Genomic DNA, 144,179 nt, shown 5'->3' on the forward strand with positions numbered 1-144,179 from the left:
TACTGAAACATTTGAAAGGAATTATAAAATTATATTTATATATATAAATTATATTATAATATGTATATGTATATAAATAATTTTTTGTTTTCAACTAAATGTTGTGAACATAAACGAATTAAGGAGCAAAACTGGAAAAAAATTGTTCTTTGAAAATATCATTTTCATTTATAAATATTGAAAGTATAAATATTATGTAAGTAACTTTCATTATTTTACAATTTTCTGTTAATCAGTTTTTTTACAAAGCGAAAATTTATAATAAACTCTATAAAAAATACAATAAAGTTGTTAACAAGGAAAAGCAGACAATTAGTTAACGAGAAAACCCAAATTTACTACAATTAATTATTGAATGTCGAAAAGTAATATAAATTGTTGCCTTCTTTTTAAATACTGGGCCATATTAATTCAACTACTTTTTCTTTTTAACTTTTTAAAAAAGTATTTTTTTTAATACAATTTTTCAGTATTGTGATTCTTGATTCAACAGAAATTTGCAAATTTTTTGAGTAATTGATCAAAAAAAAGGTAAAAAGTTATTAGTGCAATTTGTAGTATTTAAAAATAATGAACACTGAAAAGTTAACAATTAAAAAAATTATTTGTATTTATGAAAAAGAGAGATTGTGGAAAAAATTAAAATTAAAAAAAAAAGTTTTAAAAATATTTTAGAAAATTTTTAAAGTATTACTCGTATGTGATTTTTAAAATATATTAAAAGCAGTATTTTAAAACCTAAATGTAAAAGCTTTTGAAAAGCTTAGATAATTTTTTTTTATTTTTGTATCTTTTAATATAACATGTAAATAAAAAAGTATTCTCATGAACAATTTCTTTTCCTTTGAGGGCCTATTATTCATATGTTAGATTTTATTCTAAATTTTGAACACCTTGTATACATAAATACATAAGATATGAGTATAAACATATAATAATATTATTTACATACGTTAAATATTTATAAATTATTTTATATATAATGTAAATAAAATACATTTACTTATATATTTTACATTTTATATTAATTTATTAATTTTCTAACACATATATCCTTTTTTATTTTATTTTATTTATTCAATACTCAAAACACTTTCACGCTCGGAAAACATAAACTATTTTTTTTTTTTTTGTTTTTAATTAAGTAAAATTAATTTAATTTCAGAAAAAAAAAAATGACATTATATTATATATGCAGTATTAAAACTTGCCTTTAGCAGTTATTTTTTGCTTTATTTTTTTTTTATATTTATTTTAATTTTTTCATATGGTTTTTAGTCTAAACTTGAGAAAAATTAATTTTTAAGTTTTATTTTTCAATATATTATTTTATACATGTTCACAGCGCATACACATTTTGTAATAATTTTTTTTTTTAATTTTTTTTTTAAGTTTAGTTTTTTCTATATTATTTTATCTATCATTTAAATTTCATTGCAAAATATAAAATAAGATTCAAGGCAAAAAATTAAAATAAAAACAATAATATTAAAAAGTTCCTTTTTTTGCATAGAATGTATTGATGTGAAAAATACAATAAAAGAAAGTAATTTAATAATATTACTTCTAAAAATAAACTGAGAATAAATGTTATGAAAAGGAATCTCTCTTATAATAATTAAAAATGTTGCAGTAATATTATACTTGATTTGATTTTTGTGAAATTTTAGATTTTATATTTATATGAGTTTGTAAATATATTTTTAATAAATTAATGCGTACATTCATCTAATTTTTAATAAATTTAGTATAGAATAGAAGGCTGAGCATATATGCGATTGTACATTTTTTCATATGAGATTGCATATATATGGTTAACAATAAAAAATATTTAATACATTATTATTTTGATCTAGATTCTAGACAAAGATTATTTGGAGCTCAGTTTTAAAACAAGAAAATTTTTAGCATTGTTCCTAATATTAAATAAATCAATAAAATTAGGAATTAATTTTACAATATTGTGTATAAATTTAAAAATATCAATAAAATTTAAAATTTTCGACATAAAACCGTGCATTTAAAAAAAACAAAAATAGTAAACATATCATTTAATATATCTATACAAAATTTATACATCTTTTCTTTTTTTATTTTTTTTTTTTGCCTTTAATCCTATGTGATTATTTTTTTTTATTTTATAATTTTAATATAAAAACCAAATAAAAATTTTTTTCTTTAATATAATTTTTTCCTTTTATTCTATTAATTTTTTTCCTTTTTTTATTTTTATTTATCGTTTCATTAAAATAAAATTATCTTAACATTTTAATGTATTTGTATCATATATATTTTGTTATTTATATTTATATTTATAAATATATTTATATATTATAAATAATAGGTATTACTTCATATTACTTATAAGTATATTTTTTATGTACATTTTTTTTTGTAATATTTTAATGACTATCTAGAAGCACTTAATTTATATTATTTAATTTACTAAACTATATTTTTTTCTTTTTATTTTTTCTCTTTAATTTCTTTTCTTTTATATCAAAATTCATATTATATTTGCATATAATATAAGAATAAAATTCGACAACATAAAAGAACAAATTTTATTTAAAAACGCTACACAATTATTTTTTCTATTATTTCAGGAGACATCCGTATTTTTTTAAAAGCATCATATGATATGATGGGATATTATTCAATAATATTGTAATTTCAGTACATAATTTCAAAATTTCAAAATTTATTTTTTTCTGAGAAAGCCAATCTGTTCGAATAACATCCCATCACATCATATGGGATAATTTTTAAAAAATATGGGTGATAAGCAGTGCGAAATATATGAATATAAATAGATATTTTTCCTGAAATGATTAAATAAAATTTTCTAATGTTACAGAATATCTGTTTGAATTTCATACTATCCTATTTCTTTTTCAAGTAAAACGATAATTGATATTAAAAAAATAAATAGATTTATATTTTAAAGTTAAATTTGTTTTTTGAAGATATTATTTTAATGGTTAAAGTGGTTACTGCATAATAAACAAATGTAGATTCATTGAAACTTTAAAATTCTTTTATTGATATTTACACTGTCTTTATACTCCATTGTGTACAATTCATTTTTGAAATATTAATCGTTTTTAAATACATGTTCTAAAACATTAATTATAATTAAAAAAAAAAAAAACTGATAAAATAAAAAATACTAATATAACAGATAAACAAAATTAAAAATTTAAAGGACTTCATTTTTATATATCAAATTTAATCAAAAAAAAACATAATATTAATAACAATAAATAATTATGTGATACGTTTACGTATTAATCTAATTAATATGTTTTTTTTTTTCTCATTTTTTCTTTTTTGTTATCTTTTTCTATTTCAATTATAATAATATTAATATTGTACATATAAATATATTTTATTCTATAATTTTATATATATATGTATATATTTTGTTTTTGTAAAATATCAAATAATAAAGTAGATAAGATAAGATTAAGGACTTATAAAGTATTTATATGTATATAAATGTTCATATTATGTATTTAAACATATATAAAATTAGTAATTATCAAATATGAAACTTTTTCAGTTTTTCCATTTTCTTTTTTCTAATAATATTAAATACAATACTTTCAGCTAATAAAAAGTCAAAGTAAAAATATCGCTTTGCTTGTTTCTTTCTTAATTTTTTAATTTAGCTATAGTGTATGTATATTTTATTTTTTTTTTCATTTTATCTCTATAATTAATATGAATAAGGATTCAAATTATTTATTATTTACTATTTAATATATATGTACATCTGCAGCCCAAATCAAATGAAGAAATTTCTTTTCAATTTCAGAATATTTTTTAACATTTTACGACAATGTCTAAATGGAAAGCGTTTTTTTTTTTATTATAATCTATAATTTATAATAAAACTGCACTAAAAATGAGTGAAAAACTATTAAATGTTCACAAAAGGACAAAAGTTGTAAAATAGTTCGATGCCTAAAAAATTTAGTGCTAAATTTGTTTTATAATATGAAAAAAAAAAGAAACAGCAAATGAATAAATTTAGCAAATAAATATTTTTTGTGCCCCTTTAATAAAATTTAAAAATAAAACCGAAAATGATTTTAAGAATTATTTATTATAAATATTACAAAATTAAAAATAACCAAATTCTGAAATTAAAAAGAAATCCTCAATAATTGATAAGATTTTGGGTACTTTAATAAAATAAAATTTTTTAAAATTATTATTGAATTATTACAATATTAATCTTAAATAGTTTATGAGGCATAAAAGCATTTACACTATATTAATATTATGGATTTGAATATATTATAGTTTTTTTTCTGTTGCACTATTTTATTTGTTTTATCCTCTTCTGTTTAACAATAATTTTTCAATTCAATATATTACTCAATTGTAATTTTATTTTTTCTTATTTTTTTATTTACGGATTTCTTCATTAAACATTTAATTATACTCAAAAGTAGTTTCATTCAATGCTTAATTGTATAATTTCAAGTTTCTTGAATGTACGTAAAATAATGTATACATCGAGCTACATATAAATTACATAATCATAATAGACGTTATGTGTACTTCTTTTTTTATATAATATTTCTGTCTCTATTTAAATATTTTGCAAATTACATAATTTGAATATTTTCATTATTTATAAATTTAAATGTTTTTCTTCATCTCATTTTTTTTTAAATTTATATTTTAATTTTTTTTTATTTTGTTTTTTTTTTTTTAACTATATATATATATATATTACTATTTAAAAAAAAAATTTTAAGAATAATTTTAAGAATAAAAAATTTATAATTTAATTTTCATTTTAACTAAATATTACAATAATTTTTTTTGACATATTATTAAATATCGATATACGTATTCAGTATGTTTTAATGTTAAATATTTAATTAAATTTCTTAGTTTTATTTAACTGAAGAGGAGAATTGCTGTTCCTTTTGTTATTCCGTGAATGATTTCAGTTCCTTTGATTTATTGTCCATCATAAAATTCGGTGCCTTCACGACTTACACAAATTTCCTCCCAAGCTAAAATTAAAAAAAAAAAATATAATTTTTGTTGAAATTTCCAACCTTGCTTCAATGATCTGATAATATAATTTCACACTTACGAATTTTTTTTCAAAACAACAAAACAATACAAAATTTTGATACAAATTTTTAATATAAATTTTGTTTTAATTGAAATTTATTACAGTCAGAATATCTATTCATACTTAAAAAATTAAAAAAAAAAGTGGAACTTACCTTTTCCGACAAAATTAATAATTTTTTCAAAATTAATTGAATTCAATTCAGGATCAATATTTGGTGCAATGTATTTAATATTAACATCCTTTTTCATTTTCTTTTGATTTTCTATAGTAATATTTATGTCATTAGTAGCTGTACTCATATTTATATTATTATTGGAACTTAAGCATAATGGTAAAGTAACAGCAGCAGTTGTAGCTGCATTAGTTGTTGGCGTTGTTGATGTACTAACATCTTGTTTGTTATTATTATAATTATAACTGTTATTATTACTATTATGGTAATTTTGCTTTTGATTTTTTCTATTAGCAACATTATCCATATTATCAATATTATTTGTTGCAGTGGAAATGGAATTAGAAGGCTTTATCGGTAATGTATATGGTGGTGGCGACATTGATGTTGATGTTGAAACTGAATGCTTAGTTGTAGTTGCATTGAAATTTGGTAATTTACTACTATTATTATTGTTATTAATATTTTTACTTCCTGCTAATGACAAAGAAGTAATTATTGCACCCTTATTTTCATTCAGTTGTTGATACGATTGTTGAGAATTATTTTGTGTTGTTTTACCACTAAATAATTTGTTCGATAATTTTTGTTGAATTTTATTAGTTTTTCCATTATTTCCAAGTCTGTTACTAATGTTAACGTCATTAGCAATAGGCGCATTTGACATGGCAGAAGTAGAAACTACATCATTCTCAGCGTCAGCAAAGCTATTATTTTTATAAGAACTCGTGTCTTCAACATTTGTAGAAGTATTTGGTAAAACATCATTTTGTAGGGCATGCTCTTCAGATATTTGACTTCGATAACCTAAATCAGAATTTGTCGAAATATTAATTCCATTATCAGTTATTTGTTGTGATTGTTGATTTTTATTGCAAATAATTGGCTGATTTGACGATATTGAAACGTCACTGTTGTTACAAATTTCTGATTCAATACTATTAAAACTATAATGGCCACCCGAATCATCTAAATTTGTTGAATTCCCCAAACAAATAGTGTTGTTACTTTTATTGTTATTTTGTTGCTGTTCTAAGTAACTATCATTTGTTATACCTGATTCCCTATTAATAACTACCTCACTTGACGAGCTATTATAAAATCTTAATTCTTCTTCGTTAAAATCACCAAAAGTAAATTCATTTGTTAAATTTTGCTGAACTGAAGAGTCATCATTCAATATAATCACAGCCGGCCTAGTTGATGAAAATGATAATGATGTAAGTTTTGTATGTAAATTTGCTAAAGAATTTTCCTGATTTGGTGAAGTGTTCGTAATATGACTAACAATAGTATGACTAATATATGTTTGAGGTGCTTGTTGATAAATTTTGTCATTTGGTGCATTTTGATCTTCTTGATTTGGTTGCTCTTCTTGCTTTTGTTCATGTTTCGACTGAACCTGATGTTGTTGTAAATTTTTATCACGCTTTCGTTTACTATTAACGGTTTGTGAAATATTGCTGACATTAACAATTCCCAACGCAATCGATGAATTCTCATCGACTAACTCACTATTGGCATTAGAAACTTTGGCATTAGATTTTGATTTTTTACTATTACTAAAATTTGTATTATTCGGATTGTTATTGTTAATTGAGTTTCGATTACTGTTACTAGTTGTGTTTGTATTATTGATATTACTATTGCAAGTATTATTATTGTTATTAGTATTAATATTATTATTAATACTATCATTATTGTTATTATGACTACTGGTATTATTATTATTACTATTATTTTTATCATTATTATTATCATTATTATTGTTGGTATTATTATTGAAATTATTAATGCTATTATTATTATTATCACTATTGATGTTATTATTACTATCGTTATAGTTGTTGTTACTATTCTCATTACTATGGTAAACGTAATTTGTAATATTAGTAGTATTATGATTATTATTATTATTGTTATTATTATTATTATTATTCTGGTTATTATTATTATTATTATTATTATTATTATTATTATTATTATTATTATTATTATTATTATTATTGTTATTATTATTATTACATTTATAGCTATTATCACTACTACTATTGTTATTAGAAGTAGATAACGAGGTAGTATTAACTAAATTTATATTATGTGACATAGAATCATTTGTTGTAGAATAAATTAAATTATTTGCGTTATTATTAACTACTACTAAGACTTCAGCTTTATCACTATTAAGTATAGGATTCGATGCTAATGATGTCAATGGCAGCGGAGATGCTGGATGCATAAATATCACATGTGATTGTTGTGGTTGCTTTTGTTGCAAAGCGAATGCAATATTGGCTGTAACGCCAGTGTTATTTAAAACAACTGTTGGCGTTTGAATTGCTATATTTTGTTGCTTTGGTAGAATTGATGAAGCTGATGGTGCTGAAACTGCAATAGATGTCATTACATTTACATTAGTTGCGGATTGTTTTAATTGATGTTGTGGTTGATGCTGTTGCAATATTACTGTTTGAGTATGTTGTTGTTGTTGAATATGAGGTTGTTGTTGCTGTTGTTGATTTGTACTTTGAATTGTAACTACTGCATTTGTGGAGAATCCAGCATTTGTATTTTGTCTTTTAACTGTTTTACCAAGTGCAGGATACTGATCTATACTATTATAATAAGTTTCATTTTCAACACTTTTAGATTTTTGTAACATTTGCTTTGAATTCGAATTATTTAAATTCAATATTGTGCTAACATTTCCGAAATTATTAACTAAATTTACAGTATCCGGATTAATTGAAAGATTTTTATCATTTTTATTTATGATGTTATTTGTAGGCTTTTCAGAATTTTTAATTTTGTTTGGGTTATTATTTATGTTATTATAATTTGGTTGTTTTTTACTTATGATCTGTTCTTCATTAACAGTCAAACTTTGTGAATATGAGGCATGTTGTTGTAACTGTTTTGTATTGCCTGCATTGCCCATTAGATTATTATTACCCAAAATTTCATTGTTACTATTCAATTTGTCTGCCATTGTATTATGTTGTTGTAAATCGGGAAAATCAAGTTTGGTGCCTTTTTTATTTGGCTTAGAACTAACATCCGTAGCATTAGAGGAAACAGTTGGCCATTTATCACTGATATTTGAATTTAAATTTACATTTGATGATGTTGTACTAAATCTTGTAATATCAGCGTAAGATTTTGTCGAATTACTACTGGATGTGTTACCTACATTGTTCGTATTTTTATTATTAGTTGAGTTTTTATCAAGCGTTGATGATTTTGAAGATGGAGCCATTGCTGAATTAAAATTAATACGAGATGATGTTGACTCTATTGGTAATGAATGAACTGATTCCGAATCACTTGAATCAGATTTCTCTGATGGTGGCATAGATGAAGTAGATTTTCTTCGCGATTTGTCTTTATTATTGCGTATGTAGATGTCTCGGTCATTATGAAAATTAGAGTTATTGCTATGATATTTATTATTATTACCTTTATTATACTGTTGGTTATTATTATCTCTATTATTGTTATATATTTTATTATTGCCGCTAACATTATGACTGTTACTGGACCCAAAAGAAGAAATTTGATTATTGCGGTTATTTTGATTGTTACCTGCGTTTATATTTTGATTATTTTCATCACCAATTTGACGTTTTTTCGATTTTTTCTTTTTGGTTACTACGTGGAAGCCAGCGGTTTCATACTGTAGAGAATCTAAATTATTATTATTTGCAATATTTGAAGAAGATGAAGTGGATGAAATAGTTGCTGACAAGCCACAACTGTTACTTATGTAATTATTATTTAAAGTATTATCGATATTATCTTTGATTGATCTTTTGTTGGATATTTTTTCATTTTTATTATTTTCACTATTGTTAAGAGAATTGTTGTTCGATAAAGGTGTTATTACTCCGGAAGAAGTTAAACTTGAACCAGCATTGCCATTGTTTGCATTATTACTGTTCATGTTATTATTATTGCTATTAGTACAATAATTGTTGCCAATATTATTGTTACTGTTAATATTACTAACAACATCTTTATTTTTCTTTTTTTCTTTTTCTTTAACTTTTTCCCTTACTTCTTCAATAGCATTATTTTCGTTTAAATATGATAATTCTTCAGTTCCCCATGATCTACGTTCACCGCGTTTGTGCTTATTATTATTACCACCTACGCTTTCTTTAGGTGTTACATGTTCGTTACTATTATTACCGATGTTGCTATTGTTGTTGCTACTATTACTACTACTATTAACATTATTGTTATTAATATTATTATTATTATTATTATTATTATTATTATTATTATTATTATTATTGTTTGCACAACTACTGTTGCTACTACTGCTACTGCTACTACCGCTACCAGCAGTAATATTACTGGTAGTATTATTATTTTTAGTAATTTTAGATTTATTACGCAATTGTACAACATGCGTTTCCATTTTCTGTTCATCTTCATCTAATTTAGTACAACTACGTAATTCTTCTAAAGAATTTGACTTTTTCAACTTTTGTTGAATATCTTTATGGTCTTTCTCCTTTCTTCGATCTCTTTTATTTCGATTGCTATTTGTTTCGTTTAATTTTGTTGCTCTTTCAATTCTTTTATTACTTGTTGAATTATTTTCACCTTTTTCATCATTTTCAATATACTTAACCAAATCGTTAATATCATCGTTACCACGAAAACCTTCTAAATTTTGAACATTAATCGCGGTTGTATTACGTTCTGACTGAGGTTTTTTCTTTTTAGCCTTCGCCTGCGATTGACTAATTGGCGGAGCTTGAATACTACTAATGAAATGCGTATTTAAAGCGTTTCCGTTCTCATCAAACTGTTTCTATGAAAATATTGTAATTAACAATTTGTTAAGAAAAAGTTAATAAGTACTAAAATAAGATAAAACAGAATTTATTCCATTTAAAGTATAAAATAATATTATACATTAAATGAAAGAGAATATAATATTATTTAATTTTTGAAATTACTCACTGGTATATTTTTAGTTGTGGTGAAAATCGGCTGTTGTTTACTTAATTCGGTTTTTTCTCCCAATATTGATTTACATGACGGATATTTTTCATCTAAGGATACACAAGAAGTAGCATCTACACTAATTTTACCACCACTTTCTAAAGACGGAAATCTTATTGTTTCATCTACATAACTTTTTGGTTCGGATGCTGAAAATTCTAATCTATTATTAATTACTTGATTTGTTATAGAACGAGGATGTCTTTTAATTTCATCATAATCATCAATATCCATAGGCTCAAAAAATCCCTAAAAAATGCATTCATAGTTTCCATATTTTTTTTATTAAATATTTAAATTTTTTTATATTATAAATGATTTTACCTGTGTTACTGAATCTTTAGATAAAAGTGAAGTTTCTTCAGTTTCACCAATATCAATAATTGCGTCGCCATTATTATTTGTGCAATTATTTGATCCTAATATACAATTTCCACCGCCACCACTATTCATATCAAAATCTTTACATATACTATTACTTGAATTAATAGATTCATAACCAAAAGTTGACATTGATGAACCACTTGTACCGGAGCATGTACGTTCATTTTTACCACGTCTTTCAATTACAACTTCATTTAAAAATGGTCGATCATATACACTTAAATTACAATTTGATACATTCACATTACTAGGTAAACTTCCACCTTCCCGTTGTCTGGATGATACTGAACTATTTTTTTTATGACGTGAATTATGATGACGGCGATTTTTGTTATTACTATTTAGATCATAATCTATTCGAGATGCTTCGAATAGATCTTGAAGTGAACTACTACTTGTACGATCACTTCGTATACGACGATCAAAATTATCTTCTTCTTTTTCTGCGTTTTGCAATAATTGCTTAATTTAAAAATATAAAAAGAATAAAATGTTAAAAAAATTTATATTTAATTTATAATTATTTTATGTTAATCTATAAATAATTAAATATGAATGATAGTAGGAAAGTTATTTATATAACAACAAAGAAAATTGCTTATATATATACTTAATTGTAAAACTTCTACAGTATTTGTATTATTTAGCATTTCTTAAAATACAAGTCGAAATAAAAATTTTATCATATTTTCATCTATCCGAAAAAATATAGGAGGCATAGGCATTCGGAAACCGAAAACAAATTTTTTTAGATTCTTTAAGGAAGATAAGTTTTCATAGATAGGTTTTCGGCCTTACATTTTTATTACAATAAGCTATATTTCCTTTATAAGATGCATTGCTTAAAGTGATGTGGCATATAAAATTATTCAATACTTTTGAATAATATTCCATTATCTCACAGAATACGAATGTTTAGCTTTTTAATTCCGTGAAAACGCATGATTTAAAATCAAACTTTTGGCAAAAATTTTATTTTCAATTCTTTACAATATTTCCAACAGAAGGCAAAATGATGAGTTAAGAGAAAAAACCAATTAAATGTGATGCAAGAAAAAAATAACTATTTTAAGTTTTGTTTTTTTTTGTTTCAAAATAAATACGGAATAAGAATATTAAGGGCACAATTAAATTATTCAAACACGGATCCTAATAAATAATATTGATAGTATTATTTATTTTATGATTAATGTTTTTATTAAAAGTATTAATAAAAACATTAATCATAAAATTAAAATAACGTAACTTTTGTACAAATTGAGTCCGTAATAAACTTACCAAAAAAATTGCACTTTTAGTTTTTTTATCGGCGGGATTCTTATAGGAGTAGGCTTCTTCTAATAACTTTTTTAAGCTTGAATCATCTAAGTTTTCCAATTTCTGTAAAAGCAATAAAAATTAAAATTTAAAAATTAAGTTTAAAAATAAAAAGTTGCATTAAAATTTCAAAAATTTATGAAAATTGAATAATGTAATATAAATTTGAAAATTTTTAATGAAAATTTAAAAAAAAAGTCCAATAAAATAAAATGAATATTAGGTCAGGGTTCATTTTATTATTTTTATTTCTTTTTTGAAACTATAAGAATATTGGAATTCAAATGATATTAAATTTTATGCAGACAAATCCATAACCGTAGGATTCTGATTATGATGACGCATTACGCCAATATAATATTTTTTTTTTTTGTATTTTTTATTACTAAGAATTTTTATATCTATTTCATATAATGTAAGTAAGTATATTGATTTTTTTGTCATATTTACGGCACTATTATGTAATATAAAAATGTGGTAAGAAATTCAAATAATTGAATATAATTTTAGTATTTTCGTAGTATCTGGTAGTATACAATGTTTATAAAATTTCACCTAATATTGTTAAATTTCCATTAAGTAGAACAATTAAAAATATAAAATTACATAGTTATAGGGTGAAAATTTTAAATTCTGAAAATATGACTCAAGTAGACTTAATTATTTCTTTTTTAATTTTTCATACCTCGTATACATGGAACAGTCATGTAAAACCTTAATACGATTATAGACTGAACTAAAACAGTCAAATTATGAAACGTGCCATAATACGTTAAGGATATAAATTTTTAAAGCAACATATTAACGTATTTCCTAATCCAATTACTGCTTTATCTAATTTAAATAGAGTGTAGTCCAAAAGAGTGTGAAAAAATATGAATAGAGAGTAATGTGAACTTCAAAATTAGACATTTTATGGTTTTTGAGCTATTTTTAACAATGCCTTTCAAAAAAAAAGTAATAAAAATTATTTCATTAGTTTTGTTCGCAAAAAGCAAAATTCGAAAACAAATTAAAAATTTCATAGGTTGCGTTAAAGTTCAGAAGTAAACTTTCTATTTAAATTAAAAGCATTATAGTAAATTTTTAAATTTCAAGAATACCAATGGTAAAGTAACCAAAACTTCTTTCATTTCGTGGAAAATAATATTTCTACATGTATTATATATATACATAAAAAATATACCATATAAAATATAAATTAAAATATAAATAAGAGAATTAATGTGTTAAATCGATTTTAGTTTCGTTTTTATGGTATCAGGCATATAATCTTTGTATATATATTGTTATGGATCGGAAAACTAAATTAATTATTAGCGGACCATCGGGTTACCAATTAATTAATTACATTTAATCCGGAGTTATGTAGTTCTGATTAAAATTCAAAAAAAATAATAGCCCCATAGTAACAAAACCCAAGCAACAAAACGAATTGCGTTCATTTTGCTTCATGTTAAGTAAAATTTAGTTCGGATAGCTCTTACATTTCAATTTCAGATTTGAGACTATTATTTAATGTTACCGACCTCTGAACCATATAATATAGCTGCTCTATTATTTATATAGAAGTATAAAAAATATTTATAATATTTAAAAAACATAAAAAAATTTATCGATTATTTTTATAGTTTCTTTTTCTAATTTTGATCTATATAAATATACATACAATATATAACGGTAATAAAATAGGATAAAAATAAAAAAAAAATATTGAAATTTTTAAATACACTATATATATTATGTACATTATACACGTGTATTTGTACATATTTGTATAAAAAATATAAAAGTATTTATATAAAAATATCAATGTAAAAAATTTGCTTTGCTTATACGAGTAATAATCGCAACACATAACGTATGTAACGTATATGAACTTGAGTAAATTAATAAAATAACATTAAGAATATATATTTATTTTGTATATATATATACAAATATATACATATTATAAATAAATGTTATTTATATCGGGCATTAATTAAAACTTAACCGTAATTAAACGTTAGCAGTGGGAATAGGAGAATATGCTTAAAAAATTCAATAGTTTATTTATAAAAAATCCAATAATAATTACTTATTAACCAGTATTAAATTTGCAGTAAATTGTATCTGACAATTGAAAAGGTCTTTTTTTTATATAATCCTTCTAGATGAAATTTATTTTATTTTCTACTTTCAATATGAGACTGCAGTTCTTTTAAAGTATTAAAATATTTAACTTAATGGAAATTTCTTCATGCAACTGCAGAACAGATGGTTCTGCAAATTTAAGGATTTAATTCACGCGAAAGGATAATCTAAATCAAAATTAAATGCATATATTAAATATGCATGAATACGCAATACATGCATATCTAAATATTGACATTTCATAAAAAAAATGAAAAAATGTGATAGGGTGATTAATAAGAAAAGCAAATAATAATTGCAAAATTTTATATAACTGATATGCTACTAAATATTATTAACTTTTTTTAGTCTTGTTTTGAAAGTCGAGCTTATAGCCAAAGTGACAAATATCCAAAGTCACCAATTTGACAGAACAAAAATGTAATTTCAAGAATAGTGATTGTTTTCCTGAATTTTAACTCATTTTTTTTGTTTATTTTTTTTTATGTCGATTGATTTTCATTGCTTTCGTTATTTGACAATAAAAATTTTTTATTTGTAGTTTAATTTTTGTATTTTGCTTAATTGTAATATCGCAGTTTTTTTCTAATTTACTTAAGGTATTTACCAAACAAAAGGTTTGACATCAACTTGACTTTTTAGAATTTTGGTATAATCTATCGAATGTAAAATTTATTTTAGTAATTTTTAACAAAATATCAAAATAAAGTCAAATTTATGTCATTCTGATATATTGCAAAAGGATAGACGGAATACATTTTATGTTGCTTACCAAAATACAAAACAATTTAAAATAGAAATTTTAAAAGCTTAAATAAAAATAAAATAGAAATTTGAATGAAGCTTAACTAAGTAAATGTAAAATAAAAACTTGACATCAAAGGGTTTGTGTTTTGGTACGCACCCTTTGTAATGCTTATAAGAACATTAATACAAAATATTCTTCTTTGGAAAACAAGATTTATTGGGAACTTTTCGATTTACAAATTTTTTTTTTTTAAATTTTTAAATTTAAAAATGCAAAATAAAAATTAATTTAAAAGAAGAATATTATAAGTTGATAATTGAATTTTTAAAAAGTCACACCTGAACGTTGTAAAATTAGATTTACAACTAGACATTGTAAAATTTAGAATTTTTAATTTTCCACTATTCTTATTAAAAATACATGTAGTCCAATACAATTACAAGTGTGTGACGTCTTCACACTATCATACGAAAGAAAATAAAAAATTTTTAAGGATTTGCTGACACATTAACAATTGAAGTGCAGCATTTTCGTTTCGAATGTTGTGCGTTTAGAATTGTTTAATTATTTTTCGTGAGGACTCCATTGCACTACTTTTTTTAAAATGTAAATCTATATTTGAATAAGCCGCAACAGTTCGAGTAAAGACTGATATTCTTTAAATTTATGCAAATGTGATAAATAGATTCTCAAGTATAATTAAGAATTTATTTAAATTGCAAACACAAGGATTTCTTACGATTATTATTATTATTTATTTAATATACATATACTTATAATAAGTGTTTAATACTAAATGCACCTATAACAAATATTGACTTATATATTTCTACCTTTCTACCTCTACCTTCTACATTTTACATATATTGTTACTGAAAGATATTTAACTATAAAACCTAGAAAGACCATTTTGTTAAGGGCACAAAAAAAATACCTTTTCTAAATTAATTTTTACTTCCTATAAGGAACTGGAAATATTTATATTTTTCAATTGTTAATTTCAATTAATTATAGTTATTTATTGTCATAAAAATTATATTGCTTATAATTAAAAATTAATGGTCCTTGAAATTTTTTTTTCCACGTATTATTTTTTATATCGAAAACATATAGATAATATTGTTTTGTATTAGTTACGAGTATATTTAAAGTTTTACACTTTGAAATAATTAAAAAGAAGGATAATTGCGCTTTAAATAGAAATCCTATTATTTATATCGTACAATAATTATTTTTAAAACCTAAAATATATATTTTATAGTGAAGTGGATATGTAGATATATATATAGAATAGATATATGTATAATAAATATAATTTTAATATAATTACGTAATATAATAATTGAATATTATTTCAAAAAATAATTCTACCTTTATGAAATAATGCACATAGTTTTTATCATTTGCTACTAAAAATTACACTAAAATAACATTAAATAAATTAAGTATATTGCACAAATTTGTAAATTAACACAATGTATGTGTACATACTTGCATTCTAGGGACAAATAAAAGTATAAAAATAAAAATAAGGAAATTGATATTTTCCACAAATTCGAACTCTTGTGTTTCCAAAAAACATGTAAAAATCAAATAATCCTCTATTCTTTATTTTATGTCCTCTAACAGCCCTTTTAAAATTTGTCTGTTTTCTATCTTTTTTGGAAAGGAATTTATAAGCAAAAAAAACCGAACCGAACAAAAATTTTACTCATTTTCGACCCTGATATATGGCTCATTATTGTTGCTGAATTATCCTGTATTAATTTTAGAAAATAAATGTGGCGAATCAATTTTTTTTTCATATACATTTGTAAACTATCAACAATATAGCGAAATTTTTTTGACTCGTTTGTCAATATGAACTGTTATAATTATTACGATCAACCTATACTGATTTGCTTTTATACAACTGTCAAAAATTTTATCAATTAATTCTCAATACATATTTCTATTTTCATGAACGGAGTTAAAAGAAAGTTTTCGAAAATTAATATAGTCCTTCTGTTATTAAGTGGATTTTCGAAACAATGTGACAACCGGTCTCAAGAATTTGATCTATAAATTTGTGTTTTTAGTGTGGTTTGACTAGAAAAGTAAAATTATTATAAATTTATGCTGCCATCAGATTTATATGGATTAATCATCTAAAGCAAAAATTTTCGTTTTATATACTTTTGTTTAGTTTTGAATACAAGTATATGTCGGTTAATATCTCACAAAATTATTTGTCTATAGTTAACACTTTTGTTATAGCATAACAAAGTTGACTGACTTAAAAAATAATATTGCTAAAGTTTGTAATTCAACATAACATAAAATGTAAATTTATTATGTAAAAATAAATAATATTTAAATAAATTATTCATTTTTATTTTAAACAATTTAAGCCTTTGCAAAATAAAATGGGCTCTTAACATTCTTGTTTTCTTTTTTTTTCTCTTTTTTTATGAGTGGTTATGGTTGTTTACAAAAAATTTCCCATTTTAATCAAAAATTATTTTTATGTTAAAATTTTTTTCTTCAATGTTTTTCTTTGTTTTTTTTTTTAAATTAACACTTTTTATTTGTTTAAATTAAAAAACTTTTCATTTAATTTTTATTTTAATTAAAAACAAGAGATCCTAAAAAGAATATTATATGGTATATTTCGTTGGGCCAGGGGTAACGTATGAAGTTAAAGTAAGAGTAAGTTCGATTATTACTAAAATAAATGTAATCTTTATTATGAATCAATACAGTCATCCCTCGCTTAACGGAAGCTCGTAATACGGAACTTCGGTTTCACGGAATTCAAAAATAAAGCCAAAGTCTCTTGTTACGAGAAAAAATTCGATTTACGGTAAATTTTAAAAAAGCAAAAAAAAAAAAATTATAATTTTTATAAAAAAAACTTATTTCTAGAATTTTTTTATTTAAATATACAATGTATGTATATGTTAAATATTATGTAGATACATAAAAACCATTGTGATTATGCATGTATATGTACAGGGATCAGAGTAAAATAATGCAAAGAATTTATGTATGTAACTGCCTTTTTTCCGAGAAATAAAATTTCTTGTTGATTTTTGTTGTCTAATCTTGTAATAATAATAAAATCCTATACTACATATATTTTTTGCAAATTAACAAGAAATATATATACATATTTATATTTTTAAGTTTAAGTGAAAAATTATGTAGTTGGAACGTAATGTTAGTAAAAAGATTCGATTTACGGAATTTCGCTTTAAGGACAACATTTCCGAAACTAATACTCGTATGTTCCGTAAAGCAATGAGTGTATACTACAAAAATTTTTTTTCCTTCCAAAAACTCAAATAGTTTTGTTCTAAGAACCCTCAGTTAAATGCATAGGTAACTCTTTATTTCATACATTGTTTAGTTTTTTGCAGAAGTCTTCTATTGCGTTATTCAATACTTGGATGAATATCGAAAATAAGTATTAAACAATAATACCGAATTTTAGCTAAAATCAAATAAATATTTAGCTCCTTTGCTATGTAACAGTCACATAACTCAAAAAATGCGATTTCTCAGTTATTTATACATAAATGAGCACTTAAAACATTCATTTTTTGTGAAAAAACGGGAATTCTCTAGCTGGAAATTTGTCGGTTCTAAAACATTATAAAATAATATTATAGCGAAAAAAATATATTAACACCAAAAATGTTAAATTTGCTTCTATAAATTATCGGTGCAAGTTTTATACTCTACAATAATAATTAAATATGAATCTTTTGAAATAATTTACGAATTAATTTTCGTTATTAAAATAATTATTATGTTCAAATGAAAATTTCAGTATCGAAATACCATTTAACAGTAACACAAGTATCGAAATACCATTTAACTGTTTCTTATAGTTTTGTCTCAAATTATTACAATTTACTCTGAAATTTGAATTTCCAAGAAGATTGCGGCACCTGAGATCATAAGCTTGCAACTAACTAAATTGATATTAATCGTAATAATATTAAAGTTATTATTGTGTAAACACAAGCAAATCCGTACAAAAGATTTGTATCTATAAGAAAAAGTGATTTCCATAAACGCAACACAATAAACTAATAACGTCATAAATTTTGTAGTGCAATTTGCAATACTTTTTTTACTAAACAAAACGCTATACTAATAACAATTTCACTATATTGCTAAAAATTCTCGTAATGAAAACTATTCCAAAAATTATTTTCAAAAATCAACCAAATTATTGTTTATAAGAAATATTAATTTACGAATATTACGACTGTTCCAACTTTGAGGCCCCATAATTCGAGGACAAGGGCCCAAAAAGAAAAATGTCAGTAGGTGTTTTTTGTTCGTCTGTATGCATTCTATCACCCTGCTTCGGGAATACCATTAAGTTTCGGACATCCTGTATAGTTCAGCTTGAAGCCTATATTACAATATAAGTACTACAGTGTTAATGAAAACCCCTATAGTTTTTAAAATATTAACAAAAAATCACATAAATATTTATCATGAACGTATTCTTAATTTAGAATTAATGTAAAGATTATACGTCTTCATAAGAATAAGCAATAGGTCTAATTTCTACAAACAAATTCCTAAGTAATTCAAAATGATAAAAATACTTAATTAGAAAAATATATTTTTATAAATTTATGAAGTCAAATTATAATTATTTAATGAGAAAATCTTTCAAAAAAAAAAATTGAATACCTAATTGAATAAAATTTAAAATATTTATAAATAAAATTTTTTAATAAATACAAATTAAAATTTATAAATAAATTTTTTCTATTTATAATAAATTAAAATATTATTGAATGACAAAAAAACAATTTTTTTCCCATCTCTTCATCCCAAAAATTAAAAATAATTATTTAAATTTAATAATCCGAGTAGAATAAAAATTCAAAAGATTATTAATTATTGTTTAGCAATCTATTTATTCATGTATTAACCATAAACAGCGTATGGGTGTGACGGTCTTTCCATATAAATTCATATTTTTTATTACGAAATCAATATTATTTATAGTATAATAAAACAATTAAATCAGTTATCGAAAGTTTGATTTATGTGAGAAAGCTATTGTTGTGATTTAATTTGAGTTAAATTTTTGTAATTAATCCGAAGATAGCTTTTTGGGTCACAAGATATTTATTTGAATTATGGAATTGCTTTTCGAAATTTTAGCATGATCAGTAATTTGCGCTCAAAATAAAAATTTTAAGGAGTAATAGATTTTCGATAAATTTTTCCAGATTGAAATTTAGAAAAAATTATTTTATTTAGATAAGCTTGTATTGCAAAATTCTTCAAATTTGAAATATTTTTATTTATTAGTTGCACTTACAGAATTTTTTAATTGCACATACAATGTTACTCCTTCGTCTTTGTCAAACTGAACATTACACAGTATGTATGTGTACACATAAACTTTAAATGAATTTGAAATAATTTAGCACAATACACTATACATATATTTACAAATATAGTGTACCAGTTTTTTTTATTGGGAGAAAAAAATAATTTAATTATTATAGTAATAACATGTCACTACTAGAACTGGTTGATTTTACCATAAAATCAAACAAATTTTCAAACATAATATTATTTTATGTACAGTATGTTATTTTTATTTTTTAAATAATGCAAAAAATTTTTTTTATATAAAATTTTTATCGAAGTGAAATTACCCATTTTTCTTTCACTTAAAATCCACACTATGAACTGAACACAGAAAAATTTTATGTAAGAAAATTAACTTGTTAAACAAATAAATTCGAATAAAGCAATGGTTGATAAAATAGCATATTTTCCTTAGCGAATCGGAGATACCGTTTTTTAAAAAACACTGTACGTACATATGTATTATAATAAATATGATTGTACAAATTTTCGGAATGACAAAAAAAATTAAAAGAAGCGTTAACATAATATGTACTTATTAAAGGTCAAATTCGACGATTAATTGAATGAATTCAGGTATATAATTATATTTTATGTTGGTAAGATTTCATGATTTAGCATTTATATTTTCTACTCCTTTATTAAATTGGAAAAACTAACAGTTTCGGAAAATAAAAAAGCCAAAAATATTAATTTTGCTAATTTTAGTAGGCGAAAACTTCAAAATGGAGGAAGAAATATGATACTTATTTCTAAAGCTTATGGTCTAAATGACAAAAAAAAAAAAGATGTAAAAAATATGAGAAAACCAAAAATTCGAGGTTGCGGTTCGAGCTTTTTTTCTTTTTTTAATGTTCGCATATATGCTGCTTCGTGATAAAAGAACCAAGTCGCTATTTTTGAGTCTCTGCAGATATTAAAAAAATGTTTATGTTTTCGAATTAAGAAATTGTCAAGATATTGCACTATCTGGACCTAAATCTCTTGGAGTCATTTATAAATTTTTATTACCGATAACTCCATTTGTGTCTACATTATATGGAATAGTTATTGCAGTCAAAGAGTACCGTGCCCTGTGCTATTATATGTCTTGTTAACTTGTTTGTCGACGTTTCGAACACTTTTAATTAAACATATTGATTAAAATCATAATAATTTAAGTTTATTTAATTGAAACTAAGATAAATGGGCACTATACAACTGATATCCAACAGTGTCTTGAGAACTAATACACTGGAAATTGTATTTGCATAAAAAATACCAAAAATGAACTTTCGAACAAAATAAAATTTATATATGTTAACAACATTTGCACGTATTTTTTTAGTAGAAAATTATACTAATTTTACACAATTACTTTTCCACTTGCATCTATCTAAATAAGATAATATTATATTTATTGTAAAATATAATACATAATTTCTCCAGTTAGTTAATTTTAAAAGAATCACCCTGTATATGACAGAATTATTTAGTTATTGATTTTTAACTTGGTTTTTTTTTTTCTAAATTAAAAATAATAATTGTATTAATAATGTTTCTATTTAAAATAAAAAAAGTATTTTGAATTTTGAACCTTTGAAAAATCAAGATGCATAAATTAAAACTTGAATTCATTTAAGTGAAAATTAGCATATTTAAATTAAAATTTTCTTATATAAAAATGAATAATTATTAGAAATACATAAGTGTTTGTATACAAGTCAATTCGTAAGTAGGGTACCCGCAATCATTAAACACTATTAATGAATTCATTTTTAGTTTGCAGAAACTTTTAAACCTATTTAAATTTCTTTTGTAAAATTTTATTATGCTATTATTAGAAAGGTTTCTACTCGTATTTTATGTGTATAATAAAGAATGTTATAAAAATTCAAATTATGTATAAAAAATATTTTAAAACCTAGAAATCGATCTTATATTGGTTTAGAGTAGAAAAGAAAAGTTGTTCTACTAACGTATTAGAAATTTTAAATGTTATTGTATAGTTTTTCTTTACTTTATGATTTTAGTTAAATTTTAAATTCTATTTATAGTTTTTTAGATTTCAGATGTATTGAAATAAATTTGATTTCGACATTTTAAAAAATAAGTATATGTATGTCGCTCATACATAATATGTTCTTTAAATTAATTTTACAAACTGCCTGTATCTATTTAACTAATATATTATCCGGTTACAATCCCAATAACAACATCTTACATTTTGGTTTTCAACGTTCAATAGATAAGTACTTTTGGAAGTTGCAATATTTTATATTTTTTTTATCTAATTTATTGCTTATATTTTTAATATAATTTATTTGTCTATGAGTACATTATATCAGATGAGATTAAGTAAAAATAACAAAGAAATCGAAATTCATACGGATAGTATAAAAATAGTATTAAGTAAATAAAGTTGAAACATTTAATTCTCTTATTTTAAGTTCCACTATTGGTGTGTTAGAAAACAATAAATAAAAATACAACCAATGTATTTCAATGGTTTCCCCAAAACCATTTAATTCTACTGCTACAGGTATTACAAGTAAATAACTTACATAATGTGGCACTAGTTATAAGAAATACTACAAAAATTATTTCAAACTTTGGTAGTTTTCCTATTTGCTATAATATTGCTTCAGATTATCTTATCTTTATAAATAAATAACAACACTAAATAACATATCTGAATTTGATTTTGAAATATCTGAATTTTTTATATTTTATGATTTGATAAAACTATAATCAAAATCATAAATTCCAGTACATATAGTAGAAGCAGTTAATATTCTACTTAATATCATGGTTGGTAAAAACTGTGTTTTACGTATATTTAATTGCACAAAATTACAAGAAAAAAAATATAGCAGAATTAAAATATCAATGTTTTCCAAACGTTACCCAAATTCAATTCATTCCTCTCAAAAGTCAATTTTAATGGGCTACAAAAACACCAAAAAAAAAAAGACATGTAAGTTGTTATTTATATTTAGATTGTAGAAATCAAATTATGTTAATAATGTAACCTCTTCCTAAAATGCCAAATTTCCATATTAAATACGCCCTTTAAATATGTACAAACGATAAACTGAAATATATTGTGAAAACCGACCCTATGCAATTCTTTCGCAATTATACTGTTACAACCAAAATACTTTTTCTTCAAACCTATAATTGAGTAAAATTTTTCTTCTATTAACAAATCACCTTACAGAACTCGTAAATAATTCTTCCAAGAACAATAATTTTGAATCGTTTCCGATGACAGTCATTTAGAATATTCACGATCTGCTCTATAGTAATATAGATTGGACATAACTGAATTAGTAAATGTTTTTAAATTAAGGAACATATTAGATTTATTTAATAGTTATTTATTATAATGGGCGCAGACTCGTATCCAATCTGTTCAAAGATTTCAAAACGCATAGAGTATTACGGGACATTGTAAACGCCCCTTGGTATGTCCGTAATGCCGATTATACACAGGAATCTCACGATTCTAAGTATCACAGACGAAATTAAAAAGCAAGCAGCCAATCATAAAATGCGTTTATCCAATCATGTCAACATCAAGGCGGGTCGATTGGTTGACAATCAAAATTTTGTTAGGAGACTTAAACGAGTTAGTTCAATGTTTTTTATCTGGAACATTATTCTAATATATGTAATACAAGGCATTATTATAATATATACAATTAAACTAGTGGTTAACAATAAAAATGTATTAATAAAATAATTTAATTTCTACATTTCTTTTAATAAAAATAAAGCAAAAACATGAGTGACGAAAATAGGAATGATCTGGACCTTAATATATTATTTGACTTATAACATCTAATTGAATTGATGAATTGCATTTTAAGGTTCGATATTCTGATAGAAGCTACTTGTTCACAGATTGAAAGTCACTGGTTATTTCATTTATATAAATCAAATCAAACAAATATTAATATCACACTTTGTACAGTCATCATAGCGGTTTGTGGTTTCAAAACAGAAGTATACATACGTTGTACATATTATAAGTAAGTACTTATGTAACATAAATATTAACTTCTCTATATACATAAGTGAATAAGAAGAAAAAATACGATAAAAAACGTTCTATTGTATTACAAATTAAACCAAAAAGTTATGCTCAGAATTAATAAAAATTTTTTTTTTTTTATATTGTTCTCTTTCCTCTCTCGTTTCTCTGTTTATTACATGAGGGGAAATATTAAAAATTTGAACTTCCTCTTTTCAAATAATTAAATAGGCATGCATTAAATATAAATTTATAAGCTGTAATAATATAAAATATTAATTATAGGTACTTATTATTAGGTATTAAGACACCATTATATTGAACTTAAAATAGCTTAATACATAAGTACGATTAAGAATCAATTAAAGAATTTTATTCTAATTTAGTGTGGTTCAATAACTTTAATAAAAGACAATTATTTTATAATAATAACTTAATCATTTAAGTATTCAGTTTACTTGCTTTTGAGTTGTTAATTTGTAGTTTGAGAAGGTCACAATGTAGTAATATTATTATTTTTTTCGAATAAGAAAATTTTTCGAAAAATTAAGTAATAACAATTACGTAACTACATATTTAACTTAAATTGCTTCTAAAAATTAAGTACACGGTCATAAAGCTATTTAAAATGCTTTTGTAAAATTAAATAGCAAAATAAAAGATTTTTGATAGATTAAAATTACCTTTATTTAATACATATTAAAAATATTAATAAAAAACAAACAATAAACTGTGGACCACTTAAAGCATATCGAAAATTACACGATTCTTGTCGCTTATATCTAGCATTTCTTTTAAACGAGTTTCGTTAAAAGCACAAATTTTGTTTCTAAACGTATTTTTTACTCATGTTACAAATTGCAGATTGACAAAACTTTTAAAGAGGTAAGCTTGTTGAAGTACGTTTTATGGCGACTGAATGTCAGAATTGAGTTTTAGATGAAATTAAAAAAATAACTTGTCCTTTGTTTTTTTTTTTATATGAAAGGACCATGACAAAAAGAAAGAAGTTGTGAAAGTGAAAGTTTTTTGTTTTTATAGAAGTTCTTTAGATTGTAACCGAAGTGTTTAAATAAGCGTGTAAAAAAAATAGAAAAATGTATCAAATCAATTTTATTTTGCTAATAAAGCAGTGAGTTGTTTTATGCGAATTGCCTACATATACGAGCCCAACTGTGTATATATTGGTAGAATGTAGCTGTAAATTAACATTGTATATTGCCAAAGAATTTAATTTGACCGCGTGCTATTAAAGTGAATTAGTTATTTAAAACTATGCAAGCAAATATGACAACAAATTGATAGTTTGGATTGCATATACATATATATGTATACTTTTTTAATCGCACCAGAAAGTGTCACTTACGTAACACTTAAATGGCAATATTTAAATTAATGTAAAATTAATTTCATTTATTAAAATCAAAATTTTGCATTTTCAAAATAATATTAGACGTATGTGCGTACATAATTGAATGTTAAATTTAAAAATTTGTATCTGCCCCTAATTTTAAAAATAAATATTACGTAGCTGTACTTGGAATTTTTTCTAATTTCAAAACTGTTTTCACTTTATCTAATCGAATTCTTAACATTCAAATGATTTCCAAATTGTTTATTGCATTCTTTTTACCAATTCTGCAAAATATTAATAGCATTGCCTTGAGTTTCATAATGCAGTAAAAGTTTTTTTAAATTTAAGTTTAAAAATTTATATTTTAATAGATCGGATTTCAAAACATCTTATTAATTAAATATAGTGTTGTTTATTAAATACAATTTTTTAGAAGATTTATAAAACTTCTTTATATTATTTTGGTAAGTAATTAGTTTAAGAATTTTAATATGATAGTCTTTTTTTAGCAATTTCATCTTGAACTTATACAGAAATTCAATTCTAATTTTTTGAATTATTCTACTTTTCCCAATATAAAAATCGATGATAAGTGAATAATAAAAAACTATGTACAAGTATGTAATTATATATAAAATGTGCTTATAAATTGCGTATGGACAAGGTGCAAAACTTAAAAACACTTTTATTTACATAAGACTTTTTTTCAATACACCCAATATTATACTTTTTTGTTAAATAAATTTAGCATGAAAATTTCTGTCTGTTTTGAGGCACTTATTTACATATGTTGTATTGTATGTACGAAATTGTTCAAAATTGCTTTGAACCTTGTTCTTCTTTATATACTTATACTTAAGCAGTTTTAGTCCATTGAAAAATATTTTAAGCTCTAGTATTGATTAACCATAATAAAAAAAAAGGAAAATTATTTTTATTTCTTTTGAATTTCAAATATTGATTGTATTTTCCTACTATTTTGTTATTATTTGCTTTACTTCCTGTATTTTTTTCCTTCTTTTTTCTCTATTAAATTTAAATATTTTATAAGGTGCTAATCTCTAAAATAATTGAAAAGCTTACGTTATTAACTCAAGTAGGATCTTGACATAAAAAAGAGAAAAATACATACGAGTATGAATTTTTTTTTTCATATAAGTACTTAGTAGAAATTTTTAAGCGAATTTTATCAATATACTCAAATATGTACGAGTACATATGTGTAAATTTATGTATTTCATTTGTAAGCTAATGTACAGCATACATATATTATATAATGACATATGTAAAGTCATGTAAATTAACTTGTACTTGTAAAGATTTTCAAATATGAATATTTAAATAATTAAATTTTATTTTCAATTTTAAACTTCAATATAATTCACAATAATAATTCTAATATTACGACAGTGTTAAAAGCATTTATTGTCAAATTTGCTTAGTATATATTGTCCGGAATTTCATTGAAAGTATGAAGGAAAACCTGTGAAGAAAAAGCCTATGTTTACACGCCCTCATAGATTTACATTGTCAAAATTTAACAATTTGCTAGGAAAAAAATAACTAAAATTAAAATCAGCTGATCACTGTTCAAAACCTACGAAAAAAAATTAATTGTCGCCATTTTACTTTTAAAAAATCTGATAGTGAATCTTATGAGAATAGAATAATTTCTATTATTCGCCGTCAGACAAAGTGTCATATCAAACACTTTTTAAATATTGGCACTCCTGTTTTTTTTTTTGGAAATATTCTTCAAAAAACTATGTATATTGTGATATGTGAATTGTGAACACCAAAAAAAAAAAGCTGATGTGGTCAGCACATAATCAACCATCGTTAAAGTTTTACATGAGATTACGAAGATTTCATTTAAATATAAGTACATATACTTCAAATTGTATGAAAGATGGATTTTAAATCTAAATTAGAGTACCAAGAGAAATTTAAATTCGATTCAGAGAGTCACATTCTGTATCCGATTTTCCTCCAAAGTTTCTCATTTAATTTCGTTAATAATCTGAACTCAAATTGAACCCGAATTAAATTTCGAGGTATTCCGTCAATTAGTTCCTGAAATATGATCAAATATATAAAATCGATCCTTAATGAAAGCTTTATTCTCAATTCCTCAAATTTTTTTTGTTCTTCAAAAAGTTAGATGACTTGTTGCAATGTTCAGCAGAACTTATACATAAAATTTTAGGGAAATCCATTAGTTCTTAAATAATCCAATTAGTTCTTAAATAAAGCCAAAAACGTAAAATTGGTTCGTAGTAAAAGTCCAGTTGCAGAAACCTAACATATCTCAAAAGTAGATTCAGATATAAATTTTTATAAAAATCGGTCGAGCCGTCACATACAGATCTGCACAGACAGACTGAGAGACAAACAGACATACAAATCGATAGACATCTCTATCTAGAAGTAATTTATTTACATTTCCCTACCATGGAAAAACACGTTTCCCTACCATGGAAAAAACACGTTTCCCCTGAAAACTCGGCATGTAAAATTTGGTACCATCACATGACTTCTCTTATTACATGCAATGCGGTCGATAAAAAAAGAAAAAGAAATAAAAATAACAAAGAAAATATGAATATAATAAAAAAGAAAAATAAAGAGATGAATAATCTAAAAGCGTACGTTATGATCCATAATGAATCATCCAAACAGAAAATAGAAATAAAGTAAGACAAAAAAAAAAAACAAGTAAAAACGTTTCAGTCGGTATAAACCGATTGAATAATACCCTGCACCTTTCGTTATTGTGTAGCAATTACTCGAACCTGTGAAGTCATTCTATAGAAACTTCACGGATATGTCTGACCTATAATTGGACATCCGACTGCCAAGTTTCATAAATCTGACTTTATAATTTTTCCAAATATTTAAAATTAGCTTTTGGAGTTGTATGGCAAGTACCTGAACCTGTCAAACAATTCCATCAAAACTTCACAAATATATCTGATCTACAATCGGACACACAACTGCCAAGTATCATGAATCTGACTTTATTATTTTTCCAAATATTTAAAATATGCTTTTGGAGTTGTTTGGCAAGTCCCCGAACCTGTCAAGCAATTCCACTAAAACTTCACAAATATATATGATCTATAATCGGACACACAACTGCCAAATTTCATGGATCTGACTTTATTATTTTTCCAAATATTGAGAATAAGCTTTAAGACTTGTATGGGAGCTACTCGAACCTGTCAAGCAATCCCATTAAAACTTTAGAAATATGTCTGACCTATAATTGGACACACAACTGCCAAGTTTCATGAATCTGACTTTATTATTTCTCCAAATATTTAAAATTAGCTTCTGGAGTTGTATGGCAGGTACCCGAACCTGTCAAGCAATTCCTCTAAAACTTCACAAATATATCTGATCTATAATCGGACATCCAACTGCCAAGTTTCATGAATCTGACTTTACTATTTTTCCAAATATTTAAAATTAGCTTCTGGAGTTGTATGGCAGGTACCCGAACCTGTAAAGCAATTCCTCTAAAACTTCAGAAGCATATTTGACCTATAATTGGACACATGACTGCCAAGTTTCATGAATCTGCCTTTATTATTTTGCCGAATATAAAAAATTTGCTGTTGGAGTTGTATGGCAGCCACCCGAACCGGTGCAGCTATCCCATTATAATTTTTAGAGCATGTGTAGAATATAATTGGACACATGTGTACAAAGTTTTATATTTACAGCTTTATTAGTTTTTGAAATATTCAAAATAAACTCTTTGAGTTGTATGGCAGCTACCCGAACCCGTTGTCCGAATTAGTCCAATAACAATAGGGCTCGTCCTTGGCACAAAAGAAAAAACTTGTGAAAGTTTGGTGTCGATTGCATTATTCGTTTTTGAGTTATCGTGCGAACGGACGGACGGACGGACGGACAGACGGACATGTCTAAATCGACGCAGAATTTTACGCTGAGCAAGAATATATATATATGTCCATACCGCAGATGACTCCTTCAAGTAGTTACAAACTCCATACCAAAGTTAATATACCCTTCACGAAGTGCAGGGTATAAAAACCAAAATATAAATAAAAGAGAACTATAAAAAATCAAGAAGAAGGGATTCTAAAAAAAGAGTAAAATTAAACCTTTGTTTTCATTTATGTATAACAATTTTCCCATTTAATTCTCCATAATGTCCTGTCAAACTTAAATTTTCAATTTCCTGCAATTTTTCAATTCATGTTTTTTATTCATTTTAAGGTTAACTCTTGCGTTACATTACGGTCACGTACTCAAAAATTTGCTTTAAATGGAAAACTGAAGTTTTCCTTCATTTCCTTCTTTCAGATGAATAATTAGCAGCTAGGCGCTCACAAAATTGACTCTACGAAACCTACTATAATCATGTAAGTTGTACAATGTTCAATTAAAAAAGAAACTACATATTTCCAAGAACAAAAATTTTTTTCCTTTAATTCAAATTTAAAATAGCATGAATGGATTTTCTTGTTATTTTTCACAAAAAAAAGGAAAATTATAAAATAAATAAAAAAAAATTGTTTTTGACGCCCCCATAAATAAAAATCATAAAAAAAAAACTCAATCAAACATTTTCAAATTTAAATTAGTTTTTACCTTTAGAAAGCAACACCGGCTGATTCAAAATAATTTTGAAAAAAAAAAACGAAATGAAATTTCGCAAAAATAATACGCAAAACAGCGAACGTAGTCGAAATAACAAAAAGAATAACAAGAGCAAAAAATTAATAAATTATTCTTAAAATTTTTAATATCATAAATAAATATTTTCTTTTATATTTTGTTTATGAGATCATATTTTTATGATTGAATTTTAAATACATTAATTTTGATGTACACATGTAGATGTCGTAAAGCACTTTAACATAAAAGCAAAAAACACAGGGAAAAAGTTAATAGAAAGAAGTAGAATGAAGAAAGTTAAGTTATGTGTACAACATCACTTAGACTAAATCATGTTTTGCAACCCAAAACTATATCCAAAATTCTTCCACCCATTTTTTGTCATAGTAAGCTCTTCTTATGCATAGGTGCAAGAAATTCTTAAATTTCATTAAAAAATTCGGTCAAAAAAAAATCATTATTAATTGCATTTCGGAGCAATTTTGTTCGATACAATCATAAAATTTGACAAAAAAATGAGTTAATATTCAACTTTTATAACACAAACATATCAAATTTTTATACCAATTATTTACAATAATAAAATAATTCTTATACAGTTTACAGCAGCCATCGGCAAACTTATGTGAGTTATGGGCAAATATGTACTATTTGAGTATGAGTATGGGCCACTCGAGTTTCTTACATTAACTTCTTACAAGAAATATTATACTTTTATCTGAGCTTGATTGTTTTGTTTTGAAAAATAATAAATTTGTATGGAATTTAATGTTCCTATAATAATTAATTATCTATGGTTGAATTCTCAAAATTTTTTTTTTTAAAAACATTAATAAGTAGTAACAATCAAATATATTTTACTCTTGCAAGCAGTATGTATGTTGGGCCACATTTTAAAGTTGAATGGGCTGCACGCTGCCATTGGGCCACACTTTGCCAACGACTTTTTTATAGTATTTGACAATAATTGTTATTTTGTTCCAAGCTATAAAAATCAAAAGTTAAAGTGAAAAACTTGCTTTATTTTTTTAATGTGAAACTTTTCTTTAAACAGTTTATATTCTTGTAGAAAAATATTTTGAACATTTTATAAACATTGATAATAATTTAGGCTTAAGTCTCAGTTAACTTACAAAATATTATGAATGCTGCGAAATTGGAAAATTTTATTTTTGAGTTGTACCTTGAGTTTTTCTAATGTGCGACACATAAAAAACCATGAAATATTTGAACAAATAATTTAAAAATTACTAATATTTCACAAATTACTAATATTTTACATACATATAATGCATGTAAGTAAATATTATAATATTCAATTATAATACGAAAATTTTGTTCACTATTATTGGGGAAAATATTCTTTATAGTACAGAATGAGAAGAAGGAAAGAATAATTTTAATTCAAATTATCAAATTACGAGTAAGAATTTTAATGCTCTTCCCATTTGCTAAAAGTGTAAACTTATTTTCATTTTGAAATTCAACCTGTTAAGAGACTATGTCGTATATATGCGTCAATTTCAAAAGTAAATTTTTTAGTTAATGTCGTTTAGATGCGTATATGAAATTTAAATTTAAGCAAAAAGCGAAAATTTCCCTGTTAATAAAATTTCGTAAATACGCGTCTTCGCTTGAAATTAATTCAACACAATAAATTGAAATCTAAGGAAAATTAATCGTTTAACGGGTAACTTTCAAGCTACTCTTGATTATTATGCATTATTCGATCAAATATGAAATGGAATCGTTTTTTTACTTTGTTGCAACGCAATTTATTATATAACATTATTATATATAACATTATTATATAGGTATAGCATTATCTTATAATGTATGCTAGTGAATGTATTGCTAGTGAAAATTTCGAGCTAGAGAAATCACATTTTTCCACCAAAAAAATTGTTTTCAAAGTTTATTTCTGTAAAAATAACTCTGAACTTAGAACTCAGAATTTCTCATTTTTAACCCGATTACCGAGATTTGGAATTTGTCTTTCGATGATCTTTCTTATCCAATACAATTATCTGAATTTCTGAAATCTTTTCAAACCCCTGATTTTAAATGACTAAGTAAAAATTTAATTGAAGATTTGCAATCTATAATTTTATCAAAAAATTTGTTCGTATTTTATAATTAAAATTTTAGAGAGGGCGAAAAAAAATAAAAGAATGACCCTGATTATGACCACAATTTTAAAATATTTTTTTGTTTTATTATTTTTTACTCATATAAAATTAGAAAAAACTTACTTTCAATAGAAATGCAAAAAAAAAAATATTTTTAATTTTTAAAACCACCTGTTTTTTTTTTCTTTTTTTTCTTTTTTTCTCATTTTTATTTATTTACCTTGGTGTGTTTCTCTTTAAATTTTTCTCTTCTAAATTTTTTTATCAGTAATAAAAAAAAAATTAAATCTAGCAATAAAATAAAAAATATTAGCTAACAAAAAAAAAAAACATATGCGCCGTACATAAGTACGTACACTTTGTATGCCTTTCTATATAAAAAAAATCATAAACACTTTTTAGTTTGCCTGTCTAATTACAGGATTCCCATACAATCAAAGCAATTTTTTCCAAATGCTTACAAAATACTTAATGACTTTACTTTAGAAAATTCATTCATTTTGATTAATTGTAAAGAGTTGTTCATGAAAATAAGAATTGGATGACAAATAAATTATTAATTCGAATCGAGAATGAAATTAATAGAAAAGAATTTAGATTTAGTGATGACTGATGATAATAAAAATTATTCATCACAATAGATTCATACATTACAAAATAATAATAAACTTTTAACAATAAACCAGGTTAATGTTGTTTTGAATTGAATTTGTATAACTATTAGGTGTATATAAACTCAAATTTTATTAAATATTCTTATATACGGGTCAGTTGCTATCATGTTTTACAGCTGATAATTACTTGTAATACCTTTATAATACACAATATTTTAATATTATTTGTACAAATTCCCTTTTTCTTCTCGGATAATTCTAATTTTCAGTATAAAAGCTATATACTATCAAAATAGAAACTATTAGGCAAAATCTAAACCTTTATATCGAGACCTCTCACAACTCGATAAGCTATATCTGACAGCTGAGTTATTGCAGACTAAAAATTTTGATGACAAAAAATACAAAATATAAACAAGTTTCAAGCGAAGTTAAGTAGCTATTTCAAACACAAAACTAATTAATTTAAGGAATGACTCAAATATTTAGATGGCTAACCACAAGTCCTTTTTTTTTAATTTTCTTCGCCTAACTAATTATATGCATTTTTTCAGTGTATAGTATTATTGGTATAGAAGACTTTTAAATTGTAATGAATAATTGCTTGGAATATTTTTTATGCGTCATTCGTTTAAAATGTTGCTGTATATTGAAAAATATTTTAAATTCTAACATTGCAGGCTATTGTTTGTTATTACTAATTTCTTAATACTAGTATAAAAATATATAATATAAGCTACATTATGAAAATATTGAAGTTGAATTCGATTGTTTTATACAATTTTATAAAATTCAAAAAGAGAATTTAAAAAAAAAATAACTTATTTATAACAATCTCGGTTTGAATTTTTTAACAAATATTATAAATTTTTCGATACATATTATAAATGAAGGAACAAATTCATAATACAATGTAATCAATGAATAATTTGTACCATTGAATAAATAATAAAAAATAAAATAAGAAGAAAAATATAAAATAAAGATTGTATAAAAAGTTATTTTTAAATAAATTTTAAGCTTTTTTAGCATTTTGAAATTGTATATGTTTGCGAAATTTTCATATAACAGTGACGTTCCAATATAACGAATTTAATTTACCAAATGTTCCTAAATCGGATTAATTAGCTACATATGTATTCACATTCTATCCATGCTTTGATATTTTTAGGTCAATTTTATTCTTTTTTTCTGCAATTGTTCGTGTTTTTATTTGTTTCCGTATTTTTTTTATATAAAATATTATTATATAAAAGAAAAATTTTCGATTATATTTTCAACAAAACAAAAATGATTTGAATTACAAACAAGTAAAAACCTTGTCGGAATTGCTCCAATTACAATAGCAACCGTCCTTGGCACAAAAGAAACAACTTGTGAAAGTTTGGTGTCCATTGTATTATCCGTTTTTGAGTTATCGTGCGATCGAAAGGACGGACGGGCGGACGCCCAACAACCCCAACATTATATCGTTTGTTATATCGGAACACCACTGTATTCATATAAATCGTGTATGTTATATTATGAATGTATGCATTTAAATAGATATTTTGTTTACTTATCTATTTAAATATATATATATATATATTTATGTATGTCTTTATTATTATATTCATGTGTATGTATGTATATACAACTATAATGTATAAGTAGAAATGAAAATCTATTATCACATGTAAGAAGAATATTAAAAGTACCTAAGCAATGGAAAAAAAAAATTTTTTTTTCTGTTATTCTTTTTGTAAGCGCATATTATTTACATACTTTTCAATTTAAGTACTTTTTGTAATTTTTAAGTACATTTTAAATTTTTTTATTATTTTTTTTTTTTTTTGAAAGAAAATTTCAAATCGAACATGCATAAATTTTCTCATTTAATTTTTTATTCTTTTGTATTAACACAATAATATGGGGAAAACTATTATGATTAACTGCATATTTGTACTAATGTATATAAAACGTTACATATCTGCACATATATAATATATATACATTTATTGCATTTAGTAATGTAGGTTAAAAAGGTCACACATGGGGTCATACTTATATTATACATAAGTAGGGTTGAAAATCAAGTTTTACTTACTTTTTATACATATGCATACATACTTATTACAAATTTCATTTTGAATTTATATTCTACATAATAATATGTATGTACATATGTATATCCACTTAGAGTTTTAAGACATTGACATTGAGATTACAAAGCATAAGTAAATATATATATAATATTATGTTTATTATGCACAATTATTATATATAAGTATTTTAATAAAAAAATGCAGCCCCTATGGGGCAATACGTTAAATCATAAAGAATTTAAGAGTTGCCGAGTATTTCTATTTCTCAGACTTCTCAAACTCCAAAAAGAAAAGGTATATTAAATTTTGTAAGTAATTTTGTAAATTTAAAATAAGCAAAAATGTTACTGAATTAAATTAGGTAAGTAGTAAAAATTTTTCTTGTAAGTACTATTATTTAAAATTTTAAATTATTAATTATTGTAAATCACTAATTTACAATACTTGCAAGAGTAAAAATAGAAATTAACTAAAAAATATGTACAGTAATACCCCGTGTTACGTACGCTCGTTTTACGTACCCTCGCACTTACGTACATCTCATTTTTGTCCCCAATTGCCCATTATACGTACAATGATTCACACTTACGTACAAGTACATTTTTTCTGGTTTTGAAATTTATGGAAAAAAAAATTATGTATACCAAATTGAGAATGTACACTTGTAACAACGTGTTTTTGTATGTCTGTACATTATTTCTATGAAACCTAAATTTTGTTATGAGTGAATGCATGTAGAAACAAGTCAAAACAAGTCAATGAAGATGAAGATGATACATCCTTCTCTACATCATGGAGCAATTAAATTTGAATTACTGTTATCCTCAGGAAAGCTGTCCAAAATTATCTTCTTTTTTGTCATAGTTTTATTAAAGATCTTCTTCGCTCAGCTTTTTCCTCCTGCCGTCCCTTCCCCTCTTTATTCTCTTTAAATACTTTTCGTTATCAACATTCCTTCCTCTTTGGGAATGATGGCGGTATTAAAGGGAGGTAACTTGGACTGGTCTGGCGGCATTCTCAAACATTCCTCTCCCGGGGCTAATCCAAGCTCCAGTGTTCTGAGCTCTCGCGTAACAATTACAATATTATTTATATTTAAATTATGTATTGATGAATTTCGAAGTTTATGTTTTATATTTCAGTTTTGTTTGATATTTATATATGTATATGAATTTGTTTTTTGTTTTGTTTTTTTAATACACGTTAAGTGTTAAATATAGTATAAAAACGTATGAAATAAAAGTATAAAACTGCATACATAATATCCCTCTTTTTCTTTTTATTTATATATTTATTGTTTTAGTTTGTTTCAAACATATTATTCATCAATAAAGTAGTAGATTCATTCTACGTACATTTTTGTTTTACGTACACGCTCCGGTCCCAAAGGGTACGTAAGTGCGGGGTATTACTGTATATGTGCTAGTTCATTTCACTGATGAAGAAGGTAAAGTTATTGCCACCTTAATTTCCACTTTGATTTCAAATTTGCATATGTGAATTGATTAAGTCGAATCAGAGATACAGGGACAGATGAACTAATTAGCATTTCTTATTTTTTTTCTTCAAATTTCCAATATGTGAAATTGTGTGTGAGCGCAGTGCTTCCTAAATTGTATTTAATACGATGTTTATAGAAGTGTGTTATATTTTACTTTGTTTCTTACTTTATTTTCTTTATTACATTAGCAATGCCATAAAAAAATCAGAATATTATCAGAGTCGAATATCACATTTTTATTAGATTGGTTTATATAAGGTTATGGAATGGTTAAGACTAAAGAAATGGAGTCCAGATCGAGTTTAGAAACTGAGGTCATATGGTTAAACTTTTAATTAAAAAATCCTTTTTGTCAAATAAACAAAATTAATGTATTTTTAAATGTATTATACACCATTACAAAATTAATTTCACTTTAAGTTCTATCGAAAATTTATTAAGAATTTATATTCAGTGTTATCGTCCTAATATTAATTAAATAAATAATTTAAATTACTTAGTTGAAGCAATTTGATTACTTATTATTTTTATGTTAACACTTCTTTATAAAATAAAATTTTATTTTCACTGAAAGTTAAACAAAAAAAAAGAAAAAAAAAATTTTGAACGTTTTAATTTGCTTAAGTAACACAAATTTTCACCAAAAAATAAAAGAACAAACTAAAATAAAATATTTTGTAGTAATGCCAATTATGCGAAACAGACAGAATATTTGCATAAATAATACGTAAGCAGCTATTTTCTTTTTAATTTATTTTATGTGTAATAAAAATTTTGATAGGGTTAGGAAATATGGCTGCATGCTCATTTTAATAGGTTTTCGATATACCATTAATTCAGGGCAACAATCGAGATCGGGTTCGAAAACGAAGTGTTTGTGGTTAATTTTGAAATTTATAATCAACTGACGGAGTTGAAAAATGTTCGAACCGCAGCGCATTTATGATTAATTTTTATTTTGGAATTTTAAAGTTTAAAATTCTTTAACAAATCTTCAAAATACAATTAGATATCGTATTACAGTTTTTCAGAAGTTAACATTAAAATATTTAATAAAAAAAGATTTCATTTGCTGCCATGTCATAAGAATTGTCATTAAAATCGGTCAATAAGTACATAGTGTTTGCCGACCATACAGAAAACCTAAGAACGTCTCAAATATTTTGATAATACAATTGCATATTTATTTTTATTTTGTTATTGTACACTTACTTGGCATTTTCTGTTGTCCTAATAAAAATTTTGTGTTCAGTTTATCTTTTTCGATTATATTTTCTTTTTCTTTTTTTCAATGGTTTACTTTTTGTAAATGGGTCGAAATATAAATGAAATTACGGAATTTATAAGATAAAATGAAAAAGGTTTAACAAAACAAAACAAAAATAATAATTAGTTGAAATAATGTAAAAAAAATATGTAAATAAATTATTTTTAAAGAAGTTTTTTTTTGTAAATTGAATTTAACCCATTCTTTTTATGTCGATATTAATTTCAGCAAATTATATAACCGAGAATTATTTTTTGTATGTTAAATATAAGGAACTATTTTTAATATTTTAGAAAGTGACATTGATAAAACTGTCGTAAGACGTGTGTAAAGCTGTCGTAAGACGTGTGTCATTTTTTTAGCTTTTAATTCTAAATATTGTTACCAATTGAATAATTAATTTTAAATTAATAAAATTAACAGAAAAATTCGATATTTTTTTATTACAAAATTTGTAATTAGGAGGAAAAATAACAATACAAATTTAATTAGGACAAAACTAATATAAAGGGAATTAGTGGAATTAATTTATTAACAATTTATTCCGAACCTTTATAAATTTGAAATGGTACGATAGAGTTTCTATACTGCATACTCATTTTGTCAAAAGTACGTACGAGGGTCACTATTTATATTTCGGGTCCTGGTAATACTAGTGCTGCCAGGTGCAATCTGACACTTCCATTGGAAAATTTGACATTTTTTAGGACAACTTCACTCAGAACGTTTTGTCATTCGAGCGCGAATTGTTTTGTTTACAGTGACTTGAAAAATTCATCTCCGTCAAAAAATGGAATTGTCCCGTGAAAATTTTCGTGCGATGATTTTTTACGATTTTCGGCGCGGATTATCGAGACTAGAGTGTCTCGATCAACTTGTTTCGACTTTTGGTGATGAAGCACCATCAAAAACCACTGTAAATCGCTGGTACCAAGAGTTTGGTTTCGGACGCCGTTCGCTCCAGGATGAATTTCGTGAAGGTCGGCCAATTTCGGTCGTTTTGCCGGAAACCATCGATGCTGTGCGCGAAATGATAATGATGGACCGGCATGTGACATACTGTGAGATTGAGGCATCCTTGGGCATTAGTTCCACCAGCGTACATAAGATATTGCATGAACATCTTGCCGTGAAAAAGGTGTGTTGTCGATGGATCCCAAAAAATTTGACGATTGCACAAAAGAAGGCTCGTGTCGATTGGAGCAAAGAAATGTTGAAAAAATTCAATCGCGGTGCGTCAAAAGACGTTTATAAGATAGTCACAGGTGATGAATCATGGATCTATGCATATGAGCCCGAAACGAAACAGCAATCGACCGTATGGGTGTTCCAAGACGAGCCAAATCCAACAAAAGTTGTTCGTGGAAGAAGCACATCGAAGCAAATGATCGCGTTTTTTTTTGGTATAACCGGTCATGTGGCCACAGTACCTTTAGTGGAACGTAGGACGGTCAATTCTGAATGGTACACCACCATCTGTTTGCCGAAAGTTTTCGAAGAAATAAGGAAAACAAACAAGCGACGGCGAATCATTCTTCATCATGACAATGCAAGCTCTCACAAATCAGCTGAAACAATGGACTATTTGAGCACTCAAAATGTCGAATTGATGGGTCATCCGCCGTACAGTCCTGATTTAGCACCCAATGATCTCTTCTTATTCCCTCACATCAAAAAAAAAATGCGTGGACAACGATTTTCAACACCTGAAGAAGCAGTCAATGCGTTCAAAAACCATGTTTTGGAGGTGTCTCAATCGGAGTGGAAAAAGTGCTACGAAAATTGGTTTCAGCGCATGCAAAAGTGTATTGATCTTCATGGGGAATATTTTGAAAAACAATAAAACCATTTCCAATGATAAATGTTTGTTTTTTATTGCTAGACCTGAAATATAAATAGTGACCCTCGTACATGCAAATTTATAGCGGCTACAAAATTTTTTAACAAATAAGAGTAACTTTTATTCTAGATAACAAATCAATAAAGTAAAGAAATTTCAGTAAAAAAATTAAGTTAACAAAAGTTTCTATGTAACTTTCCAAAATATTATTAAGTATGATAAAAATTTTGTTTATATTTTACTTTTTGTAAAATTTTATTGTAAAAATAAAAGAACTTTTTTTGTAAAATTTCTTACACGCAATCTACTATAAAAATTTCAAACATTTTTAGTTTTTCAGAAGAATAAATATTAGCACAAGGATTAAGGAGACCATATTTAAAAAATTATACAAAATTATTTAAGTATACTGTTTCAATTGTCAAATATAGATTTTAATTGTCAAATTTTAATTGTACTAGTTCCCGTTCGAGCAATTAGTTGCTTGTTTTAGTATAAATAAGAAATTATTGGGTATTTTTGATAATTCATTTCTATTCTAGTACTTAACTTGTAACAAATTTGATAGTTTATTACAAAAACTGTCAAAACGATTATTTAGAAAATACAGTAATGTCTTGACACTATTTTTTAAATAAAAACGAAAATTTAAGATTTAAAAAATTTTGCAAAAATTTATATTTTTAATTTTATTACAGCGCAAGTCAGAACGCAGAAAATTAAAAATATCAGAAGGTTTAAAACAATTATATTAGAGTAAATTATGTTTTAAATTTATCTGTGACAGTACTTCAATTAACAACTGCAAAGACATTCTATGGTGCAACCAAAAATTTTGGATTTTCGCAGAACTTTTTGAAATGGAAACTCAAATTGAAAGTGCATTTTTACAAAATACACTTCGTTTTATTACGAAAACAAATTATTTAAAGTCGTTTGAAATTCAAAATCTCCTAATATTGTGTACAAATTTTTTCTTAATTAGAAAAACAATAACTTATATGATAAATAAAATGGATAATAATTCAAAATAAAATTTATCTATTCTGTGTAACACGGCAAACCTAATATAATAATTGTGACCAATTTTTTTTTAAACATTTAAAAATAAATTATATTGACTTTAAAATAATTCACTTAATTTTAAGATTTTGAAATTTTAATATAATTTTTATGATTTTTTTTTTTGAAAGATGGCAACACTGCTAAACACTTAAACAGTTGTATTATATACGCATTGCGTATATTACTTATATTTATTATATTTTCATATTTAGCTATTATCAGAATGAAAATTCAATATTTTATATTAAACGAGAAAAAATAGAGTTGACCTTGTCAACTCTGTGATACGAATTTGTTATCCTATGGGCGAATAAAGACGCCATAACTGACAATGGGACAGACTATGACTTTAAGTTGCCGTATTACTATATTAATTTATGCAAAATTTCAGTACTGTGTTTTTTAAAATACTGTGTGTGCCAAACTACTATTGAAGTTGTATGGCAGCTACCAGAAAGAGCCAAGAAATTTCAACGAATTTTATCAAGCACATCGGCCCTACAAATATATTCTTTTGTGTGAAATTTCAATACGACAGCTTTTATAGTTTCTGAGATATAGCCAAATGAATTTTGAAGTTGTATGACAGCTACCCGAACCGGTACCCCAATCATGTCCAATTTAAATAGAGTTCTGGCACTTACTACAATAAATCATTGGTGAAAATTTGGTGAACTTAGCTCAATTAGTTTTTGAGTTATCGTTGGGACGGACGGACAGACAAAGCTAAATCAACTCAGAATTCGACGCTAATCAAAAACATACACTTGAGTCAATATCTAAGACCGTTATTTCTAAGCGTTACAAACGGTAAGGCAAATTTAGTATACCCTTCGAACACACGTTCGTACTGGTATAAAAATGAAATAATAAGTCATAAAATGAAGCTATAAATATTTTGTATTAAGCTGCGAAGTACATACAATTTGAAAATTCGTTAATGACGTGTAAAATATAATTTTTTTTTGCTTTTAAATAGGAACATTAATGTTTACAAATTGAAATCGTTAATTTTTTCTTTTTTGATCTACTGTAAATAGCATAAAAATCGATATGAAATGTGTTTAACGTCATTGAAAATTAAAACATTTCGCTTATGAAAAATTAATCGTATTAAGAAGAATGAACAATAAACTCATAAAAACAAAATAAAAATAATATTTAGAATAAAATAATAAAAATTTTTAATGGAAATATCAATTTGAAATAACATTAATAAGTATACAATAGATAATCAAATAAACCAATTAATTTTTGTTAATAGGATTTTTAATTTTTTTTTGAGGTTATTTTCTTTATTACTTATTAATCATATTAATATTTAATATAAATTAGATTCTAGTATGACAATAATGGGCTTGTTTTTGACAGTGACGTATGTGTTTAGCTCAATATCTCAATAAAAAGTATAAAAGAATTTGAATAGTTTTTAGCATTCTATTTCCCTCAAATATAATTTTTTTAATAATTATGAGACAATATCATATTTAAATTGAGTGATTTAATCTGTATGTATCGTGTAGTAGATTAGTATATAAATATAAATTTAGTAGTGTAAAACTAAATTAATAGTTGGCAACTCTTATAACAACAAAATTTGATTTATTTTCTTGGTTTTTCAATTTTCATTTTTTTTTTTTTGTATCCTACTTCGCTCCTAGGATAAGGCTGGTGTATGATTATTTTATATCCATGAACCAGTTACCGCATTTTCATTTAGTAGTTCTAAAAATAAGTTTTTAGTTTTTTTTTGTGTTTAATTAATTATAGGTTAAAATACTTATGGAAGTTGCAATTTTTATTATTCTCTTACTAAGTATTTTACTTTTTTTTCGTAATCAGCAGGTTTTTCAGTTTTTGTTGTATTTTTCAAGTTGGTTTGAATAATCGCTCTTCAGAAATATCTATTACATATTTATCAGACTACACTCATACACAGTATAGTCAAAAAATATTCTGTGCCGATCGAAAATTTGTACACACAATTTTTGGTTTTATTACGCTCCCTGAAATTGAATGCTTAAAATCTTGAAAGTTACAAAACCAAGACAATTAACTTTTAATAAAAAATATTATGAATTTAAGGAAACCTATTAGTTTTTAAAAAAATGACTAGACTCATTCATTTTATTTGTAATTTAACGTATAAGCCGCACTTATCAAAAATAAATGTATAAATAATTTATTCATGTAAAAGTGCAGAAATGGCAACAATAACTGAAATTCTTTTTTTATATTTTAAGTATAATTGAGTGAGTAACAACAACTATAATTAAATTTAATAAATTAAGTGATATTATTAATTATAATTTTTATTAATTTTTTAATTTATTTTCTCCTACTTTCTATGAAATATTTCAATAATGTTTCTTAAAAAAGAAAAAAAGTTTTAAAACTTAAATTTATAAAACAATACCAACAAAATAGGAAAAAGTTTTCGGATGGTAAAACAATCTTAATTATATACAATGTATATGTATATGTAATTATTCAATTGAATAAAGTTGAAAAGTAAATTTAAGAAAATTGTTTCATCATTCAAAAATTTTAAAAGATATTTGAGTTTAAACCAGCGAATCATCTAAAATGAGTTGGCATTAGAAAGCAGAACGTTATAATTAATATGTAAATATGTATGTGTACACGGAAAATTTGAAATGTGAAATATTAAAATATATTTTAAAAAATTTGGTAATTACATAATTTATGGCGATTATTTTTATAAGTCATTTTCTCAAAAACTTCATGCACAGTATTTGCTTTTCAACTGAACATCGAGAAAATCATTTTTTTCTTTGACACACTACGCGTTTTTTCACATTAATGAATCACACTACGCGTGTTCCACTAATGTAAGCGTCAAATTAGTTAAAATGTCACATAGAGTGAATTTAATCTCTCATTTGACAAATAACAGTCTGAATAATCATTTCACATTGTCAATATTTAAGAAATATCAATTAAGAATGCGTTCGGTGAGCAAATTTTAAATTAATTTAACGTTTTGGATCGGTTAATTGATCGATCACATTATACAATTTGAAGATTCTAGATTATTTTTTGGAATAAATTGAAACTTTAGAAAACAACATTCGAAGTAAATGTATAAAAATAATATTATTCGTTTAATGACTGCTACTTTTTACTTGATGGAATTTCAGTTAGTATTCAAGTTATTTATAGATTATAATTTCACTTTTATTTTAATTTACAAAATATATGACTATAGGAGAGGGTCTACTATCCAAATTTAGCAAAAAAATGAACTTAAGTCATTTTCAAAATAAATAGCTCATTTACTTTTTACATTCCAAATTAAACAAATGATTAAGTAATAGTTTTAGAACCTAGTTTTTTTTTTGACATCAAATTGTGTTCAATAAACCATATGGAATTATTTGAAAATTAATGAGAAGTAGAATGATAACTTGTTATCATTCTATTTAATTGAGTAAAAAATTAGATATTGAATATTTTGTTGATAAGTTTTTCAAAAATTTATTTTAAGTTTTAAATTATATTCAAGATAGATTTATAGAGTGTAGACAAACAATTAGAATTTTGTGAATCATAGACTTTTGTGTAAGGTAACTGTTAATTGAAACTAAATATTTTCATTCTTATAGAAAAGTATTGCCAATGATATTTAAGATATCAGCATGAGATCTAAATAAAGAATCAGAAGACCATAATTAAAAATCTTTTTTTATCATAGAAGTCATGATTGTTTAAATATCATAATAACTTCTTTAAAAGAAGCCGCGTCTACTATTAATATGATTTATTGAATTAGTATTGAAAATAAGCGCAATATTATGGTTTACTTGTAACAATTTCGAGCAAGAATTTTTCTCAACTAATTTAAAAAGTAACAGTACAAACAACTAAATAGGTTATGAGTGTCATTCGATGAAATAAATAAACACTTACATACCATTTAAACATACGGTCGCACTGTTACCACATCTGTATAATCTAGCATTTACTGATATTTAATTCAGTTTTAGCTTATATTTACAAAATTTAAAAAAGTGGCATTAAATTAAGAATTATTGCATAATATCTACTTGTATTAACATAAATTTGTGTTTGTGCATATAATAATCATAAAATTTATTAAGGATCAATATTAATTGAGAATTTTACTCGACTTATATAATGAAATTGTAAATTAATAAGTTAAAAAAACAATATTCTTTCTATTTTTAGAGTAATCATAAAATTTATATAATTCAAAACTATTTCGTTAACATTTTTGAAAAGTAATGTTGTGGATGGGATAAAATTACGTCAATAATATGTGTATCGTACTCATGAATAAAATATAATTTCAATCCCCTGTAAATTCCATAGATAATAATATGTAAAATCATAATTATCATATACATCATTGAATTTTGAAATTAGTCTAATTAATCTCGTTGAATTTCCCATGGGTTATAGTTATTTAATTTTAGAAAATTAAGAAATTTTTATTTAATATCAAAATTGTTAATTTATTTTCTGATGTAACTATAACGTAGTACAAAATTTTTGATTGAAGCATAATTAATAAATGTAATTTCTACGTTTGTTCCATTGAAAAATTAATTCCTCAACATTTGCTACCTTTAATTAAAACTCTAACTATACCCATTTTTGTTTTCAAATGTTGAAATTAAAATCAAACCAAATTTTCAAATTGTCTAAGAAATGCTCAAATAATTTTAATGTTTTTTTACAATTGCCACAAAAATACTCAAAACAGAATAATTTTATTACAATTATATAAAATATGATTATGAAACCTGACTCGTTTAAACCCTTTAATGAAATATTTGAGTACATACTTTAGGTTCTATCAAAATAATATTTAAAGTAAATCCGCCCTGACTTTTATATTGCAGTAAGACTTAGTTTGCGGGCTTAATTGGAGATGTAGAATTTCATATGCATCATATATGGAAAATACACAAAATTTCGCTAACTCATAAGTTTTTTTTTATAAGTTGAATTATATAAGTTGTTGTTTATATTTTTCGATAATTTTATTGTATTTTTCGTATAGTTTACGAATTGCAGTTTTCTAAAAAAATAAAGAAAAACTTGCTGCGAAATATACTTAAGCAACGGTGAATATTAAAATTAATTTTGATTTAGAAACTTTCGAAATTGATCTAAAATTGTATTAGAAATTTTTTCTTTCCATATTTCGGACTCATTTTGCTAAATATAAATTTTCCTTTTTTAAAAATTCGAAACGCAATTTTAAAAATTGTGAATTACGCATTTTTATCACACTCGTGTATACAAAAATACACGATATATAGAAGTCTCAAAAGACTTCTACATATATTTTTTGCTGTATTTCTAAAATCCGCTTAAATTACATTCGGAGAATGAATCTAACAAATTATCGTAACAGAATATTATATTTTTTATTTTGAATTAGTGTTGTATTTGGTACCACCTTGTAACGTAAAATTTTTACAAAAATCTTACAAAATTTTTGGCTACGATAAGTAAGTATATTTTTTTGTTTTTGAATGTAAGCTTTTTTTTTACACCAATTGTTTGAAAATGGGAGCGAATGACATTGCAGAATACTTTGACATTATTAATATGAAATAGAATTGAGTTGTAAAAGTTTTAAGGTTTTTTTTACAAAATAAAATTTACTCTAAAATTTTTTAGCTTATATTTTTACTCATATGATGAGAAGAAAGTTAGTTAATGTTATAAGTAAATCCACTCATTTATTTAAAGTAATAAAATTTTTTAAATGAGAAGAATGTTTTTGGTACAAATATATATGTATGTGACTCAATTTTTCGAAAAATACTACTTAATGAGGTTTATTACTAATTTAGTTACTTTTTTTTTTAAAAAAATTAAAAAAATTTAAAAAGTGTAACATATTTTTAAAATGTAATTCTTAAAATTGAAGCTAACAATGTTATAAGTAAGTTGTTATAGCTAATGTTAAAAATAATCAATAGGCTAAAACTATACTTAATTGTTTTTGTAAAATAAATATTGATGTGGTCGAACTTTCGCAGAGTTTAATGATTAACAATATTTGAGAATAATTTTGTGGCAATAAGCAAAACCACCTATGTCGACTTAACATTGTTAATTAAAAAATTATAATATATAAAATTTCTATGTTTTATTATTTAGTATAATCCAGCAAAAATTCCTATAAATCGGACAGATTTTAATTGGTCAAGTTAAAAAGAGGAAAATAATCCTCAAAAAACTCAGACTATAATTATGTTTTAAAAGGACGCAAGTGCCTACTATGATTTCGGAAATCTGTCTTAGTTTAAGAAAATTTTAACAATATCTCATGACAGATATTCTAACCTAACAAAAAAAAAAAATTATAGAATAAAAATATTAGTCCAAATTCTGTGAGCCCTGTTTTATAAGTCTTACAAATCTTTTAACTTAATTTATTCGAAACTATTAATTCTGACTTATAGGTTGTTTTTTGTTATTGCCATAAAATTACTAACTAAATTTTAACAAAAAAACTTTATTAACTTACTTAAGTATTAAATTATAAGTTTTATTTTAGTTTTTTATTGAATTTAAAATAAAAAAAAAATATTCTACGAAAAACAAACCATTTATCGATCTTTTTTTTTTAAATTCAAATTATATTAGAATAGAAATGTGAACTTTATAATACGCAAATATCACATATAAACAGGATGTCTTTGTAAAATATACCATTGTATTGATATAGACACACTACCCATATGAATAAACAGTTAAAAAACTTTGTTAATCAAAAGTCTGTTAAAAAAAACAGGCTTAATTAAGTATGAACCGTATCAATGAAAGATAATAGATCTTCGGCTAATTAATATTTAGTTAGTATGTTGAACATTTTTATAACAGAAGAGCGACACTATTTTGAATAGTTTTTGTAAATATTCATAAGTTACTAAAGAAAAAAAAATTTGGTATAACCAAACATTTATACTTTGTAATTAATTTATCTTAATAACTTCTAAATCATAACAAGTACAATGGTAATAAAATTGAGAATTAAGAGATCTGAAATGGTATGTCACATGAAAAATTTAGGTTTTTTGAAAATCAAAAGTTAAAAATTCAAATTTTGAAAATATTATAACTAACTTAATTATTTATAAAAAAGTGTTTGTTCTCAAGTTGAACCAAGTATTATTATGTATTTGATTATGTTTATATCATGTACTTATTACGATTTTTTATGAAATTAATTAATGTTTGTTATTTTTAATCATATATACATACACGTACCTATCTGAACAACAATAAAAAATTTTAAATTATGTTTAAAATTTCGAAAAGTCCAAAAAAAAAAAAAAACAATCGACATCGGTTTAAGTACTTGTATCTCGGAACCTGTTTGAACAATGTTCACATTGCCGTTATCCAAAAATTTTAATAAAAAGTTTTAAATACAAACGTTCAGGGCTTATACAATGGTGTACGAGACTCCCTGTATAAATATAGGAGAGAATATCTGCTTTTTTAACTTTATATGATTTCCGCACGCATATAAATAATTACGTTATATTTCGCGTGTACGATATGATGAATATCAATGTGTTTGTTACTTTTTCTCATTTTCTATTTTGTATATGTTTTACTTTTTTATTTGTTTTCTCTATTTATAATTCTAATTTTGACTTTTTATAGGCATTCCTCATTTACTCATTTTGTATACTTTTATATTATCGTTTTTTTTTTTGTAATATTAGAGATGTCGTATCAACCGTGACATAATCGATATTTAAAATAAAAATGATAAAAACAAAAAATTAAAATCGAAATTAGTATAATGCTAAAAAATTAAAATTAGAAATATGAAAAGCAAATTTGTAATAGATTTGTAAGTTTTCAAAATATTTTACAAAATACTTAAGTAGGTAAATAATTTGTCATTTGAAATTTTCATTGTTTTGTTATACAAAGCCTATTCAATATAAAACAAAATTGAAATATTTTTGAAAAATACAAATTTTTTTACCGAAAAAACAAAAACAACACAAACAAAAATTTTTCGCAACCAAATATCATCATCAATTTTATTAGCAGCGTTGAGAACGTTTTTATTTTTTGTTTTGTTTTTCGATTTTTGTCTTTTTCAATAATGTAGGTGGATTTTATCATAATATACTTGTATATACATACATATGTATATACAAAACATACATAATATGTATCCATATATATTTACTCATTTATATGGATTTCCGTTCTAAAGTAAAAAAAAAAAAATTTTATTATTTTTTTTTTTTTATTTTGAAAATCGTAAATCTATACTTATACGATATTTATTTATAAAGTGCACATGTATATATCAATATGTTAGTATGTATTTTTTTATAACTATACAAAATAAAAAAATATATTTTAAAATAGTAGGTATATCGTACATAAATGTGTTCTTTTTTTATACAACATTATTAGTGACCATTATTCCGCAATTATTCTTAAACGACAAAACAGAGGTGGCATTTTAATTCTTATTTGAAATGACATTTAAAGTTATGAATCGGTAAAATTAAATGATGTATAAGGCATGTTTTAGTGTCAAATAATTAACGAAGACAACGGCATACAAAAAAATGTAAACAAAATAAAATTATCCTGAGTACAATATGAGATTCCATATTGCAATCATGCCTTTAAACCAGTTTCAATTTAGATATGAATTGCTGAATTCAGATTTAAAATAAATTTCTGCATTAAATTTAAAAACTGTTTTATTAAGAACCCTAATTAAAGCCCGTTATCAAAAACCGCAATTATATTATGATAGTCATGATTAATATGAAATAATGATTCAACAAAATATCGACTTTTTATTCCACTTTAAAATTAAAATAGAAGAGTATTAAATCGAATTAAAAATATATTAGACTACTGTTTTCATTTTAAGTAAGTGATTGGTGAGTTCTTAGTTGAATATTAAACGAATGGTGGGTATTAAAATGTTGTTATTGAAAATTTATGAAATTATTTCATAATTGAACATTCAAATCATTCATCTACATAATTATAGTTTAAAATACTTCTTATATAAAAATTATCTAAGTCCTAATTATTTCATATTGTTTGTTTCTTTAAAATTATAAAAAACAATTAAAATTTTTATTAAGTACCGTGAAAGAAATTAAAAATTTCATTACCATCTATAAAGACGTTAAAAAAATTATTGTACTGAAATGAAATTTTAAAGAATAAAATATATTCCGAGTATAGTGACTAAGCACTTACGTAAAAATTTTAATTTTTAGCATTTTTAATTTCATATTATTTATATGATTGTCATAATCTCTATTACTTTTATAGCCAAGAAGTATGTACGTCGATAGGACACGATTTCGGTTAAAGTTTTTTCTTAAATTAAGTATTTTATGTGAATTCGAAGCCGATTTTATAATAATAGTTCTGTTTAAATTATTAGCTAAGTAAATGTCGCTTTTTAATATTATAAATTTGGCGTTACAAAAATGTTATTATTTTTGATTTATCAACACTATTTATTATTTATTTGTTAACGGTTCATTTTATGCATTCCTTTACTGACAAACTCACAAATTTATAAAATTAGCTAAATCGAACTTATAATATAGCAATATTTGTGTATATATAAGCCTCTCATTCCGTTAAAATTTTAACATCAAATCCCTTGCTATGTTGTTTCAAAACCAACATTTCGGCACGATATTAGTTGACAAAAATAGTTTAAAGTTAATTTTTTTCTGCATAAAAATTTGAATGCAAAACCCCAACGCTATAAATTTCATAATGTTTCACACATTCTATCATGTTCGTATCAAAAAAATATATTCAGGGTTCGAAACTCTACTATGACGTTATCTTAATGTATGGTATTTTTAATTTTTAAAATAATTGTGAAACATTTCTAAATAATCGACATTTAAATAACAACTAAAATTATTTTATTAATTGAAAATAAATAAAAAAAAAAATATATAAAAATATCTAAAAATATTCAGTTAATGGTCACCATAATAATTTTTATTGTGTCATTGTCACCAATTTTATGTCAGTGCGTCTTATAAAGCAATTTTATTTTTATTTTAAATTTAATTTCAATATAAGTACGTAAGAGTTGAAATTTATAATACAATTATAAAGTATGCATATATTATAAATAAATTAATATTTTTATTTATGTATCTAAATTTTTTATAAAAACATGACGTATACATATACTTATATATATTTAAATTCATATGAAGTATTAAAATTTTAGATCTAATGAACTTCAGATTTTAGAATTGCGTGTCTAATTTAAAATTTTTGTTGTCAATTACACTGTACAAACACATACAGTAACGTTCATACATTTTCTTTAAAAGTAAAAGTATTCAATATGGAAATAAATAACCAGAAATTTCTATGATTGTTAGAAAAATCCTCAAATTAAATGTAATTTAAATTTTATGAATTAAACTTTTGATTTTAATCTGAAAATGTAAGTATTCAAAATTTCGAAGAGTTGATCCATTTTATATGCTAAAAAATAGGGCAATATACTACAAAATGTGCTACAAATCCAAGTGCTACATTATTAAATTGAAAAACACTTTTCCTTAAACAAGTAAAAATGATCTTAATGGAAATGATCTTAATGGATTAATGGAAACTGCAGAACAGAATCTGTTCTGCAGTTGCATGAAGAAATTTCCATTAAGATAAATTAGTACTCGTAGTGTAATAGGCACATTCTTACTGATTCCGCAACTATAATGTTGTATTAGTAAAATTCATAAAGTAAAAATGAATTTTCAAAATAATTTACATCTATTTTAATTATCCTCATTCATATATGCTGAAATGTATTATAAGTTACATTTGTAGCATATTTTTTGGATGACAATAACTAAGGGGAGCCGTTTTGAAATTCGGTGTTTGATTATGAAACGGTGAGTTAAGAAAAATTCTATTGCATTTTTTGATAAGAAGATATTCCACCTTAAATGATTTGCTTTTGCAAGAATAGATTTTTTGATTTCTGATTAAATAAACTATTTCTTAATTGCATCCAACTATTAAAATTTTTATATCATATGTAAAAAAAATAATGTTGAAAATTAAAAAAAATTAAGCTTAATTTTAAAAGCCTTTTCCCCATTGTAATGTTTGAGTAAGCGCTTTCAGGATAAAACGAAATGCTTGTCGTTTTTATAAACTGTTAAAAAAAGGTTATTTTAATATTTTGGGTTTTGGGGTTTTTTTTTTTAAATGTGGATATTTGTTTTAGAGAAATGAATTTATCGAAAAAATCTATTTGTATATAAAATTTCAGCTTTCTAAATACCAATTAAGTAAACCAGTAGGTGAAAGTAACTGTTTCGAGTCGTACCCATTTTTATCATAAATTTTCAAGGCTTCTAAATTTTGTTACAAGTTAAAGTTAAAGTCCCAACATTATTATAAGAATAACAAGACAATAAATCCAGTTTTAAATAAATGTATGTATTTTATTCTTATTTGTCTAAAAGCACTACAAATTAATTTTAAGAAAAAAAAATACTTTTAAAACAACGTCATCTTATAGAATTTTAATTTGCTATTTCAGTTCAATACTCTCAGAAATGTGTCAAAAATAATTTGAAATGCCTTATTCGCAAATTTTCATATTTACAAATTCTTGATAAGCGAAATAAGTCCAAACTACCAAAACTATATGGCTATACTGCTAGAATATTTCTAGTTTCAGTCAAAAGCAAGAAGTTTATACAGTTATTGTAAGAAATTTCAACAAACAATCACATATCAAAAAATAAAATAAAACCCATAAAGCTTACAAAAAAAAAAAACCAAAAATGTTTTTAACAAAGTATATCTACTAACAAGTAGTTCGACTCTCCGTTTACATCACACTAATGCAATCACTCACCAATGTTTGTATACAAAAAATTCCCTTAGTTAAAAGAGTTAAGCAGTATACCTTCTTATTTTCATTTTTATGCACATAAGAATTTTTGGGAGAGGGAAAGAGTACGCAATACATAGATGTCAATCTGTTTTTTTATAAAGTATTTTGAAAGGCGACACTTTATTATTTGCTCGTATATAAAGTATAGGGAAAAATATTAAGAATTTTAAAAGCGACACAATAATTTCTGTAATTCATTCCAGTACAAGGTGGCAAAAAAGGTGTATTCATATTATAAAAGCGAAGCGGAAAAAAAGTGTTCAAAAAAAAATTATTATAATTTATATAATATAATTTTTACAAATAATAAAAATAAATTTTAAAAAGACGTACAATTTTAAAAAAAATTTTAAATAGTTGTGAAAAAAAATATTTTTCAGTTTTTTATAAACCATCCAAGAATTTCATGGATAATTTAAAGAATTTAGAAAACACTTTTATTAAACTTTTTAATGATATTTGTACAGAAAAAAATTTAGAATGTAAAATATATGAACACTTAAAAATAATTTCATCTATGAATGTTTGAGAATTAGGATTTACCACATAATAAAAAGTTTTAATAAAACTATAAAACAATTTGATATAAAACAAAAAATTTTTAGTGTTAATCATTTGTAATTAATAATTATCAATAAATAAAATAAATAAATTATCTTTAAATTTTTTACTTTTATTTAAATCTTAATAAATTTAGAACATATTTTCCATGAATTGTTAATAATTATATTTCATAAAGTAATCAGTATGCATACCCCTTTTTTTGTCCTTATAAATTACTTTATTTCTATGTCACTACCTGATAATGTGTATCTATTGTACCAGGTACATGCATGTGTACATTCATACCCTAAATTTCAAACTCTTTTGCTTTCATACATTCGAATTTTTACCTAAATTTTATAAAATGAAAAATAAATTTTGTTATTATCAAAATAAAAATAACAAAATTTTTACCTAACTTAATTTAATTTTATTTTAGTTCAATGTTTTTGATACACTCGTTTGTTTACAATATTTTGTTTCTTTCTTGCCTACACAACTCTTATTACCATCTATTTCTAAAAAAAAAAATGGAATATTTTAAGAATTTGGAAGCAAGATGCAAATGAAAACTAACGAAATGGAACGAGCCGAATTACTTATTAGTAGATATACTTTGGTTTTTAAGTACGTGAAAATTGTAGCCAGTTAATGTGGTTTATTGATTTTATTTTTCATTTAAAAATTTTTAATAAAAAAAAAATTTTTATTTACTTATAGTTTTAAATGTGTATTTTTTGTTTACAAGTACATACAAACATGCACACATGATTTGATTGAAATTTGTGTTGAACGTTGGTTCTAAAAGCGAAAAATGCTTAATATTTGAAAAATGATATTTTGTACAAAATATTTATTTTTTATTTACACATGCATACATATGTACATATAAATAACATGCATATACAAGGTGATTCAGAAAGGTATACAAGAACATATACTATTGGTTAGAAGGTCCAAAATGGTTAAAACTTTTGTTCCGGACTAGGTGCGAAATTTCAAGAGTTTCCGAGTTCTAGAAATTTTAAGGAAATTTCACGAAATTTCTACTTACGAGTATCCAGGTTTTTTTGATTATAACTGCCGTTCCGAAAAAGATAGGGGCTTCAAACAAACAGTTTCTTCAGTCCTAGTAATAGACTTAAAATAACCATGTTATATTTGATTATGTATTTTATGTACTTTCGGAATACTAAGCATTCGAACTTTAGGCATAATTAAATTTTTCCCTTGTTTTATTTTTGCAATTTTTTCTAACTAGAATAATTTCGTAAGAAATTTATTAAATCCTTGAGATTTTTCTTTATAGAATTTTTTCCAGCTGCTTAAATTTTAATTTAAGTCCTCAAACATTAAACATTCTTTACGGTACAGAAGATATAGAAAAGAATCACAAATATAATGAGCCACAAATTCAATTAAAATCAAACCAGATATTGATAAAACTAAAATTAAATTCAATTTAATATTGCTTTATCCAAAAATTTTACAAATTCTCACAACAAACACCAAATTCTCATAGAAAATTCACCTCATTCAGCAAAAATATATGTTTTTCTTCTTTCAAATCTTTTTCTATTCAATCGCATATTTTAAATTAATTGCTTTACTGGAATTCCTCTTTAGTTGCATCACTCGTACACCAATTTTAGTTTTTGAAAAATTTGTTGAAAATTTATTAATTCCCTTAAATTATTTATTAATTATTTATTAGTTTAATAATTTAATTCCATATCATTTACAAACATTTTTTTCCTGATAAAGTAAATGTCAAAATTTATATGGCATGTATTTAAAAATTCACTCCAGCGGGATAATTTTAATATCTTCAGATGCCAAATGGTGTCTAGATTCCGAAAATTATTTTTTCAAATTTTTAAATTGCCCCCAACGTGAGAAAAGTGCATTTAAAAATTTCAAACCATATAGGTACCATTTTTTACAAAAATTGGCAAAAATAAAAAACCTATCAATTTTCTTTACCAAGAAAAGTTTCGAAAAAAAATTTTTGATTACTAGATTTTTTTTTTGTTTTTCCTAATAATTCTAGTTTTTCTTTTCAAAAATTTCAAATTTTTTAATATTAATTTTTGTTTTTCAAATTAAAAGTTTGTATAAAATTTCGTTTCAATTTTGTTTCAATTTTATTATTACTCGTATTTGTTAAATTTCAATAAACAGATTAAATTTCAAATTTTGTAAAAAAATAACGGCTCTTAAAAATGTCAACTATTTTTTCGTTTTTGCTAATTTTCGCTTAAAATAAGTAAAAATCAAAAATAGTGAAAAATTGGGGCTTTAAATAGAAACGGGTTTTGTGCTAAATTTTCTGTACCATAAAATTTTTTAATTTTTGAGGACTTAAATTAAAGCATAGGCAGCTGGCCAAAACTCTATAAAAAGAAATTTCTTAAAAAATGAACAAGGGAAAAATTTGATTTTCCCTAAATTCGAATGCTTGGTATTCCGAAGGCGCATAAAATACAGAATCAAGCAGCATATTTATTTTAAGCCCTTTACTAGGCTTAAAATAAATATGCTGCTTTCAGAAACTGTTCGTTTGAAGTTCCTATCATTCATATAAAGATATAATGAGAAAAAATTGGATAAGTAAAACTTTCGTGAAAATTCGTTAAAATCCATGGAACTCAGAAACCCTTGAGTTTTGGCACTCAGTCCGAAACAAAAGTTTTACCCATTTTCGACCATCTAAACAATGGTATATGTTGTTGTATACCTTTCTGAATCATCCTGTATTTACTTATTACAATTTTTGTGTGTTTGTTGATTTCTTTTTTAATTTTTGTGTTCATTCAATCAAGGTCTACAGCAACACACTCATAACATGAGAACCAAATACGAAATGAATTTTAAAATTGCTACCCGATTTGTTTTAATCATTTTTCGTTTTTTTATTACAACATGCTTGTTTTGCCATAAAAATAAAAGTAAGAAACTTATAAATGCGTGCTTTTTTTAGTAAACCGCATACATTTTCAAAATGAGAAAATGGAAAAATAAAATGTTTTTTATTTTTTTTTTCAAATATGCTTTCAAGTAATTATTTGTTTTTTATTTGTAATTAATAAATTTAAAATTTTAAGTATATTTTTGAAATATTTTAATTGGGTTAGATTAGGTAGAGTTATAGGATTGTGGTATACGATTATATTTTAATGACTGATTTAATAGTTTCAAAAGCAATTGTTATTTAATTTGGAATATTATGAACTGACTCTGAGGAACAGATGCAGATATAAAGCGAACCTGCATGAGTAAATTCATTTAAATTTTTAGAGTCCAAATTCAATTTTATACAAAAATATGTTTTCGGCCTATAGTTAGTTATTTATTCATTAAAATCAAAGTTAATTATTGATTTTCTTCAAATTTGACTTTTTTAAGAAGAAAGGTGTTAAGTAATTATTTAATTTTGCAAATCACTGTAAAAAACCAAAATAATTTGTGGATGATGTTACAAATTTAACAAATATTAATAAATTAAGTTTTATAAATTTTTGCAAATAAAATAAAATTTATCAAAGATTATGCTTACGGAGAGTAAATTTATTACATTTATTCAACATCACTAATGTAGATTTTTGAAAATTGAAACAATAAATATTAATTTATGAACTATAAAGTTATAAAATTGAATCAAGCGAAAAACGTTTGTAAAACGGCGCTTTTACCTTGAACAAGTGAAAATACAGCTTACTATTTTACTATATTATTTAAATTACTTTCCTTCATATACGAAATTATTGCATACGTTTAGGATGAACAAAAAAAAAAGTAGTCGAATTCAACGACTAAGCAAGTGAGTTAAGAAAAATAATTAGATTTTTTGATAACATGACATTTTCCGTTAGTTCTTTGTAGAAATTTTGATAGCTTGCGTTTTCGGAAATATAAAGTTCCTGGAAAAGGTGGAATTTCTTTCCGAAAAAATAATTTATTTAAGATGTTAAAAGCTGCTAAAATTTCAACCTTCTACAATTTACAGTCTAGCTCTAGGCTCTATAATTAACATTTTGCTATTTCAATGTTCAAGTATGATGCGCCACAGTAGAAAAAGGAAGTGAAACTAATTAGCACATTTTCTCAAATTTTATTTGATAAAGTACTAAAAAGAGAAAATAAAATTTTCAATTATTTTCAAAGAATGTTCACATATAAAATAAAATTTAAATTTGAAATGATAAAGCAAATTCTAATAAATTTCCCCAAATTTATATTTTTTTGATTCCTTTTACATACATTTATGTAAGTGTATGTATAAGTATATAATTCCTCTTTTTCAAAAGGTACTTTTGTTAATCTCCTGTTAATTATTTTTCATGATGTTCAAATAAATGCTCTTTTATAAGTATTGTTTTATTGTCATAAACGTTTTATTACGTAAACCTTTTAATTAATTTTTTTTTCTTTTAAAAAATAAATAATCTAACACTTGTGTTACGTTTAAAATAACTGTTTTAATTGTATGGGAAATTTTAAATGTGTAAAATATTTTGAATAATTAAAATTAATAATTTTGTAATAAAATAATCCTTTGATATTTTATTATTTATAAGGCCAAATCATTTTTAATTAATCAATATCAACTCCTTTTATAAATAATAATTTAAAGGATAAGTAACTCATTTATTTAAGTTTTATGATATAATTAGAAAATATTCAGGCTTAAGGTACATTTTTTTATAAATAATTTTCTTTGAAAAGTTAATTTGAATTATTTATGTGTTAAATGAGCACAAATATGGAATTTAAGAAAGAATTTTAATTATTTTGAAATACAAAAAAGCTTTGTTTGTTCGTATTTTACTTTAGATTGTCGAGGCAATTAATTTTTTCTTTTAGCTTTAGGCTACATATTACATACATAACATTTCATAAATTTGTATAAATTAGTTTTGCAATCAAAATTTAATGCTTACTTACTACTGAATAAAATTGGAAAGAAAAATAACTAGAATCAATTGATTAGATTTTGTAAAATAATTGCCCCACAAAATTGCATTCTTAATAATTTAGCATATAGAAAAATTTGTTTGACCGTGTTTTAAAATTAAATTAGTGTGCATGTTTAAAGTAAATTTAATAATAAAAATGTTTATTACTTAAGTGAGTATATGTAGTAGATTAATAACAGCATTTAATATGAACATCACATGATCGAAATCGGATAATATTTCTCGGATCATCGAATTTCGGATAATTATTCAGATATTATTAAAATAAATCTATTTTACTGGTATAAGTAAGTACTAGTCTGCATAAATTTATGTTACAACTTCTAACTTGAAAAGTTTAGTTAGTTAATAAAAATTAGAATAAATAAATCTAAAAATAATTCTGCTTCCGACATCATTGCCTGATTTTATAGTAGATTATCTATTTGCAGATAGAATTTAAATACTTACTTAAATTGTTATTAAAATTCAAGATTCATTAATTAACAACTTAGATATAATTAAAAACGTTAAATTGACCCGTAAAAAAGCTTAACTTTTTGGCCTTTGACTTCTTTGAAAAAACTTTCAGACCGCTTTCCGGTTACATTTCACTGATACTTCTCCAGGTTTTTATTCTGTTATTTTCACTGATATATAAAATTCATATTTATAAATGATTATAAAATATAAAAAAAAAAAAAAACACAATTGGTCCTTTAAAAAAGCAAATCTTCAGAATTTAAGCAAGTTTCCTATTATCTTTATTTGCCCAAAGAGTTAATTAAAACATCGCATTCACAACAGAATTTTTTTTTCATTAAAAACTCCCAATAATTTTAAATTTTGTATGAGTATAATACCGCCCTTATTGTGTGCCACGCGGTCGACAAAAAAATAAAAACAACAAAATTGACAAATTAAATTTAAATAAATCTTAAAGCATAGTTTATGATGAAATAAGGTGTACACATTCTTTAATTGGGTAACAATCATTATAATTTTGTAAAAATGTGCAACTTATGCATAACATTTATTTTTTAGCTTTATATTTTTTTTAATTAACAGCTTTTTTAATTGGCGTTTTGATATAAAATTTAAATATGCATATTTTGGATACGTTTTTTTTTTTTGAGTTTTTCCCTCCAAGATCAAAAATTAATTTACAATAAAAAATTAAAGGTATATCATTAAAATTTTGCAAAAATTACTCGGAATCGGCTTAATACCATAGATTCAATTTTAATTTGATGGGTTGAATGATTTTGCGAGATTTTTGACAAATTATTCTGTTAGTTTGTTATTTCATAGAAATTAAATCACGTGCAAATAGCATAAAAGAAATTCTTACTTACTTAAGAAATAGTTTAGTATTTCTACACATAAAAGTATTCTAACGGGATCAATTTATAAAGTTTTTACTTCTCTTCTAACATTAATACTTTAGTATCAACTTTTTGAAACATTACACAAACGAAAGTAAAGCGTTAGACCTTCGTATAAATGCAGTACACAGCAACATACATACATGTATATATATATATATATATATATATATATATATATATATATATATATATATGTATAATACAAGTATATAAAGTAAAATTTTCATAATTTATAAGAAATTCTATCCAAATTTCACAAAAATATGACAATGTATGAGTAGGGTATGATTAAATCATATGAACTGTTTCGATTTTATCCATCACGTTACGTTGAAGTTTTGAGTGTTGCGTTTATGAAAATCTCTATTTTCATGATTTATTTACTGTTCTTATAGTACGAGTAAACTGATTCGCAGTTTGTTTTTCTTATTAAAATTACTGTTTTTCTTGCAATTTATTTTATTTCTAATTTCAGTACTACAGAACTACAAACCAAAAGGGACAATTTTTCACCGCATAATAACATAAACTTACAGGGACTATGGTTCTAACTTAAAACTGTAAACAAGAACTCAACCTTAATTATGTCAAATAAATTATAAATAACACTGATTATATCATTTTAACAGCTAAACCTATAACTAAATAGTTATACCTGAATTTGTATTTAATTTACTTGTTACGTATACTAAGTGATTAAAAAATAAATACAGAACAAGAAATATTTCGCATACTTATATACATAACATACTTACAATTTTGTTTCGTTTTAAAATTTTTATACTTATTTCTTATCTTTAATCGTATTATGATAAGATTTTTATTTTTCACAAATTTTATGTGAAATGTGTGAAAATTTACGATATTACTTATTTACAATTCTAGATTAAAATAAGTTTAAACACGAGTATGAATAACTTTTTTTTTAATAGTTATTTTATAATTGGTGTTTATTAAATGAAGTCAGAACGTTATCATGGTATGAAAATTATATAGCCGCTCACTTACGTAACTCTCGTAAATCAATTTAATATTGTGACTTTGATCTGGGAAAAAATTTAATGATAATTAAAAATAATAAGTGAACAAAGTAAATTTTTCTCTTATAAATTAATAATTCGTACTTCGTCACTCATTTTACTAAATTCGAAGTGTTATGAACGAAATAAATAATATTAAAAAATTTTAAGTTGTGTTTTAACAGATCTATATATACATGAGAAACCAAGTGTGCTCATTATGTATGTGTCGCATACTAAAACTCATCAGCTGAGTAATATCAGATCTCCATAATCTTATTAAATTCACATTTAGTTGTAGATTTGTAATTGTGTAAAAAGAAAAAAAAAAAAGATTTTCAAGCTTTCAATAATAAACTTGAAGTGTACGGATGAATTATCGGAAACCCCCATTTTTTTAAGATAAAAACGAAAGTATTGTATAAATTATTTATAATTACTGCAGCGAAAAGCTTCAAATGACTTGTAATCAAAACTATATTTGCATATTAAACATTTTCCAAAAAACAATTGCGAAAAAAATTGTTTATTTTTCTTTAGTACTTATATTCGTTTTTTTTACAGGGGTCGAAAAAGGTTATTTACATAAATTATCACCTTACCAGGAGCGCCTCGAGTAGCAGCAGCTTCATACAACAGGATTATTTCAACCCGACTTTTTTAATCTTAAACACAATACCACCAGGTGACTATGCCCCCCCCACCTTTCGATTTATTTTTATATAAACTTCAAGAAATCACTCTCCGAGGGTGATTACGCCAGGATCGTCTTGTGTAAGCACAAACAATTTTTGTGTACATATTAAGAAAAAAAAATTAAAGATTATTAAACGAAAAGATAATTCAGCAAACTGGATGGTAAAAGAATTTTTTTTCTGTTCAATGAAATAAATCTAAGTAAGTATGTAGTATGTTTTTTGAGGAAGAAACAAAGATTTTTCTCATTTTCCCAAATTCAATTAATTTTTTAAATCTAAAATAAACTTTATCAAAATATAAGTTAGGGTAAAATAACTTTAATGTTTAAGTAGGCGCCTATTCAAATTGAATCCTATTAATTAATTACAAAAATTATCAATTACGTGAAGGTTTTATTATTGATACATATAAAGTATTTTATAAGTATGTTGAATAAATACAATTAATTATTTCTCAGAAATTAATTTAAGTTTTAAATAATTTTGTTCAAATATGATCTAATTATTCTTGAATTGAATTAAAAATTTGCAATTATTTAAATTAAAATAAAATTATTTATATTGTATGTATATCATAATATAAAAAGTTAATTTTACTTACCGAAGATTCACCTTTTGTATCCTCATTATTATCTATATTACTATTATTATTATTATTATTACTATTATTATTTATTGAATTTATGGTCGTTGTTGTTGTTGTTGCTGTCGACGTTGTTGTCGTCGTATTTAATAATTCAGCTGCTGGTGCATTTGACATATAATCTTTTATGTTACCAGAAGGGGCGGATAATAATGGTGTAGTACTATTAATAATATTTGATGTCGCGGCGACTGATGATGATAATGATGATGATATTGTTGTTGTTATTGTTGTAGTTGTTGATGACGATGATGATGATGATGATGATGATGATGTTAATATTGTTGTACTGTTATTGCTATTATTACTATTATAGCTGATATTAATACAACCACCTTTAGTAATTTTAGCATTTGTATTATTTTCATCAGTTGAGCTCATCTTTTTCGTTTCTAATTCCTTGGGAGGTGAAAATTTTTATTTTATTTTATTTTTGTTTTATAAAGTAGCTAATTTTTTTGTTTTTAATTCTTTCTTTTTTTGCGTTATAATCTTTTTTTTATTTCTTTTTTTTTTGTCTTTTTTTTTTAATACTATTGCCTTTTATTCACATTTGTGTTTAATTTTATATATACATATGTTATATATATGTACATATATTGTGATATACAAGTATTTATAGGCATATAGATATTATATATTTATATGAATGATAATTTAGATTATAACAGGTATATAAGCATACATATATGTTATAATTTGTATGCATGTATGCGTATTGCAAATATTATATATATATATATATGTATGAATATTATAAACTATTCTATTACTTAAAGCACAAAATTTTATTTTCTTCTTTGCTAAGGTAACATTGATTTATATATTTTATTAATAAAGATAATATTATGTAGTATTAATTAAAAAACAAATGATAAAATCAAAATAAATAATACAAAACAAAAAACTAAAAAAAAAATATGTATGAGACAAAAAGTTAGGTTAGGTTTTCTTCTTTACAGTTCTTCTTTTTTAAATTTTGAATTTTTATTAAAATTATTAATTCGATTTTTTAATAATTAAATTCATTGAATTTTGGAAAATTGTGTATTTTTTTATATTTGAACTGATGTTATTATTAAATTTTATATTTCAATGTCCATTTTCATCTTTTAAATTTCAAAAATATTTTCTTTATTTAAACTACTTTTATAAGAAAATTGTATATCGGTACAAGGTAGGGTAACCTACCAATAAATTAAACCTAAAATAGAAAAAAATAATTATATATACATAGGTACTCGTAATAACTATTAATTTTCTTATTTAATTTGAAAGTCGGAAAAAAATTAATCAATATTTTTTTTTAATGTTATAGTAAAATGAAACCAAATTGATTCCATTTTATTGAATTTTTTTAACGAAATCAAAAATTTAATATTTTTATTCTTGTAAAATACAAATATTTTATATAATTATAAAATTATTTATTTTTTCTTTTCCCAACTTGAAAATTTTTAAATAATTTTTCAATTAGAAATTTTGCAGCAAAAAATTTTGCAAAAAAAAAATAACCAGAACAAAAATTTTTTATTCTTCTTTTTACTTGATGATTTTTGTAACAAACACATACATTGAAAAGCAAAAAAGTTGAAAAGCAAATAAAAAAAAAAGTTCTTATGTCAAAATTTTCACTAACATTGTTATACAAATTGTTATACCATATAAAATGCGCACCTAATCAATTCGCTTTTTTATTTTATTTTTTGCTTTTAATGATATTCACTTGCCTTCTCTCACCTCTCTTCTATCTATTTAAAATTTCTTATTGTAAAAAATTAATTTTCTCCGTTTTTTTTTTTTAATTTTTTCCGAAAAAATTTAAAAATGATTTATTTGTATTTATTTTAATATTAATATAACAAAAAAAAAATTTTTTTTAAAACTAAAAAACAAATATGTTAGGAACTGAACTTGTTATGTTTGAACATTTTTTATTTTGATACTTTTTTTTTATTGAAGAGTATATTTTAAAAAACTTCAGATATAATTATATTAATAAATTAATTTCCCCTTAAAAGGATTTTTTACACACACACAAAAACATCTCCATAATTTTTTTTTCTTTCCGTTCTGTTCACTTCTAAAAATATTTTTTTTCTTTTTGATTTTTTGTTTTTTTTTTTTCTTCCAGCAAAGAGTATTTTTTTCTTTATTATTTTTCGTTTTTAAATATTTTAATTTTTTGATTATTTTGTCCACCACATAGGATATTTTATTTTATTACTTTTTTTTTTTTATTATTGAAAAAAAAATGTCAAAACATTATGGACAAAATTGCAAAATAATCAAAATTGTTTTGTCATTTTTCACACCGTATTTTGTTTGTTAGATGACACTTTGAAAATTAAATGAAAATTTTTTCGCCATATTCACGAGTTGAAAAATTATAAATGGAATAGATATATAGTAAAGAAAAAAAAAATTAAAAGAAAATTTTTTATATAAAAAATTTTCTTTTTATTCACCACCCCCACTCCACTAGTATCACATTTGCTCTATTTAATCATTCCTTCTTTTTATTATACGTATTATTTTTTTTTCTTCACTCACTACCACTATTTTTTTTTTTACTTTTTCAATACAATTTTTTTTTTTTTCAATTTTCTGACATACGGCACGAGATTTTTTTTGATTTAAAGAAAAAAAGAAAATTAATTTTATTTTTTATAATTTGCAAAAGTATGAACAATTAAAATTTTTTTTAAACCAAAAAAGAATGATAGAGCGAAATTAGACTTTTTTTATTTTTTTTTCTTCTTTCATTAAAAAAAAAACTTTTCAATTTTCTCTGACTGAATATCATATGTACATACATACATCTATTTATTATATATTGTATAGTTTTTGAATTTATGCAAAAAGAAAAAAGTGTTATAATTGAATAGAACTTTTATAAATTTCGTTTTTAAAAACTTTTTTAGAATTTTATATTATTTTTTCACCAAAAAAAAAAAATTAAATTCTTATATCGCTTTTTTTCCATTTCACACAAAAATCACTTTACGACGAAAATTCTTCTTGGGTTGCCGTTGTCGCATTCTCTTCTTCTTTTGCTTATTAATTATCCATAACACTGGTAGCACTCATTCATAAACCGGAAATTATTATAAAATGTCAAGTTATAAATGATTGTTATAATTGTAAGATAGAATTTAAATGATTTGTTGATTGGGAAAAAATATCTATTGTTTGTATGAAAAAGTGATAAAAATTATCTTTTAAATAGTAAACGTTCATGTACTCAAGATTTATCATTAAATTTGTTGAAACTTAGGTAGCTGTCATCTTTGTCATAAACAAAATGAATGGAAAGCAAAAAACTATCTTTCAACAAAGCAATAATAAGTGAATAATAAATGTTAAATAGCTAATAATAACTTTTAATTATTAAACCGATTTTTGTTTCCACAAAAATTGTAATGGGAAGGCATCAATTTTTGACAGTTGATTTGGTAATGATGACATTAAAAATTAATGAAAGGGTTAGTAAAATGTGAGGGATAAAAGCAATGATGACAGCCTCCTAATTTAACTAAAAAATATACAAAAATTATTGCTTATTTTCATTCTTTACTAAGCCTTTGTTAGATTAGATCACAAGTTTATGATTATTTTTAAATATCACGGGATTAAATAATGGTTTTAGTACGTAACGAATATTAAATTAAAAAAAAAAACTTAACTTACTAATAAGTGTAAACGTATAAATTTTCATTATCTAAGTTTTCTCGGTTTACATTTCAGGTACAAGTTAAGAATTCATTTTCTTTACAAATTTTCCCCATAATTTGCAATATTAATTTTACACTACTATAATTTAAACATTTATGTGCTTAATATTCTTTTGTTTGTTGTTGTCAACTTAAAGTCAAATTTTTGGTATATCTACTTTTATGTGCTTATTTAGTAACTGAAAAATTATTTCGTTTCATGTACCACATTGAATGTGAAATCTTACAATCAACGCAGTTACAAACTCTTAAAATTTTGCTTTTTTTGGTTGATGGGTAAATTTGACAGTGTGAATCAAAACAATAAAATCTGTTTTTAAAGGTCGTGTTCGCAAACCGAAATCACTCATGACACTGACAGATGTAGTAGTAAGTGCTTTTTATCAGGGAAGAAAATAGTTTTTGTAATTAAAATCCTATTAGATACATATTATATTACATTTTAGCGCATGACGTGTAGAATCGTTATTATTATTCATAAATTCAGAATTAAAAATAATTAAAGGCGTAAAATTTGTTTATTTAAAAAAAAAATTAAAATGACGACTGAAAAAGAAAATATTTTCTTATTCTATCCCAACATAATTGGTAAGTTTAAAATCAATAAATACATTTACAACGAAATTTAAAAAAAAACCTTTCATTGTAATTGAATTGACGTTAATTTAATTAAAAAATTGAATAATTTTTATAATACGTGTTTGTGCATAACTTAAGAAAAACATATGTAATTTCTTTTTGTAGGCTTTGCCAGAATTTTTCTTGCGATAATATCTTTTTGGTATATGCCAACAAGTTATATAATCTCCGGTTGGTGTTATATAATTAGTGTTGGATTAGATGCAATCGATGGACATGCTGCAAGACACTTTAATCAAAGTATACTTTTTTAAACTATTTACCATGATTTCCATTTTAAATCAAATTTATTCTAACTCAGGTACAAAATTTGGAGCAATGCTCGATCAATTGACCGATCGTTGTTCAACTATGGGTTTATTAGTAACATTGAGCTATTTTTACCCAAAATATATGTTTTTGTTTCAATTGTCGATGGCCATTGATGTTGCATGTCATTGGTTATACATGCAAACGTATATTATAAAAACCAAACGAAAACTAAATAACACCCATTAATTTAATTTTGTTATTTTAGGAGCGTATTTGTTGGAAAATCATCTCATAAATCATTTGACGTGAATGAGAATGTAGTTATGAGAATATACTACCAAAAAGATGTTTTAACATTTATGTGCGCCACTAACGAAATATTTTATTGCTGTTTATATTTATTGTATTTTACGACCGGACCAACTAGTAAGTTAAGGAATCAGTTTAAAACATTTAAACTTCAAAGTTTTTAGCAATAATCATTTCAATTCCATAAATTTTTAATTTTAGTATTGGGTTTTTCGTTATTTAAAATTGCTGCAATATTCTGTTGTCCATTTGCTGTTTTAAAAACTTTCATTTCATGCGTTCACGCATATGTTGCCAGTTTAGACTTGGCCGCTGTCGATATAAAAGAAAGAGAGGCAGCTCGATTAAAAAAAACTGATACAAAATAAATATAATACATTATAATATAGACCTAATTATAAATATAAATTACATGTACAAGAATTTATGTATTTAAAATGAAAAAATATTAAATATTATTGATTTACGCTTTAATCTGCGATTCATATGATTTTGATTCCATATTGAATATAATTTAATATAAAAAAAATATAGTTATTAAGGAAAATAATTATTTACAAAAACAAATGCTATGCTGATTATTTACTAAAACTAATTAAATGTTTCGATGGGAAGTAATTAACGAGAACAAAATTGTAAAGACTATGTCTTTTAATAAAGTACGTAATTAATTAAATTATTTATTAATGAATGTTATTAATTTTATGTTTAAAATTAAGTTTTTCAATTTAAAAAGTGGTGATGTAGAATGATAGATACATGAATTATGTATATTTAAAATTACTTAAAAATGTATGAAAAAAATGTTTATAACTTGTACTTTATGTGATTTGATTCAATTGTAATTATTTTTTGTATATGAATAAAAACATAATTGACTAGGATGTTAATGGAAGGAGAAAAACAATTACATATTTTGTAATTTTGTCAAAAATATTCTGAAGAATTGCATACGCTTCGATGTGTAATATTCTACTTTTTACGATACTAAACTCAAATAATAAATAAATAAATTTTCGATTTCATTATGAACAGTGAAATACGGAAGATTGTAGACTAGTTGCATTTTCAAGGAAATATTCTTATTACAGTTCTTAATCATTATTTAAGAATTTTGAATATTGCAACCATAAAATCTTACAAAATATTTAATATTTGTATTTTAAAAATATAGCATTTTTATCAGAATAATTCCATTATTGAAAATACTGAATATGTATTTCAAATTGGAAATTTTTACTAGAAAGCCAAATTTAACAATCAAAATATGTATTATGTGTTTGATATAATATAGTATGTAAATGAACTGTTTTAATATTTTTGTTTTATTGTCTTATTCTAATAAATTGATTAGTTTCCTTTAAAACTACTTTCTAGTCCATATGTACATAGGTAATTAATCAAAAACTAATTTTAAATTTTTATCTTATTGTTAAGTTAGTTTTGAGTATCTTCCATAACTAATTGAATGTCTTCGGAAATTTCGATGACGGCCGAGGGATCCAATTTACTATTTTTTTCATGATTTTGTATTTTATCATCATCAACTTCCATAGCTTCTATTGGTACTGGCCAAGCTTCTCTGGCTTCTTCTGTAATAGTTGTTGTATCAGTCAGTTGCCTGCGGGATTTTTTATTGTCGTTATCTATTTTTTGAGTAGTTGAAGGACTTTGACCCATATTGTTTTCAGTTAGCACTCTTGGAGTTCTTCTTACTGCAATAGGAGTTGGTTGCCGAGATTTTTTACTGCAAGGTGAGTGAAATTTTTCATCAACACTTAAAACTTCTTTATCAATGATGAAATTTTGTAATTTCGAAAAATTTGTAATTTTATTTGCAGAGCTTTCTTCTATAGTTTTATCGGTCAAATTAATTCCTTTATTTGGAGTAATTGCATTAATCTTTTTAAAATCGAGCTTTTGTATGCCTATCTCACTTTGCTTAGGTTCTACTTGACTTTGATTTGATTCGGTTTTCGGTGATTTTTTGTTTTCTTTAATACCATTATTTTTTCTAGGAGTGGTCTTATCTAGAGACTCAGTATTGAAAACACAACCTAATTCGTTTTCTTCAAAAGTTATAATGGAACAAAAACCATCCGTACTTGAAATGATCAAAATCCTACCATCAGATGACCAAGTCAGATCACTTAATCTTGTATAATGAATATTCGAAACCACGCCAAAAGGTATTTTTTGTTGGGTGTCATATAAATAAACTGAACTTTTTGTTGCAACCGCAAAAATTATTCTATATGGCAAATCAATAACTGGTTCAGGCCCATTTTCATGAAGTTTAAAGAATTGCGGACAACATTTAACAGCTACCGTGTATTCATCTGGAGATGGTAGTATAACCGCAGGTTGTTTTAGAGAATATCTTGTAAAAATATATGTTGCATTGATACGTTTATTTACACCATCACAATCAGTTATTCCTGACGGTGTAATAATCAAATTTCCGTCTGGGCTAAAACATAACCTTCGAAAAAATGTTTGCAGGGTATCATCATGAAATATTCTGACTGACTTATCAAATAATTCACTGCATTCTGGGACAGGTAAAATACACTTGTTAACTCTACTTACACATTTTTTTGTTTTTATATCAAAAATTCTCATATTTCTGTCTGTGCTTAATGTTGCAATAAACTCATTTTTAGGATCCCACGCAACTCCTTGTACGAAGCTTTTATGATCTCTTAGCATTGCAATTGAACGACCTTTTTGGATATCCCAAATCAATGCGGTATTATCTACAGATCCACTAACCAGATATTGTGAATCTGGGCTCCATGATAAATCGTATATATCCTCTAAATGTCCACGTAAAATTTTTAAATTAATCCAAATTTCTTTATCTTGAGTATTAGTGTCATCTAAGATATTTACAGTTTCGTTTTTTTCTTTTAATTTCCATATAAAAACAACACTTTCATCATCACCAGAAGCTAGAAATTTCCCATTTGGAGACCATTTAACTGCATTAACTGCTCTTTGATGCCGTGACAAATCAGCAGCTAATTCCAAATCAATTGATCCATGCTCATTCCACGACATATACCATATTAGAACGTGAGAATCAGTGCCACCAGATGCCAAACGTAATTTATTATCACCACTAAATAATTCAGATTTTGGTTGAATATCAACGCTAAGAACAGGATCACGATTATGCCATGAAATTTCTGGTATAATACACTTCATTTTATGCTTTTTCAGACAAAAAATTAAAAGAAATCTTTTTCGATCACAAAAATTAACAAATTACTTTGAAAATGGCGGGAAAAACAAACTATAAAAACAAAAATATAGAATTGATTGAAATACAATATATTAATTAATTTAGGGTTACCACTCTTTATGTGTTAAAAAACGGAGCAAAATGTGTTTTTATATATTAAGAAAACTGCAAAATATTGCAAAATGTTTTTTTTTATTTATTCAATTTAACATTCCCTTAATTAAGTTTTGTGCTTATCTGGACAATTTCGTAGACATTTTAACTAAAATTCCGAATATGTAGGTAAGATATTTTAAACTAAATAAATATTTGTAGGTGGGACTTTTTATATCTGATAAATATTGCTTAGATACTGCAGCAAAAAGGTTTAATTAGCGTTATATAATCAATAGCCGACAGTAAGAAACTATGTTTTAAAAGTAACAACAATCTCTATTTATAGGAGAGGGGGAAGATCAAAAGAGGTTAAATAGAGGCAAGAGTAATAGGGGAATTAAAATTAAATGACGAGCACACAATTACGGGTGTACTGAAACAAAAAGAGTGAAATGAAGGTGATATAACTGTGGAAACAGAACCAAAACGGTGAGCGGCAACGGCGGAAGATTTCCGTTGTTAACCCGGAACAAAACCAGAACGGTGAGACTAACTGTACAGTTCTTTCAATTTAATGTCGAATGAAACCTGTAATGATGTCGAAGAAACCTGTAATTTCGCTTGATTCTGGCCAGACTCATATTCTATATGAATTCTGATATTTCGACGCGGAAATCGTTCTTATTCTGTTTTCAACTCAAAACTATCAACATATGAAAACGGAAACGGAAAATCCACCACCAGAGACTGAAAATGTAAGAATAATATTAAAAAAGCATACAACTAAAAATAAAAAACGAATACAGAAAATAGCAATACTACAACAAATATAAATTGCTTAAAAGTCTAGATCTAAGAGTATCCTTGCTAAATGGTACACGATAACACCGACACAAATTGACGGACAAACACTGTGCAATAAATAACCTTTCGTGCTGGCTAACTGTAAGTCAGACAACTACAACCTAGCTTAATAAGACGGAATCAATGCATATTCAACTTTAACTGGTTTAAAAAATAATAAGCTTTATGCCATGAACGTATTTTTTATACTAAGAATTATTTAATTTTTGACAAGTCGGATTAATTTTTACTTTTACTTAGACGTTATCAAAAATTGAGTTATTTTGACATTTGCCTTTTTAAAATTTGACCAAATTATTTTTTGTCTCGTGACTTTAGTTAATAAAATAAAGGTGGTAAATTGCTATGTTAATTAACATATTTTTAGTGTGTCGACCAAGCTAAATATCGAATGGTTAACATAAAATGTAGATTTATCATAAAAGGTTTTTTATTTTATAGATCTGTACATTACAATACAATGTACGAAAATTTAAAATAATATGGTCATAATTAATAGGGTACGCTACAGAATCAAATTTTAACTCACTTAACTTAGTTTTGTTTTCTGAGTGACAAGCGTACAAATTTTTAAATATACTTTCAAAAGATTACTCAGGGGCCCATTATTCGTTAAAATTTACCTTTATTTTTAGTTTTTGGTTCAATAGCAAAAATGCAATACTGATTTGTATTTCAACACGATCTGAAGTTTTTTTATCAAATCAACATCTTTTTCCACATTTCCAACTCCTTGTTTGTTTATTATGAAAACATTCAATTTTTGCTGTTTTGCTAAACCCATGTGTTTGCGCAAAGGCGTGAAACCAAATGTATATATATGTATGTATATAACGGAATGAGAAAAATGGAGTTGACCGTATCAACTCTAATAATTTGCAATTCTATGTGCCAATTAATCTGCCATAGTTAATTATGAAACAGACTACGATCTTAGCCTGTCGCATTACAAATTTAATTTATGCAAAGTTTTATTACTGTGTTTCCAATATTTTCTAATACATAGTAATAGACAAAATAATACTAAAGTTGTATGGCTGCTATCAGAAAGTGCCAAGCAATTTCAACAACTTTTATCAAACACATTGGCTCTACTAATATACCCGTTCGTGTGAAATTTCAATACCACAGATTTTATAGTTTTTGAAGTATAACCAAATAAATTTTGAAGTTGTATGGCAGCTACCCGATCATATCCAACTTAAAAGGGTTCTGGCATTTACTATAATAAATCATTTGTGAAAATTTGGCGAACTTAGTTCAATTAGTTTTTAAGTTATCGTTGGCACGGACGGTCGGACAGACAAAGCTAAATCAACTCTGAATTTGACGCTGACCAAAAGCAGCATGGAGTCTATATATGAGACCATTATTTCTTAGCGTTACAAACGGTAAGGCAATTTACCCCTCTATTATGTATATCGGTATCGGCCGATAAACGATAATTTATCGGCAAAATTTTGTGTTTGTATTACCAACATTGTTTATCGGTAAATTTTATCGGAGTCGGGAAAGCTTTTTTTCACTGTATAGAAAACGTATTAGCTGGTATTATGAAAACGATAAATTGTCGGGTTTTCCCCGATTTAAAAGCGGGTACAAATTTTTAAACGACAGATTTTTTTTTTTTGTAAAATCTTCATTTTATCAAGGAAACTGGTGTAATTGATTGCTTTTTTTAAAATGTAAGCATTTTTTCTAAATTATTTTCTTTCAAAATGTTATTCATATATTTTATTTAGGAGTAAAATCGTAAGCAACAAAAAACAAATTGCGCGGTTAGTAGAAAAAATGGAAGAGGACTTAAACCTGGCAAGGAATGATAATCTGAAATTCTGGATAAACCTAAAAAATGTGTACATATTATATATGTAAATAATAAAATAAAATAGGTACATAAACATACATTTTGTTGTCTAAATCCAATGGATTAGTTGAATCTCTTATATGTCGTCTTTGAATAGCTTGCGTTTCTTCACTTACTACCGTTTCTTCACTTTCAAAATATAATGCACGCGACATTTTCCCGATATATGTATATTTTTATTTTACAAATTTAACAGAAAATAATTTGCTTACAACAACTTTTTAGCACATCAAAACCAAATTCAAAATAGTTTTAAAAATTTTTTGAAAATAACTTTTGAAAGAAAACAAATGTCATTAGAAAAAAAAAAAACTTTTTCTCCAATTTACAAAAACAAAAATTTGTATGAAAAAGCTTCTTTTAATCGGTTGAAATATTTTTATCGGTATCGGTTCATAATACAGAAGAAACTTAAAACCGATTAGAACTGCCGATAATATATCGGCCGATACCGATGTTCATAATAGAGGGGTTAGTATACCCTTCGTACATACGTTCGTACGAGTGTAAAAATAAACAAAAAAGTGAAGACGCAACATACTTGTACATTTTCTTAGAATTTTTTCAAAAATAAAAGACAACAAAATTCAAAAATTATTTTTTTATTTTTCAAATTTTGATTATTTTTTGATGCAAAAAAAAACTTTATTCATAACAAAGGGCAACTTGAAATAAACACTTTTGACAATAAATATCTCGTCAAATATATTTTAAGAATTATTTCATTTAGTATTGTTAAAACTTTTAAAATATACAACTTAAAGTTATTTAAGCTCACTTCAATGTTTTAATTAATCATTTCTTTATCATTTTAATCGCCAAATGCCAAACCCCTTCCTCGGGATGTTTTTGCTTCTTCTACAACCCTACTGAATAATAGTCCTCTACCGCTTGAACTTGGGATTCGTGGAAACTCGTCACACTCTCCTATATCGATCGAAAATGATTCTTCAGCTGGCCGGCGGGATATTTTTCGCCTCATCCAAGGATTTGAGGAACTTTCGTTATCAAAATGATCACATAATGAATTTGTAGTCATGGTATTATCCATGTTGTTTGTTCTTCCACTTTTCTTTTTCGAGTCTTTTAATGAAGGAAAATGTTCTATTGTGCTTAAACTTGTAGATTTACTAATATTAAAGTGCTCTCTCTCAATTTTTGGTTGCGTCACAACTGAACTATCAAAATTGCTTTCAGAAAATGTATAACTCATACAATCAGCGTCTTTAGGAATATGATGACCCGGTTCCATATCTAAAGCGAGATCTTTACATAAATGATCAGATAATGTGTACGCCCATCTGGTTACACAAGATAAAGCACAATATTTTGCGCAGTCCTTCTTTTCATGAAACTAAAAAAGATAATAACACAATAAATGTTGACATTTGTCCAGAAATGATATTAGTCTTATTTACATCGCAGGCGATGTTAACTTGATATTCGTATACATCTTTATCCAAATATGCATTAGTTATATGTTTTGATTCAGGTGGTTTTGTTTCACCTATCTCTGAAGTTGTTCTCTTTAATATAAAAAAGAGCTCGCGCAAAGGATATACACGTAAAACTGGTTCTTCATCATAACAATCTGACCTCAAAACTTCTAAAACTGACTTAACTATTTTTTCGTCTTGATGTGTAAACAATGGTGGATATTCAGAACCGCATTCATTATTTTCCCTGATAAATTCCAGACAATTTAAATATAATTTCTTTAAATTTGTTTCACCTTGAACATCAGGTGGTACCCCCAATTGATGTGTACGTTCAGAGTGAGTTTTAGTTTCGAAAGCATGTCCATATGGAACAGTTACTAGAAAATAGGGCCATTCTAGTTGTAAATTTTCTTTGTTGTATTTTATAAATTACGATCTTATAAGAATAAGTTAAACAAACTTCAAAAAAACTTACGTGGATTTACCAAAGAATGATATCGATTTTTTACCCCATCTCTTAATGAATATGCTGAAATCCCTATTTCTGCGGGAGTGTAAATTGATCCATCAGCAGTTTGACTAAAGTAGTTAACACTAATGAAATTGAAAGTAATATCCGCTAAATCTGAATGCATAAAAATAATGAGTAAGATTACGTATAATTAGTTACACATATATACTTCCTGTATCCCGACCAGATATTACAATATCTTCTATTTCAGTTTTCATAGAGTATTCCTTCTTTATTAATTCTTGTTTCTCTTTTTCAACAAAGGATATTGGTACACCTTGACTAGTAAGTAATTCTCTTTTTGGTACCATAAATAGTGTATTTTTACATTTTTCCACATATTTTTCCCTTTTTTCTTTTGACATACTCTTTCGTTTAAAAATATTTACAAAAATTACAAAGTTTTATGATACTATATACGTTATATTTATGTAGATATTATGTACTTACCTCCCATTCCTTACCAGCTTTACTAACTGCTACATTTATGGGCAAATTCGGATACCTTTCTTTAGCAAAAGTCATAAACGGTGAAGCTTTCTTAGATTTAGGCATTTGTGTTTCAAAGTATTTTTTAGTGATAGAAAAACTTAAGAAGTATTAGTTTCTAAATATTGCAATTGTTCTACCAAATGTAACTGATCTCTTACGCTCTGAAAGAACCGCAAAATTTATGAAAAGTTAAAAGATAATAATTGCAAAGTGACATGACATCTGCAACGTGAAATTTTTGAAACTCAAGTGATGCCGTTTTGATTTGTGTTTAATTAAATACCACATTTACACTTAGAATTCAGTTGAAAGGAAATACAAAACAAGTCCTTCAATTTGCTTTTGTGTTTATGTAACAATATTTTGACTTTTATTTAAAAAAAAATTAATTTTGAATAACTAATCAAAAACAATTCAAATTTAAAATAATATTACAATTTTTGTTTTTTAAATATTAAATGTCATAATTTCTTTATGAAATAAATGCCTATATACCTATTTTGGTAAGAAAATCTATTTTTCAATTACAACTACCATATATTGAGGAATATTTATATACACTTCTACAAATAATTGAAGAAATATGCAAAGAGAACTATATTATCCAACTGTTTGAAAATTAAACGAAGTACTTCAATCAAACGATTGACAGTCACTCAACACAAAAATGCCATTCGATTTTAATTAAACGATAATTGGCATTTTAAACAAAAGCATCATTCAACCTATTTTATTTTATGGGATGCACAGTATTTTTGTGGGAAATGCTATCTTTAAAAAACAGTTATAACATTAGAAAAATGACATTAGTAATTTGCACATAGGTCGCATATACGTTGAAACAGATAATGTCAAAAAAACTACAGACGTCAACGTTAAAATAGGGTTTTAGGCTATTTTACCGCAGTCTTCTAAATTCGCGGCGTTAATAACACTTTATTTTGGGCAATACCATATGCGCATTCTATATGGATTTTCACATTTCGCCGCGACAAATCGCTCTAGTTCTGTTTTCAATTTAACATCACTACTGTTTCTTTGGCAGCAACACTAAGCGAAAAATACTACACAAATTTACTTTTGACAGATTTAGAATAATTGATTGTAACAAAATTTGTTTTTTATTAAACTGTTTACGCTATTTACAAGTTATGTGTAGATACACAAATGTTTTGTTTTAAATTTTTAGCTTAAGATTTATCTTGCATTGTAAATATTTGAAAGATTTGCTGTCAAAAGATTTACATAAAGGTACAATTTACGAAAAATGAATTTGATGTGTAAATAAATTCTCAATAGATCTTAGATTTAGTTTGATATGTAACACCATAAATGTATAGTTTTGTCTTTATTTGTTGTCTCTTTCTATTGCAGCAAGTTTTAATTAGAAAAACTTGAAATACGATTCATAACGATTTGACCTACTTTATGTGTGAGATATTTCTGCGGTAGATAACATTATGCGTTATTATTATATTTTGGCAACACTAAATTTATATGGATATTTTGAATTTATAAATTTTTAGTGTAGGCTAGCTGTTATAGGTACGTATATACATAGTATATTACGTAATATAATAATATCAATTATATCCAGGGATGTCGTTTGGCTCCACTTTATAAATTTATATCCCCGGCTCCCCCTCTTGCATTTCAGTTCAGATTTGGATTTTTTCTGAGTATAGAAAAAGTATTCATATTTATTCTTAATAAATTTGGTATCAAAAGTTATCTAAAAAAGTCGTTTACGAATCTAGAGTAAATATAATGGGGTTTTCGCCTCAGTTTTGATTCAATTTCGATTTCCCAAAATTCAATTTTTTGGATTTACGGCACTATAATTCTTGGGCGACGATGTTGTACCTTTTTATGCTAATTTAAAAGCAGCCACCTATTTTTTAGGTGTTAACTTAACCAATGTCAGTTAAATAAGGCGATAAACAATATGATCAGAAAAATTGTCAAAAAATTTTTTATGATGTATTTCAATACCTTAAGCTATTTTTTCGTTGCAAGTACCTTTTATAATGTAAAAGCAAATTTTGGGGAATTTAAACTTTTAATTAAATAACACTATATTCAAAACAGCTTTCCAAAGAAAAACCACATTTCAAATTTGTCTGATTCAAAAAAAATGTTCTGATTCTGAAAGATTTAAAAAATTAAATATCGTGAGGTTAATATTTCAACTAGATAACTCGCAATTATTGATTTTCAATGTCAATAGAAAAAGGGTTTCCTTTTTTGAATATTTCGGCTACCCATCCAAAAAATAACACGACAATGTTCCTATCTTATCATATGGCATAGTTCGTCGGCTGAGAAAGAAAACAGCGTATAACATTTATACGTCGTTATCCGATTTTATCACCATTGGATTCTCCATAGTCGATTCTATAAGTTGAGTTACTTTATATTTCTCTAGCTTTTCATTTTAACATACTTTTTAAATAAAAACGAAAATATTGTATAAAGCATTTTTAGAAACTAATTAATAACAAAATAGCGTAAAATGCGTTTACTTTGTTTTATTGCCAAACCGTAACTTTTTACAAAATTTAAAATAACGTAATGAATTCTTACACTATTTTGGTAGAAAATTTATCATTCAGTTGTTAATTTCAATACCAAATAAAAAAGTGTATGTTACTTTTACACGCTTTTTAAATTTTAATAAAAAAAATTTTTGCAATAAACTGAAAAGTAAAACGGTGTAAGAATTTGATACACTGTTTCATATTGTCTTATACACTACTTTAATTTTGAATTTTGAATCGTCTTCCCTGGCAAACAATGCAATAAAACAGCGTACAAAACAAACGTACATATGTACATTATACTTGTTTAATTTTGTTTAATTCTATATGCATCTTCATGTATAAGACAAATATTTTTAACAAATAAGTATTCTGTTGGATTTTGTTGATCAGTACAGAACTTAAAGTTATAACTTTTTTAATAAGTGAAGCAAATAATTAATAATTTAAGGCAAAATTTTATACCCACAACAATTAAAATAATTTTGTTGTGTTACGTAAAAAGAAAAGGAATAAAAATTTTAATGATGAAGAAGTGGTAACGTTTTTCGAGAAGTCACCAGAAAATTCTATTACACACTTTTCTTCTGGCTCTGATGACAATTATGAGCCTAGCAAGAGTTCAGCATCTGAAACGGGTGAAGCGGAACCAGAAAAACTTACAGAATGTTTTATAGACTAAACGTTTGATAATGAAACCATTACATCTACATCAGCGGAAACACTACTCGAAAAAATTTTATAAAGTACTAATCTAAGTGAAAATGTAAAAAAGCAATAAAAAAAATTAAAAAAGAAAGAATTCAAAGCAAAAGAACGTTACAACGGAATTTGCAACTGCCAACACAATTGCGTTGAAAAATTTCCTTAAGATGCAAGAATTAATAGTAATAATTCGTATTGAAAGCTGGGTGATTATGGAAAGAAAAGATTATTTCTAAAACATACTCTCACACACAAAGTATATACAAGAAAACGACCGCGAATGTCTCGAAAAAATTTTACGCCTTGTTATACATTGTATGGTAAAACCGTTTGCAAGAAAGCTTAACTTAAGCATTATAAAATACACATAAAAGTTGGCTAGCATACTTATAAAAGAATCTTTAATACAAAATTTAATAACTCGTTTCATGTGCGCAATATGAAAGCATGATCAATCAATCTTAGTTAGAAACATTCAGTAGCATTTTATCAAAACTTGGCAGAAAAAGCCTCATCTAAAAATAATTTATCTAAATTAAACGAACCAAGCTATTCAGAAGACGAGATTGAAGAGCTATAATTAAATTTTAGAACTAAGTTTCAAAATTTCAAGTAGAAATAATGTACATTTGAATTATCTTTTATGTTAATATTATTTATTTTTGTTTACGACTTTTCATGTTACATTAATATCGATAAAAATACCTGTTTATATTTTCATACGTTGAGTTAAAGTATGTAATGTTAATTTGGTTTCTCAAATTATATTAATTTTTTACAAAATAAAATAACGTATAAATAAAAATGAAATGGTGTATACCATACAAAAAAATTAAAATGAAACAGTGTATAACTTTCTTCATACAATTTCTACCAAAAATAAAATAGTGTAAGAAGTACCAAGAAATTTCAAACCTCTAATTTTCTAAGATCTACAAAAATTTATTTAATCAAATTTATGCAAATAAACTATTTATTCCCCCAAAAATGTTTAACATAACTTTTCAGGATAGTCAAAGATGACAACCGGAAGATTTTAGATTCGAAACTTCATTTTTATTTGGCAAAAAACTTCAAACGCGATTTACTCAAAACTATACCTTTTTTTATACACTGTTTTATTTCTCAGCCGACGAGTTGTCATAAATAAATTTGAACTGAACCGGCTTTTCTATTTATAATATGAGAATGTTTGAAATTAGGGGGTGTAAAAGTGCTAAACGTCACCTAAGAAGTTTTTTAGTATTTTAAATTTGAATTAAGTGCAACTAAGAAGTTATGTTAGATTTTTTGTGTTTTCTCGTTTATTAATTTTATTTTAAATATAAGGTAATTAGATAAATTACATATATCTCATAAAACACTCAAGTATTTTAATAGCACAAATAAATATCACTGTTGTATTTGTTTATAATTTTTTTTTTTGTATTTGGAAGTATTTTTTAAGATGACATCATATTTTTCAAGTAAATGATTCATAGACAACCAATAGATAGAACAAATTAAATGAAAAATTAATGAAATGAACATGTGCATGATTTTCACTCTTTAAATTATGTATATTAAGTAATCGTATGTATAACTAATGTATATATTTTTTGTAGATTGAATTAATTCTGAAAATGGCACCAAATTTAGTTTTGGATCTGAACCAGTTAGATAATAAGCAATTAAAAGATGGAGAGAAACATCAATTGGTTAACACAATAACAAAACAATTTAAGGCTAATAAATATAGTAAAGCAGAAGTTAGTGAATTCTTAAATCCTAGAAAAATTGTAAAATCTGAAAAGTTCGTTAAACGACTTTATATTAACCTTTTAAATGAAACAAAGAATGATGATATTCTCATCCAATCCTTGTTATCGGAAGATGAAGAAATTATTGATACAATTATTAAACGTTGTGATTTTTTTTGGGAAAATCCACATTATTCTATAGAATTTTTATACGAAAAAATTTTTCCACAAATTTCATATTCTCAAAGAAAAGAAATTCTTAAAGCTATACAAAGAAACATGAAACATCCTGAATATTCAAAAAATTGTTTTGATCAACTGAATACCATTTATGGTATTGAGTCAGCCCGTCCTTTTTTAAAATTCTGCGCATTAGATGTATGGATTGAAACACTTAATAAGAATGTATTCTTAAATGAGAAAGATCTTTTAGATATTATCAAAAATCGTCCAAAAGATGTTTTACATTACATTGTAACTTTGGTAGAACTTCATAAAAGAGATAAAATTCCACCTAATTGTTCTTTAAATAATTATTTAAATATTTTTTTGAAATTGTTTGATTTATATCCACAAGATGCTTTTAAATTGATTGATAAAAAGAAAGGTATTTTAGATTCATTTAAAGCCAGCAGAAAGTTAACAAAAAAGTTGATTAAAATGTTTTCTGATTTTGTACTATCCGATGCAGAATCAAATAGATATAATCAGTTTGTTATAATGAAATATCTCACAAAAGAGCAACTAGAAATATATTTAAGTGAACTTTTTCCTAAAAACAATCCAAATTTCGTAATTATTCCAGTAATAAATTATCGAGTAGATTGTTATATTAATAAAATTAAAAGTAAAAAAGAAAAACTTGATATTGTTCAAAAATGTTATAAAAGGGTTTATGGTAAGGAACTGCTAGCCAACAAAAAAAATATTAACTTTGAATTACTAAAATGGATCGAAGATAATGATTTAAGACATATGTATGCCATGGAAAAATTTGAAAAAGGTAAGTTCTTGTCGACCTAGTTATATCAATCAATCTAATTAAGATATATTTAAGCTTTATAGCTAAGAAAATTTTTTGTATTTTTAAAATATTAATTTATAATACATAATCAAGTTATTTTGTGTATTTGAAAAAAGTTTATAAAAAATAATTTAAGTTTTGAATTTTATAATAAGATAATTTAAGAACACATACCTAAATACATAAGTAGGTACCTATTCAAAAAATACTTTCGTTCTTTTTTTTTAATTTGATGTAAATAAAATTTTTTCATAATATTTCAGCCGTAAGCAGCGATGACGGACAAAACGATTCAGACCCAGAGAACAAAAAACCCTCAGAATGGATTCCGTACATGAAAACGGATGTATCAATTCCGAAATTGAAAGACTTAATTCAGACTTCAACCAATGCTACAGATCGTAAAGAGTTTCTTAAAAATTTGATATTCACATGTGTAATAAACAAAGATTCAAAGGCTTTGGTTGAAACTTTAAAGTATGTAAATACAAAATTCAAAAATGAACAAATTTCTGTGAGGAGCAACTTAATTTCAATTTTGGGATTTTGTTTGGAAAAAAACTTAATCACATATAATTCAGAACAGTGGCAAGAAATTTATAATATGGTATATAATTTCGATCTGAAATCCGAACTTAATGGATACTCGGTTAATATTCCAAACAGTATTTTTACGGAGGCATTGAAATATTCAACTAAAGATAAAACTTTATTCAAAAGCTGGTTTCGACTATTTTGTCAACAAGCACATTATCAATGGGCGTTCAATGAAATTTTAAAAACTAAAAGTAAAACGGTACTAGAAATGGCATCAGAATGTGTAGATGAAAAGAGTGGCGAATATTTATTAGAATGCTACCATACTTACAATAAAGATCATTCAAAGGATACTTTGAATATTGCTGAATTTGAATTTGCTTTGCAATGTTACAAAAGAAAAATTAATGAAAAAGAAGAAAATAATCTTTATAACTTGGCTGAACTAATAAATCTTCTGGAGAAAGATCGCAATATAGCAAAATATTTTAATGAAGAAATTACATCTCTAAAAAAGGAGTATGTTAGAGGCATCAATGATATTGGAAATTTAGAGAATTTTGTGCAATATGCAGAGTGTGATCGTGATTATTTTCCAATTATAATTCCAAAAATATGTGAAATATTTATTACATTTCTAAAGCAAAAGAACTACACATTTTGTGGAAAGATGTGCTATTATAAATACATAAAAAAGCTACCTGAATTGGAAATGGCAATTCACAAGAAATTGTATCAGATTTTGAAAAACAAAGAAACTGACGAATTGAAGGAGTATGCTATATGGATATTGTCTTCACATTTAACTAATGCTGAGTTTTTTGAAATAGTGAAACCATATTATCCTAAGGAAAAAGCACCTAATACTGAAAGTGATGAATGCCAGTACAAGTTCATGTATCAAAAACGTATAGCTTACAGGTAATTTTTATATATTTATATAATAAATACTAAATTAGAACTTAAACTTATAGTTTAAAAAAATTCAAATCCGATCCGGAAACTCTGAATGCATTAAAAGCTTTTTGTTACGGAGATTATTTACAATGGACAGTTGGGAGTCTTAACAGTATTTGTAAAAAAATCCCTTATTATAAATCAAAAGAGTTTCTTGAAAAATGTATCAATGCACCTGTTTCGTTCAGAAAACACGTTTTTAGACTTTTATATACGATCCTTAACAAAAAGTCATCAGTTATTCTAACGAATGAAAACTGGGCCAAAGAAAAAAATCCAACAACACGAAAAATTTTGTTGCAAATAATATTTAAATATTTTATAAATGATTTCGACAAACTGACTTGGTGGAATATGTTGGAAAATTGCATAAACCAATTAAGTAGCAAAGATAAAGATATGATTGAAATTTTCGCTAACACCACCGATATTCCAACTGATTATTTATCACAATATGTTGAACTAATATATAAAAAAATTATGAAAATTGAAAATGAACTACCCGATCTTCAAAAAACAAGATTTAAAATGTTGAGTAATATAAATTTGAAAATTAACTATATGTCGAATAATTTCATTGAAGAATTATTAAGAGAAAACTTTTTGAATATAAAATTACATCAATCTGTTTGTGGAGATTACTCAACAATCGCGGCCAGCTATTTGTTTTCGAACAAAACATCTAAGTCTGAAGTAGAAGAAAGAATTGCGTTTGTTTTTAAAAAGATTAAAGTTGCATTTAAACATTGGAATTCATATGATGAAGACAGAAATGTTTATTTTGTAAGAGAAATGTTGTTTTATTTTATAAATGAAATAATTTTGAAGGTTTTGAGACTTAACATAGAAGACAAAGATTTCGTTAATTACTTGATTCCAAATTTTGTAAAATCGTTAAAAGAAATTTTCGATCCAACTATTTATTTTTATTCATACTATATGAATTTTGAATTGATTTTAATTTATTTTAATGTGGATAAAAATTTATTAGAATTTGGAAAGCAAATTCGTAATATAATTGATAGAGAAATACAGAAGTACGAAGATATTGTAGCAGTTCAATTAGCAAAAGAGTTTCAACATTTTTATGAACTTCTTGATAGCGATGAAGATGAAAAGAATATAACAGATATTATAGATGGTCTATTACACGAACCATTGCAATCATCTGGATGTGCTTTGGTTGTACATTTTCTAACAAATGTTCAAAATACAGTTGGGGATAATTATAAAAAACGAAAATATAATGAAACCTTATTGAAAACAGAAGATAAGAGAATTAGATTGTATTTAAACAACAATTAGTTGAAAACTGAAATGTATGTTTGGTTTTATATACTTTTGGAAAATGTAATCTTTTGTACTTTGTACTTAAATTAAATACTTTCTATTTATATTACTATCGGCACTGTATTTCTTATATTGAATTTATAAATATATTTTTGAAAATTGTACACACTCTTATATTCTGTAAAAAGTGATGGAACCTAATATTGTTGGAAGGAGAACGTAGGTATGTACATATTAACTACAAAAATAAATCACTAACTGAAATGTAAAATTGAATTCAAATAAAATTTTCTGCACGTTTGAAAAATGTGAATTATGTATATATTTTATTGAGCAATTTGGTCCCAGTTAAAATAACATTAAAGTTATTAAATTAATAAACCTTTAAATTTATATAATATGGCTTTGATTCGATAACAACATGCATATTTCAAATATTTTAAAACTCTAATTTTTATTTTTACATACCTTGCATTGCTGTTAACTTTAATTTTTATTTACATAACGTAGGACTTTGAAATAGATCATTTTCTTCCATTAGCGTTTGCTAAGTGAGTTCTTTATAGTTTTTCTTAATTATATTAGATAAGGGTTTTATGCACATCTGAAAAATATTTTCCATATTTTTTAGTTCTTATGCTTGCCACCAGAATTTTGGCCAAATGATCGAGAAATGAGGTTATTGTAACCCAGCATTTACACGTACAAGTTACTTGCAAGAAAGTTGCAATACATACAAAAATTTTACTAACCCATTGAAATATTTCTACTTGCTTGTTTACTTGCAGTTCAAATTGCAAGAAAATTTTGCTGCCAGTAATTTGAGCAAGTAATTTGACATATTGAGAAATTCACAAAAAAAAATTTGTTGTTTTGATTTTTTTTTTTTTTTTAATTTAAAATTTTTGAATTTTGTTTTGAAAAAATTAAACTTATGGTCTAAAATTTATAAACAATTATATATATTGCTAGTTGTTTTCTTCTCAAAGACATTTTCAAAAATTAACTTGCTAAACGCCTACGTCATAATAGCAAGTAATGCGACATTTCGAAAAACTAATTGACAATTAATATTATACAAACTTGCTTGCAAGTAACTTGTATGTGTAAATGCTGGGTAATCCACCAAATAAAATGTTTGTTAATTAAAGTTATAATTATGATTATAATTATTCACTTGTTTTTCTTTTCCTTAATCTTAAAAATCTCGCAACATTTGATTTTGACGTAATCTGCAGTTAAAAAAATTTACCATTCAAATCATACCTAATAATGTTCATAGTAATTCCGCTAGAGTTTTTTTGAAGTTTGTTTTACAAAATTATTGACAATTGAAATTACTACTTCTTTCATTGTAAATTAATTATTTCATTAATAATTTGATATGAAACCGGGATCTCCGGAATGTTGAGTTGAAAAGAGTGTTGAAAGATTTTATTTAATTACAATAATTTAACTGATTGAAAGTCTTTGCTCAATTAGAATATAATTATTTTATTTGAACGGTAAACGCATATTGTCAGCTTTTTAATATTTGGAAGAGAGAATTACATTGATAAATAAGGCTTTTATTTTTTTGGAGTAGGTAAGTAGCTATCTACTTTTTCCACGAAAATCGCAACATTATATATATATATATGTGACTGTATGTATTTTATGTAGCTATATGTGAAATTTATTAGATCATCAATTTCACAAGATAACGAAACTTCAATTAGGATTCAATTAGATACGTATATATATCTGTGTACATAATATGTACCTTTACATACATTTTTAATTTACAGGCAACTTCGCAATGGCAGCAGATCTTTTTCAAGATATCCAACAGTTAAGTGACGATCCATCAACAAAAAATGGCATCAAGCACAAATTGGTCAATGAAATAACAAATAAATTCAAGAATAATTGTTATTCGAAAGATCAGCTGCATGAATTTATGAACCCAGCGACTATTACAAAACGTGCAGCATTTGTTAAACGACTTTATGTGAATTTTTTAATTGAGGAGAAAAATGAGAAATTACTAACGCAATCATTACTATTTGAAGATGATGATATTATTAACGATATAATCAAACGTTGTGATTTTTTCTGGAGTAATCAAGCAAATTCTTTGGACACTTTAATGATGGATATTTTTCCAAAAGTTTCATACTCTCAAAGAAACAGAATACTCAAAGTTATAGAAAGAAAAATTACCGATCCAGAACTTGCAAAGAAATACTATGATGGGTTGGCAAAAAATTACAATGTTCCAACAGCTCGCCCATTTTTAAAACACTGCAGTTTAGATATTTGGCTAGATTTCGCAAAAAATGTTAATATTTTTTTAACAGAAGATGAGCTTTTTGCTGTTTTTTCAAAAAGATCAAAGGAAATATTGGACTACTTTAAAGAACTAGTTCAATATAAAGTGGGAAGCGGATTGAAAAATTTCAACTCAAACTCTTATACAAGATTATTTGAGAAATTATTGCATATTTACCCAGAAGAAGCCTTTCAACTATTTAACAAAACGGAGCAAAATTTTTCTAGCTTCACCGCAAGTAGAAAATTAACAAAAATGTTCATCAGGAAATTTAACGATTTCGTAATATCTGATGCAACATCACAGCGTTACAATCGTTACAATATTTTAAAATATCTGACAAAAGAACAACTGGAAAGTTATTTATGTTCTGCTTTTCCGGATCATTCACGTTTAGGGCACATTTCAATTCCAAATGTAAATTACTATGTTGGATCTATATTTAAATTACTTAAAACAAATGAACAAAGACTAGATTTATTGAAAAGGTGCTATAAACGGGTTTTTGGTTTAGAACTATTCGACGATAGGCAAAATATCACTTTCGAATTAATGGGATGGATAGATGATACAGAATTGAGGCATAAGTTAGCTGTGGATAAATTTGAAAATTGTAAGTACCTACCTTATTTTATTAATATAAAATTAAATTTAAAAATTTCATTAAACAGTACATATATTAATTATTATTTAGACGAATATGATAAATATTTAAAAGCTGAAGACTGGATTCCCTACATGAAGGTCGAAGTTTCAATACCAAAATTAAAGGAATTAATACATACTTCAATGCAAGTACCCGATCGCAGTAAATATCTTCGGGAACTTATAAGAACGTGTGAAATAAATAAAGACTTCAAAGCCTTATTAGAAGTTTTGAAGTATTTTAATTTTAAACATAAAAATGAGCAATTGAGTGTTAGAAATGAATTCATAAATCAGGTAGGGTACTTGTTTCCAAAAAATCGTTCCAATTTTAATCAAGAACTGTGGGAAGAAATTTATAACATTGTTTGTAATTTTGATATAAAATCAGAATTAACTAATTATTCATGTACCATTTCTGCAAAGATTTTTGTAGAAGCACTAACCTATTCAACTAATGACAAAAATTTATTTGAAAAGTGGTTTACCTTATATGAAAAATGGTGTACTGGAAACAAATGTTTCTACACTATAAGACAGTTTCACAATAAAGCGACTTTGGAATTAATATCATTATATATAAATAAAGATGCTCATTATGATTTATTACAAGCATATATTGAGTATAATAGGCATAATAAAGACAACCCAATCAAAATAACCGAATATAAATGGGCTATGGAACTCTTTCATGAGAAGATAAATTTATGTAAGATGAATACTGTAAATGATTTAACAACTGTAATAAAATTTCTTGAAAGAGACCCGATCATTAAGGAACATTTCTCGCAACTAATTTTTGATTATAAATGTAAAGTTCTGAGAAAGTCCATAGATTTGAATTATTTGGATTATCTTATAGAGTATATGCCATGTGATCCTGAGTATGTTAAAAGCAATATTCCACAACTTTGTGATTTATACATTTCAAGTCTTAAAGAATATAATAAAACATTTGATCAAAAAATTAAAACTTCAATTCGTTTGAAAAAAATTCCAACACTAGAAATTGAACTGCATAAAAGGTGTTACGAAATTTTGAAAAATGAAAAAACCGATCAATTGAAGGAATATGCCATTTGGATTTTATGGCCATATTTGTCAAGTAATGAATTTTTTGAAATTTCTAAACCATATTATCCTAAAGAGAAAGTTGCACAAATGGGAAATGATGAATGTCAATTCAAATTTATGTTTCAAAAAAGGATTGCATACTGGTAAGTTTTTGTATTTAAATTACGAAAGTGATACTTTTTCAGCAGGACGATGTTTTTTAAAATCTATTATTATAATAAAAAAAAATAATTTATTTCTTTTTTTTTCATTTTAGCCTAAAAAATTATAGATCAGATCCGGAAATATTAGTGGCATTGAAAGCTTTTTGTTCTGGAGATTTCCTTCAATTAACAGTAGGAAGTTTAAATAGTATTTGCCAAAAAATGCCGTATTACAGATCAAAAGAATTTCTTGAAAATTCTATAAACGTTCCTGTGTCATTCAAAAAGCATATCTTACGGTTGTTACATACCATGTTGGAAAAATCATTGCTCATAATGTTGCTTAAAAAATCTTGGACAGAAGAGAAAAATCCAACAATACGAAAAATTTTATTAGAGAGAATGCTTAAATATTTGGTTAATGAATTCGATAACGAAATTTGGTGGAACGCTATAGAACAATGTTTAAAAGAGTTAAATCATAAAGATAAAGATATAATAGAAATATGTACGCATTTAAATGAAATTCCAACAAGCTATTTATCTGAATATATTGAATTAATGTGGAAAAAAATTTTAGAAGTAGAAAAAGAACTTCCGCAACTTCAAGAAAAACGTTTTAATATGTTAATTGATGTAAATAATAGAATTCAACATATGAAAGATGAATTCCTTGAACATCTCTTGAAAGAATATTTATTTAATATTGATATGGAGAAAAGTACTTGGAGTAAATTTACAGCTATAGCTGTATCATATATGCTTTCAAAGAAGAATATTTCCGAATCGGATATAGAAAAACGCCTAAAATTGATTATTGATATTTTAAAATCGGCCCATGCTAAGAATTGGGATACATATAATGCAAAAGAAGAATCTTATAATTTAAGAGGGTTATTAACCGATTTCATAAGTCATTTCTTTTATAAAATTTTCAAAATTAATATAGAACATAAAGAATTCGTTAAATATGTAATAACAACATTTGTTCAATTCTTAAAAGAAATTATTGATCCGGAAACATATTTCTATACATATTATATGATTTTTGAATATACTCTGATATATTTTGAAGTTGACAAAAATTTCTTTGAATTTGGTAAAATTGTCCGTAATATAATTGACAGAGAAGTTAAAAAATATGATAGTATTGCTATTGCACAACTGGCCAGTGATTTAGCTTACTTTATGCGTATGATTTGCACTAACTATAATATTGATGGAACATATTTATTAGATGGTATATTGTTTGCACCATTACAATCACCTGAATGTGCCTTAGTAGCTCATTTCTTAACAAATGTATGTGGAATAATTGAGGATAATAAATTAAAGCGAAAATATAATGAAATATTATTGCAAACTAATGATAAACGTATTAAACTGCATTTAAATAACAAATTTAATTAAATATAATTTTAATATTTATATACATATATTGTATAATTGAAATAATTTACGTATTTATGTTGGACAATTGATATAATTGTGTCCTCATAAGTGGACACATATTTTGGTATACATATTGAAAAAAATCACTTTTTCTTATACAGATAGTGATAAATTTATTTTTTTATAATATACTTTTGATTGAATATAAGTTAAATTTTGTATTTAAAAAGTTTGTGTAATAAAACTAAGTATTTTTTATAATAAATTTAAATTATTGTTTAAGTTATTATATAAAATTTATTTATTATTCAAATTATTTTATTTAAATTATTTTTTTATTACTTTAATGATACACACTCGTAGTTGTTGAAGCGCAGTCATGGATGTTAAATTAGCCAATCCTATTACGAATGGATAATATTTAACTAATTCTGATTTGATAGGACATACCAGCCATACATGAAGTGCAATAATAAATGTTGAATTTCCTTGAAATCGTAAATGTAAATTAATACAAAATTCAGCTTATAAATACCAATTACTGATTTTTGTATCGATACGGTATTATTACAATCCGGATGTCAGGTTTTTTACAATTTACATTATGTAGTAAATAGAATTATGAGAAATGAATCTTGACTATTTTAATATGCAATTATAATTTCAATTATATGTGGTATATAAAAATATTTGAATATTAATATGTAGTTAATATTCTTATTAAATATTAATATGTAGAAATTTCAGGGAATGAGTTTAGATCTTTTGTGCTTCTCTCATTGCAATACTCTAACTTTTGATATTTTACAAATCAATAATAAGCTTTTAACTTTTTCCCTTATTTTCTTTAAATATCATTCTATAAAATTCAATGTTAATAAAATATCCAGTTATAACCTTTCTATATAAATCTTTTTTAATAATAAATTTCATGTAGGTCCTAATTTACTTCTATAATAGAAGAATTCACAGACAAAGTTCCGAATTTTTTTTCTTAGAAATTATAATTTAATTTTATTTAAAAATATCACGTACAAGTTTTTTTTGTTTTTATACATACATACATTTAAAAATTCTTTATTTTGTGCAAATTAGAAAGGGCAAAAATAAAAATTTGAAATAAAATAATAATTTAAGGATTTTTATAATTTTTTGTATTGCTCACGTATCTGAATAATGCTGAATTGATTGTTGATCCTTGTTGAAATATACAATAAAAAAGAAAATATTCTTTGAAAACTCCAAGGTGCATATTTACTGATGCATGTCAAAAAAAAACATAGTAAGTACCGACAGTGATCATTTTAAGTGATCAGGAATTTTTTATGTAAAAAAATTAAATTTTTTATCCTGAGACAAACGTCTGTTACACTATAAATTGATTGTGTTGACTTCCAAAAAATCAGTAAGATAAACCAAAATTATCTACAAATCGGTAAAATATCTAAAAAAGGATTCGAAAAATTTAATTTTCATCACGATGTACTCTGAAGGTAATTTCAACCATACATATGTAATTATGCAGATCCTTTCTCAATTTGGAATTTCTTGTTTTTTTTTTTTTTTTTTTATTTTAACATCTTTATCAAAATCTTAAATTCTTGAACTCCTGCAAAATGTCGCAAAATGATTTGTGAATTTTTGATCTTCCTTTCATTTTTTTTTTTAAGATATCAAAACATTAAAAACTAATTCCAACTTGCGGCTACCTTAACAAAGAAATAAAATATCAAAAAAATATGATTTAAAATTGTAACTTAATAATATAAAATACAAAAAAAAAATATACGTGTAGTTTGAAATACATAGATTTCAAGAATGAGTAAAATAATTTCATAATATTTGCTATTATTTAATACTATGTAGGTGTTCATTACACACTGATAACAAAAAATTCCAAAAAATAAACTGACATATTTTTACATAGGTAGTATATACAAATAGATAGGTAGATACATATTTGTAAAATATATATTGTTATGTTGCAATATAAAGGTGTCTAATGGATTGCTTTAAAATAAAAGTCTTAAATATTTTTGTGTGAAATTATTGTAAGATTGACCACCCGGATTTAAAATTAGTTCTTTATATTGAAATTTCTTTCAAAATGTATGTATATTTAAAATTCTCTGACTTCATATTTGAAAAATACAACACAGTATTTATTACACAATTCGAAACTACAATTTTTCATATACGACACCTTATAAGCTGGACATTGAATTTATACCGTATTAGTGTAATTTTGAAATTAGAAGTTGGGTTAGTAGACACTATAAATTCCATTTTATTACAGCTATGCAAATTAACTGCAAATACTCAACCAGAGAATTGAAATTTTTAATAAAATGAAGTTATGAAAAAAAAATAAATTGTTATCTTTGACCTTGACCTTTTAAGAAAAGTTTAAATTTAATATAACCATAACATTTAATTTCTTTGTTACTTTAACATTTTTAAATTTTATGATTTTCAATTTTGAAATATAATGAGACCTACACAAATCCATAAATGTCCAAGATATAACAGGTGTATCACATATGTGCCCTACACCATAATTGCTGTTCATTTAAATAAAAATTTTAAGGAGTTTTTTTTTTTGAAATTCTTAAATATTTAATGACTAGGACAATAAACTAGTTAAAATAAAAGTAAATTTTACCTTTATTAATAACTTTTTTGCAAGAAATATACGATATAAAAATTTATACGTATGGGTGACATTTACGTTAAAGGTACATAACATATATGTACGTTAAGTATGTATATGTATATAAATTTTTACCTTTTATATAAAAAAAATAATTTATTCTCACACCTTCTTCAATATTTTTTCATATTTTTTTTTTTACAATATTTTCCCATAAAATTATGATAAAATATTTGACTTATACTACCTGTACGACCTGAAATTTTGTTCCTTTTTCACCATTTTTGTTCTTTCCTTTAATTTCCTTTAAATTATTTCGTCAATTGCACACCTATACACAGCAATATAATACGGTTGTTTTTGTATATTTATATTGATTTTGTACGAGCGGAAAATCCACAAAAATTAAAAATAGGCACAATATTTTATGAATAAAAGGAGGTCTTGAAGAAATTTAAAAGAAACAAAAAAAAAAGAAATAGTCTCCTGAGAATTTTGTTGATAAAAGACCATTCACGGCACGTATGCACATACAATACAATAATTGTACTTGATCCTTCATCTTAAAAATTGCATTGTATAAGAAGTTTGAGAAAAAAATATTACAATAATTTTAAGGATATTTTTGATCCTTATTGTTTTTTTTTTTTATTAAAATTTAAAATGCCTGGTTATTTTAGGATTTTATTGCATTTTTTTATTTACCTTTTATAACGCACAAATAAGATCCGGGAACAGGTTTAAACATCTAAATATTAATCTGGCTTTAACATGAGTTATTCAGCAATAGAATTTCAATTGTTAAAAAAATTATAAAACTTATAAAATGTGGTAATGAAATTTTAATTGCTAAATTCAAAATCAAATTGCAATAAAAAAATTAATAAAATTAAAAATATTTAAAAACTGACTTCAAAATTACAATAATTAATTATTTATAATAAAATTTAGCTTATGAATTGTTATTGCTGAATTGTATATCAATACTTTATCGTTGTATTTTTGAAGTAACGAGAAGTTTCAGTTATTTAGATTCATAAAAAAATGTTTGAAATCACTAAATTTAATGTATAAAAAAGTATAAAAAAATGTCATGTAACTTAAAGTATACAGGAATAACTATTTTTAAATTTAAATAAATTATTGAACTCAAATCTAATTTTTGTTAATTTGTTTTTTTTTTTTTTTTTTTTGTAAAATTATTTGACAAATTGTACTTGTGTACATATTTAAAAAAACGTACACATTTACATGGGTGCATAGGTGAGATTTGTGATTACTTAAAAATTATTTTTCTAAGGAAATAAATGTACCTATATTTTCGTGGGAAATTGAAATGCTTAAACGGAAGGAACCATAAATGAATGCATGCATATGAATGTTTGTATTCATGTAGGTACTCAGCATGTTTATGAACTTGTAAAAAATAATTAAGAAATTTAATATCTTAAATTTTTTTACTATATAATCAGGTAAATTCTTCCTTTGAACTTAAAAAATTATAAGCAATTCAGCGAATTTCTGTTTTACTTTATTCAGCAATTACAATTGTATTGCTAGTTGACGTTTTAATTCTGTATATAGGTATGCTGCCTAATTTAAAAGAGAACTATTTTGATAAAATACAAAAAAAGACAGAGAACTTTTTGGATTTACTTTCTCAGCTATACTAGCACTAAGCAATTATATAAGAAACAAATGTTATTTTTATATTGTTTCATAATTCAGCAATTACAATTGATAAGCTGAAATAAATATTAATATTGCCTTGATTCAATTTGAAAGTCAATTTTTTTTATACTTTTTATTTAAAAGCATCAAATATTATTATTTCAAAACTGCGTCAATAAATATTATTAATACACAATTCAGCTTATGAATTGTATTTGCTAAATTGTGCAGAAACAAAGTATTATTGATATTTTGAGGTTATGATTCATTGCTAGACTATAATAAGTTGATTTTTACAAAGATAAGTAAGTTTTTGAAAACAAGTATGATTTCTGATATTTTGGTGAAAATTTTTCTTTAACCAATCATTAATATGCAATTTAGCATATAAGTATGTTAATTGCTGAATTGCGTATTAATATCATATTACTGCATTTTGGAAATTAAGGCACATTTTTGTATATATGTATGAACGTAGATAATATATTATAAATTATAACCTTATGTATGCACATGGGTAGGCTAGGAGGCTAAAATAGAAGTTGTTTCCCAGAATTACACATTGCAACGGCAAATAAAATACTAAAGATTTTTATAATTCATTTATCCTATACCTATTTGAAGCTAACTTTAGAATGAGCAAAAATGTACATATACCTATATACATAAATATATATGAAAAATGTACATATATATATGTATATAAATTAGGTACATTGTATATACCTGAAAGTCGTTTATCAATTAATACCGACTTATTTGATGGTATAGTGTTCCAAACAATAAATTTTTTTTTTTTGTTTCTTAATGTTTTTACCTTTTTATTTTTGATAAGATAATTATATAGGTTAAGAAAGAAAATTCAAGGTTTTGGACTTTAAAAATTCACAAACATTTTTAACTGTGTGATTAGATCCTACCCATATGTGTATAAGCAAATATTACATATTCACACACATACGCTCGTAAAAAACATAGGAGCCGCATTCATGCTGTATATTTTATTTTTTTTTCTGGATTTTGTGCCACACTAATTAGAAAGCGCATCACAATGATATAAAACAAATATTTTACCATACATTTTTTTTATTCAATACAAAAATTACGAATTGTTTTGATTTTCTTTTGTTTTTGTTTTCATTTTAAGGATATGATTTGCAATCTATTTGAAAAAAAAAATGAAAAGAAAACAAAGCCGATTAGAACTCGATCTTGTTAGGTGGCATAATTTAAAAATGAATTTCTTTTGGGCGAGAACCTAATGGTTTGTTTGGCAAAGCCCATTTTTTTTGATTTTTTCTCTTTTTTATAATTTTAATTTTATAACATTAATAAAATATCGGAAAACGTAGAAACAAAAAGAAGGGCGTCAGTTAATTTGTAGCCCATTGTAAAAAAATCTTTATTGATTGCGTTGAATTAAATAAATTTTACTCAAATTATAATTTTTTTGGTTATATATAAGAATTTTGCGTTATAATAGGTACTACCGTTAAAATTGTTTATTGAATATAAACCCGGAATTATTTTATTTAATTTAAAAAATCCATTAAAATTTCAATTCCAAAAATAAAACTATTCTAAAATAACTTTGACATTACAATTGAGCTTTATACTGTATTACTATCCAATTCAGCAATTGGTACTTATAAGCTGTATTAGTTGCTTTTACAAATATTACTGCAATTTGGATGTCAGGGAAATCATCCAGAAAATAACATTTATATTTGGTAATTATAATAACAGGATAATTAATAAAAATGTTAGAAGCTGTTATAAACCTACAAATGATTAACTTTATATAGAAATTAATCTGCCAGCAACTAAACTATATAAATTTCAGCATTTCGTATTACTCTGCAATGAAAAAGTGCAAATTGCTGAATTAATGAAAACAAAATGTATATGCGAATTTTTCTGTCTGAATAAATCGCTGGTGACTCAACTTCAAAATTATAAGCTTAAATACTGTATATTTTTATCTTTAACATAACAATTTAGTTTGACTATATGTACGTAAATATTCTAAATTTATCAATAAGCTTAAGTTTTGCAGTTACAATATCAAATAAAATTTGCAAATTTTTAAACTAAGGTCGTCTGTATAAATTTAGACTTGCTATCGAATTGGCTTTTTTGTAATAAATTTTTGTTTAATATTCGTTTAGGTGTGTAGATGTCCGGTAATGTAATTTTGTTTCTCAAGTGATACAAAAACTTTCCTATGCCTAGAATATATTTTAATTTTTGCTCTATCGTGACTTGCAATAGTTACATGCAAATGTATGTATGTATCTAAGTGGGCATATCAGAATTTAGGTTCAAATTTAAGTTTAAGTTATTCGTAGATGCGTTTTTTCAACACATATTGTATACTTATCTGAAATATGTAATTGATTAAACATAGGTTTATTTAATATGTAAAATAAATATTATTAATAAACGTTTACTCAGCCTGTACAACCTATTCTTGCAAAATATATGTGGCATCACCATTTTTTTAGTACATTTTATAATAAAGTGTCAAAATTTATAGTACAATTTTATTATTAAATTACCGTTTTTTTTCAATCTCTTATTCTCTCTTCTTTTAATTTTTTTATCTTACATTATTCTCCCACATACCACGTTGCGTTGTTATGTTATGTATATGTGGAATGTATAATGTACAAAACAAAAAAAATACAAGAATTAAATTGCCATGGCAGCACTTATTCCACCTGGAGAGAATAATTGGCAAAGTTATTTCATTGAATAAAAATCACAATAAATTGTAGTACGCCTTACCAACAAAATACACTAAAATATATTTAAAAACTACTTTCCAGATGAACGTCTGTGAATGTAATATGTATGTATGCCTTCATTATACACAAAAACAACACAATTTTGTCTCTTTCTCTTCATTTACATTTTATATAGATCTTTATTCCTTACACAAGTTAAGAAAATTTTGTTATGTTTTTGAAGTTATGTTTTGTTTTACGTTTATGAAATTACAAAAGTAAATACAGTCACATACAAACATATGCACATTAACTACTCGTTTCGTTGCAATGCAATACAAAATATTTCTCAAAGAAAAAAAGAAAAAACTATCAAACAGAGTTGTCGTTAAAATATTTTTAAATAGAAAAGCAAAATAAAAGTTTACTTAGATTGCTTTAAGTAAACATTTATACATTTTTCGGTTTTTAAACATTTATAAAGTCTGTAAAATATACATACAACATAAAAGACTTCCATGCCGATGTTTATTACATTCGCCTTACATTAAAGTTGGGAAACTTGAAAACTAAATATGGTACATTCTGTTGAATTTATGATTTTTAACGTAGAAAAGGAAGATTAGGTTGCTGAAAATTGGTTAGCTAATATCAAATATTGCTTTATATTATTTATTTCATTAATGAGTAATTAATGGGGGCCGATTTTACTATCTTCAAGAATACATAAATTTCTTATTGTGTTTGATTTCGAGCTGTTATATTTTATTTTTTAGTATTTTTAGTTCTGATAGTTTTATTTTTTATTTATTCTAATATCATAGAAAGCATAAGTAGTATGTAAAATATCAACAATATGAAAATCGGGAAAGAAACCAATATGAACCATGATTACTTTAAAATAATGATAATGGAGTAACAATGATACTAATTATTCGAAATTTGGTTGACATATAAACATTTAAAACCAAAATTACATTTTATGTTTAGATAGTAAGATTCTTAAAACTTTAAAAATTTTAAGATGGTAACACTAAATTAAAAATATACAGTTTTAAGTTTTTATTCTTTTAATTTTATTTTTATAGAATTTTTTTTTCTTTTCTTTATAAAAGAAACATAACAACAACAATACAATTAATAGAGTTTTAGAGAGAGAGAGAGAGTTACCATTAGGGTTGCCTGTCACCGAAAAATAAAAAAATAAGAATTTTATTTAAAAAAGTTATCAAATTAAAGAAATATGATACCATAGGCAATTTCAAATTAAACTCTAGATATTTTTTTGCAACACATTCTTTTCTTTACCTTAAAATAAATTCTCTTAATTAATTTTTTCAAAAAAATTAAAAAATATCACATAAAAAAATTTGTAGAAAAAAATTGTAATTGAGATATAGATAATAGAGTATTCAATTCAAATTCAAGGTGTTTTCTTTGTATATTTCTATTATTATTTAATCCATGCAGTCAATTATAAAGAAACTCGAAAAAAAGAGCTAATTTTATAAAAATTATTTTACAAACTAATAGAAAAATAACTAAATACTCAATTCGACAAATTTTAATTACTAAATCTGAAAATTAAATTTTTTGACTGTTTTCAAATAGGGCTTAATTACGTATCAAGCTTTTTTTTTATTGCCGAATGAAGAGAAATTGAGAGAATATCAGTATAATTTTCAAGAGAGAAGAGTTTTTTTGTATTACTTCTCTGATTATTCTTAAAAAAATATTGGAAACAAGAATTCTGATTTGAAAGAATATAAAATGTCTCATTAAAAAAGTGACATATATGATTAGGATGCTGAAAAATACTTTAAGAATATTTTATTTTAAAGATTTATAAATAAAAATCTATTACTTTGAAAATTATAATTTAGGACATAAAAATAATTATTTTTGTTTCGTAATTAAATAAAGAAACTTAACTTTTAATTTCCAAAAAATTAGAATTCTATCAAAAAGTTATCAAATGGCAACCCTGATTTACCGTCAAAAAGAAGAAAAGAAAATACCAAATAAAAAACTACACATAAAATATAAAAATGAAACAAGAAAAAAAGAAAAGAAAAATAAAAAGTAAAAGAAAAAAGAAAGCAGTAAACCACTACTTTACTACTACTCTGTTTGCTAGACTGCGGCTATGCTAATGCTACTCTACGAAAAAATAAAATGAAAAATACCTAAACTGAGAGAGGAAATTAAAGTATCAAACAGAAACAGAAACAGTACAAGTTTTGATATTCGACAGTAAAGTAATTTTGTAGAGTGAGTTTAATTTTTTTTTATTTTTTCATTTGAAGTAAATGTTGAGAATCGAATTCGATGTTAAAGTGGAAAACTTTATTTTTCTTGTTTTCTTTTTTTTTTAAATAATACTTTATGGAAACACAAAAAATTTAATTCTTGTTTATTTACAAATCTTTAAAATTAAATAATTTATTAATTTTTCGATTAAATAAAATGTTTTTTTAAAGAAATAAATGGTAAAGCATAAATTATTTTGAAAATATTTAAACTGAATGTAAAAAAAAAACAGAAAATTAAAATAGAAAAAGGAAGTGGTATTTTTTTTTTTTACAAATTTACAAATATTCAAATATAATATTATAGTGTTAAAAATAATGAAAAAAAAAATTAAGATATAATTAAAATAAATTCATAATAAATTAATTATGTTCAATGTACATGCATAAATAAGTAAATAGAATTTATATTTGCAATACTTACTTACATACATATATTCGATAGGTAAAGGTACCTGTCAATATTTATAATACATATTTGTACAGAAATTTATATACACATATATACATTTATATATAAATATATGTGTGCATATGCACATTTCACTTATACTACAGGTATATAATTTATTTATTCAGTTTATTAATAAAAAAATTGAAAAAAAAATATTTAATTTAAAAAATTTCATTTTCAAATTATAATTATTAAAAATTTATTAAAATGAAAACATAATTTATAAGTTAATTAATTAAATATTTAAAAATTTAAATTGTACTCCAATAAATAATGTGGCTAATTATTAATTAGAAAACTGCCTGTGTAATGTGAATGCAAGTGTTATACATAAAAGTACTTGATAGGTACTTACATACATTTTATGTGTGCTTCTAATTTTAAAATTAAAATTTCAAAACAAAATTTTTGATCATAAGTTTTGTGTATGTTTTCTTTTGTTTAAATAAATAAATTAAATAAAATAATTAAAATGAAAAAATTTAAAATTTTTAATTTTTAAGAAAAATGAGTGAAAAATTATGCTGAAAAATTTCATGTATCTTGGCATTAGAAATTTTTTAAAATTATTCGAAATTTAAAAATTATTCGAAAAAATGAAAAAGGCAAATTAGTGAAAATATATTGTATGTATAACTAAATGTTTGCTAATTAAAATTTATGCTATACAATGATTGTTTAACAAAATCAAATGAAAATCAAATTTTGGTACGAGAATTAATTTTTCTTATACAATTTGTATTTCTACTTATAAAGAACCTGAAAATATGTAAGAATTTCAAAAATTTATTTTTATTAAATTTGCTGTTTTTTTTTTATTTACTACTTCTTCACAATTACCTTACGAAGAGAATTATTTATTAAAAAAGAAAAAATCTATCAATAAAAAAAAAGTTTTTCCTCACTCACATTTTTATTTATTAGGTATTTTTGTTGTATTCTCTAACTTACATTTTACATTATTTTCTATGTTCTTTTTCTTAAAATAATATTCATAAATGTATATTATAATTGTATATATACATGTATATAAAAATATATATTAATGTACATATTTATATATTTGAATTACTACATTTCATGTTTGTATATATAAAAACAGAAGAAAAACATAAGAAAAAATTGACGTTCATTCAGAATTCATTGCTTCTTCAGCAAAGTGCATAACACATAAAAAAAAAAACAGAAACAAAAATACACGACACGGTATATTTTATTTATATATATGTATACTCATATGTGTATGTACATAATTACTATAAGTGTACATTTATAATTTTTAAACATACGTACTTATATAAATGTGTATGCAATGATTATATTAAGTAGAAGTAGTAAGAAAACTCCATCTGGAAAATGAAAATTACCTTGTGTTATTTTTTGCTCTTTTTTTTTTGTTTTTCCTTTAATTTTTTATTGTCTTGTGTTTTTTCGAATTTCTGTTTGATTATTTTTACCATAGATATTTTATTTGCATAATAATTAATTTTCAATTTGATTGATTCGTTTCGATTTTTTTTAAATTACATAAATTTGTTATTGAAAATATGACGTAGAAAATTCTCGGATACATAATTGAATTTTCGTGGTTTTTTATTACTGCTTTAAATGTCTTTATTATTAAATAAATATAAAGTAAATTTAATAAATTTTTGAGTTCTAATTAATTTTTTTTATATTTTACTTACTTATGTGAAGAAATTTTAAAAATATTGGTTTGGCGGTGGATAGATAACTATTTGGTTACTTGATTTGTCTGTAAAATGATTCGTTGTATTTAATTGTAACTGTAAAATGATTCGTTGTATTGTGTTTTACATGATATTAAATATTTTTTAAATTTCTGTCTAGTATTTAAATATTTCCTATGATCCGTATTCATAAAATTCAATTTTCTAAGTTTCAATTAAATTTTTCAATGAAATTCAATATTTTAAGTATAAATTATTTTTGTGTCAGACTCACAAATTTCTATTTAAATAAAAAGGATATAAAATTTTTCTTTTAATGTTAAAAAAATATATTTTGTATTAGGCAATATAAGGATTAAATAATACAAGTTTATGTGAAAATATAAAAAAAGTTTTGTCGACAGTATTATGATTAAATTTCCAAAACTTTGTTTTATGACCTTCCGATAAGAGTGAGTTAACGATATTTGAAAGTCATTCAAAAGTGTGTATGTGTACAAGGAATATGAAGTTGTATTCTCTCTTATATTTTCATTTTTTATAACTGAAATTTTTAGATTATTAATTCGAATTTAAGAAAACTTATTTCAATAATTTTAATGAAATTTCAAATAAAAATTTAATTTTCCTGGAATTTTTACATAAACACAATAAATTTCATTTATGTAAAAGAGTTAATTAATGATCTTATGGTTTGATTAAGATCTTATGGTTTCTAACTACTTATTTCAAAGCTGATGTTTTCTTCTTTAGTAAGTAACTTAGTCATCAATCAAAAATATTTTAATACAATGGTATTCTTAACATGGAATTTTTTTAATATTAAATAAATTGTTAAGCGACGGTTGTCAAATTTCTATTTTGTTAGCAAGTTTAAATTTTCTGTTGGAATTAGATTTTATTTCATAAATATCAATATTATAGAGTTTCAATTTTACTAAGGAATTCAAATTTAAAATTTTATAATAAATCATGGTTTTTTTGATAAAATATTGTGAAAATTTTTGTTTTGATTAATATTTCCGATTTATTTTATAATCAATTATTTGAGAGTATGCCAAAATAATGATTTTTTAAAGCATAAATAAAATTTTTTTACAAAATATTTAAGTACATGATTATTTAATAATTATAATATAAAATATAAATCAGTTGGGGATTTTAGTAAATTTTATTTCAGAACAAATAAACTTTTTAGTATTGTAACAAAAGTAAAAGTATAGAAACTAATATTGAATATGAACATGCGATATTTTCTTAACTTTTAATAAAATACGAGTAAGAACTGTGCACTAAAATAATGATTTTAATAAAATAAGAACAGCAAATGAATTTTTTTTAATTATAAATAGTTACAATAAGTAACTAGAATTAATTTTATTTAATGTTTAGTTTTACAGAGTTTTTTTTTCGAACTATATTAGCTAATATCATTCAATGAATTTTATTTAAAAAATACCATCTGTATAAGTACGTACTGTTTCTCGGATAATCCGTTCGATATTTTTTTAGCTAAGATCATAAAATAAAACTTAATCCGGATAAATTATTGATTTTTTTGAGACGGTTTAAGGACTTTGAGTATTAAGTAACTGTAGTAAGAAAATGTTTTAATTATTTTAAAATTTTTAGTATTTCGGTTAATATACCCAATAAATTTCAATGCAAGAATTTGAATGCAGTTCAAGTATTTTGTATACTTCTTAAAATTAATATTAAAAGTAAAGACTATGCAATACTAGTGTTTATTATTGCCTAATACAAATTTTATTAAACATAATTATTTATTAGATTTAGAATCAATTACTTAATATCTACACAAATGAATTGAATTCCGTCACATTTTTATATTAGTTATCATTTTTAAAAGATAACTTAAAATAAAAATTTACTATTATTGAAAATTTAAGTACTTATATAAAAGTATTTGGAATTTTATAAAGATATGATATGTTTTCCGTCTGATATGTTTTATAAAGCGATTAAATTACTTGCATATATAAGTACGTACAATATACATATCTATTAATTTAGTATAGGTTATGGTATTCAAAATAAAGTGGAATGCTATAGATTAATTAAAATTGTGTACATGAACTTTGAAAATAACTTTTAAAATTGAAATAATGATAAGATAAGTAAGTACTGATTTAAGTTCATAAATATTTGTATTATTATTGAAATTGGAATTGAATAGTTAAAATGTAATATTTTATTTTTAGAATTGCAAATTCTTCAAACTTAATTATGTGCAAAAAAATTTTACTTTTAATTTGTATATGTTTCTTAAACATATCAATTTTAATGTTTTATTAAAAAAATCTGTTTTCACGTACTTAAGTATGAAAAATTTATTTAATTTGAGTATAGTAATTTAGTACGTTAGCGCTACTCATAAAAAAATTCAATTTAAATTTTAAAAATATACTTTAAGTCTTACAATATATCATTTTTGTAGGGTTGAAAATGTTTTAACAAGAATTGAAATAAAGTACAAGTTTCCATTACATAATTGGTTTTGTTTACTTATGAACATATTTCCTTAGTGCAGAACCAGGGAGAATTAACTTTTAAAGATACAAAATTTAGCAATAATAAAAAATTTATAATGAAGATATCTAGAAGATATCATTTTCAGATATTAAAGAACGCTTTTAATCTTAAATATTGGTCGCAAATGAAAGAGCATTCGATTTTATGACAGCTAGGTTAATTATCTAAAAATATAAAATTTTCGAGTTATCTAGTTGTAGCATTAACACCACGACAAGAAGAAATTGCTCGAACAAAATGGGTAATATTTAGATAATTATTTGAAATTTTCGGCTTTAAAAATCTGAAAGTTAATTACAAACAATCAAAAACTAACAAGCTCAACTTGTTATACCAGAAGATTTTAGTATTTCATTTGTAAATTTGGTATCCATTTGTAAAATTAAGGTGCACTAGTGAATGGGTTACGAACTCTTGCATAGTTGCTTATTTGAATTCCCATATTAATATATATAGACATATACATATGTATGTACTTATTTACATAAAATAATATTTTAATTTAGTTAGCAAAATCATATTATTTTTAATGTGCAATTAATTATTATTGCAAATCAGAAAAACAAAAATAAAACAAAAATAAGACCAGTCACAAAATTTAAATTTTTTTTTTATTTTTTTCTTGTAAGTGCGCTTGTGTTGTTGTTGTTTTTTGTTATTGTTGTATCATTACATACAATTAAATTAACTATATGCAAACGTAATACATATATGTATGTATACACAATCAGGCAGGCTTATTATTAAAACAGTGTGTTGTGTTTTAAAACAGAATTACAACACACACCAACAACAAATATGAAATAAAAACAACAACAGCAACGAAATGTAAAAAGAAAAAAAAACCAGTGCGAACGAGAGTTTTGTGGAGCCACACAAGAAGCAAAAGTACCTCTAGTTTTTTGTATACTTTTTTTTTTTTATTTTTTCTTTATTACATATTTTACTTTTCTGTAAACATTTTGTGTATATTTTTATGCACATGATTATTGCAGCCGACATATACACATAAATTTTTTGAGACTCGATGTCGATCGATGACTCTTTTATTAAAATACTCAAAAAAAAACAAACAGAAACAGAAAAAAATTAACTCAATTTTTAAAACTCTTTGAAAACTTCGAAAAAAACTCAGAGCAATAATAAAATTTATAAGAAAAAATAAAAAGAAAAAAGAACAGAACCGAAAACTTCTTTGACTCTTGTTGTCTTTTGTTTTGGTGTTAATATTTTTTTCTCCGATTTAAACTAAATGGTAATTCGCTTTTACAGTAATTTTTTCTTAGATTTTTTGTTTTTCTTATTATTTTTTTTTATATTTTCATTGAAAACCATATGTGATATTTAAATATGTATGAATGCATATACCTGTGTGTATATGAATATTTTTTTTTGTAGTTGAATGTATTAGTGAATTCTCACATACTTTACTTTATTAATAATTGCATATCAATTTCTTTTAATTTTAATTCAATATGCTGCACTTACATATGTATACGTATATAATTTTTATTCCTTTATTTTCATATTTTATTAAATTTAACGTGTAGACATATGTGTGCATGTATGTATACGTATAATTTTCATTTATTTTGCATTTCAAAAATTTTGTAGTAATAAATTTTTGAAATGCAATATGATTAATAACGAATAGCCTGTGAGTAAAACGAACTGAATAAAAGTTTGACGTATAAATGTCTAAAAATCAACTGAATTTATAGGTGCTATATTGCGATGGATTTATTTATAAACATTTGTAATTTATAATTTACGTGTACTTATATAAAATTATAAATTACAAGTATGTAAAAATTATTGTATGTAGGTAGTAGCTAAATTTTCATATTAAAATATGTATACTTATATGCACTTAGTAAACTTGTGCTTTCCTTCCTTTAGTAATTAATTTAAGATGCGGCAGGTTTTTACCTGTCGTATATGTCGTAAACCCAACATATTTTTAACCGTTATTTATATATTATTGAATTATATAATATGCTATTAGAATGTTTCGAAAGTGTATTAACTCAAAAAATTGGAAAGTATGTATGTACATATGTATTTATGATTTTTTCAGCTATGTTATAAGAAGCGCGCTCATAGATTCAATTTACGTAAATTAATTTTGATTTTGTTACGAGTATTAGAATAAAAAATTGCTAATTAAAAGCAAATTTTTTGTTGCAATTTTCTCTAAATCGAATTTTTATTCAAAGTAATACAGTGTTATACATATATACTTACTTTAAAAATGTTTATACATGTTTATTACGTATGTGTCGTAAAATCTAACTGAATTTGATCATTAAAATTTTGTTGTTTTTATAACTAATTTACAATACTGAGGATTTCCTAAAATTTTGTATGAATTTTATTTAAATAACTAAATTTTAATTTAAATAATTCAAAGAGAATTAAATTTAAATATTTAGTTTTAATTCCATTCCTAAATTATAGTAGACCAAACTTTATATACTCGTAAATATTCTTGAATATAATTAAATTCTATTGGCAATAAAATTGATTTGCAAGTAATATTACAAATAGTGAGCAGTTTGAGAATTATATATACAATCATTTACACATGTACTTTAATTATTAAAAACATAATTGATTAAGTATGAACCATTCTCAAATCGTACATTTTGATTGTAAAAGTTTTATATTATTAAAAAGTTTGGTGTCTCATTGTGTCAAAAAATATGAACGAAAAGAGAATCTCACAGAAAAAATACACAAAATTAAAGTTATACTTGTATATATATGATATACTAACTAACATATTACATATTGTTACCTATATTGGTATAAAATTGCATTCACTTGTAATATTGGTCTCACGGTCCAAGAGCATATTATATACCGTAGGCGATAATAAAACAAAAAGGTATATAAGTATAAAGGCAAAATCAAAAATCATTATATACAAACATACAAAAATTTACTTATCTATAATAATAGAAAAAAAAGTGTTAAAAAATCGATACTTGGACGATACTCTGGGGGTTATATAACGTCCACTTTTTTTTATATTTTCCCATTTTTTTAGTATTTTTTTTTCTTTTTGATTGCCGTGTGTGTAAAACATTTTTTCTTTTACTTTTGTGAATTTTATTCTTGATTTTATATTTTTTTAGACAACAATTTACATTAAACATTGGTAAATAATTTTTTAAGGATGAATGATAGAAGATGGAATTTTCAATTGATAAGAAATGCTATTTTGGATTAATAAATAGTTAGTAATAGGAAATATGCTGCTTCTTTAAGTTGTACTACTTATTAAGTTGCGAACTTCAAAATTCTTTATCATGTAAACTTTCAAAATTTTATAAATAAGAAGCATTATTCCGGACTGAAAAGTAAACTAATTTTTCAAATTTCAATTGCCAATTTTCACATTAATTAATTTAACATTTTAGCAGGCCATTATTTAAAGAATCAAACTATCGTATGAGAGTTAATTGCAAACATATTAGCTAATTAATATAGTAATTCTAGTTAGAGATAAAAGAATACTTGTAGATAGTTAGCTCTATACAGGAATTAATTATGAAAAATTAAATTTGCAATTCTTTCTAAGCAAATAATATATTTATGGTATTTTAAATAATTTCAATATAGTAATGAACTGTTATTGTAAAGGTAACCATAGTCATAATGCCAGCCAACACATATGTTATGTGTATGTGTACATAACTAAAAATTTGTATAAAACATGTATTATTTATATATATTTTATTATTGTCACAACGTGGTTAAAAGTAATTTGTTTTAATTAAACAATAAATAAATTTTTAATAGATCAATATTTAACCTTGTTTACCTGACAATTATATATAAACCTTATATATAAGTATATATATATATTTGTATATCTATATCAATTATATAATATTTAGTATATTGTGTATTCACATATTTGTAAGAATATATAAAATACTCGTATAAGATGCATAACTTCATCTGTCAAACAAATTCCATTTCTTATTATTTTTTCTTGTTTCCCATCATAATTCTGGTTTTTGCTTTCTTTAATATTTTGTTTACATATTTTCATTTCTTTTACTTTATATTCTATTAAAAATTTAACTTCAAAAGATGAATAAAATAAGTATAAAGTAGATGAATAAAGAAAGTAAATAAGTATACATATATGTGTATGTATGTATGTAATAATTCAAAAAGTAAATTTATCCACATGTTGGTTTACTTTAAGTACTTACATGAAAAACATATTTAAGTACGAGCTTTATATTTTAAATTACGGTATTATACAAATTTTATTTTCGATATACATAAATTTTAAATGGATATCGTAATATTTTAAAATGAAACTTATTACGTGCAGTAATTTGGAAGATGTTGAGAGTCACTGCAATAAATACCGTTGCAATATATCGTCGGTTAAAAAGCAGAAAGCACTAAGTGCATTTTTTGAGAATTCGGATTTCATAGATGAATTAAATCAGTATAATATAATCTTTGTTGTGGCAAAAAATCATGCAAATCCAGAATGTAGTTTATAAATTCAGAAATTAAAGAGACCAATCCCATTGCACTAATTGATTAGTTTTACAATTTTACGATTTTTTCAAATTGACTTTACTCAAAACACAGTTTCCTGATTTAATGCTTTCTGCTTTTATAACCGACGATATTTTGTTTCAAATTATTTACTAAGTTTTGAGTTTTTGTAAACTCAAATATGAACTCAAATATAGAGGAAAATTTTTTATAAATTTGGGTATGAAAATAGTAAAAATGCTTACAAAAAATTTTTCAATAAAAATTACTGATACAAATGGTGTTCTCTCATATTATTATTTTCTTTATGGTGTAGCCTAAACTTCTCAAAATTTTGAAAAATAGCTTCCAGAACAAATAATTTAATACATTTTTTTTATTGTTTTGTGACGTTGATCGTACCCACATTATAAGCTAATCATATTTAAATTAAATTTTGATTTTTAATAAATCAATAATGGTAATTTTTAAAAACACTATTCATTCTCTTGTAATTTAATGAAAATAATTGATTCATACTGAGTCAAGACAGAACTCGTACATTTCTGTAAATAAATTAAGTAAGTATGTATTTCTATTTAAATTGATTGAATATCTGTTTGCATAATTATATAAGTATATTTATGTACATATAGTATAACATTATAGTTAAAATTACAAAAGAACGTTATTTAAGAATATTTTTGACATTCTTTTTTCTCATGATATTCTTAGTTACTTGTTCATAAAATTCTTTTATGCATACATACTTATATACATTTACTTTTGGTATTTTACATATTGACTTTTTTTAATTTTTTTTTGGTTTTGAAAAATTTTGTTTCACAATTTGTTGTCTTTATAATAAAAAATTAATAAATACTTTTTGATTTACCTGCTTGCATTTTTAAGTCTATATAAATATACTAGTATTCATAATTACCTATTCACTCTTGACAATTAAGTGCAAAATTTGTGATTACACGCAGTTACTACTAAAATCGAATTTAATAGTACCTAAATTTATTGAAAAGTTCAATGAGTTGTGAATAATTTTTAACCTACATTTCGTCAAAATTTGAATTATGTGACTCTCTTACTTCAGACATTATATGAAGGTAACTGTGAAAAGTTACAGGTTTTTTTAAAAACTAATTCTGTACTTTAAATTTGAAGGGCTTTATAAAATTGATTTTTTTATAATTTTACTTCTTGTTTTTTTTTCTTATTTAAAATTTAAAATTTTTATTTCATCAAAAAATATGAAAGTAAATTTGTGCACTTTACAAGTATGTATATTAAAAAGAAATGAAATTACTTAAGTACTTGCTTAAAAGTGAAAAAAGAAAATATAGTGCATTATACTAGTATATGATATAAGGTACACATTCACTTAAGCATGTCGTTTATAAAATAATATGCTTATGCAGCAAGAGAATAGTAAGCATAAAATAAAAACACAGCGGGAGCTTTTCTTAAATCTATTCTTACCACTTATTTACTTGTATAACAATAATTATTATTAAGATGACCAATTAGCAAATGTAATACCTACATACATAGCTACATACATGTGAACAATTATGTATAATAATTTTTTAGTGTAACAATTATTAAAATGGTTAAACATGAGTGTTCAATAAGTTTATTAGTGAAAATCTTTTAATGCAATTTAATGTAACCTAAACTGACATAACAATTTCATAAATATATATATGTGTGTATTTATGTTTTACGGAATTTATTTTATTTTTAATGTATCAAGAATATGTTTTTATAATTAGAACTTAAATAACATACATATTTTAGGAAGCAAACTATTGATTTTAGCTATTATTCAGGATAGTGTTTTTATTAAGTAATAATTTATTTGTAATAAATATTTTACTTAATTTTGAATCAGCCTGAAAAGTGCATACTTATATTTTAAATGAATTTTATTTTAGTTGAAGTTTTGTAGTTATGTTTTCCTAATTCGGACTGAAAAAGGCATTTAATGCACATTATCAATATGGCGGGAACATATGAAATAACGAATTGAATTTAATTTTAATTAAGTTGAATTTAATTAAGGGAATTAAATTTTAAATAGGAAATTGAAAACTTTTAAAAATTCTGTAAAAATAAAAATAGGTAGAGTTGACCGCGCCAAATTTGTTGTACCCGTACAAATGAATAATTTTAAAGGTTATTGGAATTGCAACACTGTTCCAATCGACCTTCTTTCTTATATGCACATGTATGACAATTGCCACATAAATTCGTACAATATCAAAGATTTTTACGAACCATCGAAAAATTTTCTAAGTTACGACCAAACAACTGCTGAACTTGTATGATAGTTACCACAAGAAGCTAAAAAATTTTAAAATTTTTTATTACACATAACAGCCCAAAATAATATATTTGCTTGTGCGAAATTTCAATATTATAGGTTTTTGAGATGTAGCCAAAAAATTTTTGAAGTTGTAGGGCAGTTACTCGAACCACTGCCTCGGCCATATCCAATTTAAATAGAATTCCGGTGTTTATTATTACAAATCATTTGTGAAAATATTTTGATTTTAGCATAATTATTTCTTGAGTTATCGCTGGAACGGACGAAGAGAACCATTATTTCTTAGCGTTACAAACGGTAAGGCTTAATTTAATATAGCCTTCGAACATACATTCGTATGGGTATCACAAGAGAATTTCGGAATACTCGTACTAATTTTTAAATCAAGCAAAATACAATTTACATAATTTTCGCTATAATTTTTCATATTTATTCATCATAAAATTCATATTTAAACATTTTAAACTAAATCTTTTATTAAATCTTTAAGTCTAGTTTGTTAATTGAAACATAAACATTTGTGTAGTTCGACATTATATTAGTAAACAATTTCAATAATTATGAACCTTCAATTTTAAAACATATTGTTTGTTTTACAACTTAATTACATTTATTTATAATGTCTGAAAAGTAGTTGTTTGAAGAGAGAGAGAGATTTTCATTCTTTTTACGATTTGTTTACATTAAAAAAATTATATAAAAATAAATTTTTTATGAAGAATTTTTGTTTTTGTATTCAAAATACTTAATTATGTGTGGCAGTACAGATGTATGTTGTCAAAAGAAGATGAGTTAATTAGCAATGAACTAATGTTTATAGAAAAAAATTTTTTTTTCATATAATAATAATATTTAAGCACTTCAAATGTGTTTAAATTTTCACCAAAAATAAAATAACAAATTAAAATAATATTGAGTAGTACTTCTGCACTCACAGATTTTTTGTTTTAGCAAAATTTCTGCTGGTTTTTGTTGTTTTTAATTCAGAAAAATGTTTGAATAATAATGAATCGAATAATGCTATATTATTTCGAAATAACTAAACTTGAAAGTGTTAAGGAAAATAAGTACATAGCAGTTGTACAATGCAATCGACATGTTCCTATATTTACAAAAATATTTTAAATCAATTATTAATATTTATTTTAAACCACTCTAATTTATTCGACCTTGATAAAACGGGATTGAAATTTAATTTTTCGAAAATTTTCAACTGAAATATTTCCTTCCATTCCGTTATCAGTAATAGAATCATGAATAGAGTTCCTGGAATCACAAATATCATTTGCAAAATATGCTTTGAAACCACTTAATTTCCAAATTCATCGAATTATATAAGTGTTGCCAGGTGAACCCTATTTAAACCCGGTACTGGCTGTCCGGCGGCGCAATTGTTTTGGACAGGGTTTCCTAAGCGTTCGGGAACTGATGCCCAACTCCCTTAGGGATGTCTTCGGTTTCATAATTGGAACGGGGATATTGTAGGTTGGGGCGTGTGGAAGCTACAATAAGTCGCGAATGGCTGCAATGGCCCGGGGGATACTCCTGTCCCACTCGGTTCCATTAATCTACAAATCTACAAATATATGCACTTATTATTCGAATATATTAATTGTAACATCTTCAGTTATCTCTTTTTAATATTTTAAATTTTTCATTATTTCTAGAGATGAAAATTTCATTATTCTTAAGATTCAAAAATAAAAAACCAAAATAATAAAATATTTGTATTGTCTGTTTAAAAATTAATAATTACTTATGTTGTTTATTACAATTAAATATGTGATAATTAAGTGTGTTTTAATGATATAAAAAAATTGAGAATTGATAATATCATTTGTTAATTCCCATAAGATTATATTGCGATGAAATGTACAAGGTCAACATTTTCCATCGGTTTTTTTTTTCACATGATATGAACATACCTTACATAAGTAATATAGTTAATAATGATTATCCCATATTATGCTTAAAAGTGAATTGAAAAAAAATGTTTATGATAATAATAAAATACTCATGAGTAATGCAGAAAAAAAATATATATTTAACTACATTGGTGTAACTAAGTATTTTAATAATAAGTTGAGTTCATTTATACTCTCTATAGAACAGATTTATAATACGAGTATTAAAAAAAAAAACAGAAATGAGTCGAGAAGCAGCTAAAATTGTATTTGAAATCTTATTCTCTTGAAATTGTTGAAATAATTTCTTTTACTTTTCCTGTAATATGTGTACCTAACAACTTGTATGTATATGCACATACATATAGCTAGTAGCATTACTATATTTTTATACTAACACTTGTTTACTGTACAAGCAGCATTTTATGTAGTGTAAGAAAAACTGAAAATTTTCATAAAAGATTTTTATATATGAATGTCATATTATCAAAGTATTTTGGATTTTTATCTAAATTCCAGATAAGTGTATCTCATTAAATGTTCATATAGTAGTATTCGTACTTAGAAAAATAAAATTTTATGTTCTTACAAAATATTTTTGAAATTTAGAAAACAATTGTTGTACATATACATGTATAAGCAACAAGGCCGTGTAAAAGTATACATAATTTTTCTGCAATTTAACGAATATGTATAAAATATGTGCATACTACAATGCCACATTATAACTATACACGAGTATATATAAAAATTCTCTGTTATACTTTTCTCTCTAGTGAGAAAAAATTACTGTAATTGTTTTTATTTAAACCACAAAAGTTTAGTTTAGTGTAGTTTAACTTTCGACTGAGAAATAATTACTTAGTATATTACTTATTATTATAAGGTATAATAAGGTTAAGCTATAATAAGGTTAAAAGCTGTTCTTATAATTAAGATTTTGAAAGATACGAGTATTAATAAAAAATTTCTCGTCTTAAACTTTCAATTCTGATTTATTTTAAATATTTTTTTGACTATACTTAAATCATTATACATATAAAAAACCTAAATTGCTAAAATTGATGTTAAAAATTTTCATCCTAATCCCACTTTTCATTCCTAATCCCATTAAATAAAAATTGAAATGAGCTCATATTTCGTAATCTTAAAATTTGTCAAGTATTTTATAATACTTACAAACAAATAATCAAAAATCATCTGACTCCAATATATGGTTATAAAATAATTTATAATTTCAATATGAATTAAGTATTAATAAAACAATGAGTTCTTTTTACATACCTTTATACATATATATATCCAAACGCCAAAAATTTCATTTGGTAAATTGCAATAAAAATGGTAAATTGTAATAAAATTGATATGATGAGAATTTGAAACATATAAATTCTAAAGTATTCACAAATTTGGGCACATCTTTTATTATTATATTAAATGCCGCAATTCAATCATTTTCAAAATTTGGGTCTTAGCATATTCGATGTACCATCATATACTTATTATGTGTTATATTGAATTTCACATGCCTTAAATGTTTGATAATTAAGTAAATTTAGTAAATGTTTCATTGGTACTCGACTGTAGAATATTTTATTAACTAACTTTTATATTATTTGCAAATGTTAAATCGTATAAGTTAGGTTAAGGTAAATCTTATATGAAGAATTTATTTAAAACAAAAATGTTTCTCATGGTTTTTTTTTTAATTTTTTTTAATGTTTTATTGCATTCGAAAACAAAGGTAGATAAGATGTTTAGACTAGTTCCTTAAAAAAAAATTATGTCGGAAATTTAAAAAAAAAAGTATTTTTGCATAAAAGGAAAGAAATTTTTTTCTAAAAATTTCAATAACTGTAAGAAAAAATAAATTTAAATAAAATGTAGTAAGAATTTAAATTTAAAACACTTCCTATACAACTAAAATTTGTTAATAATTGTGAAAAGAATTCTTTAAGATCTAATCTTATTATATTAAAAATTTCTAACACTTTATTTTAATTAAGAAAATAAATTTTAAGAAGGATTTGTAAAATTACGTAAACATAGCAATATAATCAGAATTTCAAGCGTTCTTTATACAATCAACTGAATTAGAAGAAATATTAGAGTACTGAATAGGAAAATACTGAGAAGAATTGATTTTTAATGCGAAATGTTATGGAGGTCAGAGAACATGTAAAAGTTGATTTAATACTAAAATTATCAAATTACTGTTCCCATTTGTCAAGACAATTGATATTCACTGTAGTGTCTACTTTTCCTTATTTGCGAGTAAGATTTGCAACAATATTCAGTAAATTTAGTGCATATTATGGGTTAAAATTTCTTACGTGTTCAACTGTTCATATATAACTTAAACGGTTCTATATCTATACACATATGTACATGTATGTTAGTAAAGTATTTTGCACTTAATTAAAAAGTACACATTTTAATAATTTTAATTATTTTAATTGTTTTCTTTCTTATTATCTTCTATAAAAAATTGTGATCGATAATAAAAATGTAATCTCGTAGTGGAGTCTTAGTTTTATTATACAATAGAATAAAAAAAGAAAAAATATATTTTATACTTATTTATTTAAATGATAATTAAAATTGTATTTGACTTGAAATTTCAAAAATTTAGAGGATTTTTTTTTCCATAAAATATGCAAAAAACGAAAAACAAAAATAATAAATTTTTCTTTTCATAATTGTATGCAAATTAATAATTTGCTTTCTCTCTCATTTGTTTTTATTATCTACTTAGTTATATAGTTCTATATAATTTTTAAATCACGTAATTGAGAATAAAAAGGAAGAGACTAAGGGTAGAGTAGATAAGACAAGAGAACCGTTCTTTTTCATGTTACTACCATATGTACACAACTATAGTTGTATTTTCATTATTGTTAACTATTATACTAACTGTCCTTAAATTGTATTCGAGGAAAAAAGTATTCGTAAAATTTATTAAAAATTCCTTGACATTTTCCTTGTACTTAATGTTGAAGAGTCATAAAAAAAAATAAAATTACCACCAAAAGTTTATTTTTCAATTATTTTGCTAAAAAAAATTTTATATATAGTTCTTAAAGGTGTGCCAATCTTATATAACGATTTTTTTTACCTGTTAAAAAGGAGAAAAAAAAACAAAATTTTTTTTAAGTGTTCACATGTTTATGACATTTTTTCTAATAAAAAAATTTTACACGTGGTTTTTACTTATTGTTTTCATGACTTTTTTGCGGCACATACGCAATTTTATCAAGGGAGTTAGTTGAATCTTTATTACTTGTTATTTAAAACAATAATTTTTTTTACAGTAAAACTTTTCTAAAACGAATTGATTTTTGTATCATAACAATGTTTGCCATAATTTATTTTGTTCGTATAAATGTAACATAAATTTTCAGCATTACTTTTCCTATTATTGTCATGAAACTAAATTTGCCTTTATTATACACGATGACAGGGATGGTATACAATGGGTTACTGTTGTGTTTAAATTGTTATTCAATATTAAATTCAGGGTTGTATACTTGTGCGTCTTGCTGAATTAAATTTCATTGATTTTCAGTAATTTATTTTTATACAATTTTAATATTATTATAAAGTAATCTAAAAATTTATTAAATTTTTTAAATTCAATTTTTCTTTTCTAAAAATGTCATTTAAGAAAAAATTTTTTCGAATTTGTTTTTGTATAAAAAAATTAGTTTCTCGGAAATTTTTTTATAAAAATGTCGGTAGTTCGAAATTTTATTGTGTTTTCGTTCGTTTTTAGTTCCTCTAAAAAAAATTAGAATGCATACTTGTTTAGTTTGTAAAGCAAAGGTAAGAAGTTAATTTTTAAAAAAAAATTTATCAATTTTTTTTAAGTAAAAGGAGAAATAACATACATACATATATGGAGATATGGAGTAATGTAATTGGAGATATGGCCAATGTTCGATTGTTAAATTTTAGAAGGAAATAAGAATTGTTTGCTTATAAATTTTAGAAAATTATTGATAATCCAGTAAAATTAAGATACAATTTGAATTCAACCTTAGAAATTATTTATGTAAATATGTATGTATGTACATAAACTAGGAATTCCAGAAACCAATTTATTCAACTAATTAGTTTACAGCGATTTTTATAACTCCAAACGTATAAAATGGTAAAAATAAAAATTTCCCTACTGTTATACTGTTACGAGTAGTGTTATATAATGTTCTGCCACAATTTTAATATCCTTGAACAGAAAATTTTTATACAATTATGTATATATAAACTTGTATACATATGTATATATATGAATTTATGTACAAAAATTTTTTTTGCATACGTACATATTTAAGCTTCAGCATAACAACGGAAAAACTTTAATTTTTATAAATAGTTTTAATATTTTTTCTAACAGACGTCCTTATAATGTTTTTGGCCAAAATAATAATTTATTATTTTCTTTTTATTCTTTTCTTTTCAGGTCGGCAACGTATAAGTAATAAGACATATTGTAATTACCTTCAAGATTGTATTAAAAATTAAATTTTTTTTTGTATAACTATAGACACAAATCAAAAACGTTTACCAACATAATTGAATATACAATAATGACATGAAAAAACGGTCTGATATTAAATGTGCCTTAGAAAAATATTAAATTAACTTTTTATACTTATATGTATATGAATTTATACATATATTTATGTAATACAAAATATTTACATATAACAATAAAGTCTAAAACAGTTCCGTCAAATTTTAAAAATTATAAAAGTAAAAATTAAACAATAAAATACAAAAATAATTAAAAAGTTCCATGCACTTACACAACAAAAAAAAAAATTAAAAATTATTAAATTATTTAACCTTAAAAAATTAAAATTAAAGAAAAAATTGTATTAAAGGTATTTAAATTAAATAAAAAATCAATTAAAATAAAAAGAAAAGTGTTAAAACAAAAATATTAACAAAATGATTTTTAACATCACAATAAATTTCAATAAAATCAAAACTTTGAAATATTCGGATTCAATTAATTATCAATTATTAGTGTATAATAATGTTTTTATATAAATTAAAAAAATATATAATATTTAAGCAATTCAAAACAATTATTATTAAAAAATAATAATAAAATTTTTAACTAATCATTAACGTAATTTAAAAATAATTTAATAAAGAATAAAATCTCCTGATTTTTTTTTCTCTCTTTCTTTTAAATTATATAAATGAGTGTATAAAACACAAAAAAAAAATTATAATAAAAATTTGATAAAATTGTTTAAAATTTAAAATAATTCATAATTAATGATAATTAAAATAAGAAAACAATCCAGTGCCTAGAGTAAATTAAAACTTAATCTATTCCTTCTCTCTACCACTATAAAGTGTTTTGTAACCAAAAAAAAAAACCAAAACATCATAATTATTACAAAAAAAAATTGTCCAATTTAATTATTAATCAAATAAATAATATAAATAAAATATTCAAAATGATTGATCAAAATTCAATTTATTATAAAAATTTTTTTACGAATTTATGCCAACGACGAGAGCATAATAATAATACTAATAAAAATATAATAATTAGTAGGCGTAATTTTAATAATAATATTTATTTTAATAATGATAATAGAAATAATAATAATCATCATAAACATTTAGACTCAATAAAAACAAATATTAATGAAAATGATTATAATATTATGGAGAATAGTAATAAAAATAATAATAATAATAATGATAATAATATAATAAATAGATTTTTTAATAATAAATTCAATAATAATATAAAAGATAATGATAATAATAATAAAACAAATAGTAATTATAAAAATAATTTAAATAATAATTTATGCAATAGTTGTTTTTGCCAAATTTGCTCTTGCTTATTATTAAATTTATATATATATTTTAATAAATTTAATAATATTATAAATAATAATAATAATGATAATATTATAAATAATAATAATAAAATAAATAATATAAATTATAAATATACTAATAATAAATTAAATAATACAAATAATATAATTGAAACTAGCAGATTTTATAGGTTCCTTGCACGCTTTTCTGGTAAGTTAATAAGATTTTCTTTTTTTTTTAAATAAATATTTTTCAATACATTTATTTTATTTTAATTATGATTTTTTAATTGACTATTTGAAATGTATTTAATTATTACAAAAGTATAATTTTGTCTTTTATCAGAAATCAAAACTGTATTTACTCACTTTAATTTAACGTGTTCAATGAACTCGTATTAATTGTTAATATTTATATAGAACCAGGCAATTACTATTTTTGATATTAACAAAATATGACACTGAACAGGCATTAATTGTAATATTAGTAAGAATGTAAGCAATTATTACTTTCAATATTAACATATTTATTATGAATTGAAAATGATTTTTTAAAATTCATTCAATAAAAAAAAAAATCATTTTTTTTTAAATCGATTATTGATTCTGAATATACGATATACTTATGCAGTATACGATACCTAATTATTATTTCACACATCATAGACATAAAAGTAAAGTTAATAAAGTGTTAATGTGTTTTTAACTAATTATAAAATAATGAAAAGAGAAAAGTAGTTTTCTATTACACCTGTAATGCATAACGGTTTATTTACATAATTATATAATTATATTTTAGTTCATATTATTAGAAAATTTTTAAATTATAAATTTCTTAAGCAAATTTATTCTTTGTATTTAATAAATACATCAAAGTAAATAAAAAAAAGGTATTATTTCGCTCTAAATAATTTAAATAATTTACAATGTACACAAAGAATAAAAAATATGGTCACAAATTACTCTTGTTTATTTTAATTTTAAAAACGCAATTTACGCATGTACCTGCATTAATTTTAATAAATAATAAGTGCATAAGCACATTTAAATAAGTACATTTATGTAAATGAGGGGGTAAATTTTGCAATATTTATTATTTTTTAATGCCCATACGTATGTGTATAAATATGAAAAAAAAAATCTCATATAGCCTGTACTTATTTAACATACATGTGTGTATATACGTAAGCGCATACATTGTTACAACCTAATGCTTACATAATTACTGTATGTATTAATAAAATTCAAATTTTACAAAAATGTAAAATAATATTTAGGTAATAGTAGCCATAAAAAAAATTGAAGAAAATTTATTAATGACATTTTATGTCATTTTGATTGTCATTGATTATTATTGATTGTCATTTGAGAAATTTTGTATATATATGTAAATATATTCGTACATAAAACCAAGTGTCAATATTAATGTATCAATATGTATAGCCGCGAGGATTAAATGAACTTTTTAAAATTGAGGGCCTTTAATTTTATTGTAGCACTTACAAGTGAATATCCTATTTAATATACATAAGTAATTCTAAAATAAGTTTTTCATTTTAAATGAGCCTAAAACTATGCCATTTAATCACAATTTTCCTATTCATAAAATAAATTTAATTAGAAATTTAAATAAAGAATATTTACGTGAAAAAATACAAGCCAACAAAAGACAAAATGTCAGTAAAATCAGGGAAAGGGTGAAAATTTTAATTTTTTTTGTTTGCATTACGTAAATTAGTTCTTTTTTTTTGCTCTTTTACTGGTTATTAACCCTTAATAATAAATTTAATGAAAACAAAAAATAAATGTTAAAATGCCAAGCCTATCCCAACTTTGTTTGCCATTTTGTTTTTATAATTCTTGTTGCTATTCTGAATTCTATTTTTAACTTTTTTAGGATTTTCTTTTTGAATTTTCCTAAATTTAGTAAATATTTGCCATATTGCTATTTTTGTTAAAAAAAAAAATCACCATTTTTTTTGATTTATTTAAAAGCGTCTTCGTTTTTTTTTTCGGTGTCTCTCTCTTATTTTTATTTCTTTTTTGCATAAAATCATTTGTAATGGATTATAATTCGGTTAGACATGCCATCTATGAAGTTAAGATAGAACATTTTTTGCATGCAAGTATTCGAATGTATATGTGAAAGTTCAAGAAAAGGATAACGGAATAACGTCAAAAAAATTGACCTCCCCTTACTTAAATAATAAAAAGAATTCTTAAAGGTTATTTTAAAATTATTTCTTTCACAAGCCCAATATTTTTTTATCAAATGAATAAAAATGAAATTATTTATTTTTTTATAACTACTTTTATTCAAAAGAATAAAATTAATTTTAAAGATAAAAATATTATTAATTATAATAAGTTAATAAAAAAGAAATCTAAAAATAACTAGACTAGGCAATTTTTAGTTTTTTTATTTTAAAAATGAAAAAATGTCATTCTATTTTATTTTTTAAAATAAATGAAAATATAAGAATCTTTCCATTCAAAAATGAAAGACGGATACTATACTCGTATGGTATGGTATTCAATTCACTAAATGGGTATATGATGATGAAATTGATTAGGTCATTCCTTTTTTTTTTCAAAAATATTTTCCAGACAATCTAATTATGCAAATACACGATTTTCATACTCCCCAACAACAATAATAATATGGCAATTCTTTAAATTCCCTTGTATACATTTTTATATACTCTCTTTTTATTATGTATGCGGACATGCACACTCACTTTTTCAATTTTTCATTCATTTTTTTTTTAAATAGTTTTAGTAATTTTTAGTCCAGTATATTTTTTAAAAATTTTAGTTTATTTCATAACCAACTTTTGTATTACTACCGTAAATATAACAATTAAAATAATATAAAAGATATTAGCAATATCTTTAATATGGCACATTTGTGAGAACAATGACATAAGTCAAAATGCAGAGTCGTAAACTTGCTTTTATTATTATATTTAATGTAACAAAATAATACAGAAAATTTGCTCGTGTACTTGTAAAATAGTTCTATACAAACGTTTTTTTAGTTTTCGATAGTTATTTACACTAGGCTATAAATACTTTAAATTCCGGAACTCGAAGTTATATTTTGAAGTTATTTTACTCCAAATTTCAAAAATTATTCGTCAATTCTTGACTATATTTTATTATTCTTCAAAATTTACAACATGCATTTGAAAAGTGAAAGAACCTAATTCCAATAAAAACGTCGGACTAGGTAAATATTAACACAACGCGAATAAAAAACTTAAGCGGCAAGTTACTGTAACGATACATAAACTGCCTTAAAAAGTAAATTTGTCATATTATAAAAGTGACATAAAGTTACATAAAAGTATGAAACTTAAAAATTTTTCTTCTCTCTTTTCTGAATTAAAATATTAAACTTTTTTAAAACTCCTTCAAATCAAACGTAAAGTTTTCTCACAAAATTTCGATTTCTATCTCTTTTTCTTACTAAATTTTACAATTATTTTCTCTTTTTTAGCTTATGTTGTTCCTTTATTAGACATTCGTTTATCGCTATTATATTTGAGAGAGAAATTTTGGGCAGTAAGTAGTATAAAATTTGATTTTTTTCAATCTTAGCTTTATTGATTGTGAATGAGTATAGTATTACCATTGTTATATTTCATTAGAAGTAGCAATATCATTAAATAAAAAATAATTTTTTATGTACATAAAATAATAAAATTACCATAGACGATTTAGAAAAAAATTTCTTTTTAAGTCAATTTTTTCAATAATTATAAAACAGTGTAAACTTAATTGTATACTGTTAATAATTAATTTATTTAAATCATTATACAACTAGAAGAATTTTGCATAGTTTTGCATCTGTACGTAGCACATATTACGTACATTTGTAACTGGTAGAGTGCCAATTTTAATAACATTTTATATGATAACAGTGCTATAACACATTATTATTTTGCAGTTCATAAGACCACCTACAACAATATTAAGCATTAATATATTAATATATAGTTATAATATATAAAAAATACACTTATAGTTATACACATCAATTTCTTAAGCGTAATAAATGAAAAGAAAAAAAAGGTGAAAAAAACTTTACAGACTTCCTTACCACTCCATATATTATGTGCAGAGTAGTAGTTACGTATTAGGTGAAATAATAAGTTAAGTCATTTATAATATAAAATAGGTTATAGGGTATCAAGTAATAACTAATGTAAATAGTACATAACTATACAAAATATATAAAATATAAAACTTTTAAGTGCTATATATAACATTAATGTGTGATGAACTCTGTAATATTTAAAATAATAAATGAGTGTTGGAAAGAAAAAATAGGAAAATTAACTAGGTATTGTGTGTATAATTTACATGCAATGATCCTGAAACTATGAATGTCAACACTCTTTTGGGCTGGGGAAATAGCGAAAAAAATTATAAGCATGTACATATATGTATATATGTATCTATGGTTAGAAATAAAGAGAAATGATAATAAACAAACATCATCAGAGTAACGCAAGAAAAATCAGTTCATTTCCCATATTATAACTTCTGTTTTATGTCGGTACAATCATTACGATAATAATTTTTATATTTAAGTACATACGAGTATATGCATGTGCTCTCTATATACACATTATAATATATAGTCTGAATATTTTTGAAGTAAAGTCCCTACGACAAAATATACACACACCGTACACATTTTGTTATACTGCTACTCTGTTTTATTATTAATAACAAAGTGAACTTTTTTAATAAAATATGATGACGGGCGAGTGAACTTTTTTAATTAAGAAAATATTATTATGATTCTTTACATAAGCAAAGAAATATTATTATACAAAAATTTTGAAATAATATATAAAATAGAAGACAATAAGAAAGAAAAGGTTAAAAATATAAGAGAGAATTGCATGATTTAATTTTCTAATTAAGTATATATGCTCTTATATATCACATATTTTGTAAATTACAAAATAATAAAAATTTGATCCAATTTGCTTAAATTATATGCTTAACACTAGGTCTCCGAAGGCTGAAAAATCATAAATGAATGTATCTAATTACATTTTAGAAAAGTAAAAAGTACTTATTAGGCATTTAAAAAAAAACCTGTGATTAAATTAATTATTTAGGTTTTAACATAAAATAGTAATTTCTGCAACTAGAAGCCAAAACGCGTAAGATGTTAAATTTAAATTGATGATTTGATCTTAAATATTAAATCTTGATTCTCACGGAAAATTAATTTGGGCAATTTTCTGCTATCCTAATAACTTTCAAATTACTAAAATGAGAAAGAAGATATTAACAGAGCTCAGAGTTTGTTCATATCATGGTTCCTTTCCAAACTTTCCATATTTTTAAAATCTAAACTATCAACAAACAAAGGGATTTTGTTTTTTTGAAACTTATTTCTTCAGAACAAAATTTTCACCTACCTTTTATCTACATTTATTGCCTTTGTAATTGTCAATTTTTTGACATATTATTGTATCAAAATCGTAATGTATTTTTGATATTCGCAAAACTCTAGAAGTCTATCATATGCTGCCTCCTATTTGAAATAAAATACAAATCATAGATGTCAATCTTCTCTATAGAAAAACAAACTTAAAATCATATTTGAAAATTGCGATGATTCATAATGCATTTTTCATATTTTAAATTTTTTTAAATTTCTATGTTATTCACCGGAAGATGTAATAATCATCTTCAAATTGCAAAATTCTTTTATTCTTTACTTTGTCTATACATAATATATATGTATATATATTTTTGATTACCTACTAATCTCATTTAAAAGGCACTAGCAATTCGACTAACTATTCTATACTATCAGGCAATCGTTTTAGTTTAAAAATTTTTTTGAATTATTCATAAGTTTTTTTCACAATGTCTTTTTTATATTCGAATTGAAGAAATTTAAAAATCCTAGCATGATAGCAAAATACGAAAAAAAAAAATTGCATTTTTAATGTCATGATTTTAAAAATTACAGAATTTCACGATTAAGTTATTTTAGAATTTATTTCGTAATTTATAATTATTTATTAATTAGATAATATTGTATAGAAATTTTTAATTACAATTAAAATATTTTAGATAATAAGTAATTAATTATTATTAAGGAAGTGATAATTTGTTATAAAGTATACGATATACGATATGTGATAAACTATCGATATATAGGAATTAATCAGTTCCGTTTGATCTTAAGAGAAACTAGTTTTATGTTATGCTCCTGTAAAATGTGATAAAAGAGCATAGAATATTAGAGAAAAGAAAAATTGTTCATATGATTTTCATTTTATTACAGGAGAAGTTTGTTGTTTAATTAATTTTCGTGTTTCTCTCCATCAGTTTTCCTTCCTTTTACTGGTTCGTTTAAAAGACTAGCAATTGTAAATGAAATTTTTAGTCTGAGTCTTGCCTTTTCAAAGTTTTTCTAGTCAAAATAACTATAAGTACCTAAAGCAATATTAAAATAAAATTTATAATTAAATATTTAATTACATAGTTATTTACTTTACAAATATAATTCACAAAATGCATTTTCATATTTATTCTTATGTATATAAAATTTAATTTCTATAAGTGTGCATGTATTTTATTAGTTATATAATTTGTATAATATATACATGTATAATGTATGTATAAGATTATAAATATGTTAATGAATCCAAGTATAATTAACGAGGCAATCATAATTTTTAATAGAGTGTAATTTAGTATAGTGTTACCATCTTGTTTACAATTCATTATTATCTATTGTATATACATATATAAATGAAATTTAATAATAAAAATAAAAAATTTATAAAACAGGAAATTATAATTTCACTTAAGTAGGGCATAATCTACATAATATAAGTAATAAAAGTGTTCCCATCTTGTTAATTCACTGTGTATGACTATATTTTTGTATATACATAAATATACATATGTATAAAATATTTTATATCCATCATAAAGAAGAATAATATACTTAAATAGAAGCAAGTAGGTACTGTATATATATGAATATTTTTGTATACTTATAATAATATAGAACATATTTTTTCCCATAACGATTTTTTTAATTTCTTAATTTATTAAAATGTTAGTTATAATATTTTAGCACACATATACATATGTATTTATGTAGGTATGTATATTGTCTAAGGTTATAAAGGTATACAGTACATTCTCTTTTAATTTATTCAAAATAAATATAATAGAATTATATACTAAAATCGTTTCAACAAATTCTCTGTTATTTAAAAATCAATTCAACCAACTCGAAAATGGAGTAGAAATCGAAAAGGTATGAACATTTTCTTAACTTAATCGGAATGAAAATGGAGTAGAAATCGAAAAGGCGTGAACATTTTGTTAAGTTAATCTCTCTACTTTGTCATATTATGTGTTGTGATAATTTTGTATACGTGCGAAATGTGGCATTTGGAATAAGTTTTAAATAAAAGAAAATTTTAAACTTACTCTTACAATTCGAAAATTTTTTCTGAGTGTATGTGTACAATTACAATTTAAATTATACTCTTAAAAATTACATTGGTGTAATTATCGAATTTATACTGTTTAAATGTAAATTTTGTATATGTATGATAAATTCGCGAAGTTGATGAAGTTGGGGAAAAACAAGAAAAGCAGAAGAAGCGAAAACTGATGGGAAAGTGTTTAAATTTTGCGTTCTTATTCAAAAATTTTCTTTATACATTTTGTCTTTTTATTTTTATTATTATAATGACGACAACGACTGGTATTCTTCTATATATACACATATATGTCACTTTTGTGCATGTACATATAATTTTAATTATATACATGATATATTAATTATATTCACGTGTATGTAGGTGTGTATATGCACATATCATAAACTTGTATAATTCAGATGTCATATTCTTTATTACGTTAAACATCTCATATAATACCATGTCATCATAAAAAATTTACTTTACTTTATTTTACAGAGCGTATAATCTTTCTTTCTCTTTCACTTTTTTATTTCACTTTTTATAATTTAGCTGAGTTTTTTTTTTCGCAGAACTTATTTTATTATCAGTTTTTTTTCGGCATTTTTTTTTGCTTTTAGAAGAAAAAATTAAAAAGAAAGAAAATATTCGTACAATATGGTAGAACCGATTTAATGGCTCAATGGACTCACCTGTCGTGTTTAAACTTCATGAACTTATTTGAATATATTTTTGTTTTCCCCTACTCTTTAGAAAAGAGTTTCTATATTTTCCAAAAGAAAGGTAAAAAAAAAATGTTTTTTACTTCATTCGTTTTGACATTTTTTTTTTTGGTTGAATTTTTGTTTTTCGTCATATTGCCATCAATTATCATCGTCATTTATTAAGCGTACATGGTTATTAAGAAGAGATGATCATTTTCAACGCCATCATATCGATTTTCTTACCTTTTGCTTGTGTTTTTTATGTTGGTAATATGCGGTCACACTTTTTTTTTCGTTAATACTTTTTCCTTGAGACTTGAATTTTTTTTCTTATTCACATTACTTATTAAATACTTATAATTATTTAAACATTTTCTTCAACACAAATTCACTTTATAATAATATTTTGATGCAGTTATGCATATAAAATATAAGCATGTGCGTAAGTAATAATATTAGTATACTTATGTACATATTTACGCATTTACCTTAAAATATAGGTAGTAATTACAGTTTGTGTTTTTATGTTGTAATAATTACCTTATAGTTCATTTCATTTTTTAAATATCTAATTTCAATTTTAATCAAAAAAACTTTTTACTTTTTCCAAAAATAATATTAGAATAATTTTTGTTATGGAGTATTATAACAAGCCCTTTTAAAAAAATTTAGTTTCTGAAATATAAGAAGAGAGACATAATACTTTTTTGTGCCATTCAATGTTCTTTTCAATTAATTGTTTACGCAATTTTCTACTCAATTCTCTACTGAAAATAATAACTCAATTTTTTACTCAAAAATATTTAATACTTTAATTTTTTACTAATCAATTTTAATATTCTACTCAATTATGATGTTCTGAATAAATCTTATTTAATTTTTAAAATTTAACAATTCACTCAATATTTCATTCAATTCATAAGTCAATAATACATTTTCATGTTTCACTCAATTTTATACTCAATATAAGCGCTAATTTTTATATTAAAAAAACTATTCTTTAATGAAATCATTTTTTAAAGTTCATTTGTCTCAATTTAATATTAAATTAAATTGTAATTCCAAAACCCAAAAGAAGTTAAATTTAAAAATAACTACTCACTGTAACGAAAATATTTTTTACACACATTCGTTATAACGATCGTACCAATATATTTTGTTATACGGCTTGTATATATAATTATACGTACACATACAATTGCACACACATATCTTTTATTTATTCTTAAAAATTATGTATAATTGGGAAGTTAATGCAGCGGTTAAAACTCGCAGAGAAAAAAAAAACAAGCTGTAAGTGAAATGAGTATAACAAGACTTTTTTTATACATACTTAAAAGAAAAACGGAGAAAAGTAGAAAAAATAAAGAAAAGTCAATTTAAAAGAAGAAAATAGTTACAAAATGTAATAACGAAAAAAAATAAAAACAATAATAATAAAGGTAAACCAATCCATAATCGTATCGGTTAACTTAAGTGAATTTTGAAGAAAAAATATCGGCAAAAAAAAACGCTTAATAAAAAAAAACAGAAAAAAAAAACCGGCGAGAACAGAAAAAAAAATTAAAAAGAAAACCATAACAGCCAGTCAGTCCCGTACACCGGCACACCATAAGCGCATATTATTTTTTTTATTTTCTCGATATCGGCTATCATTTATGTAAGAACAGAACACAAAATCGATCACGGGGTAAAAAAACCCAAGAGAAAACAAAAAAAATGTTTTGTGTGGGAAGACTATTTTTTTATCATTGTTATTTTCTGTTATTTTTGTTGTTGTCGATCAATATTAATGATTTCATATCTTTTTTGGATATATAAATGTTTATGTATATCGTTCATGTTAGTAAATATATCAAGTGTTGCCATATTCTTGTATACTTCAATCTTGTTCTTTTATTCAATTCGAGGTAGACCCAGCAAATTTTACGATATTATCAAGTCTTAAATATACTAGTAAATTTTTGCGTAAGTTTTACTAATATATTTAAGTCGAAACAACTTTGACAGCAGATTATAGACCATATAAAAAATCTAATTTTAACTTAATTTGCAAAAAGATTATTAAATTCAGCTAAATTTAAGATTTTGCAAAAGGAATTTTTAATTTTTTTAAGAAGCAAAAAAATATTAAACCGAATCTTTTATTAAAACAAATTTAAATCGGTAATGTGAATAAGCTGGAAACCGAAATCTTAATTTAAACAATTTCGTATAAGAAATGAGAAAAAAAATTTAAAGTAGAAAAGAGTTTGAAAATTTGGAATTATAATATAATTACTTTGAAACATTTAAAGCCTCCTAGAATCAAATTAACATGCTCATTTGAGCCATTATTAATTTTAAGTTATTGGCACTTTAGTAATCAAGTGAAATGCTTTATATTCTTTGGAAAATTCAGTTTATTTTTATGTCCTTAGGTCTCAAAAGGCTTATTCATTTTAGCTGCAGTTTAGCTAGATTTCAAAGAATATACTGAAAAAATTTTAATATAATAATTTCTTTAAAGTTTTTCTTCCGTTACAAGGAGTTGCCGCACTTACATTGTGAAAATATATGGCAACTCGTATATATACATGCATAACACTAAACTTGAAAATTTTAATGATGGGCCTTTTTTTATTCTTAAGTTTGTTTTTATTTTTTTTATTTTTGAAAACGTCAATATTTTCATTTATGTTTCTCGTATTTATATAAAAATAACAAAACAAAAAATCTCATTTGGTCCGACGATGACGACCGCAATGAGCCTTAAAAGATAACGCAATCAATAGAAAAATTAAAATTTGAAGAAAAAAAATTGTAGAAATAAGAATTGGACGGGACAAAGGTAGACACATAAAAGCAACAAAACAAAAATTAAATGTTTTTATATAAAAATTTTTTTTCAAAATCAAAAATATTTTATGAAAACTGATGGAAAACTAGGAGGTCTTCAAGATGTTTTAATTTATTCAAAAAGAACATTGAATAAAAAAAAAAAACCAAATGGAAAAACATGAAAATTATGAAAAATTCTAAGAATTTTTTTCTTATTTTTCCTCTCCTCACTGCTTTTTAGTTTTTTGTTTTGTCATAAAAGGATTATGAAATAATCAATTTTAAAACACGTGGCTACTCCAATTTAACCCTTTTTTTTATTTTTAATTTTTTGTTTGTAATTTCATTTGATATTATGCAAATGGTTTCTTAATGTGGTTTTGATTTCATTCAAGCGGGCAGGATTTCCCCATTTTTTTTTGGATTTTAGTTTTTCTTTTTTTTGGATATTTCAAAATTTTTGACATTATCATCGTTTTTTTTTTTTTGAAATTTTATTGAATTAACAACAGGTGGTGTTTGAATGATTTTTCACAAATTTTGAATACTTATGAGAAATTTTCATAATTAATTTTTTTCTCAGTGAACGTGTTTTTTTAAGAGTAATAATTAAGGTAAGTGTAGCTAATACTGACAGTGGCGGTAATACTGACATATATGAGGTTTTTTATAATTATTAAGAGATTTTCTCTATACAACATATATATATATTTTTATTTCTAGATTAATTCAAATTATCGCAATACTTCCTTTTATTTAGTTTTGAAATAACTCCAAAATATTGAACATAAATCAGTTTTGTTTCCATAGATATAGCAAAAGTGGGTTGCATTGGAGAATTTCTTATACTTTTTGCTTAATTTTTCCGATTTTGTTTTTATTGTTTTTTGACTTATTTGAGGGTTAAAAATATATGTATATATATTAAATTAAATATTTTGATTATTTTTTATCGTATTTTATAAGCAATTCGGAGTAAAAACATTAAATAAATAAGAATTTTAACAAATAATTTCTGTCAGTATTAGAAACATCTAAAATTCGACCATGCTTCTATTACTGACATATGTGTCAGTAATACGTCAAAAATCCGTATTTTTATAAATTACGTCATTTTTAAAATATTTAAATTTTTATTTTCGTATTTATTTAATTAAAATCGAATTTGAATTTTCTTTCTAATGTCCGAATTCTGACACTAAGAATTTACTACAGGTTCGGAGTATTTTACCTTTAAAAACTGGTGTCAGTAATACGATCTAAAGAGGGTCTATATTATGTACAAAATTATGTCAGTATAAAGTTTTAATTTTGATATTCATTTTAATTAATTAAAATAATTTCTTTATACTTTAAAATTGTTTAAACTATTTCAGTCAAATGAAAATCGATTACATTTGTGAAAACCTATATCTGACTACGACATTTTTACCTTTTTAATAGTGATATTCATCTAATAAATTGTGTGTCAATATTGTATACAATACTGTCAATAAAACAGCACAATTCGGTTTCTAAAAAAATGCTTTAAAATTACTGTAAACGTTAACGTCATAACAAATATCACAACGGAAATGGTTCTCTTTAAATAAGAAAAGTAGTTCTTTTTAATAACCCAAAATGTTGTTCTAAAAATTGAGAATGGGTTGCTTTCGTTACGTACTTAATACATAAATAGTCTTTGTTAAAGCAAAAAGCAGCTTTAGAATAGGCTTATTAGCAGCTTTAGAATATATTGATCTGATTTCTTATAATTTCGTGTGATATGGTACATCATATTTTAGGTATTATTTATAAGAATACATTTGTAGCAAATATTACTTATAATACTTTATTTAAAAATCGAATTAGATTTTCATAAATATCTTTTAAAAATTTTTATTTATTCATTGTTGCATATTAAGACTACTAGCAAAAGTACATTCTACAGTAATAATAAATTCAAATCAGCTGAATTTCACATATTTTTACCTTTAATTCAATAAAAAATATGTTTTTTATTTTTGTTTGAATTATATTTTTATTCATTCTTAATTTTTTTTGAAATAAGATGAAATATCCGTAGAAATCTAAATTATTATTCCATTTTTATTTAATATTATCATTTTAACCATTTTAACCATTATTCATATATAGAATATAGATTACAGCATATGAAATTACATTGTCAGTATTAGGAACACAAACTGTCAGTAATAGACACAAACATTTGCGGTTATGTCAATATTAGGAACATTTTTGCTTTTCATTTTTAATCGAAAAATTATGAATTAAAAAATATTTTGATTAAATAATTTTATAAAAAACATTATTCTCAATTATCCAAATTATTCAAAAAATCGGAAACACGATCATTTATTGTGTCCCACATATAAAATATCTCACGCCAAAGTTGAATTTGTTGCGAAATATGTCAGTAATAGGGACACTTACCTTATATATAAAATTGTTTAATTTTAGAATGAATGATTTTTTAATTTAAATGAAAATATAAATTTAAATATAAATTATATGAATTTTTTTCTGAAAAAATGGTTAAAAGAATTAACACTGTCAGAAATTTTTCTATACTTTCACAGAGTATTAGGAAAAAAATTTTTGATTTAAAGAAATAATTTTACAAATAATTTTTTGAGTAAAATCCCTTAAAAATTCGATAGAAAAATTAATAATTTAGAGGTTATTTAATTTTTTTTTCTCTTAAAAGAGTTAAAATTTTCAAGAACTATTAAGGATAAGAAAATCTCTTGTAATGAAATTATTTTCACGGTTTCCTAAAAGTTTCAATAATAATCCTTTTCAAATAAAAAAAAAATAGATTTTCGATAAACTTGGGCAATAGCTAAGATTATATTCGATACAGAAACTTGATAAGAGAAATACTTTTCCTAATACAACAAAAATATTTTGAAACGTAACTCAAATGTAACTCACATGTAAAAATTATTATAAAATCTATATATTTGAAATTATTGCTATAGGACTTCCAAACCTAAAATTTATGCTTTCGATCCCCAAAATATATGCCTCGACTCCAACAATAATTACCTCGATCCCGTATATATTTTTCTGTTGTGCAAATTTCAATTCCGCTTCCAACATTGACTTGGAAACTTTCCTTCACCTACATATGTATGTGAGTTTTAAAAAGCATATATTTTTTTTATTCGACTCATGTTCTGCTCCGGAGAAGTAGAAATCTATAAAAACTTCAAATAGTTCATGATCAATTTGACTACACTTATCAATTAATTTTCTAATTTTATGAAAGTAAATTCAAAGTATAATATTTGACTTAATAAATAATTAATTTAAGTATAGCAAAATGATACAATAAAATCAAAGATTTTATCAACTTTAAGAAACAATTTAATTTCATAATCTGACAAAATATTATTAAATTGTTAATATTTGTTGGTATGAATAGTGTGAATACCCATTATACTATATTTAAAAATTTCATACTTATTACTTATGTATGCATGTGTGTGTGTATATGAATTTAATTTCGTTGTAAAATTTTTTTTTATACAATCAACTTAATTCTATAAAAAATTTCTAAAAATCTCATTTAATAAAAACTTCTCACCTAACTACGCACTTCTCAAACGAAATTACCAAAAACGTGTTGATTTCCCGAAATATAAACCATTTAATATGACCATACTTACTATTATATTGTCTAATAATAATAATGTAAGTAGGCATATTATTAGACACAAGAAAACCTTGAACTCGTGCAATTACCTTATATTTTTTTTTTATTTTTTCAATTATATAAAAAATTTGCTTGAATATAAAAAATTTAATTCATAAGTTGAATTAACAAGTAAAGATTTTTCCAAACATTTCTACCATAGACTCTGAGCCTATTATATTGCCTATATAGTGTATGTGCGCTTGTACGTGTATATATTAATTGTATACTGCCAAATTATAATAAGCGAGTGAACAACGAAGTTATAATAGAGTATAGATTTGTCTTTGTGTGTGTTGAATTAAGAATAAATTTATTTTTACCTTCTTGTTAAAAAAAAAAACTTAAAAGATTTATTATTAACGTAGGCGACACGTGCAAAACGCAAAATAAAAGTTAAAATTAAAAAAAAAAAATCGAAAAAAAAAATAATTTAAAAAGCTTCTACATTTAATTTTCACGCTTTTTCTCATTCCAAAAAAAGAAAATTTCACAATCCCACTAAATTTAAAGCGTTAGCCAAGTAAAGTAAGTGAGCAGTTTAACTCTTTTCTCTTTATTTTTTTATTATTATTTTTTTTTTATCTAAATTATGAAATTCTTGTTTTTTTTCTTGCTCTCTGTGTTGTTGTTTTTTACCTACATTTTTAACACCTCATGGGTTTTAATTTTTTTTTTATATTTTTTAGTTTTTATTTCACGTACTTATTTTACGTTTTATTCTTTTCTGCTTTCTTACCTTTTGTGCTTTACTTAACTTCACTTAGAGCTCCACTTATTTTTGCTATCAATTCTTCCATTTTCATATGAGATTAAAAGATATGAATTTTTTATTTTTAAAGTCATATATATATAGTTTTGAGTCGATTAACTCTTTAGATAACCATGGTACAGACAATCTGAATGTATTTTAGAATTCATGCGCTTTTTATTGAAAAAAAAATTATGTACATAAGCATGTGCGCCTGACGTCTTTCAGATAGATAATATAGTATGGTGACGTATAGAACTTAAAAAAAAATTGCATTAAAATATAAGATCTGTGACCCTGTTTCTTTAATTTTTTAACTGTTTTTTCGGTTTTTAGATTACGAATATAAACATAGAAATGAAGAAATATTGCATTTAATTTTAAAATTCGGAATAGCATTAATTTGGAAACAATTTAAAACAAAAAAAAAACGGTACTTAGGTTATGGGAATATTTCCATTGCATGAGTTTTTGATATGAGAAACGGTCTTCCTTCGCCATTAACACACTTCATCATTTTTTCTTATGCGAAAACTGAATATTTTCAGTTATTTGCAAAAATTTTATAATATTATTTATAATTTAATTTTATAAATTACGCACAAACAACTTACGGTTTTAAACTCATTTATTCCGTTATTTAACACAAGTCTCTCAGAAGTCAGAAATATTCATAAAATTCAAATGGAGAGAGAAATTTTGCGGGTAAGGATGACAAATTAAGCGTAAAGCTTTCAATAAGTTTAATAAAATGGAAAAATTTATTTGCTTATAAATCAATTAACCCTCTGATACGTATACGGTTTTGTTATGAAAGTGACAAAATGTCACGGTCATTTCGGATTATCCCCAAATAATTTAAGAACGATAAGTGGAAATATTTTTTCGTACTATTCGCAAAATTTTATTCATTTAAAGAGGATTCTTTGCACTTGAGAGTTAATAGGTTCATATAATTTAACATGTCTTAATTTTGCATAACCGCTCGAAAATTTTTGGTATTAATTTTTAATATAGACTAAGATTATTTAAGATTTCTATTTAGAAATTGATTATCATTGGTTAGAAATTAGAATTTTTAATTCTTGAAATCGAGTTCAATTCTTTCGACTTCAAATTTTTGTTTGCGTTATTTGAACTACACATCAATGTATATATATATATTTTTTAGGGAATAACCATATTTCAGTCTATATTTGTAGTTAAAAAATAAAATGAGATCATAAAAATAAAAGAGTAAAATAATAAAAATTTTATTATTTAAATGTGTGCAAGAATTCAAATTAGTCATTCAAGAGAATTTTTATAATCAGCACAAACTCTGTACATGATTTTATTTTTACATACTTAGAGTTTATGAATGTATATAATTGAATGATCAGAGCAAATTATATGGTAAGTTAACATGTCATATAAGACCGGTAGTGTAACATTTTTTAACCTATGTTTTTTTTTCTATTTACCTGGTAAAAAAAAAATTTCTTTTTCACACACTATCCGTTAAAATATGTACGGGGAATAGAAAATATTTAAACATAAGCATAATTATGTTACTCGACATAGAAATACACATATGTGCATGTAGAATTATAAGCAACTATATTTGTTTTATATTTATCTTTTATTTGACTATTGCCAATATTGATATTTTACGTTATACATAAGTACATACTTTATTTTTGTGCAATAATAATTTTTGTTCTAGTCAGAGTATAGTATTGATATTAATTATTATTATGAAATATTTTTAAAGTGTTGCCGTTATAAAATTCAATCATCACATCTAATTATTATTTATTTTTCAAATATTAATTTCTATAACTTCTATTTCAAATTTGATTAATGGTCTGTTATCAGTTTTTTACTAAAAATTTTTGAAACTTAATCAAATATTTGAAATTTTTGTAATTTTTAATTTTGAATAATAGTCTGCTTTTTCTTATTTTAGTTTGTCCACCTTATTGCCTATTAATTACCCTATTTAAAAAAAAAAGTTCGGCGGATTTTAGATTTAAATACGAGAAATTAAACAAACATATTGTAATAAATAACTAAATTTTGCGTCAAACTATAGGCAATTTCGCCGAATTAAAATTTTAATCGAGATTTTTAGGTGCAATTAAATATGGATCATAAGTAATTGGTGCTGCTTTATTTATCACGGTGCACTGTCACCCCGCTTTTAAAATTGAACATTTTTATTATTTAAAAGAAAATTTGATTCAAAATAAATTGTTTTATATTAGTAATTTTGTCTTAAATTATTACGGTAACACTAATTTTTAATACACGAGAAAATAATTGCATACAAGTATAAGTATTTTTGTTGTTATTTTTCAAATATGAAAAACTCATAAAACATCATAACTTTGTCACTTATGTGTGTTTGGTATTCTCTTATATTATACAATTAAGTATGTAGGTATACTGTAAAGTGAAGTAAGGTGGATATTTACTTGGCTTAAGTTACCTACCTCAAATATACGTAAGTCGGTAAATTATGTTTGTCTATTTATTTATACATATAATTTTTGTTTTAGAAATCGTTCATAGAAATCGAGGGTGAGTTAGTTCTATTTACACAAGATAACTATAATAACTAAATAACTTTTCCTAGTATAGTACATGTAGATTACGTACTTTATGTATGTGTGTTGGTAAATTAGTGTTTGCGGCACTTCAGAAATAAGAGGCAAATAGGCATATGTAACATATCATATGTTTAGATATGATTTGTGAGTATGTACATATGTAGTGCATACAATAGTTAAGCTAAAAATAAATAAAATATGCTAAAAAAAAGAGCGACAATAGGTATGATTAGCAAAATTGTTATTTTTTGTTTTTATCTTAAACAAATAATAAGCGTCCGTCCACATTTAATTTTTTCTGTTTTTTTTTATTTATTTATTTTTTATTTTTACTTTTGGTTTTTGAAAAAAGTATATTAAACTTTACTTTTTATCCTGTGTTTTACTTTTTATAATTTTTCATATTATCAGGTGTTTTTTCACCTTGATATTAAAAATTAATATTAGTTTTTTATAAATCTTATCATTTTTTATATAGATTATGACGGTAGGTGGCGGCAGTTATTCAAATTTATTTAAGAATTTTTAAGTCATTTACGTTTTTTTTGTGTGAAAAAAGATAAAAATATTGTAAATTTTACAAAATATGTGAAATTTGGGATTTCTTGAAAATTATTTTTAATATTTTTTTATTTATCTATTTAGTTGTAAATGCGATATCTTTGTAAATCATGTTGATTAATGAGAGAACTTTTTGTTTAATATGATGACAAATATTTTTTGTTTACTTAAGTCAATTGGGGAAATTTATTTTAAAATATATTTAATTAATTTGATATACAATTGGCGATTTTAGAAAATACTACAAAATTTAGTTTTTTATTCGGATATGGTTAGTCATACACTTCATATGGTTTTGTTAACAAACTTTAAAATTTGTTACATTTAGCTAGTATTTCTGTTGTACCTAAATATTACAATTTATTGTTTATAAGTAAAGTATTTATAGCTATATAAATATTTTGCTACTAACTGTATTGGTTTACTGAAAATAGTAAATTTAATATTACTAATGAAAAATGCTGTGTAAATTGAAGCAAATAAGTAATAAACAAAAGGGGGGAGGAGAAGAGAGAAAGTAATTTTTATTGTCGCAATTTAATAAAACCTTAAGTTTGAATTTGCTTTACCTTTAATTATCTATGAAGTCCATAAAAAATTTATATAAATTTCATTATCCTTGAATAAATAACTAAAACGCTTTAATAATTATTAATCTATAAATTTATTACTTTTAATATGACTTTTAATATGACTTTACTATATGATCAAATGTATAACGTACTTTTGAAATATTTGCATACTTTTAGGTTAAAATAAATAAACTACTAAAAAATTTTAAAATTTCGTACCACCAAAATTTCCAAAATTACAAAAATTTTTATAAACATGAATTTTATTCTTATATAGTATACATATACTTATTTATATAGCATTCAAATTATAAATCATTGATTATTTATTAATCAATTATTAGATTAATAAATTTTTAAATATACCTACGATACATGAACTTTACAATATGATGTCATAAATTCCCGCAATAAATGCTCGCAATAAATACAAACTTGTATAATATAAAGTTAAAATTTGTATATTTTAATATTATGAATAAACGATCTACATTCAATTACAATGTAGTGTACATACATATGTACAATTACATATTTTTGGGAAACTAAATTTATTTTATATATATACTTATGTACGTATTTTACAGAAAAAACAATATGAAAAGAGAAAATTTTCATAAATCGCGGACATTGTACAATTTATGTACAATTTTTATAACAAGTTCTTCAGTATTTCTATATGTGTACATATAATGTTTATGTATTATATATAAACTTAATAATTATTTATTGAAATAATTTTTAAAATAATATATGTACATATACATTATTATAAGTATACAGATTAGTGTATTCAAATAGCATGTACAATCTGTGTGCAAATAAAAAGGGTGATCTCAGATTTTCACTTCCATAGTCATATTCCGTAGATTTTTTACAGAATATTCCGTACTAAAAAGCTCCTCAAATTTTAGTCTAATTTCCTGTAGTATATCTTTTTTTTTTATTCCTACTTCATTCCCAGGAGGATTGATTCACGATATCGTATGTAGTTAACCATGTCCCAATTTCGTGCCCCGTTAGGTTTTTTTGACTAGTAAGAGTACTAGTGTGCCATAGAATTCTTTAAAATCCGAGTCATAAAGAAATCGAATAAAAACCAATCCAAACCAACTTAAAAATCCAATAATTCAAGAAGGACCGGAAAAAAAAGGAAAACATCCTCTATATTTTTACGGACTGCATTGCATACAATAAAAAACCAAATTTCACATGTAGAGCTTTCGACGAAAATGCTTTTTTCCATGCTAGGGATGCGTATATAAATAAACTATTGTTAGAGGGATGTCTCTCGGTCTGTCTTTCTGTTCAGATCAGTATTTCAAGTTTGGCTGAACGAATTTTAAAGTTTTATATATAAGTTCAATTTGAGGGTCAGACGGTTTGATCATCTTTTGGGATATGTCAAGCCCTGAGAACTGAAGTTTTTTATGGCCCGATTTTACGTTTTTGATTGTTTTTAAGAAGATATTGAATCGATTAACTTGGAATTTTATGAATAAGCTTCATTTGAAAGTATAAGAAACCACATAAATTTTGGAAGTGTCAGCAGCTGAACGTTTACTACGAGTCAAATAAAATAAAAAAAAAAAAAAAAAAAAAAAAAAAAAAAAAAAAAAAAAATATTTCGGAAAAATTATTAACCATTGAAAAAAAAAAATTTTTGAATTGTTAATAGGCTTTGTTTAGTACCAGAAGTATCTGACGAACTTTCACGGGAACTCGGATGGCAAGAATTTTGTCTCTACTAAGAGCCAAAATTATGATTTTCTATGTATTTTAACTGAAAGCTTTCTATCGTTCATAAAATTTGAAAGAAGTGTTTAAAAGACATTTTTATAGTCTTGTGTAGCATTTTTGCTTAACTAGGCAACAAACTTTGGGATCGGTTATTTCCTGACCACATCTATTTATTTTTCTCTAAGCATTCTATCACATTGATTCGAAAGTATTACCGAATCTCCAATACCCTGTGCATATACATATATATTAATTAATGAATTATAAGATTTAATGTACCAACAAGATTTATATAAAAAGAAAAAAAAATCATTATTAATTCATTATTTTACAAGTTTATTATTAAATGTTTGTATAAATGTCTTATATAGTTTATGTAAAAATCTTTTTAATATTTTATGCCCGCAACCAACATTTTTATATTTTTTCATTGGAGGCGTTTTATTTAACTTACTTTTTCGACTTTACTTATACACAATTTTTTTTTTATTTATATTAACTTGAAGCAAGTATAGATATACATATACATATATGTATAATATTTATATAATATAGAATATACTTGGTGTATACGTATACGTAATGATATATTTTTCGTAAATGTTTACATACCTAATACAGAGCATTGATTACGTCAAATTAGTAGGTGGTAGAAGAAATCAAGAAATTTTAATGTTCATATATATATCTATATTTATACATGTATATGCATTATATAATATTCTAATTTAATTATTAATACATAAGTATACTTAGTATATGTATAATAGAATGGGTAAATAGAATATAACAGAAATGCTTAATGCCTAAGTAAGAAGAAAAATTTGATTAGTACAAAAAGTAAATGTGTATAGTCCGAGATTTTTTTTTTTTATAAATAATGCGTTTTTTATAAAATTTGTTAAATCGAATTTGAAAAATTTTAAAAATATTTTATTTAAAGCATGCAAAAATACAAATGAATTAATTAAGAAATAAGGAAAGCTCAATTTAATTGAACTCTTTGAAAAATTTAAATTGTATTAGAACTGAATCTATACCCCAAACACATATTCGAATAAAATTATGTTAAAATTTGACAATTAGTTAATTGATTTATATAACAAGCTTATTGAAGATATTTCAATTCAGATCCTGAATATCCATCTGGAAGTTCCACATATTTCTATATATGGGATGTAATGAAAAAAATTAGGCACTTATATTTTTTGTACCCTACGTTTTAAAGTACATACATACGTAAATATTAGTATTTGTACTTCCCACACCATTAAAAGCGTCCCATTGTTTCTCCGGCGTGGGAGCGAAAGATCAGATAAATACGCCATTATTGGGCGTATGCTGTATAACTGAAAAAATTATTACTCAGAATATGCAATCTGCTTTTTGTTAAACATTTTGGTAAGCGAACATATAATGTAGACCTACAATTTTGCTTTAGTCAGCCGTGTACCTTCAATTACAAAACAAAAATATTTTCCACTAACATTTTGACGTTTTTCTCCTATTATTTTTTCAATGCATACTGAAATTTTTGTCTGCAGAAATATGTCAAATTGTTGTCAACTTTGCTTTTTTTTGACTTTATTGGTACAAAGTGAATTTAGTACATTCTTAATTTCATTAAAAAATTCAGATTGTACCAAAATTAAGAACGTCAAATTAACTGCAGATCTTTTATTTTGGTACACGGGGATTCTTTCTATTTTTCAAGTAAAATCACAAGAAAAGTTTTAACTAATTGTCCTTCATTATAGCGTGAAGTAAAATGAAAAATTGATACCAAATCGAGCATAGTTTGCTAAAATAAAAGTTTGAACTTCTTTTTATAAAAATTCAAAATGGATTACATGTACATACATACAATGTGTACATTAATATTTTGAACAAACATCCAAAAATTACATTATGTTTTGTTTGTTATTATTGAGGAAGAGCAGTTCAGCCCGATTTGTTTAAAACAATTAAATAATCATACTTTTTATATTAAGTTGAATGTTATTTACTGAATATGTTAACATCATTGTATTCTAAATAAAAATATTTTTTTATTGGTTTTTTGTTTTAAATTTAAATAGGTAAATATAACTATAATTATAACAAAACAAAGAAAAGAAGAGTCCAATCGATTTTTTTTTTATAAATTAAAATAAATTTATTTGATTTTCCCTAAAAAGGAAAATTATTTTTCTTTTTGTCATTTCAATTTTGATATATGTATGTATATATATATATATTTGTATGCCACCTTTTATGTAATTTTTGACAACCTTGACATTAAAATTGTTTTATTATCTTTTGTTTTAAAATAATAATTATATCATCGTTTTTAACATAAAAAAAAAATTAATTTACATAAGAAAATGTAAAAAATTATGAAGGTTCCTCGCATATACATAATATTTCTTAAAACACAAAATTTTAAAATATCTAAACATTTTTCAACTTTTTCGGTATTGTTAAACAATAAATTAAGTAATTAATTTAACAACATTTCTTTAGATTTAAAATCGAATGATTGTTTGAAGTTGTTTAAAGTTCTTTAATTGGGTAGTCGACCTTTTTCGTACATAATGTATTTCCTTTAAACGTTGAATTCATATAATAGTAAAATGCAAACAATCTAATAAAATGATAACTATCAGAACGCCGAATTTACTCCATTTCTAAAATTTAATTTCTACAAAAACTCTTAAACTTTAAAAAAAAATTTATATTCCTTTAAATAATATTTTAAAGAAGTTTGATGCCCTTATGTAATAATCGACTTATGTAAAGTACGAAATAATACCGAAACTGTAGAATTCTGAAGATAGACTTATAAGATTTTAGATTCTCTTCAAACACGTTAAATTATATGTGGAAACTACTCATTTTCAATTAAAATTGAATACTATGCGAATGATGCTTTATTCTTAAATCCATTCGGTTGCATTTTATGGTTGCTTGAGCCCTCTAAATTTAAGTCGTTGTTGATAATATTTTTAGTTGTTATGTTGTAGATGTCTTGTCTAATTCTATGTTTGTAATTCTAAATTTCTTTTTGTTAAACAAAATGTGTCATTTATAGTTTATTGTCATAAATTATGATTTCAGTTATTAAGTAACATTTTAACAGTTCGAACTATTAATCTAACAGTTGTACTTATTTAACATTTCATAAGTATAGGTTTTATTCCCAAAAGAAATTTTCATTTTTTCTCTCATTCAAGAAATTGTTTAATAATAATAATTAAATCTTGAATGAAAATGTTTTGTCAAAAAAAAAAAATGCCGCCAATGGGACGACATTTTCTAAATTTAAAAATTCATGAGTGTAAAACAAAAAAGATTTTTTTTTTTCCATTTTTGCTAACGTACACAATTTTTTTTCAGTTTTTTTTTTTCTTAAAAATTGTATTTTGGTAACAAAATTGCAAATTCTTTTTATGAATGAATCCAGAAAATTCTATATAATGCATGAAGGTATGCACATATGTATGTACACATGTAATGTGCATTGTTAAATATGTGTTCGTATCTATTTATGCATTTGTCTAAATGCATACATATGTTTTCATATATATATATATAAATATGTGATTTAATTATTCATTCATTCACTCATTCATTCATTTATTCCATTCATTTATTCATTCCAAAAAAACTTACATAAGTATCTATTATAGAATCCTACATACACTCCTATATCATTCTGGTTTTAATTATATATTATATGTGTGTGTTTGTTGAATAAATAAAAAGAAAAATAATGTGATCTGAATGAAAACTAAAGAGGAAATATTTTAGTACACTAAAATCAAAAAATATATTCATATATATACATACAATTTAAAGACCCATATAAAATTTCATTTAGTTCCAGCTTTGTGGCCTTTAAATTTGGAAAATTTTCGATACTAAACCTCTTTTTGGACGGTTTCTCATAAAAATTGTTTGTAATTGTGTTTACATGGTCTTGTTCAAACCAGCTTTACCAGCCCAATAATGAAAATTTGCTTGCATATTGATTGTGTTTATTAATGAAAGTGTTGCCGTTGTCAGGGAAATAGTATTGTTTTTTGTTTTAAGTAATTGAGATGGACAAAAGGCCCGTAAAATATTTTTAAATAACACTACTAATTTCCTCAATTTACTAAAATCATTAATATTGAGGAATGGTCTTCATTTTTGTTTCTATAAGAATAAGCTACTGAAATAAGTAAAATAAGTGTAGTCGTTTTTGGGAAATTTAAATGTCAAATATTATATGATGTGCGCAATATTAGAGTTATTATTAATTTCCTAGCTGTAGTTCGGATTTTTGTAAATTACCTCCAGTTTTGACTTTTTAATAAGGAATCGAACGGAATAGAAGATATAAACATTTTTAATGGGATTTCTAAAAAAAAAAAGAAAAAAATAAATAAATAAATTGGCAACGTTGGTCTCTATAAATTTTATATACAAACATATTCTTTTCTCAATATTGTTTTTTTTCTTGCTGTTGTCATTTAATTGAATGAAGATTATATGGAGACTAGAGAAATCCGTATGAAGTAAAGATTTTGCGTCATATAAGAAAAAGAGAAAAAAAATAATTAAGTATAGAAAATCTTATTTCATTAAAGAAACAAAAAATTCTTTTATGCTGTGTGTGCATAGGCTCATTTTCATATTTTTTAATTTTTTTATAGTACTGTTTCAGTTTTTCTTCCCGTAGAATTTGTAGAATTATTTTTATACATACATACGGCTTGTATGAAATTTTTACATACATATAAATACATACATATGTATGTATGTATATCATCTTACGATACATAATTATTTTGTACCTACTTACAAAATTTCTTGAAACTT

The 144,179-nt window shown here is 24.0% G+C and overlaps 6 protein-coding genes across 14 annotated transcripts; 3 read left to right on the plus strand and 3 right to left on the minus strand.

Moving 5' to 3' along the window:
* Positions 1-3,454: 3,454 nt before the first annotated feature.
* On the minus strand, positions 3,455-65,007 carry LOC129618601 (uncharacterized protein DDB_G0283357-like). Of its 7 annotated transcripts, none has more exons than XM_055533493.1 (7): positions 63,614-65,007; positions 61,933-63,178; positions 11,949-12,050; positions 10,611-11,132; positions 10,245-10,535; positions 5,253-10,086; positions 3,455-5,033 (listed from the first exon to the last, which is right to left on the minus strand). In XM_055533493.1, the coding sequence occupies exons 2-7, from the start codon at positions 62,353-62,355 to the stop codon at positions 4,978-4,980; spliced, it is 6,228 nt and encodes a 2,075-aa protein (XP_055389468.1). In that variant the 5' UTR covers positions 62,356-63,178; positions 63,614-65,007; the 3' UTR covers positions 3,455-4,977. The 7 variants fall into 7 exon arrangements, with proteins under 7 accessions (XP_055389468.1, XP_055389461.1, XP_055389451.1 ...); XM_055533486.1 differs by having other exon boundaries at positions 3,456-5,033; positions 5,253-10,092; positions 63,715-65,007; XM_055533476.1 differs by having other exon boundaries at positions 3,456-5,033; positions 5,253-10,092; positions 63,652-65,007.
* A 1,052-nt stretch (positions 65,008-66,059) lies between these two features.
* LOC129618715 (CDP-diacylglycerol--inositol 3-phosphatidyltransferase) lies at positions 66,060-67,815 on the plus strand. Its single transcript, XM_055533697.1, has 5 exons — positions 66,060-66,296; positions 66,453-66,587; positions 66,649-66,802; positions 66,865-67,025; positions 67,110-67,815. Exons 1-5 carry the CDS (start codon positions 66,248-66,250, stop codon positions 67,274-67,276), a joined length of 666 nt encoding a protein of 221 aa, XP_055389672.1. The 5' UTR covers positions 66,060-66,247; the 3' UTR covers positions 67,277-67,815.
* Positions 67,816-67,961: 146 nt separating this feature from the next.
* LOC129618652 (chromatin assembly factor 1 subunit B) lies at positions 67,962-70,185 on the minus strand. Its single transcript, XM_055533575.1, has one exon. It carries the CDS (start codon positions 70,113-70,115, stop codon positions 68,346-68,348), a length of 1,770 nt encoding a protein of 589 aa, XP_055389550.1. The 5' UTR covers positions 70,116-70,185; the 3' UTR covers positions 67,962-68,345.
* Positions 70,186-73,564: 3,379 nt separating this feature from the next.
* LOC129612083 (protein maelstrom 2-like) lies at positions 73,565-84,769 on the minus strand. Its single transcript, XM_055525616.1, has 6 exons — positions 84,679-84,769; positions 75,380-75,582; positions 75,099-75,297; positions 74,894-75,043; positions 74,398-74,795; positions 73,565-74,333 (listed from the first exon to the last, which is right to left on the minus strand). The coding sequence occupies exons 2-6, from the start codon at positions 75,482-75,484 to the stop codon at positions 73,791-73,793; spliced, it is 1,395 nt and encodes a 464-aa protein (XP_055381591.1). The 5' UTR covers positions 75,485-75,582; positions 84,679-84,769; the 3' UTR covers positions 73,565-73,790.
* LOC129612014 (uncharacterized) lies at positions 79,854-84,494 on the plus strand. Its single transcript, XM_055525488.1, has 4 exons — positions 79,854-79,992; positions 80,268-81,405; positions 81,690-82,884; positions 82,938-84,494. Exons 2-4 carry the CDS (start codon positions 80,286-80,288, stop codon positions 84,223-84,225), a joined length of 3,603 nt encoding a protein of 1,200 aa, XP_055381463.1. The 5' UTR covers positions 79,854-79,992; positions 80,268-80,285; the 3' UTR covers positions 84,226-84,494.
* Positions 84,770-85,577: 808 nt separating the features above from the next.
* On the plus strand, positions 85,578-89,892 carry LOC129607010 (uncharacterized). Of its 3 annotated transcripts, XM_055517898.1 has the most exons (5): positions 85,578-85,795; positions 85,873-85,943; positions 85,998-87,134; positions 87,216-88,383; positions 88,497-89,892. In XM_055517898.1, exons 3-5 carry the CDS (start codon positions 86,009-86,011, stop codon positions 89,791-89,793), a joined length of 3,591 nt encoding a protein of 1,196 aa, XP_055373873.1. In that variant the 5' UTR covers positions 85,578-85,795; positions 85,873-85,943; positions 85,998-86,008; the 3' UTR covers positions 89,794-89,892. The 3 variants fall into 3 exon arrangements, with proteins under 3 accessions (XP_055373873.1, XP_055373791.1, XP_055373710.1); XM_055517816.1 differs by having other exon boundaries at positions 85,873-87,134; XM_055517735.1 differs by lacking the exon at positions 85,873-85,943.
* Positions 89,893-144,179: the final 54,287 nt, after the last annotated feature.

Source organism: Condylostylus longicornis, unplaced genomic scaffold, assembly GCF_029603195.1.
Source record: "Condylostylus longicornis isolate FDR11 unplaced genomic scaffold, ASM2960319v2 ptg000001l, whole genome shotgun sequence".
NCBI lineage: Eukaryota > Metazoa > Arthropoda > Insecta > Diptera > Dolichopodidae > Condylostylus > Condylostylus longicornis.

Bases quoted from the DNA above. Each gene is read 5' to 3' on its own strand.
- LOC129618601 (XM_055533486.1), bottom strand. From the start codon at position 62,355: ATGAGCTCAACTGATGAAAATAATACAAATGCTAAAATTACTAAAGGT. The intron at 12,051-61,932 runs GTAAGTAAAATT...TTGCTTTTACAG, and splicing joins ATACAAAAGGTGAATCTTCG to AAATTGGAAAACTTAGATGA. The intron at 10,093-10,244 runs GTGAGTAATTTC...ATATTTTCATAG, and splicing joins CCACAACTAAAAATATACCA to AAACAGTTTGATGAGAACGG.
- LOC129618715 (XM_055533697.1), top strand. From the start codon at position 66,248: ATGACGACTGAAAAAGAAAATATTTTCTTATTCTATCCCAACATAATT. The intron at 66,803-66,864 runs GTATATTATAAA...TTGTTATTTTAG, and splicing joins CATTGGTTATACATGCAAAC to GAGCGTATTTGTTGGAAAAT. The intron at 67,026-67,109 runs GTAAGTTAAGGA...TTTTAATTTTAG, and splicing joins TTTTACGACCGGACCAACTA to TATTGGGTTTTTCGTTATTT.
- LOC129618652 (XM_055533575.1), bottom strand. From the start codon at position 70,115: ATGAAGTGTATTATACCAGAAATTTCATGGCATAATCGTGATCCTGTT.
- LOC129612083 (XM_055525616.1), bottom strand. From the start codon at position 75,484: ATGCCTAAATCTAAGAAAGCTTCACCGTTTATGACTTTTGCTAAAGAA. The intron at 75,298-75,379 runs GTAAGTACATAA...TTTAAACGAAAG, and splicing joins AAGCTGGTAAGGAATGGGAG to AGTATGTCAAAAGAAAAAAG. The intron at 74,334-74,397 runs GTAAATAAGACT...TATCTTTTTTAG, and splicing joins AAGTTAACATCGCCTGCGAT to TTTCATGAAAAGAAGGACTG.
- LOC129612014 (XM_055525488.1), top strand. From the start codon at position 80,286: ATGGCACCAAATTTAGTTTTGGATCTGAACCAGTTAGATAATAAGCAA. The intron at 81,406-81,689 runs GTAAGTTCTTGT...ATAATATTTCAG, and splicing joins CATGGAAAAATTTGAAAAAG to CCGTAAGCAGCGATGACGGA. The intron at 82,885-82,937 runs GTAATTTTTATA...TTAAACTTATAG, and splicing joins CAAAAACGTATAGCTTACAG to TTTAAAAAAATTCAAATCCG.
- LOC129607010 (XM_055517816.1), top strand. From the start codon at position 86,009: ATGGCAGCAGATCTTTTTCAAGATATCCAACAGTTAAGTGACGATCCA. The intron at 87,135-87,215 runs GTAAGTACCTAC...ATTATTATTTAG, and splicing joins TGTGGATAAATTTGAAAATT to ACGAATATGATAAATATTTA. The intron at 88,384-88,496 runs GTAAGTTTTTGT...TTTTCATTTTAG, and splicing joins CAAAAAAGGATTGCATACTG to CCTAAAAAATTATAGATCAG.